At 38.4% G+C, this 144,179-nt stretch overlaps 1 protein-coding gene and 1 long non-coding RNA gene across 2 annotated transcripts; one reads left to right on the top strand and one right to left on the bottom strand.

Moving 5' to 3' along the window:
• The first annotated feature begins 65,934 nt into the window (after window positions 1-65,934).
• Window positions 65,935-142,640, top strand: GNB4 (G protein subunit beta 4). Its single transcript, XM_036926783.2, has 10 exons — window positions 65,935-66,310; window positions 98,216-98,314; window positions 112,263-112,301; window positions 112,987-113,093; window positions 115,346-115,409; window positions 116,804-116,966; window positions 117,984-118,050; window positions 118,161-118,362; window positions 136,545-136,761; window positions 140,043-142,640. Exons 2-10 carry the CDS (start codon window positions 98,258-98,260, stop codon window positions 140,147-140,149), a joined length of 1,023 nt encoding a protein of 340 aa, XP_036782678.1. The 5' UTR covers window positions 65,935-66,310; window positions 98,216-98,257; the 3' UTR covers window positions 140,150-142,640.
• Window positions 118,504-126,649, bottom strand: LOC130683350 (uncharacterized). Its single transcript, XR_008997008.1, has 2 exons — window positions 126,194-126,649; window positions 118,504-118,871 (listed from the first exon to the last, which is right to left on the bottom strand). It is a non-coding gene; the product is annotated as an uncharacterized LOC130683350 (long non-coding RNA).
• Window positions 142,641-144,179: the final 1,539 nt, after the last annotated feature.

Raw genomic sequence — 144,179 nt, 5'->3', positions numbered from 1 at the left:
GGGCTGGGGTGAAATGTGTGCATTTACCTTTGCTGTTGCAAAACGGACAGCCAAGGCCATGAAGGCCTTGAGTGAGACAGATCCATCAGGGCTCTGAGCTGGATGTCCACATGACTGAAGATGGCTGTGGGTGGGGCCTCTGGCAGTGGCTTAAACAAACTTGGAAGGAGCACAGGCCATTTGCCTTTGGCATCTGCAGGGAATGATAAAGCAGAGGACTTGGAAACACCCATTCTCTCCTCTCCTCCATTCCTGGTACATAATTGGTCAGGAGTCTGCTAGTCAACAGGGGCCTGCTCAGTAAGTTCCTCCTGGTGTGAAGGACGGGGGAGGAGACAGTTCCAAGAGAGAGTGTGGGAGAGACAGCCAGGCAACTGGGTTCAGAGTCATGAGAAGGGGGAGGGAGCCGAGAGAGCCACCAATGTGAGTGAGGAGAGGCTGAGCCATGAGAATAAATCCCTTTAGTTCCCAGCTTCTTGCCCTCGCTTTTATTTGTTCTGACCGAAATTATAAAGAACTTGGCTCAGGCGGGAAACCCTTCCTCCTGGAGCTACACTTTCCAACAGTCTGACTCCACAATTCTTATAAGGACCAACATAATTTTCCAAACTTTACATGAAAGCTGGGTCCATTTAACCCTCACTCATTTATTCAGCCCTGACCTTAAATGGACAAAAGACTTTGAGAATCCTGAAGCTCCATAGATGGTAACAGGGAAGGTGGGGAAAGGGAAATATAAGTGAATATTTTGGGCTTCCTTCCAGAACTGATAGGGTGTTGGAGGAGAAGTTTAGAAAAAGTAAGGAAGTAACAATGAAATAAAAAACACCAATACCTCCTTACCCTGTGAGCAATGGGGAAACAATGAGAAATGGCTTCCACTGGAGGTGACAGTGGTATTGGTAGAGAGCCACATTTTAAGCATAGTAAGGCATGAACTGTATTTAAGACAAATTGTGTTCAAAGACATATGGGAGCTTGTTGACCCTAGAACAGGGAGTTCTTAATGCCCAAAAAAGAAATCTACTTAAAGACCAGGTGTAGCTTCAGGAGGAAGGGTTCCCTGCCTGGGGCAAGTTCTCTATAATTTCAGTCAGACCAGCTAAAGGCAAGGGCAAGAAGGTAGGGTCTTACTTCACCACCTCCGCTTTGGCCAGTGAAATGTAATTATGAAAAGTCTCATTTCCAGGCAGAAGCTTTAAGACACAATGTTTCCTTTGCCATGTTCCCTTTCCTTTTGCCTCCATGATCAACAACACTCTCTGAAGTGAGGCAAATGTCCCCAGTTGATGTACAGTAGGCACACAGCAACAGAAGAAAGCAATCTTTGCTGCTTTAAGCCTTTGAGATTAGGGGGTTGTTTATTATAGCAAACCTAACCTATCCTGTCAACTACTGATCCTACCATCTATTTTTCTCCACTCACATTCACAATCTATAGTGGACTTGGTTGTTTTGCATAACTAGCATTCCTTTGAAAAACCAGCACTTCTCCATTTGGGGTCCACGTGATTCATTGCTTCAAGGGTGAGAGTATGACCCAAACTCAAGTAATTAAACTATCCCATCCCTGCGGCCCCAGTGATTAGTCAAGCAGTGTGTACCTTACCCAAGCTGGGCCAATTGTAGTCTATACTAGGGTTTGGCTAGAAAATTGGGAAAGTAGTGCTCTTTTGGGTGGGCTAGCTAGAGCAGATAGACTGTATTTTTGGAGAGGCTATCCATGAAAGCAGAGCCAAACAATGGAGGGAAACATTTTTGATGGCATTGTATGAGATCCTGGATTTAGCCATGCCTTAAATCGTTATTCTCTTTAAACTTCATTGTTATGTAAGTCAGTAAATTTCCTTTTTTCTTTAATCTGGTTTGAACTGGGATTTCTGTCACTTACAACGGAACAAGTGCCAACTGAAACAGCTGTGAAGCATTAAAAGAAACATCAGGAAACTATGGAATTTTTCCTTACACTTTCATGCTATAGAATAGCAACTGAATTCTCACTGAGATCAGCAGTCAGTCCTTTTTGTTTGGCTTTATATACTTCCTATTATATTCCTCACAGTGTTATTCCAAACATTTTCTATTCTCCCGAATTCCTCTCCCTAGCCTTTCACTTCTCTGAAATCAAACTTTCTTGAGCTTCCTTGGTTTTAACCCCACTTTCATGTTTTTTCATCTATCCACCTCCTTCCAAAATTAACCACATCACTTATTCCTCTGCCAGTGGTTTTTGTGTCCTTGTTTTCCTCTTAGATTTCTGACCACCACTATGTCTTCATTTCCTTCTACTGAAGCCTGGGAACAGTTATTCACAGCCTCTACCTTTTTTACTTCCACTGTATATTGCTGAATTCCTCTATTCCTTTGTGTTCGTTACCATGGGCAAATAGTGCTCAAATCTATATATTCCTGGCCTGCTTGGACTTTTGCATTCACATGTCCCACTTGGAAACGTACCTCAAATTCAGCATGTCCAAAAGTGAAATTATTCTGCTCTTCCAAAATCTAAACTCTGAGTTATTCTAGGCAATTTCATCTACTTCCCTCTATACCCTCAAATCCAATTAGTTACTGTGTCCTATCAATATCACCCTAAAATGTCTCTCCAAAATCCTTCCTTACTACAAACACAGCTACTAGTTCTGGCTTTTATTACCTCTTTGTAGCCTAGTGCAATAATTGCCTCAGTTTCCCCTGGATGATCACACTCTGGAAGGCCAAAGACAAGATGAAGTGAAAAGACAAACTGAAGTAAATTTTAGGTCGCTACATCTTATCCAGTCACACACGCAGCTCAGAACACTCGGCTGAATGCCTGCTAGAGATCTGTCACTCTCAGGGTGGGTCTTCACATTCCACATCCCCAACGGCACACGTGCAAACAGTGCCCCTTAAGCTCAGTGGTCCTCGTGCCCCCATTGAAAATGTCAAACATGCAATTGTGAGAGGTTTCCAGAACTCATGCAATAACACTGTTTTGTTAGAGAGTGTTCTTCTGGCCTTGTCCCAGACTCTATGACTTTCTCGTTCCACTACGATTGGGATAGGTTTTTGTATCAGTGCCTAACAATATGCAGCATTATATGACCCTAAAATATAGATGTATAAACCTGTAAGAATATATCCCTAAGCAATAATTTACCTGTCCTCCTGCCTTTCCCCTTTTAGCTCATTCCCTTCGGAAGATGTTTCCAGTTCCTTTCTTGAAACACAGCATGGATCACCTGGACTCTCTTTAAAAAGGTCACTTACTCACACTAACTACACAATCCAACCCCACTCCTTTGCCTGGTGTCTTAGTCCATTTGGGCTGCCATAACAAAATGCCATAAAATGGGCAGCTTATAAACAACAGAGATTTATTTCTCATAGCTCTGGAGGCTGGGAAGTGCAAGATCAAGGTGTCCACTGGTTTCTTCTGAGGCTTTTCTCCTTTATTTGTAGTTGGTCATCTTCTACCTCCGTCTTCAGACAGCCTTTCCTCTGTGTGCATGCATGTCTGTGCCCAAATTTCCTCTTCTCATGAAGATATCAATCATATTGGATGAGGGTCCACCTTAAATACCTCATTTTAACTTAATTCCCTCTTTAATGAATACTGATTAATATGCTGGGTTTTGAAATGTAGACTTGACTTAGACACACAGAGGTAGGGGATACAGTAAGGGCGCATATTATGAGCAAAGTCCACAGGCATGGAAACCTCAGGAAATGGTGAGTGGCCAGTTTAGCTGGCTGAAGAATCAAGTGTGGGAAATGAGGATGCATAGGTTGTATTATAGGCCGACCTGGGTCCCCCTAAATTTATATGTTGAAGTCCTAATCCCCAATACCTAAGAATGTACCTGTATTTGGAGATAAGTTCTAGAGAGATAATTAAGTTAAAATGGGATCTTTAAAATGGGTCCTAATCCTATTCCTAAATATCTTTTACAAAGTTTCTGCAAACACTGAATTAGCCAACGCCTAACCATTTATTGCTCCAGGGTTAGGATCTTGTGAGCCTCTGGTCACATTTCCATCAGCCCATCAATACACAGCATTCATTTCTGTTTAAAGACACCAATAACATTGAATTAATAGCCAATGGCACTATAACTCATGCCTGAACAAAGCTTATCTAATATCCATGTTTTCTACGGAAGGCATATCAGAGCCTTCTTGTACTTAAGAGCACTAGACGGCACCTCAACACTTTGATTGAGGGCCATTTTAAATATCAAAATCTCCAAGTAAAAGCACAAACATACAAAAACATGGCACTTATATAGACCATAAAAAAGTTACTTGTTTACAGCCTGAGCTGAAACAAGAAGGCAAAACATCCCCTTATTTGAACGCAGCTGGAAAACGCATGGCAGGTGACTCAAATCTTGCATTGCACTGTACATGTTCGAGAACAACTGCAAAGTGCTGCAAGTATTGATTTTGGAATTACAAAGAAATACTAGTGAGTAGATGATTTGGCAAACATGGACTCTGTAAATAATGAGGATCAGCTGTACAATTAACCCTATTTTATGGCTAAGGAAATCAAGATTTAAAGCAGATAAGATCTTTTGCAAGGTTGTAGCTTGTGAGACAGGCACAGCCAGGGTTCAAACTCTACTTGTAGAAGACAGAGATTTTTTTCACCTATACTGAGTCAGAATAGGATAAAGAGAGTTGAGGGAGTCAAGCAAGCACACTAATATGTAAGCTGCAAAAACTTGCCAAATTACATGAAGCATGCTTTGTGGAAATGGCACCAAGGTATTAGTGAATAATAGCAGTTTCACAATTTAAACAAGGGGCACTGTTGTGAGGAGTACAGTACTAATATATTTATCTGATGGCTCCACAGACCAAGTGACCAAAATCTACAGCCTTTGTTTCTGTAGAGTTTATGTTGTCATCTTCTCAATATGACTCTGTTAAGAAAAAAGACTACATTCACACCCATGCATTATGTAGTATACAAAAGCATAATCGGGGACATATTATAGTACGGCAATTCAAGGAGTCAGTTATCAAGTCTGTAAAAGGATCGTCATGCACCAAAAGCATAGTATAGTTGAAAGGGTATCTCACCACAACCCTCCTTACCCCAGAACAACTCAGGAGACACGGGCCCACGAAAGAGATTTTATTATCTGAAAGAGAAAATGGCTGCCCCCAGAGAGAGGGAGCAGCAGCTAGTGGGTGAGGAAGAGCATTTTTAAGGAGTATGGGTAGGGTGTGTTCTGCGTTGATGATTGGATCTTAAGGGGTGGGAGACCATCTGATCTTTGGTGATTGGATTTTAAGGGGTGGGGGTCTTAGCGCTCCAGAATGTGCCTTCAATAGCTCTCACAAAAAGCCATTTAAAAAAAATGCTTTTATTTGACAACAAAAACTATAGAGCTGCGACTGTGAATTGGATGTTATGTTATGTATTCAACATCAGGTTACTAGGAAATAGTTCCTGCTTTGGCCATATTCACAGTGCTATACCTGAAACAGGTAGAATTGTGTGTGCCTGTGTGTGCATTCCTTAGCAGTTCCTGTTTTCCTCCTAATGCCTCCCACACCTAATGCTTCTATAGGTTTGCACAGCTGCTAAGAGCCTCCAAGGAGAATTCAGACCATCTCCCCTAATGTTGAAATAATACATGTTGGCTGATCCAGGAGTGTCAGAAGCCAAATTCCAAAACAATTTTAAACCCCTCCCAGGAAGAATTCACCTGAGGCAAGAATGAGCCAAGACTGATAAGTGAGGGCAATAAGAGCTTCTGGGAGTTCCAGGGAAATGGTGGCTTGGGGCACTTGAGGAGGGCTCCTTCTTGAGCCTGTCAACACTGAGCCACCACCCAGACACGACAGGTTCCCGATTTTCTTCCTGTCTCATTGACATCCCCTTTATGGAACCCACCTCCCCTTTCCCACCCCTAAATTCGAGTGTTCTAGGGGATCAGTCTCCTCAAATCTCTTTTATTTTCTACCTCTTCTCACTCCCAAAGTGATCTTATCTGTAAGATAAATTCTAGCTGAAATAAGCAGGCGAAGAGAGGCAACAAAGGGCCAGGCAGTTTATTTGAATGCGATCCCGGCGAAGTTCACCAGCCTGTACAGACACAGGCTAGGGAAGTTGCACTCAGCAGGGCAGGCAGCAAGCTTTAAAGAAGGTAGGGGGAGGCAGAGCTTAGATTTACAGCGGCACTAGCCTAAGGCACATTTTTCAGGTTGGGAGGGGGCAGCAGCCGGAGACTTTGGCACGTCATCAGTGTGACGTGCTCACCCCTCCCCCCAGTGCCTTCAACCTTACATTATTCTGTCTCAGGGTTTTAAATTCAGTCCAGGTCCCCACAAGAAACAGGTCACACACTCAAATTAAGGTAACTCAAGAGGGTTCTCTAAAGGGACTATTTATAAAGGCATAGGGATGACAGTACTCTAAGGCTAGTACCGGGAAGAGCTGTTAGAACCCCTGGACCTGAAGGGGTGAACAGATGGAGTAGTCACTGCATCTGGAGAGAGACAGATTTGTGTAGACCCACCTGCAGGAGCAGGGAATTTTTATGGAGGGACTCAGGCAGCTGAAGAAGGGAGCTGGGGAATGAACTTCCCACCTTGCTCTCCTACCTTCTGATCTGCTGCCAGGGTGCCAGCTGGGAACCAGAAGGTTGGAGTCCATTGATTTAACCTGTATGGGTTAGTCCACATGGAGGCAGAGAGCAGGAGAGAGGATCTGGGAGGCCTGCCAAGATGTCCAGCACACTGTCAGTCACAGGTTGAGACTCCCAGAGTAGAGCTCTGATCCTGATCTTTTGAGTTGAATCATAATGGCCTACTTGGATATCTCCACCTGAAATATATTCTAATGGTGGATGTATACCATTATACCTTTGTCAACACCCACAGAATGTAAAACACTGAGTGAACTCTAATGTAAACTATGGACTTTGGGAGATAATGTGGGTTGATTAATTATAACAAGTTCACCACACTAGTCAGTGATGTTGATAGTAGGGAGACAATGCATGTGTAGGGGAAAGGGGTATATGGTAACTGTCAGTATTTTCTGTTTAGTTTTGCTATGAACCTAAAACCACTAAAAATAAAGTCTAATAAAAAAGAAGAAGAAGAATATGTATGGAGACCCTTGAGAAAAAAGACAATAAATCTAGAAAATCTGCCCCACTAAACTCTGAAAGTCACCAGAACCCTGAAAAAAATCTTGGTTTGGTATTCTTAAAAGGATACAATGTATAGAGGAGAGGTTGAGGTAGGAGAGAGAGGTGGGGAGGAACTGCTTCTGCAGCTCCAAACACAACAATCACAGGGAAGATCTCTGATTACTCTAGTTTGGGTTACAAGCTTACTTCATGACTGACTCAGGGGATAGGTTACTAAGAAAGGCTGAGCCAGATTCACTTGCCAGGGACTAAGCTAATCTTCAGCAGGTGGACACCAGTGAGACCATCTGCAAGGCTGAATCCTGATGCAACCATATATTGTTATACATATTGTTATACAGCTACTGCTGGAATCCCACAAGTACCTGTCTGCTGCCCACTACCCTGGCTCTTTGCCATGTTCCCTGGACCCCCTCATCATCCAGCTACAAAAAGAGTAGCTCCATAACCCCGCTTGGCTGATTTGGCTGGACTTCAATTTGATCAAGTGGGCCACACCCATAACAATTGTTAAATATTTTAATTGAGGCCAGCTTCATGGTGAGAAATCTATGCAATCAAAATGGCTCTGTGCTTGCAGGGGCCTTGCACTTAGTTTAGTGCTTGGCTGTCACCATCTTGAAATTCTTAGTAAATTTTGAACTTGGGTTTTGCATTTTCATTTTGCACTGGAACTCGAAAATTATGTAGCCTTTTCTGATTTTGCCTTTCATAACTTGTAGTTATATGGTTGAAGTTGGGGAAAAGTTGTAACAGAGGAAAAGTAAATGCTGGACACACTAATATTGCACATCACTAATCATGTACACTTGCAGTTTGAAGGATGAATGAAATCCTTGGGACAGTTCAGGGGAGGAGGCTCTTAAAAGTAATAAGCCCTAGTGTAAGTCTCTTAAAAATACTTCCAGAAATCAGAAGGGTGCCTACCTAAGGAGGACAGTTGACAGCAGGGATTGAATGAGAAGAGGCATGTGGTCCATATCTGGGGCAACAGTAATGTTTTAGATCTTGATAAGATTTTGCATGCATTTTTTTCAAAACTTGGCAAATGTACATTGAAGGCTTGTGCATTTCACTGTTCGTAAATGTTATATGGAAAGAAAACTTATGAACAAATATTAAACTCTAGTTAATTATATGCATACTGAAATATTTAGGGGGAAGTATACTCATGTCTGAAATTTTGATGTTTGAAGTACATTTAAAATTAGATGGGTTAATGTATGGATAAGGGGATGGCCAGGTGGATGGATGAATGGATGGACAGACAGACACACAGGTATATGATAAGGCCAGTGGAATAAAAGATAATAGAAAACTCGGTGATGAGTATATGGGTGCTCACTGGAAAATTCTTTCAACTTCCTATATCTGAACTTTTTAATAATAAAATGGTGAGGGAAAAAAATGCTTTCAGAAGAAAAGGGCAACTTCCATTTGTTTTTGGGATTTACTAGTGCCAAACGTTTTAATGGACTTAGCAGTTATTGTGAGAGAGAACACTTAAGGTAATGGCTGAATTGTATTTTATTTAGATTAAAAACTCAAAGATGCTCTCTCAGATCTCCAAGTCCTAAAAAAGTTTCTGAAGAATGTTTGTAAAATGGAAGATTGCTGTTGTTCATCTGAAACCCAGTTAGCTCTTGTATGAGCCCAAGCACTCTGAGTTCTCAGAATGATCTATAATGCATGGGGTGTGGGCTCTCAGCGGTGTTTTTCCTCTTTGCTTGACGTCAGTTGCCATTTGTAAGGGTTGCCAAGGTAATGACCAGACACATCTAAAGACAAGCCTACAAGAAAGGACAGCATACTTATTTTTTCCCTTTTAGCATAAAATATGTTTAAAATTCATAACACATTCAGTTTGATGAAATTGTACTTCACAGAGAACAGAACTTCACAGGACAGAAAAGAGCTCCCCCCTCCCCTTGTCTTTGCAGCTCTGCCTCTAATGACTAGATTTGTTCAAAAACTGCATATGGACTGTTATATATGCCACCGTTTTTTTCTGGGAAAAAAAAAATGTAAGGCAGATGCTGGCTGCATTTCATAAAATCCTTTTGATCAAGTCAATAGAAAGACTTCAAAGGCAGGCATAGGAAAAACTGGGATCTGTTCAAATAAGAAATAGTTCATGTTCCTTGGAAAGTGTAAGATTTTTAAAAATTAATTAAGAAATAATACGTGGGGTTATTCACCAACATGTTTATTTGGTATGTTTCTAATGAGACAGAACTGTTATATCTCACAAGTTCTAAATTTTAGATCAATAAAAGATTAAATGTTAACAGTTTTATACATTAGCAAATATGCTTTTATTTTGTGGCAGCAGTAAGTCAACCATCCTGGGCTGAGGACAAACCCCATCACAGTTAAGTTGCATTTCATTCTGTTTTGAAGTGAACTCAATCTAATATTAGAAAATTAAGTTCTGGCATGCGTTTCAATGATCTATTTCTGTTGGTGGCTCTTTTATTTCAAAATAAGCTCTTAATATTGTATACTCTTAAGTGTCTGTTTTAGCATTATTGAAGTTCATTTATTTACTTTTCAAATGAAATTAAAAACACTAAACGAAAGTTGCTCTCTAAGGAAATCCTTCGCAAGATACAGAAGTCTTATGTTTGAACAAACATTTAAAAATATTTTATGTGATATACAAGGACTTTCTGTTCTTGAGCATGCTTGCCCTCTTGGATGCCAACTCTAGAGGGTTAGAAATATTTCTGTCCTCAAACATCCTTAGATCCTCTTAAAAACCCATTGTGAATTTGAAGATCAAATATATTTATTTTTTGAGACAATTTCTATTTCCAGCCTGGATCACTTCTTGGGCAAAAGACTCCAATAAACTTAGTATTGAGTGTGTAAGATTATATTATATCTCTTTAATCCATCTTAAAAATGTAAGATTCAGGCTTCAAATTATTTTGGTATGGAGTTTGATGGAAAATTCTGTGTCCATCTACCCAGTCCACTCTTTCCTCACTTTGTGAGATGGGACTGTTCTGTTCTCCTAAGTCTCCAACACAGGCCCAAGACTCAGAGTCCAAACCCCTGGAGCTCATCTTCTCTCCTTTGGGTGTTTTGGAATTTCTACTTCGGAACTTCCCCAGCTCCATTACATCTTCCCTGAGAGTAATCAACATTTCATGAATGTGTGCAGATGAATTTTAGTTTGAGCTTAGAACGAATGAATGGATTAATATATGTTGAGTGGTGACAGCTTCACAGGGTGGAGAAATTGCTGGTGTGGGAAATGGCAGGGAAGAGACAATTACAATTCTAAATACCCACTTAGTTGTATTAGCCTTCTCAAATTCTCTGAACCTCTTTTGCTTGAATTTTAAGGGAAAGAGACATCTATTAATGAATCATTTTATGGGAGTTAGTCAGTTGCTGAGTATCAATTGCACCCCTGCTTTGGTGCCCAGCACTGCACTGCCTATTACAGTATGTGTGCCTTCCTGGGACTTCCCAAGTATCAAGCTCCAGAGCCCGTGAAAACCAGCATGGCTCTCTGGTGCAGGCACAGCCTCCCAGCCCCCCGATCTCCCCTGAAAGCTCCTATCCCTCAGAGATTCTCTGACTCTGGGTTCCTTTTTTGGGCTCTCCTTCTTGCAGAGACCTGCTCAGACCTCCTGTCTGGCTTCAACAACACCAGCTCTGTCCTTCTGTAGCCCACCTCACTCTCAGATGCTTGGTTTGCTTCATCCTGGCAGAACTCCTGCTAAGAGTGCCTCTCCCACTCACCTCAGCTTCAGGGACCAATCCTAGCTCAGCTGCCTTCTCTACTCCCAGCCTTTTCACCAAAGGAAAATGTTAGAAGCAGGCATGGGGGGAGTTATAGAGTTCACAGAGCATTAACATCTGGAAGCACTAGAGTTCAGAGCTGTGTGACCTTGGGCAAATTACTTAAGCATTCTGATTTGTCTTTTCTTCAGTAAAATGAAGATACTAATGCTCACTTCATTGGGTGATTGGAGGGATTAAATAAGATAATGTACAGAAAGAACATAACAAATAGCCGGCTTTTAAAAAGATGGTAGCCATTATTACTTTGAGATTATTTCTGAATTATTGTGTATAATATCTGTGTGGAAGTCTAAGCCTAGGTTTAAAAACAACTACAAAACAACCCAATGACAACAAACAAAACAAAAATTTGGCCCACAGAAATTTAAAGTGAAAATGAAGAAATGGCCCATAGCCACTCTATTTATTTAAGCTTTTAATTTTTATGCATATTAATTCAACTAATATGTATTAAATGCTTTCTATTTGCCAGGTGTTATGCTAGCCATAGATAGCTAAGTACATGTTCCTCTCCTCCAAGGATGCAATGTAGTTGAGAAGACAAACATGTAAATAACCATTTAACAATATGTGATAAATATTGAAGGAATTGTATTACTGTGAGAAGCCCTTGACTCTGCCTGGAAAGTTCTGGAAAGGTCAAACCCCTGTTCTCAGTTCCCTGTAGAAGGAGCAGGGCAAAGGGGAAAATTTCTACACTTACTTAGCCAGGGTTGAAAACTGGTGGCCTGCAGGTCATAGCAGGACCGTTGTATTTGTTTGGTCTGCAGTGGTTTTTAAAAAGATCAAGACTGTCTTATGTAAAAGTTAAGATTATGGATTTTCCTGCAAAATTACAGGACTGGCAATTCTGGACTATAAACAACTGCATCAGGATTAGCTGCTTTTAGTTAGTTTCATAACCAACCACTTGACCCATCTGTTTGGCCTACCTAGCCTCTGTAGGCATTTGAGATTTCAACCTTTCAACTGGACACACTCGGGCCCAAATCCCACTCTTACCACTGACTACTTGTATTGCCTTCAGCAGCTGATCCTCAGTTACCTGTCTGTTAAATGAGATCGATAATGCCAACTTTGGCTTTTTAGATTCCAGTAGTTTTGGGGAGGGATTCTACAAGAGCATGGATTGGAGCCGTGCTTTTCAAAATGTAGTCAACAAACCGCTTTGTTGTTATCACATACACCAGTGATACTCAAAATTTCTTGTGCATATGAATCACCTGGGTATTCTGCAGATTGTGCTCTTACTAAGTCCAAAAGCTGTGTCATCTAACACAATCCAATACAGTAGTCATTAGGTATGGGTGATTATTTAAATTTAAACTGATTAAAATTCAGTTCCTCCATCACACTAATCACATTTCAAGAGCTTAATAGCCATATGTGGCCTGTGGCTACCTTAGTGGACAGTTAGAACATTTCCATCATCAAGGAAAGTTCTATTAGTGCTGTAGACAACATTGTCTAATAAATCCACCTGAGATCACCCAATATCTGGGGGATGTAATTTTGTTTGAATCACTACATTTTACTGATTAGGGTTTCAAGTCTTTATAAGTAGATATTAATGTCTAAAGATAACAAGTTGCAAAATATTTTTGTCCTATTGAGATACAAATTATTTATGTCCAACTGAACAGAACCCTAAAGGTTTTGGTTTTATTGTTCTGTAGCACATTAGTCAGTTTTCTATTTGCTATCTTACTTTGCATTCTTAACAGCATTCTTTTCTTCCATTGATGAGACATGCATATGCCCACACACACACTCACACGTACACACACACACACAACCTTGTATTCTCCCCTTTGAACCAGCTGTTTCCTCATAAATGAGGTAAGTAATTCTTGGACATTATATATTTGTAGGAAGATTATGTTTCTTACTTTAAAAAATTTGTACTTTGACAGGGGCCAACTATCTAAATTTATACTTTGGGTAAACTAGTTAACCTGTAAAGCCTTGGTTGGCTCATTTATAAAATGAAGAATAATTTCTAAAACAGGAACTCTCTTCATAGGGTTGAAAATTAAAAGGAATAAGAAATTAAAACATTTAATTCAACTCTTGGCATGTAAATATTGCTAAATGTTAGGTATTATGATTATTACTTAAGAAGGCTTTATCAACTGTATTTCTAGAAGTCTAAGCATCTCAATTCCTTCTTTTACATAGCTCCATTCAAGTGCTGGAAGTTCCAAATATATTCTGGGCAGGATGCCTGTATCTCCCAACTTTGGCTTCACTCAGTCTGTACTCAGCATCTCTTCATCCTTTCTGCAGAAACGGGAGAAACTTTCTGGCCAGTTATCCCGGCTTCAGATTGTGAAAGTTTTCCAGGCTGAGAACAACTAAAAACTGTTGTTCCCCTCCAGGCCACCTCCTCCCTTTTCCCTCCCCTTTCTCCTCAACTCCTTTCTGCCAGCAGAAGTCATTGACTCCATACTTCCTGCCTTGTACTATAAACACTCCCTCCAGCTGCTGCCTACATTAACTTGAGGTTTAACTATTTAACAGCTGACGACCCGTTTTCCAGAAAAACTCACATACTTACATTCCTACAGATTCTCTGGATTGGAGGATTGCTCACAGAATTGCTCTCCCCTTTCCTTTAAGCCTCCTTACACATTCTACGACATCCGTTTGTATCGTTCATATATAAAATTAAGCTTTTTTGTTGTTAGTTCTGGGAATGATGCCAAAAGTAATTTTTTTATAGCTCAGTTTGTTGAGGATCTTCTATGTGTGTAACACTGTAATTTATCTATCATCTATACTCAACAAAGAAAAGAGAGAGGAAGATTTTGTTCTCTCTTTTCCAAAGTTTATACAGCCAGACTATGAAAACTCAATCTAGAGTATAACTTGACTGCGTCTTGGTATAGAAGCACAGTTCAGAGTTTTGCAATAAAGGTAAGAAAAGCTGTTGACTTTGAGAAAGAACAAAATAGAGATGCCCAGGAGAAAGATCAGTAGACCACTCAAACAGAGCTTTATAGAGTGGCCCTCCAAGGTGCAAAAGTAGCCCTCAGCTTTACAGGCCCAGAAACTCCATTTTTGGTTTAAACATTAGAATCTTGTGAGGGATGTTTGGTCAGATATCTGCAAATGGGAGGGTAATATATTTTGTCTTCAGTGACACTGGGATGGAGAGAGGTAAAGAAAACTTGAACTCACTCTGAAGCCAAATACTCATATCCTGTCTTTGACTAACATCACATGTAGCAATTAGTGTCATCACATAACTTATGTTCTAATTAAATTCTGAGTTGCAACTAAAAAAAAAAAATTATCCTCAACATATTGTCAAATGGTAATACCTCCTATTAGAATGTTAATAATATGAACAAATGCCTAGGTAAATTAGGTTAATTCCAGTTACATTAATCTCAGTTCTGCATTTCTCAGCTATACAACTTGGGGCAAGTTAGTTAACCCCCCATTCCTGGTTTCCTCATCTTTGAAATGGGGTTACTAATAGTAACTACCTGACAGGATTGTTGTGAGGATTAATGAAATGCATGAAGAACATTTAGAATAGTGTCTGTTACTTCATAAGCACTTAGTGTCAACAGCTATGTTAATTTTATTTTGCTTTTTTTATTATTATTAAGCCATTGGACCTGAAATCACTCAGTGTGCTAAGACTGTGACTTTTGAATATTCATATAGAAATTAACCTATGATAAATATGAATGGGTATTCAATGCCAGGCTCTCATACTAAAGAACAAGAAAACACAGCAATGGAGTCAGTCTCACTTGTGTAAACAGTGAAGTAAACCATGGAGAGATAAGGACGATTCCATCATTTTAAGATGTGACTATTCCAAAGTCTATTCTTGAGTAAGAACAAGATGTTCCTAATTACAATCCTTAAGTAGAATTCGTGCCTCATATCAAATTTACCGAGTAACATAATTCTTCCAAGTGGTAAAGATACCTCAAGACAAATGCTGGGCATAGAAGCTACAGGGCATAAATATGCAAAGAAATAAAAAGCTAACCATTTCAAACAATAAGGCTTCTCTCTCACTTACCAACTTCACATTTCCCTGTATGGCCCCAGAAGATGACTGGTTAGCCAGAGACGGGTAAGATTCCTCAAGGGAGGAACAACCTAAGATAGGCACAGTCGCAGGGGCGTCATCAGGTGAGAAATTGGGGATCAACAGAGGTGAGGCTTAGAACCTCACCCCCCCATTCTGAGAGAAATCTTCTGCATATGTGGATGTTTTATTGCCCTTGTCTAGCTTGGATTAACACATAGTCTACAGGCACACACTTGATCATCTACATTTGCTCTCTCACAACACTAAACTATGTTTTCTACCTTTATCTTGTATCTACCTACCACTTCAGCATTTTATTAAAAATAATAATAATAAAGAGAGAAATGTGGTATCCACATATAAATCAAGTATAAAAACCAAATGAGTATTCATATTTGAACTGACTGTTTATAGTTCATAATGCATGAGCAAAACCGAAGGTTTCTGTGATGGCTGCCCTTGTACTGTTCACCATGTAAGAACTTATTCACTATGTAAGAATTTGTTCTCCATGTAAGAACTTGTTTGTTATGCCTCAGAAGATTGGAGACTGATGAAAATTAGGCTTGGGGTGGATTAATGATTGTGCATTGAGCATTGACTCCCCTATACAGAATTTTATTGTTGTTAACAACCATTTGATCAATAAATATGAGAGATGCCCTCACAAAAAAAAAAAAAAATATATATATATATATATACACTTCCAATGGTAAAATAATAAGTAACCGGGATGTAATGAATATAGTCAAGATATTGTAACAGCTTGGTATGGTGATAGCTGGTACCTAGAATTGTCATGTATATAAATGTTGAATCACTATGTTGTACACCTGAAACTAATGTAATGTAATACTGTGTGTCAACTACCCTTCAATAAAAAAATAATTATCTACAAAAAAAAAAAAAAAAAAGAACAAGATGTATTCTAAACCAAATGCTAAACTCTGCCTATATTAGTCTGTTTGAGCTACCTCAACAGAATTCCAAAACTGGGTCACTTAACAGGAATTTAATTTTTTTTTCACAGCTCTGGAGGATGGAAGTCCAAGATCAGGGTGCTGGGAGGGTTGGTTTCTGGTGAGACCTTGCTCCTTTGCTTGCAGATGGCCTCCTCCTTGCCTTGCTCTCACCTGGCCTTTTCCCAGAGCATGCACATGCTTGGTGTCTCTTTTCTTCTAAGGACACCAGTCCTAATGGATTGTGGTCCCACCCTTCTAATCCCATTTGTCCTTAATTACTTTCTTAAAGGTCTTATCTCCCAATATAGTCACACTGGGGGTTAGGGCTGCAACATAGGAATTTGGGTAGGGAGACACAGCCTAGTCCATAACACTCTGCCTCACTCCCTTGCTTTGAAACCAGCTTCAGAGAAGGTCCAACCTAAGTCATGATGACTAAGGGTTACTTCCCACCACACTTTCCCATAGGCTCCTTCTATATCTTAAGCAAAATCAATCATACATTGTCTTGCTTGAGGTATGTTCCTCTTTGTCTGTACTCATCCTGTCCCTACTCATAGAAGGCCTTTCCCCATTTCTGTATGTCCACGTCATACCAACATCTCCAACCCAGCCTAGCTGCAGCTCCCCAATCCTCCCTGATGGAAATCCTCCCTTCTTAGCTGAACTCCCAAAGCACAGCATCTTCCTTTCAGAGCTTCTCATTTTATAACAGTCAGTACCCAGATTCTCTATGAGGAGTTGGATGCTGACAAGTTCTGATTCACCTGCTATAATTTTTCCCAGTATAGAGCTTTATATGTGTTTAATAAAATGTTGATCACATGCCACTGGCAACTAGATAGGTGTAGACAGAGTATGAGGGATCAGGAAGGTTAAACACCAAACTCAACTGCAGTTATCCATAGAGGAATGAGTTTTTAGAGGTCTTTTATTTTATATTTTCTGTATTTCTTGTTTTAATTCCTATGACATATATGCATTACCTTTTTAATAAGAAAAAGTATAGAAAATGTAAGTCCAGGAAGAGGAAATCCTGGGGCAAAATACCTCTAAAAACCAAAATCAGTCAAAGGGAGAAATAAAGTTTAAAACCCGCTTATTGCTTACAAACTACAGTCCGGGCCCTTCTCTCTTTCCTGCTCCAGCAGAAGCAAAACTGGCACCACCCTCACCTCTCAGGTACAGATAAACCCTCAGTTGCCCAGGTAATTACCCACTGATATGGAGATGAACTTCTCCCCACCCCTATGGATATGCAAATGTACTAAACAAAGGCGAGATATTCTGGAAATGTTACAATTTTTATCCACAGAAAATTTCAGACATTTTTAAAAGAAGTAGATGGGGAGACAAGACTGATATTAGGAAGGAAGCTATTTTACCTAAAATGCATTGTCCATGTGGCCAAGACAGTGGAGAAGGGATACTTTGGAGGCACCTGCTGGAGGTATGTACATATGCAGAAGTGCCCTTCTGAAAGAAGTAATTTACAGGGTTTGTGGAATTATTTGACTATTTAAAATATGTGCAAGTATAGCTGTTGAAAATGAACCTGAAAAAAATGCTGTGCGTGATAAATGCCTTATACTTACTTTCTGTGACATTAAAAAAAATTAAGTATATGTAATGCAGTCCATCCTGAAATACAACTTTTACCACATATTGAGCCTGCAACTTATCATTTCTTATTTTCTTCTTCTGGTCTTCACCACTACATGGAAAGCTATCCTAGAGTTCCAGAGGAAAAAAGAGAGATTGTTCGTGAAATTTAAAAGGGTAAAGTCTTTCAGTGATGATCAGGAGAAATAGATTTTAGTAGACTAAATGGTAACATGGTTGGGGAAAAAAACATGGTAAAATTTATTTCACAATGTACCTGTAAGCTCTTATGCAAACTTTTGGAATTATCTACATGAAGCTGAATGAACACATACATATATATACACACACATTCATACATACATTACTGCCCACACCACCTCCTAAGAAAAGCTATGGATATTTATTCTCATTATACTTAACAACACATGTGTAGAACCTAAAAGCATGATTGGTTACGTTTACTCAGCTTTGAACCCAAAGTAGAAACAAGTCCAGAGAAAACATGGAAGTGTGCTTTCCCAGAGTCCAGTCATGCCGTAGAACACAGTGAATGTTGTCCCCTGGGAGAGAGGCAAGCCATTTACATTCAGAGAACAGATTCTCAACACTGGCAAGCTATTTTTAGCTCAAGCTGTAGCTTAATTTGGAATCCAACCAATTGAGGTCTTGCCTTTTTCTTGGATTTATTTATTTTTTTAATGGCAGTAGATACCTGTACATATGGAAAAGGAGTTCTTCAAAAGTAACATTTTAAATGTTCTTAAATATACATGCTGAAACTGGTTGAAAAATATGTTCATGCTAGAGCTTTGAAGGTTTTTGTTTATCTGTAGACTGTTGTTTTTAAATTTGTTGTGTATAGCCCTTAAAAAAAGGAAAGATGCTCTTAATTGGTTTATTCAGCCACAGTTCTGGTGTTGTGCCAACCTGCACAGCTATCTGAGGAAATAGCAACACTGCCTCGGTGCTGGGTACCTGGCCTGGGAGTCCCAACCAAAAGAAAAATGTGGGTTCTTGGCTTCCAGGAGCTTGTGCGGCTCCTGCTCTAAAGAATCTCCCTTACAGGGTTGCCAGACACCTGTTCTACTAGCCATGATGACTGGGCTGCTGCCAGGAAGCCTGCTCCTGACTGTCCACCAGAGTAGTCTGAATTCTGAGTCTAATTAATTAAGATAAAATAAAATAAAAAATTAATTTCCTCAATCACACTAGCTATATGGTAAGTGCTCAGTAGCCACACGTGGCGAGGGGACTACCATAACGGACAATATACAGCCTTTGCATCATGAAGGAAAATTCTATTGGACAGCAACCAGTAACAACATAACATTAGACAGTTCTGTGAAAAGCACTAGGTTAGAGACAAGAGACCCAGAATTTGGTCCTATTCTGGCCTCAATTTTTTTTCTTTGGACACACACATATATAGTGCTTATTATGTACCAAGGACTATTTTAAATGCTTTATAAATATCATTAAATCCTCATAATAACCCTATGAGCTGGTAATTACCCCCATTTTCCAGACAAGAAGACTGAGGCACAGTGCCACCATTAAGTAACTTACTTAGCCAGTGAGTGGCAGAGCCAGATATGAACCCAGGCATCCTGTCTTCAGAGTCTATGGTCTTAACTACCGCTCTGAAAATCCACCTGGCTTGAGAAAATTACTTCCCCTCACTCATCAAATGAGGAAAGTGAACTAAGTGCCATCTAAAGCCCTTCCCACCGCCAATGTTCGAGGATTCATTCACTTACACAACTGCTGAGTGTCTGCTTTGGGTAGGGAGTATATTAGATGCTGGATATACATCTACAAACAAAGCAGACATGGTCCTTGCCCACACAGTGAGAGAAGCAGACGTTAATCAGACTCATAAATACTTAGACAACTGCAGTGGGGAGCACGGTGACAAAGACCTGGCTTTTGTTTCTGAGAGTGTTTAACAAGATTTGACCCTGTCCGAGAGGCCAGATGTGGCTCTTCTGAGCAGGTGGAACTGAGCAGTGCAGCATCCAGAGGAGGGGAGATGGGGAAGACTCCGCGGCGCTGGCCACTGCCACTCAGAGGCATTCAGCTCTGCCCACATGCCCCTGTGGTGGCGGGGTTGCTGTGGGTGGCAGGGGGTGCTTACCATGGGGCTCTGTGGGTGGGGGGGCAGGAATGGGGGTGGGGGGAGGTTGGAGGCTGTGGGTGAGTGGGATCACAGGGAAACCAAATTTGCCCTCCCTCAGGACATGCTTCCCCCTGGTTTACCCAGATTCCCGTCTCCCGGGCAACCAGTGCCTGTGCCTACATCAGAGTTAAAAATGGAATGCAGGCTAACATCTGTAATGGTACCAAAAATACTTTGGGTTTCAGCCTGTACACAACGTACACACAGGGGAGAGTTGAGCACATGCCTATGTCGGTTATGGCAAATGTGTGCAAAACCTCAGCTAGGGAACTGAGGCCGGAAACTTGGTGTTAGAGATTAGCTTCAGGGCTTCTTATCACTGCTCTGGAAAGAGGACTGATTCTCAACTCTCTAAGTGGGAAATTTTAAAAGAAAAATGAAAAAGAAAGAAAAGAGCACATAGGAAACAAACACATTCTGTAGAAGATTCTTTTCCTTCTCTCACTTTCCTGCTGTGGGTTTTCCCCAAAGCCCAGCCTCAGTTTCTTTCTCTTCAGCAAACTCTTTCCATTTCACTGCTTTAACCAGCACTCAGCAAATGGTGCACATGCAGACAGGGAGATAGTCCACTCTGGCCTCGAATCAGGGTACCAGAAAGAAAGTTCGCCTTATGAGAGTTAACTCCCCAACAACAGCAGCGACTCAGAAGAGTCACTGATCCTATAAAGGCACCTTAAGACCAGGGTTGCGAGACAGGTGACAGAAACAAAGGAGCTGGGATGGTGGAGTCCAGGGTGAGCTGGGGATTGTATGCTGGTTCTAACACTCCAGCTAGTTGTTGCCCAATCCTTTTCTCTGTTGTTTTTTATTTTAAAAGGAAGTCAGAAACCTGCATTTTCATGTGAAATGTGGGCAACTAAATTATGTTAAGCGATAAAACAACATGTCTGCTGGGACAGATGTGATCTTTTGCTTGTAAGACTTGATAGTCTCATCATATCTAAAAGAAGAGACTGCCCATCTGGGGCAGGAAGTAGCCTGGAGAAAAGCATAATGAAGGGACCGTCCGAGAGTGAACAGAGGCCAAGAGTCTGTAACACTGCAATACCAGGTGGGAAGTGCAAGAAGGTCCACTCCATGTAGCAGGTGTGTATTGAGCCACCTCTGTGGAGATATATGTATCTCTCAGACGACCATGGCTTGGTAACATCCAGCTGATTCAATGTACTCTGCCTTGGGGATCACCAGGCTCCTTCTACTTAGGATTGAGTTTTCCAAGATCTGTCCGCAGGTAGAGGATACAAATATGAATATCCAGTTTATTTGGTAGTTTTAGTTCACTTTCTAAACAAATGGGCATTCTGTTTTTACCACATACCTTGTTTGTTGAAGCCCAGAACCTCATCACCTAAGACATACTGGATAATTCAATTTCTTTATGATGATCATATATATATATATATATATATATATATATATATATATATATATATATATATATGTATATATCTCAGGTCCTAGATCTGGAATCTCATTCCCTCATGGAGCCTTGGCTTCTTGAGTGGGAAATGGTATTTAAAGGCCACAGTCTGTGCTGTCATTTCATCTAGGCCTTGTCAGTGGTCAAAGCGAGGAAATACATATTTCTGGAAATTGAAAAAAAATTCACAGGCTCATACTGATATTTTCAATTCAAATTTAACATTACAGGGGATATATATATATATATCTCTGTGGAAAATCTTGATTCCTAAGAACATTAACTTAGTTGTTTGTTTTATCTTGCAATCTAAAAAATAACTTCAAAATAATACTAATATTACTTCTAACAATAAAACTAATGCATGAAGTTTATGATTTCTTTGCAGCTCTATTTGTCCTTAAAATATATTCCACGGTCAAAACACTGTATTAACAACATGAAGTAATTCTTTTCTTTGTGTAGTTATAACACCAACTTGATATAGGTTAAAAATAATAAAACTTTCATTTCAACTTTTTAAAAAATTTGTACAACTTGATTTTTTAAATTTATCTTTTGTATGTATAAAATATGAACAAAATAACAAATCTAAGACTAGATAATAAAGTACACTATGGGAAAAATTATTTCAGTCTTCATTTTTATTAGCTCTTGTTTATCTTTGCAGTGTTTCTTTTTTGCAAATATAAGCATACAGGTGTCTATTTTTTACTCTATCCCCTTCTTATGTAATATTGAGAGGAGGGGCGATGGTGGGAGCCCCACACTGCCCTGGATGCTATCACTCCAGTGAGGGGTCAGCTGTGCCCATGTGTCCTCCATGATGGTGCATGTGCCATGGGTCTGTGTGGATGAAAGCACTGTTGTTTTATTATAAAGTGTCTTCAAAGAATGCAATTAAAAAATGGGCAGAGGATGTAAATAGACATTTTTCCAAAGTAGACATATAGATCTGGCCACCAAACACATGAAAATGTGCTCAACATCACTAATGATCAGGGAAATGAAAACCAAAACCACAATGAGGTATCACCTCACACTGACCAGATTGGCTGTTAACAAGAAGACAAAAAACAGCAAGTGTGAGGGAGGATGTGGAGAAAAGGGAACCTTCATGCACTGTTGGTGGGAATGTAAATTGGTACCGCCTCTATGGAAAATAACACGGAGGTTCCTCAAAAAATTGAAAGTAGAACTACTATATGATCCCACGATTTCACTTCTGGGTATTTATCTGAAGAAAACAAAACGCCAATTTGAAGAAATATGTGCCCCCTTTGTTCCTTGCAATATTATTTATGATAGTCAAGTTACGGAAGAAACCTAAGTGTTCATCAGCAGATGAATGGATGAATGGGTAAAGAAGATGTGAGAGAGATATATATATATTTTTTAATGGATATATAGTATATATAAAATGAATATAATATATATTAATATATAATGGATATAATCTATACATATGGATATATAATGGAGTATTATTCAGCTATAGAAAATAATGAAATCTTGCCATTTATGACAACATGGATGGAACTAGAGGTATTATGCCAAGTGAAACAGGTCAGATAAAGACAAATACTGTATGATCTCACCAAATGTGGAATCTAAAAAACAGACAAATAAATGACAGCAACAATAAAACAGAAACAGATTCTTAGATATAGGAAACAAACTGTTAGTTACCTGAGCAGAGAGGAGTTAGAGGGCAGGTAAAATCAGTCAAAGGGATTAATAGGTACAATCTTCCGGTTATAAAATAAGTGAGTCATGAGAATATAATGTAAAAAACAGGGAATAAAACCAATAATATTATAATAACTTTGTATGGTGACAGATGGTAATTATACTCCACATGGGGATCATTTCATGATGTATAAAACTATCAGATCACTATGATGTACACCTAAAAAAAAAGAAAAAACAAATGAATATGTCCATATTTGTCTTTTCCATTTGGATACTGTCAGCTAAAACTGATTATGTACACAGCCAGAGCATCAGCCTCAGACTCCTCGAGCACTCCCCTTAGATCAACTCTGCTGCCAGCCGTCCCAGATCTGCTCCAGTGCCTCAGTTCTCTGAATCACCCAGAAGCAACACTTTGGTTGACTCTCACTGCTCCACTGTGTTTAGTCTTCATACTCTATAAATCATTAAGACATTTGACATCAGTATATTTGAGCCTCGACTGCATGCCAAGCAGGTGACAAATGAGACATGACTGGTGGTTCCAAGCAGCTTACAGTGAGTGGGAAGATGTAGAATAAATAGAATATCCCAGTATGGGATAAAGTGCTATGACTGAAGTAGGCGGGAGATGGTTTGGCAGAACAAAGAAAGTACAGCAAACTCTAACGAAGGAGGACTTCATAGAGGAGGTGATGCCTGAGCTGAGTTTTGAGGAAAAGTGGCAGTAGGACTTAATGAAAAGAAGAGGATGAATATGGGAAAAAACACTCCAGGCAGAGAGAGCTCAGAGGTAAATAAGAGCAGGGTGGTGTGCCAAGAAGTATAGATTTTTCGATATGCTTGGCATGTTATAGTTTGGCAGAAGAAGAAAGATAATTAGAGAACTTATGGTGAAGAATTGTGTCCATTTACCATGTTCCAGATTTTTTTTTACTTGAACTCTCAGGGAAGCCCTCGAATGATTTAGAATTGCTTAGTCATGTAATCAGAATTGCATTTTTAAATCGCCTTGGAGGTTGGTCAGAGAAGAAGAGTGGAATGAAAAAGGAAAAATCTGGAGTCAACCCTACAGCAGTAATTGAGGGGAGAAATGATGAATGCCTTAACTAATGGCAGTGGCAGAAAAGATGGTAGGGAAACAGACTTGAGAGCCATAAAGGAGACAGAACAGATGCGTCTAATAGATGCAGGCTTGGCAAGAGGATGGTGACTCAGACTTTCAGTTTGTCCAACTAAGTGGTGGTGGCACCTTTCACTTAGAGTTAGGAGCACAAGGGGAGACACAACAGGCTGGAGGTGGGGAGCGATGATGAGGATCTCTAAGGGGAATAACACTGTGAAAAAAGTATTAATTTAACAAATGTCTTTTGAACATCTACTATGTGAAAGGTTTGTGTCCTTGCATTTGGATAATGAGTCAACCCCCCATGAAGGCTGAGGAGGCTGTGTCTGGGGCTGCTCGCTGGCACTAGTTCACACTGGGTACTGTAATATTATGCTCCCAAGAGTGTTAATTGTAAGGGTCTTAGAATAGAAACATAGAACAGAAAATAAAAACTGTTCTTACTTTACCACTAGTCAATGAATGGCAGGCCATGTATATCAGAGGCTTTCTTTGTTGGAGATAAAACCACTGAGATACTGATCAGCTGTTGAAGCCCAGGGTACTTCAACAGACTGTACAGTTAATAATGGGAATTTTTTCCCTACATTGTATCATAAAACTTTTCAAACATACCAAAAGGGTGATAAAATCATAGTAACCTCTCGTGTAGTGACCACCTAGAATCTATAATTAACATTTTGCTGTATTTATTTTATTAGATATCTACCTATTTATCCATCTTTCTATCCATCCACCAATCCATCTTATTTTTATGCACTTCAAAAAAGTTGCAGACATCAGTATACCTTATCTACAAATACTTAGTATGTCTACTATTAACTAGTGTTTGATTTTTGTTTGTGAGGTGGTTTTTTTTGTGGTAAAATTTACCTACAGTGAAATGCACAAATCTTAAATGTACCATTTGACAGGCTTAACAAATGCATACACCTGGAACATTGAGCTATAACCTCCAATTAAAGTGACTACATTTTACTTTCAGGGTTGCATATTTCATCTTATCAGAAGATTTTAATGAAGTTCAATTTTTTTTCAGAAGTTTGAATTTCAAAGACCCACCAGAAGGATAAACTACGGGCTACTACCACCTACTCAATTATTCCCTCCACTCATTATACAAATATATCAGCAATGGCAGACTAGAAAATACAATGATAAGAATGATGCTGTTCACAATGGCATCCAAAATATAAAAATACCTCAGAATAAGTTTACAAAAGAACTGTGTGACATAAAGGAAACTATAAAGCTACTGAAAGATAAAAAAAAAAAGATTTTAATAATATGAAAAAAATAACCATATTCCTGAGTGCAGAGATTAAATATAACAATGTCAGTTCTCCCCAAGTTAGTTTATAAGCTTAACACTACTGCAATTGAAATATTGAATTTCCTTCTGTAATATAACAAAATGACTACGGGATTTATGACAGAAAAGTTTAAAATAGAAGAATAAGAGGGGACCTAACCCTGTTTAATAAGTACATGTGTAATTATCATAGCAGAAAATGATGGGGTATGGAATGAAGAGCTAATAATGGAAGTGGTGAGAAGTGGTCAGATTTTGGACATTTTACTGGTAGAGAAAATAGACTTTGATGATGAATTAAATATTCAGCAGGAAAAAAAGAAAGAACTCAAGGGTGGAGCCAAGTGTTTTGCCTGGTCTGTGTGCTGAGATGTGGGAGACAGAGATAAAGTATTAGAAGGGAGAAGAGGGAATCAAGAGTTCAATTTAAAATATTCAATGTTAAGTTTTAGATGCCCATGACACATCCTACAGGAAATAAGACATAGGCAACTGGATATGGTTCATGTCCAGTGCATGTCCAGGCTAGAACTGTAAAGGAAGAAGAGAAGAGGTCTGAGGACTGACAGCACCGTAGACAAGGAGAGGTGTGGCCCAGATTCCCCTTTAAGGAAAGACTTGTGACCTAGCTGTAGGGAGGGTAGTCAGCAGGCACCCTCCAGATACCAGCTTCTTTAGGAGTTCCCTCAGCTGAGAAAACCACCTTGCCCAAAGTCCCGCCCTTTCCCAGGCAGCTTAAGTCCAGTGGCTGAGGGAGGCTGGGGTATGAAAGCTAGACCATTTTGTCCAACGGTAGGATAACTCTGAGCAGTAATACTTGTTCCATGCAACCCACTGGGTAGATCACAGCTTTGTTGGGCCTGCGATGCAATTTGAATTCTCTTTTTGCCCATTCCTGCTTTCTCCTCCTTCCTTTCATAGTTACTGATCCCTAAAGACACATCTTATATAGCACACTCTGCTTCCAGGGAACTGAACCTATAACAGAAAGATAAGGAGAAACAGGAACCAGCTAGGAGACAGGAGGGGCCTTTGAAGCAGGAAAATAACCAAGAAAAAGGGTGGCTTAGAAGCAAAGAGAAGTTGAAATGGTTACTCATGAAACCTATTGTTATCAGAGATCTCTGGGTGCCTGTCAATATCTGTTCTCATCTTCTTTCTCAGTTTTAGAACTCTCAGATTTCAGAAGGGCATGGGACTCTCCAAATGAAGACAAAATTTCACAATTTCTGTGAAAGCTAGGTGTGGCAATGTGACTAAGTGCTGGCCAATGATATGATGGGCTGTTTTATGGATGCTTCCTTTTAAAAAACAAAAACCCAAAAACAGCTGGGCAAAATCTTTGCCTTTCCTGTCCTTCCTTCCTGCTGCTTTGAATATGTCTGGGATGGCTAAAATTCCATCCTGAGCATGGAAGACAAAGGCCATACATTAAGGATGGTGGAGCAAAATGCTGCAGTCAATCTGGATCCAGATGCTGGTAGAACCTCAATACTAACTCTAGAGAGCTTCATCTAGACTTAGAAGAGCAAAAGGTAACTGTCATGATTTTGTGAGTCCCTGTCACTCTTGGGCCAGCCTTATCCTAAATTACTTATCTAGCCCAATCCTTCTCTATCCCTCCCCACTCCAGGATTGACCCCTCCCTCTTTCTGGCCCTGATGCCCATTGTTTATGCCTCTCCCACAGCACTTTCCACAATGGGTTGTCATGATTTAAGTGTCTTAGTAGATGCTTTGAGTTTGCTGAAATCTGTGAATGAATTTCAATCTGTTAATTTAGATCTTTATTTTCTTAAATATTACTGTAATTTTTAAATTTCTTATCCTTCCAGTTAGATTGCAAGTACTTTGAGCATACGGATCTTTTTCTATTCATCTTTGTAAAACTTCTATTTGCTCCTTTTTATAGTTTCCATTTCTTTGCTGAGAATTTCCATCTTTCTATGTGTTTCAAGAGTGTTCATCCTTAATTTTTGGAGCGTTTTTATAACAGTTGCTTCATATACTTTGTCATGTCTGGGATAGCTAATTCTAATGTGTGTGAATGTGTCATTTGGTGTTGGCATCTGTTGACTGCCTTTTCCCACCTGAGTTGAAATTTTACTGGTTCTTTCAAAGCCAAGTAATTGTGGCAAGATCTGGACACTTTGAATACTATAGGGCTCTGGGTCTAATTGAAATTCTGTGGAAAATGTTGATATTTTTGTTTCAGCAGGTAATTGATTTAGCTGAGTTCAGATTACAGGTTTCGACCACACTTCTGGGTTTAGGACTGTCTCCAGTTCTGATCTTCTCCAGTCTGTCTGCTACTGTCTACTTTTCAAAATCCTAAAATAGCTGCCCCATACATTCAATCTATACTTTATAGTTGCATTCAGTGGGTGAAACAGAGTGAATTGTGCTTATTTTATCTAACCCCAAACAGAAGCTTACCAAGTCATTTTTTAAATGAATGTCTTCTTTTTTGAAAGAGGAATAGAACAAATGACCATACAAAGAAAGGTTCTGAATTTCTAATAAAGTCCTTAAGATGTATCCCAGCCTGTTATAGGGTTTTAGGTGCTTTGTGCACAGCAGTTGGAAAATGTGAGAAAGCATAAACCTTGGAATTAAGCAGGCCTACATCTGAATCTACATATCATAGAGTGGAAAATAGATTAAGATGCTGCTCTCTGAGATGATTAAATCACACCATCTATATGACTCCCTAGCATACATGAGAGAGAAAATAAATGTTAATTCCACTTCTTCTTATAACTTAGTATCAGGAAGATTGCCTGAAGAAATAGTCTGCTTCTTTTGGTTCTATGTTACAACTTATGTAACCTGTATTTTGCTTTATGCTTTGGCTGACCAAGAGGCTCAGAGCTAAGTATATTAAGTGTAACAACTTATGATACCATAACTGTAAAAGTGAAATATAAATTTTCCAAAGAGTAGGAAAGCAGAAAAGGATTTGAGAGCCAGTGATATGTATGATTAAATATGTATCTAAAGGGACAATGTTTAAAATACAGGAGACTGAGTTTTTTGTTTTTTTTCCTGGATAATTATTTTTTATTGAAGGGTAGTTGACACACAGTATTACATTAGTTTCAGGTGTACAACACAGTGGTTCAACATTTATATACATGATAATTCTAGGTACCAGCTATCACCATACCAAGTTGTTACAATATTTTGACTATATTCCTTATGCTATACATTACATCCCGTTTACTTATTTATTTTACAATTGGAAGTGTGTTTATATATATATATATTTTGTGTGTGTGTGTGTGTGTGAGGGCATCTCTCATATTTATTGATCAAATGGTTGTTAACAACAATAAAATTCTGTATAGGGGGGTCAATGCTCAATGCACAATCATTAATCCACCCCAAGCCTAATTTTCGTCAGCAGGAGACTGAGTTTTATGTGTTGGGAGACAATGCAATTCTGGAGTTAGAAGGGAGAAAATTCACTCCATGTAGCACTGGTCAAAATGTTAGCAGAGAAGTATATCTTGCTTTATGATTCACAACTTTAGGAAAGAGCAGAGAACTTTAGTAGGGTAAGGTGTTTTCCAAAGCTAATTAAATATTACCAGAAATATTATCTGAAATTGGGAAATAGGCAAAAGAGCTACCAGGTGTTCTTGCTGTGAGCATTATATACAGGCACATGGGCACACTTTGGGGGTATTTCAGCTCCAGTGCCAGACCACAGTAAGAGAGTTAATATAATAAAGGGAGTGCAGTGAATTTTTGGTTTCCCAGGGTATACAAAAATTATGTTTATACTAAACTATAGTCTATTAAGTGTGTAATAGCATTACATCTAAAGAAATGATGTACTTACCTTAAAGGTATTTCTAAAAAAAAGGCTAACTATCATCTCAGTTTTAGTGATTCATAATCACTGGTCACAGGTCACCATAACACATACAATAATAATGAAAAAGTGTGAAATATTGCAAGAATTACCAAAATGTGATACAGAGACATGAAATGAGAAAATGCTGTCTGAAAAAATGGTGCCAATAGACTTCCTTGATGCAGGGTTACCACAAACTTTTAGTCTGTAAAAAGTGCAATATTTCCAAAGCACAGTAAAGTGAAGTGTGATCAAACAAGGTATACATACATATTTAATTCATTAAACTTGTGGCCAACAGTATTGTAAGTCATGCTTGAACAAAAACACATATGTAAGACACTCCACAGCCTTCCTGAGGTAGGAACACTAGACGCACTGCAGTGTGCTTAAGGGCTGTTTTAAACAGCAAGATCACCACCAATAAAAAAAGCACAAAAATGCAAAAACCCAAGGCATGAAAAAGACTGTGTAAAGGACGCGTGTTTACAATGTGAAGGCTGAAACAAGAAGGCCAAGTATCACTTTGTTTGCCCTCAAGGGGGAATGTGTGTGTGAGGCTTCTCAAACTTTTCACTGCTACGTGTATGTCCTCTGATGACTATGAAAGCATGGTATTGATTTTGGGATTACAAATAAATTTTAAAGAGTAGGTGAATTCACAGGTATGGAATTTGCAAATAATTTATTCGTCCAGTAGAGATTTAAATAATTTCTATCAAGTGGAGCAGAACCCCATCAGTTATGGTATGTGGCCCTGATAGAGGGATAACCAATTTTATACTTAAGACAGAAATCAATTAGATTGCTTATATAACTCTAGTTTCTCAATTGCTCTTTGAACCAGTTTTAATATCCTACTGGTTCCCTCATTAATCAATGAGTTAAATAAAATCTTGGACATGTGTTCATTTTTACTTCTCTGAGAGTCATTTTTTTTATAATCTCAAAGCTGTACTTCATTAATTTTCAGAGAAAATCAATTCTCAGTGTCTGAGAAAATATGCCTATAATCATTATATGAGGAGATTGAGCTAAAAATTTCTAAGGTCCTTTGTTTCAGGTCTAATTCTTCAATTTTGGGAGACTAAACATTTTCAAGAAGGAACAGGTGAGGGATAAATCAAAATTATTTAAACTATATGGATTGTAACAAAATCTGTTAAATATCTTTACTTTGATCAGTTAACATTTTCTAACCTTAATCTTCACTACAACACTATCAGGAAAGAGAAAACTCAAAATGGAAATAAGCTGTCTAAATAATCTACAAATAAACGATGGTATTAGTTTGGAGAATATTCTTATTAAAGGATGCATATGGAAGTAAAAAACACTAATCTACAGATAGTAGCAAAAGATTACTCAAACAATTATCTAATAAAAGGTAACACTTTTGCAGTCTTAATACTAGAGGTTACATTTAACGTCATGAGAAACAATTGCCAGTTTGTCACAGGTTTTCTGCCAATTGTGATTTCAATACTTGCTTCACCATATAAATCTACTATACAGTCTCCCACTGAATTAATGAAGGGAAGTGAAATTATGCTGATTGTTTCTTTCTTTTAGCTTTAATTGCCAGGCAACTTAATGTGAAATTTGAAGCTCTACTATAACAACGGCATAGTTTTTCAAGACTTGTGCTTTTGTAAGCCTTTTCTTCTTCCTAATTTTATTTGTAATTTATACTACTTATAAATTGACTAATATAAATTTATTTTTAAAAAAGCATACAACAATGAAAAATTTACTGTTATTGACTCAGAGACTCCAAGAATGAACTAGTTTACCAAAGTGGAGGGGTGTGGGAGGGCTGGTGGGGAGGGAGGGAGAAGGGGATTAAGAGGTATTATGTTTAGTACACATGGTGTGGGGCATCACAGGGAAAACAGTGTAGCACAGAGAAGGCAAACAGTGAATCTATGGCATCTTACTACACTGATGGACAGTGACTGCATCGGGGTATGGGTGGGGACTTGATAATATGGGTAAATGTAGTAACCACATTGTTTTTTCATGTGAAACCTTTATAAGAGCGTATATCAATCATACCTTAATAAAAAACTTTTTTTAAATTAAAAAAAATTTACTGCTATTTATTTATACTTTTCTCGATCCTGACTTTGTAACTCCTATTTCTATTTTACTCTTTTATTTTACATGTTTTTTGTTGTCAGCCATACAGTTCTGGAATCAGAGGGGAAAAATATTCTCCTTTGTGGAAGGAGACAGAGTACATATGGGAAAATAAATAAATAAGTAAAAGAAAGGAAGAAAGAAAAAAAAAGCATAAAATTGTCCCTTAGATAGAAAGGGAATGAGCCATTATTTGCCTGCAGGCAGAACTTTGTCTATGGCTTCTTATTTATGTGGCATCATGGTTTTATTATCATGAACCAGAGGTGGTCTTAACAGACAACTAGCTGATTATTGCTAGTGTGGGTAAAATTGCAGTATTTCCAGAATTTCTCGCCTGGCTTTAGTACATCTCCATATCAATAGGTGTTTCCAAGGGGTGGAGACAAATAGTTCATCCCCATATCAATAGGTAATTACAAGGGTGAGCAAGGGCATATCTGGACCAGAGAGGTTGGGTGGGGCACTATTTTCTGCAGCCGTGTCACAAGAGACACGGGAGAGCAGAAGCAGATGATAACTTTTAAGCAATAAATGGGTTTCTCCCACTTTATTTCTCCCTTTGACTGATTTCAGTTTTAAAGGTATTTTGCCTTGGTATTTTCCCCTGAAGTTACATCTGCCAGTAGCTGGCAGGACCTCTGAACCTGAAGTCTGTCTACTTGGGTGCAACCCTTAGGCAAGCTGCCTCTAGGGATGGTGGGAGGCCCCAGTGGCTGCAGTGGTAGAGGGTGTAGCTTCACTTGGGAACCCCCTATATGTGGGGCTTCCAGAATTGGGGAGGGGTATGAGACAGAGACCGTGGGTGTAGTCAGAGCAGGGTGAGGGCCTCCAGAAAAAAGCAAGGCAGGATATTTACAGTCAGAGCAATGTAACTACATGCAAGGAAACCCCTTACCAAAACTCCGTATTAAACACTAAGTCTAGAGTCAGTCAATATTCCCCAGATAAAGGAAAGTATCTCAGCATAGCCCATGTTTTTATTATGTTAATCACTTATAATCATGTGTAAGATTCACTTTAGCCTGCTAAAAGGGACTTACTGTCTCATCAAGGACAAACATCCTAAGACCACTTTTAACAAGTCCACACCCCTAAGCCCTTTATCAGTTCCCAAAAATCCTCAACTGCCTACAAATCCCCTAGACAACACACCACCCTGGGCTCTCTTGTCCCCTCTGGGCATGAGCCAGGAGCTCTGTCCTCTCTCTGTATCTGTCAATAAAATCCTCTCTCTGGCTCTCCTACCTTGAGTGTTTGCTAAGCTCATTCTTTGACTCTGCAAACAAGAACCCCGGCATCATTTTGGGGGGCTCGTCCGGGATAACTTGAGAGGTGAGTATCGGTATCTGAGCCTGCCTTTTCTCTCACTCTCCTTATAGAAGGAAGCTGTCTATAGCACTCAAAATCGGGTGCTTGTCAGCCATTTAAATGGAACTAGCCCAGCTGCTGCTCTCAAAAGTCTCTAGCGACAGGTTCTCCTGTGTCTGCCTCAGTGGATCCCCCATCTCCCTTGGGAGCTCGGAAAGTCAACTGAGCAAAGTCCAGGATTCCCTTTTCAGAGGCACCTCCTTGGATGCGAGAGACTGAGGAAGGCCATGGGCAACTGTGAGAGTCTAGGCTGAGGCTGCACTTCAGCAGCGTCTCCAAGGTCCACATGTCTGGAATCAGACCCTGACAGTCCGACCAGGTATCTATGAGGAGTGTCTCTCTCTCTCTCTCACTCTGACTTTCAGCCTGACTTTTCAGGCTGCCCCAGCCCCTGGGTGAGGCAAGGGTGCTCTTCCTTTATACGCTGTGTGTGTGCCTCTAACTTTGTCAATTTCTCAGAACCCGATGCTCACCACTGCAAGGTAGGAGATCCACACTTCACTTATTCCTAACTTAATGCTGCACTTTTAAAAAATCTCATAAAATGTCTGGGCACCCATTAGCCACTTAAAAGACGACTGGCATCTGCTACCAGTCATAAGTCTCTGGGTGAAAGGTTTCCCAGTGTCTGCTGCTCCTTGATCCCCCACCTCCAGACGGGAATGTCAGGGAGTGGCTGAGCTGATTTCCTACTTTCCTATCCTAATCTGCGGACTCGGAGGGCAGACTGGACTAGCAGACACTGGTCCTGGATCTTGGCTCTGGCTGATTGATCAAATGGCGCTGAGTGAACCTCCGGCTAGGCTGCTGCCAAAGTGAGTTGCAGATGACCCCTGACCTCTTGTCTCACAGATCAGATTTCTTACAGTGGGTGACTAGCAGGATAATCCCCAGGCAGTGGCAGAAACTGGTGTTTAAGAGTATAGACACCCCTCCATAATTATCCACAGCAGTCTCTGTCTGAATTTTATCTCTGGCCTTGGAAAAAGTTCCCCTGCTTCTCATTCAAAGCAGTCCTCTTAGGCCTGCACCACTTTCTCCTGTGTAATGCAAATGAAGTCTATAAAGTAATCAAGCTGAAATCTTGAGCCCAACATGTAAATGGCTCTCTTCTATTGACCTCCCTATCTTACAGGCAGTTATACTGGGGCTAGGCATTTCCTTTTCTGCAGCCCCAGGGAAGTGAAACAGGCTTATGACTCTGACCAAGGCTCTGGCAGCAAGAGGTCACAGTCCCTGCACTTACCCGACAGGCAGGAGGCTCTCAAGGAATGATCCTGAGTGTACTATGCTAAAGCCCGTGCAAAGAAAACTAGGATCTAGATTAAAACTCCTAAAAGGTGTAAAGAAAGAGCACACAGGTAAGGTCCCACTAAACCCGGAGCTCTGAGGCAACTCTTACTTAGTGGAAAGGCAAGAGGGAAATCAAGGCAAGGTGCAGGCCATGCTGGTAAGGAGTTGTTAAGTCCAGTAGACCCGGCAAAGGAGGTGATGACTAGTGTCACCCAGGCTCCAAGGCAAGGGAACGCCCTCACAGAGAAAAGGAGCAATTTGTCCAGATGGGAGCATCCTCTTCAAGTTTAAAGCCAGACACGCCTCTGGCATGCATTGTAAAGAACTGGGAGCAATTTGATCCCTGGACCCTGAAAAAGAAGTGCCTTATCTTCTGCACCCAAGTCTGGCCTTAATATAAACTCTGATTAGAGAGGTTTGGACCCTGAGAGAAGTATACAGTATACAGGTTATGCAGCTAAGTGTATTTTTCCACAAGGAAAGAAAATAATCAAAAGTCCCATGGGCTACTACAATATGGAACAAGTTCTCTAAATTTTTTTGGTAAAAATTTTTCTACCTCTTGGGTTCATCATTATCTTCAAAAATTGGGAGGTTTTTAAACTAAACTCCCTGAAACAGAAGAAATTAATCTTCTACATTACAGCCTGGCTTTATATGACTGGTGCTAGAATTGTACTAGCACTTATTTCATTCCCAGCCCCCTGGACACACACAGTCCCTATCAGTGCAGAGCCTTCATTGGCCTTTTTAGTCTGGGGCCATCTAAACCTTAACCGAGTTATGTAAACTGCTCGCCCTTAGAGTGTATTCTTGAAAATTGAGATACTTTTAATCAAATAAGCTAAAAAGAAAGAAGGCAATTGGATATTGTAAGGGTATCTCGCCACAACCCTCCTTACCCCAGAACAACTCAGGAGACACGGGCCCACGCAAGAGATTTTATTATCTGAAAGAGAAAATGGCTGCCCCCAGAGAGGGGGAGCAGCAGCTCATGGGTGCGGAAGCGCGTTTTTAAGGAGTAGGGGTAGGGTGTGTTCTGTGTTGGTGATTGGTTCTTAAGGGGTGGGGGTCTTAGAGCAGCAGAATTTGTCTTCAGATATTAGTAACTCAAATCTTTGTATCAGTTTATCTGTCTGTGTATATGTTCTTTTATGAAAAGTATTGCTTAACTGTAGTGATTACATCTCAATCTGTATGTTTGTGTGGCTAAAAGTGTAAATGGAAAATATTTTTCTACCTCTGGATGGTATTAATAAAAATTAATTTAAAAACAAGCACTTGTAGAAATTGGGCATTCTATAACTTCCAGAAAATTCTAATAGAAAATATTAAGCATTAGTGCTAATTTAAGTTAAACTGAAACAGACATGTCCTTATGGTTATCAGCTGCCTAAGCTTACCTAAAGTCATTTAAGTTGATGTTATCTGTTAAATCTTTCACGAAAAATGCTTAAAAAGAGGCTTGACTTTGTCTAATGTTCAGTAAAGGGTCTTGTAAGTAATCTAGCTTGGTTGTTAAAAATGAGTAAACTAAGTGTAGCAAATAAACATCTTAATAATAATAGTGTGTTATAGTGCATATAACTACAAACAGCCTGAGAATCTTTGTGGTAACCTAAAACCTTTAAGTTTTGCTAAGTTAAGTAGACACATTTTGTGCTTAGTGAGAGATTGTGCTGTAAACCACACGGTTCCAGAAATTATAAACTGTGTTCATAAATTTATCAATCTAAAGAATGCTAGTGTAATGGTTTACAATAGCCTACTTCTCAGTGTTCACAGAAAATTAAGGTTCCTAATGATTTTAAATTCCAATTAAAACTACTTAAAATAACAAGGAAAACATTTCTGCATGCTAAAGAATGTGTCTTTTGATAAAAGAAGGTAACTTTGTTCTAATGTAAAACTTTATTTAAACAGGGAGAACTCTGAATGTAAAAAAGAAGGTTGTAGAAAGTCTGTGGAAGAATTTAATATGGTCATGCTATGTGAAATTAAAGCAAATGAGTCTTGATATCAAGCACACAGCAAAACTAGAATTTTTTTCTGTTTGTTTAAAGGACAAAGGTTTATTGGTCTACCATTAATGTTAAAAGATTGCAAAGGGAGGAGGGGCGGAAGATGGCGGCGTGAGTAGAGCAGCGGAAATCTCCTCCCAAAACAACATATATCTATGAAAATATAACAAAGACAACCCTTCCTAGAATAAAGACCAGAGGACACAGGACAATATCCAGACCACATCCGCACCTGAGAGAACCCAGCGCCTCGCGAAGGGGGTAAGATACAAGCCCCGGCCCCGCGGGAGCCGAGCGCCCCTCCCCCCAGCTCCCGGCGGGAGAAGAGCAGGCAGAGCGGGAGGGAGACGGAGCCCAGGGCTGCCGAACACCCAGCCCCAGCCATCCGGGCCAGACAGCAGGGTGCTCGATACTGGGAAAACAGGGCAGCAAGAACAGTGAGCAGGCACTGGAGGCTGGGCGACAGAGGACATAAGAAAAGCGCGCGACCATTTTTTTTTTTGCTTTTTTGCTGTTTTGTTTTGGCGAGCGCTTTTTGGAAGTCTTAAAGGGATAGGGACCCCAATACTAGGGAAACAGGGCAGCAAGACCGGTGAGCAGATGCCTGAGGCTGGCGCCAAAGAATAAAGAAAAAAGAGCGGCCACCCTTTTTTTTTTTTTTTTTTAATTAAAAAATTTTTTTTTCTTTTTTTCTTTGCGGTCATTGTTTTGTTTTGGCGGGTGCTTTTTGGAAGTCTTAAAGGGACAGGGTTAATCCAGAGGTAGGGAATCCGGGATCTCTGGGCACCCTAACCTCTGGACTGCAGGGAGCAGGGAGGCCCCTTACGGAGATAAATAGCCTCCCAGCAGCTCCTGCTCCAACGCGACTCCACCATTTTGGAGTAGCTGCCCAAGCCAGGCCACGCCCACAGCAACAGCGGAGATTAACTCCATAGCAGCCGGGCAGAAAGCAGAAACCCTGTCTGCGTGCAGCTGCGCAGCACAAGCCACTAGAGGTCGCTGTTCTCCCAGGAGAGGAGGGCCACAAACCAACAAGAAAGGAAGTCCTTCCAGCCGTCACTCGTCCCAGTTCTGCAGACTATTCCTATCACCATGAAAAGGCAAAGCTACAGGCAGACAAAGATCACAGAGACAACACCAGAGAAGGAGACAGACCTAACCAGTCTTCCTGACAAAGAATTCAAAATAAGAATCATAAACATGCTGACAGAGATGCAGAAAAATACGCAAGAGAAATGGGATGAAGTCCGGAGGGAGATCACAGATGCCAGAAAGGAGATCGCAGAAATGAAACAAACTCTGGAAGGGTTTATAAGCAGAATGGATAGAATGCAAGAGGCCATTGATGGAATGGAAATCAGAGAACAGGAACGCATAGAGGCTGACATAGAGAGAGAAAAAAGGATCTCCAGGAATGAAACAATATTAAGAGAACTCTGTGACCAATCCAAAAGGAACAATATCCATATTATAGGGGTCCCAGAAGAAGAAGAGAGAGGAAAAGAGATGGAATGTATCTTAGAAGAAATAATTGCGGAAAACTTCCCCAAACTGGGGGAGGAAATAATCGAACAGACCACGGAAATACACAGAAACCCCAACAGAAAGGATCCAAGAAGGACAACACCAAGACACATAATAATTAAAATGGCAAAGATCAAGGAAAAGAAAGGGTGTTAAAGGCAGCTAGAGAGAAAAAGGTCACCTATAAAGGGAAACCCATTAGGCTAACATCAGATTTCTCAACAGAAACCCTACAGGCCAGAAGAGAATGGCATGATATATTTAATGCAATGAAACAGAAGGGCCTTGAACCAAGGATACTGTATCCAGCACGACTATCATTCAAATATGACGGTGGGATTAAACAATTCCCAGACAAACAAAAGCTGAGGGAATTTGCTTTCCACAAACCACCTCTACAGAACATCTTACAGGGACTGCTCTAGATGGGAGCACTCCTAGAAAGAGCACAGCACAAAACACCCAACATATGAAGAATCGAGGAGGAGGAACAAGAAGGGAGAGAAGAAAAGAATCTCCAGACAGTGTATATAACAGCTCAATAAGCGAGCTAAGTTAGGCAGTAAGATACTAAAGAGGCTAACCTTGAACCTTTGGTAACCACGAATTTAAAGCCTGCAATGGCAATAAGTACATATCTTTCAATAGTCACCCTAAATGTTAATGGGTTGAATGCACCAATCAAAAGACACAGAGGAACAGAATGGATAAAAAAGCAAGACCCATCTATATGCTGCTTACAAGACACTCACCTCAAACCCAAAGACATGTACAGATTAAAAGTCAAGGGATGGAAAAACATATTTCAAGCAAACAACAGTGAGAAGAAAGCAGGGGTTGCAGTACTAATATCAGACAAAATAGACTTCAAAACAAAGAAAGTAACAAGAGATAAAGAAGGACACTACATAATGATAAAGGGCTCAGTCAAACAAGAGGATATAACCATTCTAAATATATATGCACCCAACACAGGAGCACCAGCATATGTGAAACAAATACTAACAGAACTAAAGGGGGATATAGACTGCAATGCATTCATTCTAGGAGACTTCAACACACCACTCACCCCAAAGGATAGATCCACTGGGCAGAAAATAAGTAAGGACACGAAAGCACTGAACAACACAGTAGAGCAGATGGACCTAATAGACATGTATAGAACTCTACATCCAAAAGCAGCGGGATATACATTCTTCTCAAGTGCACATGGAACATTCTCCAGAATACACCACATACTAGGCCACAAAAAGAGCCTCAGAAAATTCCAAAAGATTGAAATCCTACCAACCAAATTTTCAGACCACAAAGGCATAAAACTAGAAATAAACTGTACAAAGAAAGCAAAGAGGCTCACAAACACATGGAGGCTTAACAACACACTCCTAAATAATCAATGGATCAATGACCAAATCAAAATGGAGATCCAGCAATATATGGAAACAAATGACAACAACAACACTAAGCCCCAACTTCTGTGGGACACAGCAAAAGCAGTCTTAAGAGGAAAGTAAATAGCAATCCAAGCAATTTTAAAAAGGAAGAGCAATCCCAAATGAATGGTCTAATGTCACAATTATTGAAATTGGAAAAAGAAGAACAGATGAGGCCTAAGGTCAGCAGAAGGAGGGACATAATAAAGATCAGAGAAGAAATAAATAAAATTGAGAAGAATAAAACAATAGCAAAAATCAATGAAACCAAGAGCTGGTTCTTCGAGAAAATAAACAAAATAGATAAGCCTCTAGCCAGACTTATTAAGAAGAAAAGAGAGTCAACACAAATCAACAGTATCAGAAACGAGAAAGGAAAAATCACGACGGACCCCACGGAAATGCAAAGAATTATTGGAGAATACTATGAAAACCTATATGCTAACAAGCTGGGAAACCTAGGAGAAATGGACAACTTCCTAGAAAAATACAACCTTCCAAGACTGACCCAAAAAGAAACAGAAAATCTAAACAGACCAATTACCAGCAACGAAATTGAAGAGGTAATCAAAAAACTACCAAAGAACAAAACCCCCGGGCCAGATGGATTTACCTCGGAATTTTATCAGACATACAGGGAAGACATAATACCCATTCTCCTTAGAGTTTTCCAAAAAATAGAGGAGGAGGGGATACTCCCAAACTCATTCTATGAAGCTAACATCACCCTAATACCAAAACCAGGCAAAGACCCCACCAAAAAAGAAAACTACAGACTAATATCCCTGATGAACGTAGATGCAAAAATACTCAACAAAATATTAGCAAACCGAATTCAAAAATACATCAAAAGGATCATACACCATGACCAAGTGGGATTCATCCCAGGGATGCAAGGATGGTACAACATTCGAAAGTCCATCAACATCATCCACCACATCAACAAAAAGAAAGACAAAAACCACATGATCATCTCCATAGATGCTGAAAAAGCATTTGACAAAGTTCAACATCCATTCATGTTAAAAACTCTCAGCAAAATGGGAATAGAGGGCAAGTACCTCAACATAATAAAGGCCATCTATGATAAACCCACAGCCAACATTATATTGAGCAGCGAGAAGCTGAAAGCATTTCCTCTGAGATCGGGAACTAGACAGGGATGCCCACTCTCTCCACTGTTATTTAACATAGTACTGCAGGTCCTAGCCACGGCAATCAGACAAAACAAAGAAATACAAGGAATCCAGATTGGTAAAGAAGAAGTTAAACTGTCACTATTTGCAGATGACATGACACTGTACATAAAAAACCCTAAAGACTCCACCCCAAAACTACTAGAACTGATATCGGAATACAGCGAAGTTGCAGGATACAAAATCAACACACAGAAATCTGTGGCTTTCCTATATACTAACAATGAATCAACAGAAAGAGAAATCAGGAAAACAACTCCATTCACAATTGCATCAAAAAAAAACAAAATACCTAGGAATAAACCTAACCAAAGAAGTGAAAGACTTATACTCTGAAAACTACAAGTCACTCTTAAGAGAAATTAAAGGGGACACTAACAGATGGGAACTCATCCCATGCTCGTGGCTAGGAAGAATTAATATCGTCAAAATGGCCATCCTGCCCAAAGCAATATACAGATTTGATGCAATCCCTATGAAACTACCAGCAACATTCTTCAATGAACTGGAACAAATAATTCAAAAATTCATATGGAAACACCAAAGACCCCGAATAGCCAAAGCAATCCTGAGAAAGAAGAATAAAGTAGGGGGGATCTCACTCCCCAACTTCCAGCTCTACTATAAAGCCATAGTAATCAAGACAATTTGGTACTGGCACAAGAGCAGAGCCACAGACCAATGGAACACACTAGAGAATCCAGACATTAACCCAGACATATATGGTCAATTAATATTTGATAAAGGAGCCATGGACATACAATGGCGAAATGACAGTCTCTTCAACAGGTGGTGCTGGCAAAACTGGACAGCTACATGTAGGAGAATGAAACTGGTCCATCGTCTAACCCCATATACAAAAGTAAACTCAAAATGGATCAAAGACCTGAATGTAAGCCATGAAACCATTAAACTCTTGGAAGAAAACATAGGCAAAAACCTCTTAGACATAAACATAAGTGACCTCTTCTTGAACATATCTCCCCGGGCAAGAAAAACAACAGCAAAAATGAATAAGTGGGATTATATTAAGCTGAAAAGCTTCTGTACAGCAAAAGACACCATCAATAGAACAAGAAGGATCCCTACAGTATGGGAGAATATATTTGAAAATGACACATCCGATAAAGGCTTGACGTCCAGAATATATAAGGAGCTCACACGCCTCAACAAACAGAAAACAAATAACCCAATTAAAAAATGGGCAGAGGAACTGAACAGACAGTTCTCCAAAAAAGAAATACAGATGGCCAACAGACACATGAAAAGATGCTCCACATCGCTAATTATCAGAGAAATGCAAATTAAAACTACCATAAGGTATCACCTCACACCAGTAAGGATGGCTGCCATCCAAAAGACAAACAACAACAAATGTTGGCGAGGCTGTGGAGAAAGGGGAACCCTCCTACACTGCTGGTGGGAATGTAAGTTAGTTCAACCATTGTGGAAAGCAGTATGGAGGTACATCAAAATGCTCAAAACATTTGACCCAGGAATTCCACTCCTAGGAATTTACCCTAAGAACGCAGAATCAAGTTTGAGAAAGACAGATGCACCCCTATGTTTATTGCAGCACTATTTACAATAGCCAAGAATTGGAAGCAACCTAAATGTCCATCAATAGATGAATGGATAAAGAAGATGTGGTACATATACACAATGGAATACTACTCAGCCATAAGAAAAGGGAAAATCCAATCATTTGCAGCAACATGGATGGAGCTGGAGGGTATTATGCTCAGTGAAACAAGCCAAGCGGAGAAAGAGAAATACCAAATGATTTCACTTATCTGTGGAATATAAGAACAAAGGAAAAACTGAAGGAACAAAACAGCAGCAGAATCACAGAACTCAAGAATGGACTAACAGGTACCAAAGGGAAAGGGACTGGGGAGGATGGGTGGGTAGGGAGGGATAATGGGGGGAGAAGTAGGGGGGTATTAAGATTAACATGCATGGGGGGTAGGAGAAAAGGGAGGGCTGTACAACACAGAGAAGGCAAGTAGTGATTCTACAACATTTTGCTATGCTGATGGACAGTGACTGTAAAGGGGTTTATAGGGGAGACCTGGTATAGGGGAGAGCCTAGTAAACATAATATTCGTCATGTAAGTGTAGATTAGTGATAGCAAAAAAAAAAAAAAAGGGCAGTTCCTGTGTGGTAACCTCCAACGAGTTCTACACAAGGGTATAAAGGGCATATAAAAGTGTAGGCAAAGGGTCTGTTTGTGTTTATACAGAGGATCAAAGCCTAATTGGGCTACCCCGAAAATGAACTAAGATACGATATGAAAAAGAACTTCCAACATCTGCACTCTCTGGAAGACTCACCAGAAGATGATCATCAAAAAACCCCAACAAAGATCCACGCACTGCTACAGCTGTAGATGCACTCATCCCACCAGTTCCTGGACTTGCCATGGGAATGAGGAAGGAGATATCTAAGCTGGCCTGTGCATACAGTAAAACAACAAATTTGACTGGATCTATACTGTTGGAACTCAACCAAGAATTTGGAGAAGTGCAAATTGTAGCGCTCCAAAGTCTTACAACTACAGACTATTTACTGTTAAAAGAACATATGGCATGTGAACAGTCCCCAGGAATGGGTTGTTTTAATTTGTCTGATTTCTCTCAGACTGTTCAAGTTCAGTTGGACAATATCCACCATATCATAGACAAGTTTTCACAAATGCCTAAGGTGCCTAACTGGTTTTCTTGGTTTCACTGGAGATGGCTGGTAATTACAGATATGCTTTGGTTATGTAACTATACTCCTATTATGTTAATGTGTGTGTGCAATTTAAGTAGTAGTTTAAAACCTATACATGCTGAAGTACTCTACAAGAAGATATGTCAAAGAAATAATCAATCTTCCCATGTTTTCTTCCGCCTGCTACTTCTATAGCTTTTCTTCTTCCTTCCTAATTACAACCCTTAAATAGAATTCGTGCCTCATATCAAATTTACCGAGTATCATAATTCTTCCAAGTGGTAAAGATACCTCAAGACCAATGCTGGGCATAGAAGCCACAGGGCATAAATATGCAAAGAAGTAAAAAGCTAACCTTTTCAAACAATAAGGCTTCCCTCTCACTTACCAACTTCACATTTCCCTGTATGGCCCCGGAAGATGACTGGTTAGCCAGAGACGGGTAAGATTCCTCAAGGGAGGAACAACCTAAGACAGGCACAGTCGCAGGGGGGCCATCCATCAGGTGAGAAATTGGGGATCAATAGAGGTGAGGCTTAGAACCTCACCCCCCCCTTTTCTGAGAGAAATCTTCTGCATACGTGGATGTTTTATTGCCCTTGTCTAGCTTGGATTAACACATAGTCTACAGGCACACACCTGATCATCTACATTTGCTCCCTTACAACACTAAACTATGTTTTCTACCTTTATGTTGTATCTACCTACCACTTCAGCATTTTATTAAAAATAATAAAGAGAGAAATGTGGTATCCACATATAAATCAAGTATAAAAATCAAATGTGTATTCATATTTGAACTGACTGTTTATAGTTCATAATGCATGAGCAAAACTAAAAGTTTCTGTGATGACTGCCCTTGTACTGTTCACCATGTAACTTAGTCACTATGTAAGAATTTGTTCTCCATGTAAGAACTTGTTCGTTATGCTTCAGAAGATTGGAGACTGACGAAAATTAGGCTTGGGGTGGATTAATGATTGTGCATTGAGCATTGACTCCCCTATACAGAATTTTATTGTTGTTAACAGCCATTTGATCAATAAATATGAGAGATGCCCTCACAAAAAAAAAAAAAAAAAAAAAAAAGAACAGACTTCCAATGGTAAAATAAATAAGTAACCGGGATGTAATGTATAGCATAAGGAATATAGTCAAGATATTGTAACAGCTTGGTAGGGTGATAGCTGGAACCTAGAATTATGTATATAAATGTTCTACCACTGTGTTGTACACTTGAAACTAATGTAATGTAATACTGTGCGTCAACTACCCTTCAATAAAAAATAATTATTAAAAAAATAATAATAATAAATAAATAAATATTCTAAAAAAAAAAATTGCAAAGGGTTTTCGAATTGTTTTATCAAAGCAGTTTCTCATGCTTAAAATCTCAATGAGTTGTCTAAGTACTGTGTAATCTTCTGTATTTGCCTTTAAACTTACTGTCATTCTGATTAAATAGATAATGTTTCATAGAGACCTATGATTCTATTTAGGCAAGTGCCTTAAAAACTTCTGACGGCTTCCTAAAGTGAAACTCAAGAAAGGTGCTTTTATCTCTAGTTAACTCTGATATTTTCCAGAAGGCCCCTGGAACATGTCAGAGGAATTTTTTCTCTTCGGGGAAAATGTTTGGCTAATTTGGCTTATTTATCTGATATATAATTACCTGGAAAACCACTGTCAAAGGGAATGATGCTAAACTTTGTTACTGAATGTTTTATGTTACAGAAATATTCAGATTTCCTTATGTCAGCTGTCTTATAGTAAGCTTTCATCAGATCTTTAAGCATTGTCATTTGTAGGTCTTTTGTCATTTATAGTCCCTGTTTGATTACTCCTAAACTAGTAAAGAACTAGATTCCAACAGAGCAAGTATTAGTTACATAAGATTAAGTAAACTAAGGAAAATAATTTTATGACTTTTTATTTCAAATGTTTCTAATAAAGTGTTTTAAACCTTTTCTCTTAAGCTGACAAATTTAGTAAATGACAATATCTTTATAAGCAAATTTGAAACATTTATCTTTCTACCTGATCCCTCCAGAATTTAAAAAACCCTCTGTGAATATTTTTATATTTTATGGCAGTATGTTTATTTGCATAAGCTCAGTAAGAATCTGCTTTCCTTGTAACAGGACCAATTAAAAACACTGGTTATATTACCAAGGCTATGACTGGAATGTCATACCTAAGAGACATGTGTGTAAACTCATATGAACAAGACAGCTTTAAGGAACTAAGGTTGACTTTATAGAGTCAACAAAGCCCCTTGGAAGAACTGGCCTGGTACCTTGCTTACAGGGTTGCCAGCAGCCTTACCAGGTAAGTAAGGAAAGTCACTTCCTGGCAGGTGCAGGAACCTCAAAATGTCCTGAATTAGAGGAATTCACCTAAATCTACAGGTACTGCAGACAAAAACCTGATGGCAAGTCTGGCTTGGCTTTCTGGCCTCGAGGTCTTTAAAAGTCCAATCTGAAATTCCTTAAAGGAAGTTCCAGCAAAGCACATTTAAAAGAGCCTATGTAATCAATTGCTCTTCTTGCTGCACTTATGCAAACAATCAAGCCAAGTGTTACCTCTAATAAAAATGAGGGTGACTTTAGAGAAAAGTGTTGTTTCAATAATGTAGCGTTATCTATACTAAATCCTAATACTAGTCATTGGGGCATAAACTAGATCCAGAATTCTAGTTTCCTCAAAACATCTGGCTATAATTCTCCAGATGTTTGTTTTCTCTGATCATTTCAATTAGAATTTTACTATTCTTAATCCTCATATTTAACCATGCATTCTTTAATCTCCTTGTCAAGTTCTTCCAGAATGGGAAATCTAACTCCAGATGCTGCTACTTAACTGATAACATGACTTGTTCTATCTTGCCTAGAAGTCATAAAACTGCAAACAGTAATAGAAATGGAACCCAAGATGGAAGTACCAATCTTCCAAGACCTCTCGACCGACCAGTGATGGAGACCTAGCTGCACCCCCTCTCAGCATGAAGCAGCCAGAGCGGTCATCACCCCCTTCCCCTGGCAGCAGCTAGGGTCTCCATCTGTAGAGGGGGGAATAAGACAGGGACCATGGGTGTAGTCAGAGTAGGGTGAGCGCCTCCAGAAAAAAGGAAGTCAGAGCAATGTAACTACATGCAAGGAAACCCCCTACCAAAACTCCATGTTCAGCAATAAGTCTAGAGTCATTCTTTGGTGAGATCAGTTAATGTTCCCCAGATAAGGAAAGTATCTCAGCATAGCCCATGTTTTTATTATGTTAATCACTTATAATCATGTGTAAGATTCACTTTAGCCTGCTAAAAGGGACTTACTGTCTCATGAAGGACAAACATCCTAAGACCACCTTTAACAAGTCCACACCCCTAAGCCCTTTATCAGTTCCCCAAAATCCTCAACTGCCTATAAATCCCCTAGACAACACACCACCCCGGGCTCTCTTGTCCCCTCCTGGCATGAGACAGGAGCTCTGTCCTCTCTCTGTATCTGTCAATAAAAGCCTCTCCCTGGCTCTCCTACCTTGGGTGTTTGCTGAGTTCATTCTTTAACTCTGCAAACAAGAACTCCGGCATCAGGTGGAGACACCAGAAGAAGCAGAATTAGCTCTCGCATCAGAAAGAAGACTCCTTACAGGCCCTGAATAGCCATGTAGGAGGTGGAATTGTAGGGTCTCTTTTCTTCAAAATAGTGGAAAGTGTTATTGAAGAGAGAGAGAGAGAGACTTTGGCAAGAGACCTACTTACACTTCAGCATCACTTAGAGGAGTTGGGCAGTGACCTATGGGATGCCCTTAGAAAGACAGTTATTGAGAAGATGAGTTGTGCTTCTGGAAGATACATTGGCAATAAGGGAGGAGACATCAGAAGAATCTGTGTTGCAGTAGGCTGTGGGGGTGAGGGGGAAAGAGCAATGCCTTCAGCCCCGGAGACGGTAGAAGAGATGTCAGGAGAGGATGAGGGGGTTGGGGCTGAGGGTCGATCCATTGCTGAGGCCATAGCCCAAGGCAACAGCTGCTCCTGTATTAAAGGCCTGCCCTGCTCTAATTAAGAAAATAAAAATACAACAACCATGGATTCCAGAGTGGGGGGAGTCTCCCCCTCCCCAGGTTGTGGAGCACTATATGCTCTGCCCTTATACCCAGGATTTGCTGGTGGACATGAGCAACTGGTTTCTTCAGAAGCCTTCTGAACCTCAGCCTTCACTGCTTTTGCATCTCTGGGACATGGGGGTGGAGAACATTGTTATGTCAGGTTCTGAAATGAGTAGACTGGCTTCCCTGATGACTCTTCCCTCTGGCAGTGGTTGCGAAGTGCCCGTCACACCTCAGGGATTAGGGTGCTTCTGGATTGGCTGTCAGCAGCCATCAGGGAAGTTTGGCCTAATCAGGGTGATTTACCATACTTACCCACTAACTGGGAAATGTATGCAGAGCTCCAACAGGTGTTGTGTGAATTGGGCATGAGAAATATCATCTATAATAGGGAACCCAGGGCCCCAATGATGAGTTGTTCCCCATAGGAATGAGTAATCTGGTGCTCCATAAGCTCCCCCATCTCTCTCCGGGTCTCTAGTGACTATTTTTGCCCCCCACATAGGGCAACCCACAAGTGAGGATTACTCATACTTTGGCAGATCTGGGGGAGGTTGAAACAATAACAGCACAGAAGGAAGTATGGGCTATGACTGAAAGGAGAGGTGCAAAGAGCCCTGTGAAGGTCTTGAGGACCCAGATATGGGTTGATATGATAAAGGCTGGTGTAGTGAAAGACAAGCTTGATGGACAGCCCAATAGGATCTTGTTAGAACTGTGGCACCAGTTAAAGCCAGAGCAGCAGTTCCAGTCACTGAGGTCCAGGACATGGAAGCTGGAGGCAAAGCCCCATGTCTGGTGTCCCTACAAGACTTCCTGGGAAACAGTATTCAGGTTCTACCTGGGCCCTCACCCCCACAGGAGGATGATTGGGTGACACGGTTCAACTGAGGGGGGAGTCAAGGTACCCACCTTGGGGGACCTGGTAGGGACTGGAGGCCACATGTAGAATTAGCAATTCATTGGTCCCCTATGAATATACAACGTGCCCTGGCACTGGTGGACACAAGAGCTGAATTTTTTCTGATTTATGGCAACCCTGAGTGTTTTCCCAGGACCCTTGCTGTGATAGATGGCTATGGGGATAAGGCAATTAGAGTGAAGAAAACTCAAATCCCACTGGGGTTAGGGCCTGCAGTTACAGACCACTGCAGGTGAGTACAGACAGGGTACTTGTGGTAAAGGCAGTTATGAGGGGACATGCTAAGCACCCACCTGTAGCTCTGCCTGTACCTCAGTGAGTGACAAATACTAAGCAGTACAAATTGCCTGGGGGGGCACAAGGAAATTGGAGAAACTCTACAGGAGTTGGAGAAGGTAGGCATCATAAATCCCACTCTTAGTCCTTTTAATTACCCAAGGTGGCCAGTGAAAAAACCAGACAGCTCCTGGCATGTGACCGTGGATTACAGGGAATTGAATAAAGTCACACCCCCTTTGCATGCTGCTGTCCCCTCAATGGCAGCCCTTAAGGACACATTCAGTCATGAACTAGGGATGTATCATTATGTTGTAGACCTTGCCAATGCTTTCTTCTCTATTGACATAGCACAGGAAAGTAAGAAACAGTTTGCCTTCACATGGGAAGCCCTGCAATGAACATTCACAGTCCTTCCACAGGGACTTCCACAGTCCCACTATTTGTCACAGACTTGTAGCCCAGAATTCGGCCACATGGAAGAAACCATAAACGGTGCAGCTGTATCACTGCATTGATGATAGCATGTTTATGTCCGATTGTCTGGAGGATTTAGAAGGGGCATTTCCTAGAACGCTGTAACATCTACAGGAGAAAGGATGGGCTGTGAACAGCACCAAGGTTCAGGGACCTGGTTTGTCTGTATGATTCTTGGGGGTTGTCTGGTCGGGTAAAACTAAAGTTATTCCTGAAGCAGTCATAGACAAGGTCCAGGCTTTCCCTACTCCTACCACTGTGGCAGTCTTACAACAGTTTTTGGGTCTTTGGGGCTACTGGAGAGTGTTTATCCCACACTTGACACAAATTCTGAAGCCTTTATACCAGTTGGTACAGAAGGGCATTGGGTGGGACTTGGATGACACATGTGCAGCTGCTTTTACTGCTGCTAAGCGAGCAGTCAAAGCTTTACAGGTCTTGAGCCTAAAAGATTCATCAAGGCCCTGGAAGCTAGATGTTCATGTAACTGAAGATGGTTATGGATGGGGTCTTTGGCAGTGGCTTGAACGGACACGCCAACCTATTAGATTCTGGTCACAACTATGGAAAGAAGCAGAGGTCCAGTACGCCTTGACAGAGAAGCAACTGGATGCTGCATACCACACCTTGCTGGTTATAGAGCCCACTGCCGGAACAGCTCTGACCAAGGTATAAACCACCTATCCCATTGCAGGGTGTGTGCGAGATTGGACCCGAAGGATATGGAGTGGTGTGGCACAGACACCTACACTGGCCAAATGGGGCGCATATTTACAGCAGTGTAGCACCCTGTCTACTAGCCCCTTAAGAGGAGAACTCCAACACTTATTGGGCCCAGTGATGTATATGAGTGGAAAGCAGGAAGAACTTCCTTTTTAACCACTGGTAGCTGAGAGTACTTATCAGGAGGGAAAAGCCCCTATACCTGAAGATACTTGGTACACAGACAGCTCCAGTCATGGGCAGCCTCCAAAATGGATGGCTTTCCATCTTAAGACTGAGACAATGTGGATGGAGGATGGAGAGGGGAAGAGCAGCCAATTGGCTGAGTTGTGGTCAGTATGGCTTGTGATCACCCAGGAGCCCTCCCCTATAGTTGTCTGCACCGACAGCTGGGCCATCTATCAGGGCTTGACCCTATGGCTACCGACACAGTACCTTGCCAATTGGATGGTTGGTCACTGGCCCCTTTGGGGGCAAGAGTCGTGGCAAGACCTGTGGGCCTCTGGTCAGACTAAGACTGTTACTGTATATCATGTGACTGGCCATTTGCCTTTGGCATCTCCAGGGAATGATGAAGCCAACACACTGGCCCAGTTGCATTGGCTAGAAGGAAAACTTGCCTCTGAATTAGCCCAATTGTTACATCAGCGTTTGTTGCACACGGAGGTAAAGACAATGTGGGCTGTCGCCCATAGGTGCAGCTTGCTGTTGATATTTGAAGAAGTCAGCTGAGCCTAGAAGGTGTGCCTTGTGTGCTCTAAGAGGTACTTACACTGAGTCTCACAACAACATGGGACAATAATAAAGGGGCCGATACCTCTTGTCAGGTGGCAGATAGACTATATTGGGTCTCTTCCCATATCAGAAGGATATCAATATGCTGTTACTTGTGTGGACACAGCTACTGGACTATTGGTTCTTTTTCCTGCATGTTGTGCAGATTAGCAAACCACCAAATGGGGCCTAGAGTCTCTCTGTAGCCTATGGCCAGCTGCAGGTGATTGAGAGCAATCAAGGCACCTGCTTTACTGGACACTGATTACAAGAATGGGTGCAGCAATTAGGAATAAAGTGGAAGTTTCATGTACCATATAACCCTACCAGGGCAGGCATGATAGAGAGGTACAATGGTTTGTTAATATCTGGCCTGAAGTTGGACACCAATAGTCTACAGGGCTGGTCAGTTAACCATGGACAGTGCTACGGCATTTGAATGAGAAGCCCTGAAAAGGAGCCTTGGGCCCTGTGGACATGCTAACACACATTGCTGCCTCTCCTATACAACTGTATGTGTAAAAAGAAGGAGGAGTTATTGAAGCCAGGATATTTCCAGAATCTCTCTCTTGGCTCTAGTACATCTCCATATCAATAGGTGTTTCTAAGGGGTGGAGAGAAGTAGGCCAGCAGAGCAACATCCTGCCACCAGCCCTAACTGCATTAAACCCTGGAGACACTGTTGAGTGGATGTGGCCTTGGACATTTTGACACATGGACCAGTGATGGCTGGCCCTTCTGGCACCTTGGGGAAAAGGCCTGGAAGCTGGCCTCGTGTGTATTCCTGGAGTAACAGCAGAGTTACAGCAATATATTGACCCATCCGTAACTCCCACAGGGAGGTGGGTGAAGGTCTGGTATACGAGACCAGAATGAGAGAGATCCCATTCCTGCTACAGTCCTATCACAGGACCACTCTCTTGCATGCATCCTACCTGATGGACAAGATTTGTCTATGCTGGTGTCATTAAAAAATGTATCTTTTTGCCCTTAAGGTTATTTTCTTCTACAGTCCGTTAGGCCTGGATGCTCCCCCTGGCTGCAGCTGCTGGTTCCGAACTCCCTACCTGTTCAGTTATTGACTGCCTATTGAATGGGCAAGCTATGGACTCAATCTGCATATGACTTTGAACCTAGCTGAATCCTCTGGCTTGAGGATTATCATGATTTTATTGCTGTTGCTATTGTATGTTATTAGTCTGGTTACAATGCTCCAGTTTTCTTGCACAGGTGCCATTGCAGAAGATGGGGAACATGTAGATTGTCAGGCAAGATTTCTGGAGGGGTGGGCTCTGGGTAAAATTGCAGTATTTCCACAATCTCTCTCTTGGCCTTAGTACATCTCCATATCAAAAGGTGTTTCTAAGGGGTGGAGAGAAGTAGTCCATCTCCATTATCAGTGGGTAATTACAAGGTCAAGGGAGGGCTTATTTGGACGGAGAGGTTGGATGGGGGTCCCTTCTCTGGCAGCTGGGTCGTGAGAGACATGGGAGAGCAGAAGTGGATGACTGCTGGTAAACAATAAATGGGTTCCTCCCACTTTATTTCTTCCTTTGACTAATTTTGGTTTCAAAGGTATTTTGCCCTGGGATATTCCTCCAGAGTTATGATACCAAAGCACAATTATTCCTGTCATGGGCTCTTGACATTAAAAATGGCAGACCCATGGTTGGTAATCTCCCAAGTGAATTTCAATGTCTACATTAAATGAACATAAAAATGTTAAGATGTGCATCTGGTTATGGGAGCCAAGCACAGGGACAGACAGGAAATTTTTCAATTGGTCACCGGGAAATGTATGTTGAGAGGAGGGAATTCTAACCATCTAAAGACAAGTGGACACCAGAGATTGTACAGAATCATTTGCTAGAGGCTTAAATTGAAGAGTACCTTGGTATTTTGTAAGTCAACATTTGCAGTGTCCCACTTAACCATTGATTCTTGCCATCTCTGTGCTGTGGCACTTATACCATGAACAATTTGGCAAAAGAAGTAGTCAGGTTTTGTCTTTTTTGTTTTGGTTTAATCTCATCATCAAGCAGAAGTCATTTAATAGGGTTTTTTTTTTTTAATCCTCAATGTTTGTAGTTTAAATTATGTTGAACCCTCACCATATTTAAAGTAATAGAGATGTTTGTATCAGTCAGGATGGTCTTTTCTATACTCTTTCTCTTCACTCCTAGGATCAGCTAACTGAGCAGAGCAATTACTGGGCCCCCGGGAATTCTTGTCCTCTTGAACTGAACCTGCAACTCAGTGTTTACATTTACACAGTGATAGGGCAGAAAATATTATACAATTTAACAGGATGAGATTTCTTTTCAAATATCTATAACTCAAGGTCAGCAATGGGAAGTTAGGACAAAAGTTATTTCCCCATTTTCAAAATAGAGAAACCAAAGGGATTGAACTTGCCTGCAGAACTGAGGCCACTGCTGCTCAGCCCTAATCTCATACTGTAAGAATAAAGAAATTAAATCTATCACGGAATTCATGCTTAAAAGTTGTTCTTTTTGAAGAGGAAAAAAAAGAGGAAACTGGGTAAAGAGCACAATGGTCCTCTGTATTATCTTAGCAACTTCCTGCAAGTCTATAATTATTCCAAAATAAAAAGTTTAAAAAAAAAGTTCCCTCTGTATAGGAAATGGACTTTTAACCTTGGAAACAATTATTGTTATATTCTTGGATTTAGCAGAATAAGGGTGACCTTTATGTGTCTGTAGTCAGATTTTTGTCATTTTCAAAGAGTATATTCTGTCTCCTTAAAGGATCCCTTCTTCCAAATCAGTGGCAGTAAGCAGAAAAAAGTGTAGAATGTTCCATCAAAAACATTCTTCCTTTTCTAACTTAAGCCTTTAAATCAGATGCAGTAATCAAGGAGTACCAACTATATATTTTATTGTTATTTAAATTTTTCCTAATGTTAGAAATAATGCATAATATAAAAAATTTGGCAAATATGAAAATCTTAAATAAATAAATTAAAAATTCCCACAATTTAAAACTGAGTGGTAACCACTGTTGATATTTTGGTATATTCCTTTTCATTTTCTTTCAATGTGTAAATATTTTTTAATAAAATTTAGATCACACTCCAATTTTATTAGGTGAGCTTACCTTTATATATTGAGCTTTTCCTCAATGAAAAAGAAGATTTTATTGGCTGCATATTAATCCATTATGTGACTACATCATAACCTATTTAATCATTCCATTGTTGTGTTGAATATATAAGATATTTTTGATTTTTCGCTAATACAAATAATAGCACATACAAAATTTTCATTCATTAATCTTTGTGTGCATCTTTGATTATGTATTCTAGATAAATTTTTAGAAGTGATACCACTGGTCAAAGAGCTTTATTATTCTTAACACACACAGCCAAATTGTCCTGAAGAAAGGGTATATTACCAAATAACCACTTGAATTTGAAGTTCTGTTAGCAATGGTCTCTCCATTTGACTTCCTCAAAGTCTGTTTCACCTGTCTAACCCACAGCTCTGTTATATGAGACTAATACCAACTCACCCCAAAAAGTCAGTTATAGGTAACTAGAAAAACACTTCTAATTATAGGCTGCCATTCTTGACCTCAATATAGTGAAAAAAAGATGCCATCCTTTTCAGAACATTCTTTTAATCATATCAACATTAGTATGTTTTTGCATTTTTCAAACCCATATTAGTCCAAATCGTTATGGGACATTAAAGAACACCAAGTGACTAAAATTGAGGTGGAAAGAGAGAGGAAAAAGTGATTTCTTAATGTTAAAGATCTTAGAATCTTCGAATTCTAGTAGAAAGGACTTTATTCACTAGTGCTTCTCAAACTTTAATGTACTTATAAATACACGAGTTTCTTTTTTCTTTTCAAATTGAGGTGTCATTGACATACAACATTATAATAGCTTCGGGTGTACAACATAATGACTTGTTATTTGTATATATTGTGAGATGATCACCACAATAAGTCTAGTTAATATCCATCACCATACATAGTTACAAAATTTTTTTCTTGTGATGAAAACTTTAAGCTCTATTCTCTTAGCAACTTTTAAATATGCAATACAGTATTATTAACTATAGTTGCCATGCTATACACATCCCCAAGACATATTTATTTTATAATTGGAAGTTAGTACCTTTCGACTCCCTTCACCCATTTCATTTTCCAACCCCCTGCCTCTGGTGACCATCAGTTTGTTCTCTGTATCTATAAGCTTGGGTTTGTTGGTTTCTTGAAGATTCTGTGTATAAGTGTGATCATACAGTATTTGTCTCTATCTGGCTTATTTCAATTAGCTTAATGCTCTGAGCATCCATCCATGTTGCCGTAAGTGGCAAGATTTCATTCTTTTTTATGGCAGCATGATATTTCATTGGTGTATGTGTGTGTGTGTGAGTGTGTGTGTGTTTTCTTTATTCATTCATCTGTTGATGGACACAGGTTGCTTCCATATTTTGTCTATTGTAACTAATGCTGCAATAAACAGGGGTGCATATATCTCTTCGAATTAGCATTTTTGTTTTCTTCCGATAAATACCCAAAAGTGGAATTGCTGTGTTGTATGGTATTTCTATTTTTAACTTCTTGAGGAGCCTCCATACTGTTTTCTATAGTGGCTACACCAACTTAAATTCCCACCAACAGTGCATGTGGGTTCTTCTTTCTTCACATCCTTGCCAACACTTGTTATTTTTGCTTTTTTGATAATAGCTATCCTAACAGGTGTGAAGTGATATCTCATTGTAGCTTTGATTTGCATTTCTCTGATGATTAGTGATGTTGAGCACATTTTTTACGTGCTTGCTGGCCATCTGAATGTCTTCTTTGGAAAAATGTCTATTCAGATCCTCTGTCCATTTTTCAATTAGCTTGTTTGGTTTCTTTCTACTACTGAGTTGTATGAGTTCTTTATACATTTTGGATATCAACCCCATATCAGAAATATGATTTGCAGATATTTTCCTCTTACTCAATAGTTTGCCTTTTTGTTTTGTTGATGGTTTCCTGGAGACCTTTTAAAAATGTAGATCTTCTCCTGTAGGATGAGGAACAGGGGTCGTGATTTTACATTTGTAACAAGCTCCACGGACTGCTCTTTGAGCAGCAAGGCTACTCAACTATCCAGAAAGACAACAGTTTTGGGTACCAATTACTTAATAGGCTCATACTAAATATTTGACAAATATCAACAGTTGTCATTTTCAGTATTACTGATGTGCACATTAGTTCTTTTCCTTTCCTGCAGAAGCAATGGCGTATTTATTTCAGGAAATTGTCCTTGAAAAACATGATACATTTCTCCTGTTTTGGGAGACAAAATAGCTAATCTCCCAAAATATGCTGACTGGCAGTTTCTTTTCAATGTTTTATTACTGAAAGACAGTGTTAGAGGAAGGATGGATTCAGAGAGAATTAAATTTGACTTATTTTTTATTTCTAGGGGCTTTTTGCTTTGAATGACTACAGATATTGATCCCTGACTCAGTGAATGTATAGACCACTGATACAACTATTTCAAGAAATTGAAAAATATATATATTCTTTTGGTCTTTTCTTCTCAGATAAACACCTTTAACTCATTATTTTCTTCAAACCTTCTTTGACACTGAGTACAAGTTTCCCATCTCTTTTCATTCTTTAGCCTCTGTTTACTCCCTTCCATCTTTATCACTCTTTGTATTTACAAATGGGGTAGAGTAAGGTAGGAATGTTTCTTTTCACATACAATGATTTTGTGATAAGTAAAAGCATGACAGAGAGGGAAGTGAATCAATGAATTATCTATAGATGGAAAAAAAAAAGCTCAGAAAGGTAGTTTACATGTCCAAAATCATGTGGCTTATATGTGACAGAAACACTATATGAACTTAAGATTTTTCCACATAGCTCATTTTCTCTCAAGCATGCCATGCTAACTCTCAAATCTGGGAGCCAAAACAAGTGCACAGATTTTTATCATTTAAGCCAATGTGGGCAGTAGTGACATAGTACACAAGAGTAATATAATATAAACCAAGCGCTGCAAAGATGAGAAACAAGGAGAGAGATGTTCAGTTGGGAGGATCAAACATGACTTTGTGGGTCTTTGTATATGAGGTATTCTAATTTGTTAGAATAGCACAAGAAAAATGAGAAATAACAGGACTTCTTCTGAGAAGTAGGAAGTCAAGTTTCAATGGAAAGTACATAGAGGTAAGACTGGAAAGGACAGGTTAAGGCCAGATAATGGAAAGCTACAAATGCCAGGTGAAGCAAGAGTGTATAATTCAGTAAAATAATAGAAGCCATTGTAGATTCTTATTTATGAAGTTCCCTAAGCAGAGCTGAACTTAAGAAAATTAATTTGACAGTAATATATTGGATGGTGTGGGTAAAATTGCAGTTTTTCCAGAAACTCTCTCCTGGCCTTAGTGCATCTCCATATCAATAAGTGTTTCCAAGGGCCGGAGAGAAGTATCATCTCCATATCAATAGGTAATTACAAGGGTGACTGAGGGCTTATCTGGACAGGAGTGGCTGGGTGGAGTCCTCTTCTGCAGCCAAGTCGAGAGAGACTTGGGACCATTACTTTTAAGCAATAAACAGGTTTCTCCCACTTTATTTCTCCCTTTGACTGATTTCAGTTTCAAAGATATTTTGCCCCGGGACTTTCCCCCTGGAGTTACAAGTGGATTGGGGCAGAAAAGTCAGAATGCTCTGTTTGATGCCATGAGAGATGCAGGAAGGTTTAGACTTGGCTTATATGTCTAAGACTCTTATTACACAATCACACAACTCCAATAAAATGCAAAATTTAATAAATGTCATTGAAATGTACAAAATGTCATGGTACTTGTAGGCTGAGGAAGAAAAGATCTGGAAAGTTCTATGTTTTTAGTTGCTCTAGGATATATTTATTAGTCAATCATTGTCAGTGCAGAAAACAACAACGAGGTCTGATTTAATGGAAAATAATTAAATTTGGAATATCTAAACTTCCTTGAAATTTACATTTCAGCTCATATGTAGACCCAAACAACTAGCACACCATGCCCAAACCCAACAATTCCTTCCAGATACTAATACTTGAAGTCAATTTTAAAAATTATATATTATTTAAGTATGCAAAAAGGCAAAGATAAGAGTTCGGTGTTTGAAAGAAAAAAGAACAAATCTACAGTAAATTTTATTTTTAGAGCTGCTCCATTATCAGAAACAGTCACTCAGTAGATGGTAAAGTTTTTTTTCCTCCTTAAATTCATTCCTGAGTTAATACAAATCTGACTCATCATTTCCAAAGAAGAGGAACCTTCTTGCAGAGACTTTGCAGCTGTCTCAGAGCCGATCTCTACAGAAAATAAACTTACTTTGAGCAATGCTAATAATGTAAATGCTAGTTAATTGAATTCTGGATTTGATTGTAACTAAATCAGGGTTGTTTTTTTAAAAAATCGTAACATATTGGAAGAGAATTTTCTTTGAAAAAACAAGATTTTTAAATGGAGGCAAACTACTTGTTACTTGAGAAGATGCAAATTCCAAAATACAGACTCATTTGCAATGACAAAGTCCATGACATTCTCAGAAAGATGGAGCTGTACAAATATCCATAATGAGCAATAATGCCCTCTTGCAGAAAAAGTAGGATTAACGTCATTCTGATTCAAAGCTTTCAAGCTAGGAAATCCATCCACTAGAAGGGTTAAGAGCTCAGGTTCATTTCAGTGAAAGCCAAACAGGAAGAGCAATAACTAGCTTATCCTGATAAAGGAGGGCCAAAGAAGAATAGCAAAGAAGTTGATGTTCCCAGATTGAAAGAATTGTTAGTCTTTGGAATTTGGATAAGTGTTGGGGTAAGTTGGATAGGGTGGAGTGGTTAAATTCTCCACCTACCTGATTTATATTTATATGATACAACTGAGGAGTTAGAAGAACTTCTGAGCCATTTGTTAACTGGAGGTTTTGCCCTGATTTATTTAGAAGGAAATGCAACATTCAAAATGAAACCTCAGTGAAAGCAGTTAGTTGTGCTGCTCCTCTGGAGGCTAGGCTGCTAAGAGCAGGGACAGGAACACACCCAAGCAGCTGGTCAAAGTTCTGCCTCCACATGGCTGCTCCACCATTTATCAGATGTTTGATTCAAAATACAGGAGAGTTTCAGGGGCTAGGGTGCTGTTGAAGGAGGGCATAGTTCAAAGCTATATTTGCATAACTTTGCATAACCTTTTTCTTAGGTTGTATAGCTACTGGGGAAGCTGGGAGGGCTGTTGAAGTTGGGGTGAGGAAAAGGTAAGAATAGGAACCTGAACCCCTAATTTCCACCACCTGGCACTGCCTCCGGACCTTGAGAAAGATTCTACTCTCTGAGCATGAATTTCCTTCTTTGCACAATGGAAATTATAATATTCCCTTATAAATCTGTTGTAGATAGTAAGTGAAGTAAAGGATGAGAGGTGCTGCCTCCTAATTCTCAATATATGTTTATAAACCTAAAAGATGTCAAAAGGGAAATACTAAATTAGGATACCTGTTTCAAAGAAGATTGTTTCTTTTAGAAAAAGTCAAGTTGCCTTGTTAGATATTTTAGATATTTAAATTCAGATATTTAGTCCTAATGTTGTTTTTTTTCCCTAAAGGTACTTTAAAGAACAGAAAAGCAGTTCTTGTTTAAACCATCACTACCCTGCTAATATTCTGGCTCAGATTCAAAGGGCTGGGCTTTGACACAGAGTATATGAAAACAAGTGACAATATATGGGTCCATTAGTGCACTCAGCACATGCTGGGAGATCAGCAGCTGGCTTCTTCCATCCTTAGCCCCTGAGGAGGGTGAATTGCTCCAGAAGTCCTTATTAGCAGCTGTCATTTGGATGACAAAGCGTTAGAGCTGCCCCTCTTCTCTCCCCACGTTAAGAACTAAATGACAACAAAAGGGAATGTAAGCTGTGAAAGCAGCCCAGTGCTCATCTGTTACCTTGAAGTGAAGGAAAAGTGTAAAAACTGTGGCAGGCCTTAGAACTTGTACCCTATTTTCACTTCAGCTTGACCACTTCACCTTCAAGGAGAAGACTCAGTAGCTCCTAGAAGCATTAGTTTTGAGTGAAGCATTTTGTTAGTCTGATTCTGTTCATTCCTAAATAGCTATGAAGATATCTTTTTGTCTGAGAACTCATTAAATAATTACAAATGAATGAATGAATGAATGAATGAATTAGTGGAGCTCCCAGTGATTTCTCCTTAGAGTTCTGTAGTCATTTATTCACTGAACAAACATGGAGCAGTCCCTCCTATGTGCAGGTGCTGCTACAAGACTATGGATATAGTGATAAGACTTGAGTTCCCCAGGAACAAGATTTTGATATCAAACACTAATGCAATTATAAACCTCTAGATCATACAAAATAATACATTATATTGTAGACACTGTAATTATGGGCATAATTATACAAGAGGGAAGCTATGTGAATGTAACTTGAATACATCATACACTTGACCTGAACTGAATTTGCTATCATTAACAATTTCACTTGACTTTCTTAGAACTAATATGGGCTTTGGAAACATGATTTGAATGTCCCAGTTCACTTTCAGATGGCTAAGGAAGTCTGAACTCATTAAATCCTTTTTCTCATAAATAGTTCTTAGAGCAACAGAGGTGTTCATAATCATTCCCTCAATCCCAGGGTTTGTTTTAAAGAACCAGTTCATTAATTCTTATTGTTACTGATACTGAGAATGGTGTTTCTACCTACCACCAAATAAAAATGTTTATAGTAATAGTTATTTACATATTTCCTTTTCGTCTTTTTTTTTTTAACCTCTACATAGATTCTGAAGTCCACGCTAAGTGGCTTGGTATCAGACCAAAGCAATTGTTTCCATGAGGAAATTATTAATGTTATTCAATTATTCTTTCTCAGCTTTCATTGCTGAAGGGAAGTGACATATTGTTGACAGCTATCAGAGCTCTTCATACTTTCTTGAAAAGTCATTTCAAAAATTACCATATCATTAAAGTCACTTTACAAAAATGTTTCATAAAGCTCTCAGAGAACTGCTAAGAGAGGCATAAGATACTATAACTACTATATATTCACTGTTTGCCTTCTAGTGTTCAGACACTGGTTAAGAGGGAATAGGTTTGGAGAAGGAAATGTTCTCTGACGGACACTGTTCATGAAAAGAGGCTAGCCCCCTACCTAATGCCCCTCTTCTCTGCAAGGGAGGGGAGCCCACCAGAATCACTTGGAAATCTGTTGGTCTCTATAAGCAAAGGAGACTCATTCCCCAGATAGATACCTGCCCCTGTCCTGGATTTTCTGACCGGTGCAGGAAGGTAGGAGGTGTTCTAAGAGCCAAGAGCCTGGGAAGAGTGTCTGGGATATATTGCATGGTACCAAGCACAGTCCCCTCAAGTTTTTGGTTCTTGAGAGACACAGAAGGAAGGGCAGAGGACCCAGTTTTGGGAATAGTACTGATGAAGATTTGAAGGCACAGAACATATTCTTGTAAGAGCAAATGAACTAGGTAGAATGAAAAATAGAAGCAAAGTTGTAGAAGATGGTAGGTGTGAGCCAGATTACGTAAGGCCTTGCAAGCCAGGGCAAAGTAGGTATATTCAGTTCAGTAAATAATTGGAAACCATTGTAGGTTCTCTGAGCCAAAAAGGGATCTAATCAGTGCTGTGTTTTAGGAAAATTAATTTCACAGAAATGTATGGACTGGATCAGGACAGGGAAAGGCAGGGAATAACATGCATGTGTGATGGTGAAGAAGATACCAAAATAGGCCACCATTTTGAGATACCCCTACAGCGTCTGTTTGAATGGATAAAGCCAAAAAACCAATAAACAAAAAACAAATACTGACAATATCAAGTGCTGGTACAGGCTCAGAGCAATTGGAACTCCCATACATTGCAGGTGAGAGAGAAAAATGGAGCAGCCTCTGTGGAAAATGATAGGTCAGTTTCTCAAAAGGTTAAATGTATTCTAACCATATAACCCAACAATCCCACTCAGGGCTATCTACCCAAGAGAAATGAAAACCTATGTTAACATAACAACCTGTATGTGAGCGTTTACAGAAACTCTATTTGTAATTGTTTCAAATTGGAAAACAGCCTAAATATCCTTGAGTGGATGAATGGATAAATGAACTGCTGTACTTCTATACCATGGAATACTGCTCAGCAACAAGAAGAAACAACACACTGTTCCTTGCTGAGAGAAAGAAGCCCGTCTCAAAAGGTTTTATATGGTATCTATAAAATTCTTAAACAAAACTACAAGGATGGAGGACAAATCGGTGACTGCTAGATTATTAGGGGAGGGAGGTGAGGTAATAACAACAATGGGGTAGCCTGAGGAAGTTTTTGGGGGTAATGGAATGTTCTTGTATCTTCATTGTAGTTACCACGATGACTATTACATGAATCTGTACTTGTATTTAAGATTATAGACTCTTATACCAAAAGAAATAGGTCAATTTTATAGTATGATAATTTTTACAATCCATTTTTCTGTTTATAAGGTTGAAAACATTTTCAAACGCTTATTTGTACAATAGAATTTTAAAGATTGAAACTAAAAAAGAAAGCAAAGCCAAAAAACAAAGAAGCAAAATATTTCCCATTGTTTGAAATATCTATCAGGCAGAGCACATTAGCATAAACCAAGTCAATGCTAAATGTGAAGAAGGAATGGAAAAACAGATTCTTAGACTCATAGATTAATCCAGGGTTAGCAAATATGTTTGTTTATAGCAAATCATATTTCCAAAAATGGTTGCAACAATTATGTGTCAGCCTACATGCTCTTCTGGAACCTTGCTACTCCTCCATTAAGAGATCTATGTCCCCATCACTTGAATTCGTGACTGCGTAGGCCAAGAGAGTATGGCGGAAACCACGGTTATGTTTTCCTGAGGTTCAGTCATAAAAATGCAATGTATTTTCTCCTTGCTCCCTTAGAACACTTGCTCTTGGAACCCAGACACTGTAGTATGAGGAATTCCGAGTAGTCCATGGAAAGGCATATGTGAAGAGGAACGGAGGTCTCTGTCCACAGCCCTGGTTCTCTTCCAACCAATAGCCAGCACCCACTACAGCCATACGAGGAAGCCGTCTTGAAAGTGGAGTCAAAGTGACTGACACAGCCCAGAGCAGAGAAGAGGTATCAGCGAGGCCTGCCTACGTTAGCTATTCATTTGCAAAATAAATGGTTGCTGTTGTTCTAACCCATTACTTTTTGGAGTGGCTTGTACATAGCAAAACACAGCTAATATAATACAATGTTTTTTACTCACCAATACCAACAGGTCAGAGTGCCTTCCTGGTGTGTCACATTCAGAATTCTTGGGATGGGATGAGACAGGATTGATTGGTGAAGTGATGAATTGGACATAGAATTAAGTGATGACACCAGTGCTATTTGCAAATCCTGCTGGAATCCAGCACTCGCATTTTATAAATTGAATAATACAAAATGCAAATGGGTTGTGGTCTGCTCAAGATCACACAGATATTTAGTACCAGAGCCAAAGCTCTAAATCAGGTCTGCTGATGTGCAGTTTAGTATTCTTTTCACTTTGCCTGTTCCTTCCCAATAACAGATTCCAGAGGCCTGAACCATGTACCCAGAACAGCAAATATATACCCAGGGGTGCTCTCACTTCCCCCTCCCATGCCTGTGACAGACATCATTAATTAAGTACTTTGCTCTCCTAAGGCCACTGATGTGCATGTGGATGACAGACACAAGTAGCCATCAGAGAACCTGAGTAGAAAGATGCAAAAGCTAGAACTAATTTGTATCAGGAGTGGCAGAAGGATTACAGCAAAGGTGACTCAATACAGGAGCTGAAAAAAGATATCAAAATGCACTGTGCGTGAGCAAAAAGAAAGGCTTTAGACATGACTATTCGTCATCAGGGATGTCTGAAATGACATGTAAACTTGCTTCTTACAGTCTACTAAGGAATCTCTCTTCACATCCTTGAGGAACTCTGCCATGGATCCAACTAGATAATTTCCATTTAGTATTTTTAAACTTATCTTGTTGAGGGAAGAGTGCCTGTTACTTTTGGCTCTATAAAGTACACTGCATGCATATAATTTGGCGTGATCCTAAATATAATAGAACCAAATGCATATGACACGGATGACAGGGCAATATTGGAATATTGTACACTTTAACGGTTCTATTCTTCATAATGTGCTTGGTATTGTCTGAGAGAAAGTAGGCTCAGAAAAAAACAGATGATTTCTAGGGTTTATTTAAACGCAGAGATTACAAACCTAGGGCACTCTAGATTTTAGGGTAGCTCACTGAGAACAGGGTTCAGAATCGTCCAATATAAGACCGAGAGCAGAGCTGCTCTGAACTTGAGCATAGGAGAGCAAAACACCCTCCAGAAGCAACTGCAGCTCCACTTCTAGAGACACAAGGATCACTCTTCAACATTTTCTGATTCTGTGTAGGGCATGGGGGGTGGGGTTAGGTATAAAGACTATTTGAGTAGAACAAGTAGCAGAGTGCCCTCATGCATTCATTTGTTCACTGAGTACCTAGGGCATGCAAAGTATTCTGTCAATACGACAAGGAATACAAGGATGAAACAGACAGAGTTTTGTCTTAGAGGGACTAGCAGATATTCCAATCTCTTGTAACAGAGTAGGATTTGAGAACATGAGCTTAATGAGTTAGTAATCTAAGTATCAGCCAGAGGTACTCAAACACAAGAACATTGGGTTTAGTCATTAGCAGCAGGATACATAACTGAAATTGTCTATACAGATCCGTCCCTCCCTCACTGGGTCTCTCTTTTTCTTTTTCCTGCATGGATTACATTATCATTTGCAAAATTACTAATTGCTGGATCACTTAGATGCATTACTATGCTTTAGGAAATTATTCCTGACAATGAAATTCTTTCATCAGCTCCACTTTTCAGATTTGCAGTATAGGCTTTTCCTTTGATAAGTAAGTGCTCTTTTCAGAAAAGTATGCAGCACATGTGGCAAAACAGAAATATCATGTTCTTGGAAGTGGACTACTTTAGGTAATAATTAAACTTTCTCTTTTTGTTCTTGGGCTTTATTCTCGTTATTTCTCTGTTTACATCAAATTTTCAGGAAGGTTGAAATGTAATTCATTATGTGTAATTATTCTCACATCTTCAAACAAAAGTCAGTAAAACTCTTATTATATCTTTTCAGGTTTTTGAGCTTAGAAACTGTTAATTTTTATTTCCCCGTGTCTTTTGGAAGAGAATATCTCAGAAATTTCCACTGGGTTTTCCTAAACAGCTGCAACTTGTTTTTCATCTAATAATCTTAGCTACCACTCGAAGTCCTATAATATCGGCCATGAGCCAGTGCACAAGAACAAGGCAGAAAATAATCTAAAGAAAGTGGGCTTTGGAGTCAATCCAATCTGGGTTCCATGTAGGCTCTGCCACTCCCTGTGTGACTCTAAGTAAATTACATAATCTCACTGAGCCTCAGTTTCCTGATCTGTAAAATGGGAATACAACACACATTGTAAGGTCATTATGAGAATTAAGTATGAGATAAGAAAGCAGAGAGCCTGGTACATAATAGGCATTCTTTAAGTAACAATTTCCTTTTGCTTCTTCCTAAAAATGATCATGATTAAGCACAGGTTTTAATCATTAAAACATAGAAACAGTTACAGATACAGACCCTATAGGTCCCAATCAACTTTTCTGACACTTTGTTGTGTAGAAGATTTGGCATTTGTCCTCTTTCTTTTTAAGGGAAAGAAGCACTCCACATTAGGGAAAAAGATATTTTGGATGGAACAACCCTACAGTTTCATCATTTTAGCACCAGGATTGTTTCCTTTTCTGTCATGGTTGGGTTTTTATACAAAAAGGCCACATTCTCTCCACAGTTGCAGTGGGGGTGTGCATTATCTCTGTTATTGTACGAAGAGATTTATTCCAGGTGATAGTAGGAAGCTGCTAAAGAAGAAGAAAGGGAAGGCTGCGGAGGTGTTAAGAGTTCTCTTAGGGTATTGTCAAACCTTCCTCCAGCACAGAAATTCCACAAAGAACTCCTCTGCAGCTTTCCTTACCCAGAGCTGTTTCTTTAAATTGCTTGACGTCAGAGAAGGAATGCTATAGCAACCGTCTGTCAAACTGGAATTAACTTAGAAGAAAGATGGGGGTGGGGAGAGGAAAAGTGCTCCAGGGCGGCGGTACTGACTTCAGAGGAAGAAAATTGGGTAGATGCATTCATTTTGTGACATTTTAAACATAAAACATCCATAGAAATGTGATGTGAAGAAAAAAAAATCGGTCGAGATGCATGTGATGTTTAACTCATGCAGTGACTTGACAGGGTTATCTGGAAGGCCTGGTCTCATTAGTGACAATAGTAACAGTAACTAACTTCCAAGTACTGATTATTTATTGAGAGACAGGCACTGTGCAAATGGTATCTCATTTAATATCTTTAGCACCTTTATGAGGCAGTATCCCTCACTGTGCCTGTTTCGCCGATGCCGAACCTGACGCGCTCAGACGGTACAGTCACACAACTGGCGGAGGTAGAGCCGGGACTGCAGTGCAATTTTGACGGACTCTGGGCCTCCGTTTACTTTCTTGCGATTAGAATTCCGGAATGTTACACCTAGACGGGTCCTTGGAATCTTCTAAGTCAACCCCCCTGTCATGCCCACGAGCTAACTGAGGCCTGTGCAGTGCCAGGAAGGAAACTGGCCGCACTACTTGGGCGCTACTCAGACGTGTGCTCCAGCGTTCAGGCGCCACACCGACAAGAAAACGAAACTGCCCGGGAATTAATGTTTTTCTTCTCCTTCTAGCAGGAAACGAGAGAGAAAATAGGAAGCAGAAGCTCCGCGCGGCGCCGCCTGCCTTCGTCCCCAGCCCCCGCCCGGGCCGCGCGCAATCCAGGGTCTGCGCGCGCCGCACGGCGCGTCCCCGTCGGGCCCGCGCGCCTCGTGCCTTGCGCCTCGAGCCTCGCGCCACGTCCCCGCCCCAGGCCGGCGCGGCCCTGGGTGTGGCCGGCGGTCTGGCTGTGCTGGTCTCGGCGGGGAGTTGCACTCCGCACACGGGCTCCGCGCGCGAGCGGCAGCTTCGCGCCCCGCGGACCCAGGCTGCGCCCGGTCGGCACGGGCCAGAGCTCCCTCCAGGTAGGCGGCGATCGCGGAGCTGCGGCTCGTCGGTGCGCCGGGCGGGAGGATCCCCGGCTTCCCGCAGGGGGCGTGAGGCGCCCCGGAGCCGCCCCGGGGGAACACGGCCCGCGTGGGCGGCGCGGGGCCAGCTGGGGCTCCCCGGACTTGGGGAAGGGGCGCTGCGGTCGGCGGACCTTGCGGAGGACGTACGGGGTGGGCGCGCCTTGGTCGCGCTTGCTCCCGCGCGGGGAGCAGCCTCTCCGCAGCCCCCTCGGGCACTTCCGGGGTCGCGCGGGCCGCTCGCTCTGGGAAGCGACGGGGCGGTGCGCGATCCCTGGGCTTCGGACCCCCAAGTTGCCCTCCTCTCCCGAGGCCTCGTCTGGGGCTCAGAGCGCGAGCTCCTGTGGGCCCCGAAAATAGCGGTTATCCGAAACTGCCCAGAAGGGTTATTGGGTGGAGAACTCTGGGAAAGCTCATAAAAGTTTTCCACTGAGTGCTTAAAATGAGTCCGGTGGTTTCGTGCTAAATTTGTTGTGGAGGTGGTATGATGTGTCCTGCATTATGTGGGTGGGGGTGGGGAGGAGATTGATGGAGTTTGAATACTTGTAAATTCTGTACATGATAAAATGTTTTCCTTTTCTCTGCACATTCTTTTTCTGCTTCAAAACACAAATGATTGTCTAGTACTTTGATATTTATTGCTATTTGGTAAGGGAAGATCGACTTTCCAAAAGTTTAAAACCAGACTTTGATTTGTTAATAGAAGCAATGATTTGTTACTTTGAATCTTTCTCTTCCCTTTTTTCCCCACTCCTTCCCTTTCTCTTTTAGTGAAGGATGTGGGTGCATCTTTATCTCTGCGCCACCGGCAAAATAGCTCGTGTGCATTGGCACCCTATTGGGAAGTTCTCTTAAGACGGTCGGAATTTAATTGTTGATCAGAACACTTTATTATCAGTCCTTAGCGTTGCAAATTGAAACGTGACCTTTAAAACATCTTCTAGAATAGAGGTAGAGCACACACTGCTTATTTAAGATGAAAGGGAAGTCTTTTCTACTCGGCCCGGAAAACAATGGTCTGTATATGTAAAATCGTATGCTTTGAGTCTTTCTGTGCTATTGCACGTTTTTAAGACTCTTTTAAGTGTGGGGTTTTGGGGTTATTGCTGGTTCCACCTTCTGAAAGCTTATAGTGTATTTAAGATTTTCCATGTTGCATTTTGGTTTGTAGGTGAATTTGAAACTCAAATAGAAACTTTTAGAATATCGTTTTTTGAATGCCCTTAACTCTTGTGTATACACACTTATAACATTTTTAAATTGATTACTATGGCTAGTGATACGTATAGATTCATATCTTTGTGAGCCCTATGTGTTATTTAGGAGGTTATTTTGAGTCATTGGTCTTTGTTAACCTGTAAGTTGCTTCATTATTATTTTTTCTAGCTTTATTGAGCCATAATTGACATACAGCATTGTATAAATTTAAGGTGTACAACGTGATGATTTGATATACTTGTATGTTGCAAAATGATTATCATAGTAAGGTTGGTAAATACATCCATCAATCACTTAATTACATTTGTGTGGGTGTGAGTGTGTGGTAAAGACATTTAGTATGTACTCTCTTAGCAGCTTTCAAGTATACAATATTGTTAACCATAACACCATGCTATACACTAGATCCCCAGAACTTACTCATTTTATAGCTAGAAGTTTTACCGTCTGATCAGGATCGCCCCGGAATTGTTTCTTTTAAGTCATTGGTGCTTTAGTATGTCCACATATTTTTACACTTTAAAAATAGACACTAGACATTTTGAAAATTGAGAATTGGAACCAAGGGTTGGACATTTTTCTGCTGTTACCAAATACTGCTTGGTGTGATTTCTCAGATTTCTTTCAGGCGTGTTATTGAAGTACACTGACCGTGTCATTAGTTTCTTTACTTTGCTAATTTAAACTGCATTTATTATAGGAACTATTTATTAAACATCTGTTCTGAGCAGGGGTGATGCTGTACATTATTTTACTTATATCTCACATCAACTTGGCAAAGGAGCCGTTATCCAGTTCTACAGGTAAGGAAATTGTGCCTCTAAGATATTAAGTAATTGCCAGTGGTCACATAACTGTTAAGTAACTCAGCTGGAATTTAAGACCAGACTGCCCTGCCTCTGAAGTCCGTGTGCTTTTCTCGGAGCCAGGAGCCAGGTTGGCTTAGTGCCAGGGTATGAGGAATGACCCTAATTACTCATTAGCATATTTGTAAATTTTCCAAGGCATGCCAGAGATGTGGGCTTGTTTTTCCAGCCTGATTGTTACAATCTGTAGGTGTTAAACAGATCCTCACATCAGCCATGCTCCTCTCACCTCTCTATTCCTGGCAAAATGTCTAACTCAAAAGTTCAAAACCTCCCTCTTACTAGGGCAGAATTTCTTCTGTTGACATTGATAAGTGGTGATAGGTTAATTATCCTTTCAAAATAATAACACCAGTTTAATGTGGGTTCTCCAGAGCCTTAGCTATAACTTATTTGGAAGTTCACAAACAGGATGATAATCTATTTTGGAATATGGGAGCCCTTTGATATCCCTCAAATTAAACCAGAGGATGTTTTGATAGTTCTTCCCCTGCAATTTTCCTGTCTCTGGTACACCTTCAATTTTGATTTCTCCAGAATCATTTATATTATTATATGTTTGTTATATCTCCCATCTTAAAATAATTTCTTAATCCAGTATTCTGCCCCATTTCTCTGCTCCACATTGAGAAAGCATACTTTTTTGATAGAACAAAAATAAATTCAGGAGCGATCACTACAAACTAGTTACCTACATGGGTTGGGTAGGAACTGAATAAAAGGGATGGTGGAGGGGATGGCACTGCTCAGATTGTAACTTTTCATATAGTTTTGAGTTTTAGAAACTTGTTAATAGTTTATGTGTTCAAAAATAAGATAAACAATGTTGGGAGAAAAAAAACCCAAAATCGAATACAAACAGCAAAAAATGAACCAACTGTATTTCAATGAACAACATAAACTCTCAGAAGGAAAAAAAAAATGAATCCAAGTAATTTTTTAACACAGGACTTTGACTATCCACCTTTAATCTGAAGATAAGAAGAACTGTACTCCCCCACCCAAAAAAATCTTGAACTCTATGTGGTAGGCTATTTTTTATGGTGGTAGAGGTATAGCAATTCTGGATCTATGTTGTGTGTATTTTAGGACTGAGCAAATAAGTTCACTGATATTTTGGGAGCTAGGGTTTCATTTTTTTAAAAATTAAGGTATTTTTGATATACACTCCTACGAAGGTTTCACATGAAAAGACAATGTGGTTACTACATTTACCCATATTATCAAGTCCCCACCCACACCCCAGTGCAGTCACTGTCCGTCAGTGTAGTAAGATGCCACAGATTCACTATGTGGCTTCTCTGTGCTACACTGTCTTCCCCATGACCCTCCACACCATGTGTACTAAACATAATACTCCTCAGTCCCTTTCTCCCTCCCCTCCCCCTCCCCTTCCCCACCCCTCCCCTTTGGTAACCACTAGTCCCTTCTTGGAGTCTGAGTCTCCTGCTATTTTGTTCCTTCAGTTTTGCTTCGTTGTTATACTCCACAAATGAGGGAAATCATTTGGCATTTGTCTTTCTCCACCTGGCTTATTTCACTGAGCATAATATCCTCCAGCTCCATCCATGTTGTTGCAAATGGTAGCATTTGTTTCTTTCTTATGGTTGAATAGTATTCCATTGTGTATATGTACCACATCTTCTTTATCCATTCATCTACTGATGGACACTTAGGTTGCTTCTGTATCTTGGCTATTATAAATAGTGCTGTGATAAGCATAGGGGTGCATATGTCTTTTTGAATCTGAAAAATTGTATTGCTTCGGTAAATTCCTAGAGTGGGATTCCCAGGTCAAATGACATTTCTTTTGTTAGTTTTTTGAGGAATCTCCATATTGCTTTCCACAATGGTTGAACTAACTTACATTCCCACCAGCAGTGTAGGAGGGTTCCCCTTTCTCCGCATCCTCACCAGCATTTGTTATTTTTAGTCTTTTTGATGCTGGCCATCCTTACTGGTGTGAGGTGATATCTCATTGTGGTTTTAATTTGCATTTCCCTGATGATTAGCGATGTGGAGCGTCTTTTCATGTGTCTGTTGGCTATCTGAATTTCTTCTTTGGAGAATTGTCTCTTCATATCCTTTGCCCATTTGTTAATTGGGTTATTTGCTTTTTGGGTGTTGAGGCATGTGAATTCTTTATATATTTTGGATGTTAACCCCTTGTCGAATATGTCATTTACAAATTTATTGGTAGCTAAGGTTTCATGATGGGAGAAGAGAAATAAAAATAGAAAATGAAAGAAGGCAATGAAGAACTCTATGGTGTTGGATTGTAAATAGAATTGTCAATATGAACTTGTTAATAAAACATTTTTACATTCATGCCTACATACATATATGTCCTTCCTCTGTCTATGAAAGGGTCTAGAAGCAATGACACCCTAGTAGCTGTTGGTACAACTAGTGCCCAGATCTAAACCATGTTTCAGAGCTGGTGTAGGGAAAGTACAAGGTGAGCCTAGAACACTAAGTAAAGAAGTGTTTTAAAAAATGATGGGAGCACATCAAAAGGACATAGGAAAGAAAAAAGAAAAAATGAGAGATAAAAACAAAAAACAAACCCAAATAAACAAAGAAAAAAAAAAAAGAAACAAAATGACATAGGAACTAGCTTGGATGGCCAAAGCTGGGAAAATCTGATTATCAAAATGAATAATGATAGTAATGGATTACAACCCTTTGAATAGAACAGGAACCCACAAGTCCATAATAAATAAATAAGGAAAAGGGGAAAGCTCTTCTAAATAGACTAATAAAAATGTGGAAGAAACAATAAAGTTAGAAAAGTCACCAGTTTACAACCATCAAGGTAATATTGATTCAGGCAAGTGTTACTAATGGAGAAAGTTTGATGGGAAAAAGGATATTTATGCAGTTTCCAGTGACCTCTCTAGAGATTGATGACCAAGGGGAAAACTGGCTTCACAGTGCAGAAATCTGGCAAACACCACCTTAACCAAGTGATCAAATTTAGCATCACCAATACTGGGATAAACGTGTTCTCCTTGATGTTCTTGAACTAGGGACATCGTTCCTTTTCTATGGTATTTGTAAGATACATAACCAAAATCTGAACAGGAAGAAACAGTTGAGGAACCTTAATTGAGGATTGTTCTAGAAATTAACTGGCAGGTACTTTCCCAATATATTACTGTGATGAAAGACAGAAAGGTAAAGGACCTGTTCCAGATTAAGGGAAGTTCAAGAGAACTGACACATATGTGCAGTGCATAATCCTGGATTGGTTCTTGGACTGGAAAATCCAGTTGTTCTAATAATAATATTGGGACATTGGCAAAATTTGAATATGTTCTGAATATTAAATAATAATGTATCAATGTTAAGTTTCCTGAAGTTGATGATTACAACAGGGTTATATAAGAGAATGCCCTAGTTCTTAAGAGATACACCATGAATTATTTAGGAGTAAAAGGTCAAATACCTTTAATTCACTCTCAAATGGATAAGCAATAATTATCACATAGATCTGTAGAGAGATTGATAAGGCAAATGGGGCAAATGTTAACAATTGGTGAGTCTAGGTGAAGGGTGTAAGAGTATTCACTGTACTACTTTTTTAAACTTTACATTTTTTTAAATGAAAAGTTAAGAATAAAATTCAAAAATAATAAGGCTACTTTGTATCAAAAAAAAAATTCGAAGGATTCCATGTAGGCTGTCTACTCCTCAAAAACTCCACATTTCCCACCTTCCTCTAACCCATTCCAGAGAGACTTCATCCTTCCTATGCCATGAAATCATTCTTCTAGTGGTCATCAGGGACGGCAGTCTTGCCATATTAGATCTCTCAGCCACATTTGACACAGGTGGTAAACAATTACTCCTTTATCAAGTCTTTTTTTCCCTTGCTTTCCAGGACACTGTTTCTGATTTTCATCCTCCCTCACTGGCTGCCTCTTATTCTTTCCCATCTCAGTAAATGGTACCACCAGCCACGCAGTTGCTCAGACTAAACAATCCTTAGGGATACCCATGATTTCTGTGTCACTCATTCTACATCTGTTCCTCCATTAACAACTTTTATGGGCTCTAACTTAAAACTGATTTCAAATTTGGCTATTTCTTATAACTATCTTTGTGTCAAACCACCTGCCATCTTTCCTGGCTGGGACTGCTCAGAAGCTCCTAACTGGTCTTTCAGCTTCCAGTCTCTGTCCCCAGCAGCCAGCATGAACTTTAAAAGATGTAAATCAAATCAGACTATATCTGTCAGTTATCAGAATCTATTACTGTTAGATAAAATCTGAAGTTTTGTCTATGGTCAAGAGGCCTACTTGATCACATGGCTGGGTTCTTGCCCACTCCCTAATCTCTTCTACTTTTCTCAGTCCCCTCTAGCCTAGCCATCCTCTTTCCTGTTGATTTAGCACACCAGGTTAGTTTCTGCCTCAGGATCTTTACATTTACTGTTTATTCTGCCTGGAATGTTCTTCCCCCATTTACAGTATAGCTCATTCACCCACTTCATTCAGGTCTTTACCTAATTCATTTAAAAATGTCTTTCCTTGTCACCCTCTAACTTCTTGCAATTTTTTTTTCCTGCCTAGTACTTATCTGCACTTGAAATTTTTTAATATGCTTCATTAACTGTCTTCTAGACAGATATAGAATAAAGCTCCATGACAAGGGGAACTTTTGTTTGTTTGTTTACCCCTGAATCCCCAGAGCCTGGCATGTGGTTGCAACTCAGGTATTTGTTGAAGGAATGAATAAATGCATGAATTTGCCAACTCTTTTGCTGTTTTATCTGGTGCTATTTCAAATGGAGAAAACGGTCCCAGAATCCTATATAACATTAGTGCTGTTTAAAGTTTTTTTGGTGACACCCCTGAAGCTTCTGTGGCAGCTAACCAGTCACCACCTTTGGGTTTCAGTTTCATCTTTTTTTTTGTCTGCCCTCTGGTGGCGGCTGGTAAGCAGCCGATGAGTAGAGCGGGTCAGAAGGAAGAAACAAAAATGGAAGCACCTGGACCTCAAATGGATCATTAACTTTGAAATTATAAGTTTGAGAATTTTAACTTTAGGCTAAGCATCGAAATTGACCATAATTATATTGGAAGGAATGAAAAGACAAAGGGCCGTTGTTGGGTTTAAAGGGATACCTGGTTTAGGATGAAAAAATAAAATTATTTAGCTCCACAATGTTTTGATTATTTAGAATGATTCCCACTTAAATACACTTCTTTGTTTTCAATATTTTTCCGTATTTAGTTCAAAGGCATCTTTTTGTCAACTTTACTAATAATTTCAGTTAACCTTTGTTGAATATGCATACATGAGTTAGTATGTGCCAGTGGAGAGGCCAGTATTCATACCCTAACGTTGGGTACTAGAGGCAGCCCTCTTAATTGTTACGCTTCACTAGAACCTTCCTGCTAATGTCCTGTGGCTGGTACAGGTACCAAAGAATTTCCTTTGGTGCAGTAATTATGAACAAAAAGTGCTTAAGTGCCCAGCATGTGTTCCTCAATCATTTTCCCTGTTTGCACTATGGAAAGCCTTTTCTTCCAGAATTGCTGAGAACTGTATCTTATTAGATCTGTTTTGAAGTAGAAATTACATTAAATTATTTCAACACTCATGTACTGCTGACTTGCTAAAACAATATAAATTTAAGGTTTCTCTTAATATCTATATTTAAAATTTAAGGCGGGATACAGCTTAAAATTTTTTCTCTCAAATTTGGCTTTAGCAGGGATAGTTCCTGTGCTATCTAGTATATACCTTTCTGGGTAAGGGCAGACTTCCACTAAAACGTTTATTGTACTAGCAGTTGGAACCCAAAAGGGAGCGTTCAGGGGGTATCATTAGTATGGTATCTTTACAAGTACTTAGAACTCTAATGGTCTCTTCTTAATAACTGCATAATATTTCACTGTATAGATGTGCTGTATCTGCTCTCCTCTTGATTTATATTTATAATTTTTTGTTATATAAACAAGAGTAATGACTGTCCTTAAGTATTCATTCTCACTTATTCAAAAGTAGCATTTTTTTAAAGAAGCTTTACTGTTTCTTTTACATTGTCTAATTTTGTAGTAACTTTTTAGCTATAGAAAAATTGGTAGAATCTGTACTACCAAGAAGAGAACACCTACTTTGGGTGGGACAAAGATGAGAACAATGGTCCTTGTTTGGTATCTTTTAGTAATGGCTTAACTCAGTTTGTTTCCCACTCAGTTTTTGAGTTCCCCACTGTCTTGCCAGTAGGTTTCAGCCCTGGGCAAGTTCGCTATGGATTCCATGTGGCCAAAGAAATTGACAGCAAAACGTTCTTTGAGGTAAAAGGGTTTATTACCCGGCTTGTTCTCCTGGCGGTAGGTTGAGCACTAGCGTCTCTGCCCTAGCGCAGAGCACTGGGCCGAGCTCTCTGTATAGTGCAATAATAGCTTATTACCTAAAGGAAGCGGTAGCCCAGCAACAGGCCAGTTACATCATCAGGTGGTTTAAGTTCAGTGAGGATCCTGGCCATAGGAACCCCAACTTTCCCATACCCACCTAAACACCTTTACTCAGGAATTGTTTAAAATACAAAAATTGGACCTTAACTATTCAGTAATATGAAATTAAAAATCCAGTAATGCAGTTTGAGTTGAATGAGGCTTTGTTGCCTAACTGGCAGGTGACACAGAATATACGTTGTATTTAGGATAGTTAACAAGGCTAATAGTGATGGATTTTTTATAAGGAAATAATTTTAAACATTTTTTACTCTCTAGAGTTCTTTAAATTATGTATTTAAAAGGAAAAATGGTAGATAACTAATTCCTTACAGAAATTGAAATTCATCAACAAGGGATCTTCATTATGTGCATTACTTATTAAATGGGCCTCCAGGGAAGCTGTTGGGGGTGAATAAACTTTTTATAAAATATTGTCTCCATGCCATATGGTGTAAAAAGCAAATGCAATTGGTATTAAAATCTTTTAAATTTAGATACTAGTTTTCATGGCTGTAAGTTAACTTTTTTTTTTTTGAGACGGCATCTCTCATATTTATTGCTCAAATGGTCGTTAACAACAATAAAATTCTGTATAGGGGACTCAATGCACAATCATTAATCAACCCCAAGCCTAATTCTCAACAGTCTCCAATCTTCTGAAGCATAACAGACAAGTTCTTACATGGTGAACAAGTTCTTACATGGTGAACAAGTTCGGCTGTAAGTTAACTTTTATGGTAATTAAAATTTATCAACAAGGGATTTCATGATCATTAATTATTAATTTGCCACTAGGGAAGCTTCTGGGGCAAAAACAAATTAACACACACACAGAGACTCCTCTTGTTTCTTAAGATACATAAGAGAAATGTTGGTATGTAAATTTCACCCATGGTTATGGCTAACTAGTCTTAGTGAGGGAATGAATATCTTTGTAAAATTTTTAGAGATGTTAGATTATTAAGAAGGCATAGTGAAGCATCAGCAATAATGTGTTTCCTTAAGGCTGCTGAAGAGTAATGTTGTGTATGGTATGTTACAAGAAGAAAATATCAGTAGGAAAATCAGAGCAGTAGAATCAAACTGAATGTGACTAAATGTAACTAGAAATGAATGCATGTTCAGGCCCTCCTGGTAGAGATAAGCCCACTTTGACTGATGGATTTTTGAGACAATTAGTGATGGAGGTAGGGAGATGGGGGTGGAGTGAAATCCCAGAAAGCTAGTTGGGGTTATTAGCTTTAATCTAAACCCAAGCAGCAGTTAATGACTTTCTGGTAAGTGAATTGTGATCTGAGTAGCATTGGTGGGTATCTGCTCATCTCAGACCAGTATTACACTGCTTTTCAATTAATAAAACATCCAAAGTTTTATCTTGTGTGTAGGCATTCTGGTTTTATGTTAGAATGAAACCTGCACTCGATTACTGAGTGTTATACTCTATTTCTACTTATTATTAGTAACAAGATTTCTTTTTAAGCGATGAACACATGGAATTGTAACTGTCTTCCATTAGTATGTTAATTGCACAAGTTACATTTTGTCCTATGAAGCCAAGTCAGCAAATAAGCAGGATCATGCCTGTTAGGCACTCATAAACATTTGTTGGATGAAATTCTGTTATCTCCAGTTGTCATATTTTCATTCTTTAATGATGGGGGATTAATTAAAAAATTTTTTGCATACAATCAAGAGTAATACACAATTAAGTCTGGTAAGTTTATAGAGTTGTTTTCTGGTAAAATAAAAGCAAATTATGTGACTTTAAAGTGATATAAGACTGTCACTTAGTGATAGAGATGAACCACACATGGACCTATAAAAAGATCCAAGAGTTGATAATACTTGAGTAGAGTAATACAAGAAAAGACAGGCTAACAAAGTTATTATTTGTAATTTTATAATCATAACTTATTTTCTTAATGTTTGGTTCACAAAGTCTTAAAAATATTAAATAAAATAGAAGCATCTCAATTTAGAGATGATAGTTTAAGGACTAAGTAAAAGGAAATACCCTGCTATTTTACATAGCTTACAGAGAATTTATAGAACTTGTTGCTTTAAGAGGCAGTACAGCTAAAAATATAACCTTACTAAAGATGGTTTCAGTGGATTCATGACAATTGGTTTCAAAATATATTGCATAAAGTTTAAGGGAAATCCTTACTATGTTTGGTTCAGCTGTAATCTCATGGAACATTTGTTTTTGGCAGCTTAACACTTTAAATATGTACTCTATTATAGCCCTTACATCCTAATTAGTTATTATTTATCTTTCTTGTGAAAAGTGAACTTTCCTGATTGGGGTGGTTTGGTTCCTGTACCTAGGTCATGGTAGGTGTAAAATACACATTTGTTGAGTGGAAGAATGAATCACATGGTGATTTGGATTGACAGTAGGTAGGGATAGTGGTCATTTCTTAGATACTTTAGAACTACAGATAAAAATAAGGAGTAATGCGAGAAGAAAAATCTTTTTGAAGGCTTTTCCAAAATGCTGACTGGAAAAAAACTAAACCTATTCATTTAAAACTTCGATTGTATTTCTCTCTATATATGTATTTAGGAATTTACAAAGATGTACTCAAAGAATAGGAACATACCCATTGTGTTTAAAACATGCACCCTGTATCAGATTTCATGTAGTACCTGATATTACTATAATTAAGTTTTGTTTGCCTCAAATACTTCTTCCCCTTCTTTTCTCTATCCTTGATTTAAAGGATAATTTTTTAATTTTTTTTTTTTTTTAAATAATTATTTTTTATTGAAGGGTAGTTGACACACAGTATTACATTACATGAGTTTCAAGTGTACAACACAGTGGTAGAACATTTATATACATAATTCTAGGTTCCAGCTATCACCCTACCAGGCTGTTACAATATCTTGACTATATTCCTTATGCTATACATTACATCCCAGTTACTTATTTATTTTACCATTGGAAGTCTGTCCTTTTTTTTTTGTTGTTGTTGTTTTTTTTTGTTTTGTTTTGTTTTTTTGTTTTTTTGTTTTTTTGTTTTTTTTTTTTTGTGAGGGCATCTCTCATATTTATTGATCAAATGGTTGTTAACGACAATAAAATTCTGTATAGGGGAGTCAATGCTCAATGCACAATCATTAATCCACCCCAAGCCTAATTTTCATCAGTCTCCAATCTTCTGAGGCATAACAAACAAGTTTTTACATGTAGAACAAATTCTTACATAATGAATAAGTTACATAGTGAACAGTACAAGGGCAGTCATCACAGAAACTTTCGGTTTTGCTCATGCATTATGAACTCTAAACAGTCAGTTCAAATATGAATATTCATTTGGTTTTTATACTTGATTTATATGTGGATACCACATTTCTCTCTTTATTATTATTATTTTTAATAAAATGCTGAAGTGGTAGGTAGATACAAGATAAAGGTAGAAAACATAGTTTAGTGTTGTAAGAGAGCACATGTAGATGATCAGGTGTGTGTCTGTAGACTATGTGTTAATCCAAGCTAGACAAGGGCAATAAAACATCCACGTATGCAGAAGATTTCTCTCAGAACGGGGGGGTGAGGTTCTAAGCCTCACCTCTGTTGATCCCCAATTTCTCACCTGATGGCCCCCCTGCGACTGTGCCTGTCTTAGGTTGTTCCTCCCTTGAGGAATCTTACCCGTCTCTGGCTAACCAGTCATCTTCCGGGGCCATACAGGGAAATGTGAAGTTGGTAAGTGAGAGAGAAGCCTTATTGTTTGAAAAAGTTAGCTTTTTACTTCTTTGCATATTTATGCCCTGTGGCTTCTATGCCCAGCATTTGTCTTGAGGTGTCTTTACCACTTGGAAGAATTATGATACTCGGTAAATTTGATATGAGGCACGAGTTCTATTTAAGGGTTGTAATTAGGAAGGAAGAAGAAAAGCTATAGAAGTAGCAGGCGGAAGAAAACATGGGAAGATTGATTATTTCTTTGACATATCTTCTTGTAGAGTACTTCAGCATGTATAGGTTTTAAACTACTACTTAAATTGCACACACACATTAACATAATAGGAGTATAGTTACATAACCAAAGCATATCTGTAATTACCAGCCATCTGCAGTGAAACCAAGAAAACCAGTTAGGCACCTTAGGCATTTGTGAAAACTTATCTATGATATGGTGGATATTGTCCAACTGAACTTGAACAGTCTGAGAGAAATCAGACAAATTAAAACAACCCATTCCTGGGGACTGTTCACATGCCATATGTTCTTTTAACAGTAAATAGTCTGTAGTTGTAAGACTTTGGAGCGCTACAATTTGCACTTCTCCAAATTCTTGGTTGAGTTCCAACAGTATAGATCCAGTCAAATTTGTTGTTTTACTGTATGCACAGGCCAGCTTAGATATCTCCTTCCTCATTCCCATGGCAAGTCCAGGAACTGGTGGGATGAGTGCATCTACAGCTGTAGCAGTGCGTGGATCTTTGTTGGGGTTTTTTGATGATCATCTTCTGGTGAGTCTTCCAGAGAGTGCAGATGTTGGAAGTTCTTTTTCATATCGTATCTTAGTTCATTTTCGGGGTAGCCCAATTAGGCTTTGATCCTCTGTATAAACACAAACAGACCCTTTGCCTACACTTTTATATGCCCTTTATACCCTTGTGTAGAACTCGTTGGAGGTTACCACACAGGAACTGCCCTTTTTTTTTTTTTTGCTATCACTAATCTACACTTACATGACGAATATTATGTTTACTAGGCTCTCCCCTATACCAGGTCTCCCCTATAAACCCCTTTACAGTCACTGTCCATCAGCATAGCAAAATGTTGTAGAATCACTACTTGCCTTCTCTGTGTTGTACAGCCCTCCCTTTTCTCCTACCCCCCCCATGCATGTTAATCTTAATACCCCCCTACTCCTCCCCCCCTTATCCCTCCCTACCCACCCATCCTCCCCAGTCCCTTTCCCTTTGGTACCTGTTAGTCCATTCTTGAGTTCTGTGATTCTGCTGCTGTTTTGTTCCTTCAGTTTTTCCTTTGTTCTTATATTCCACAGATAAGTGAAATCATTTGGTATTTCTCTTTCTCCACTTGGCTTGTTTCACTGAGCATAATACCCTCCAGCTCCATCCATGTTGCTGCAAATGATTGGATTTGCCCTTTTCTTATGGCTGAGTAGTATTCCATTGTGTATATGTACCACATCTTCTTTATCCATTCATCTATTGATGGACATTTAGGTTGCTTCCAATTCTTGGCTATTGTAAATAGTGCTGCAATAAACATAGGGGTGCATCTGTCTTTCTCAAACTTGATTGCTGCGTTCTTAGGGTAAATTCCTAGGAGTGGAATTCCTGGGTCAAATGGTAAGTCTGTTTTGAGCATTTTGATGTACCTCCATACTGCTTTCCACAATGGTTGAACTAACTTACATTCCCACCAGCAGTGTAGGAGGGTTCCCCTTTCTCCACAGCCTCGCCAACATTTGTTGTTGTTTGTCTTTTGGATGGCAGCCATCCTTACTGGTGTGAGGTGATACCTCATGGTAGTTTTAATTTGCATTTCTCTGATAATTAGCGATGTGGAGCATCTTTTCATGTGTCTGTTGGCCATCTGTATTTCTTTTTTGGAGAACTGTCTGTTCAGTTCCTCTGCCCATTTTTTAATTGGGTTATTTGTTTTTTGTTTGTTGAGGCGTGAGAGCTCCTTATATATTCTGGACGTCAAGCCTTTATCGGATGTGTCATTTTCAAATATATTCTCCCATACTGTAGGGATCCTTCTTGTTCTATTGATGGTGTCTTTTACTCTACAGAAGCTTTTCAGCTTAATATAGTCCCACTTACTCATTTTTGCTGTTGTTTTCCTTGCCCGGGGAGATATGTTCAAGAAGAGGTCACTCATGTTTATGTCTAAGAGGTTTTTGCCTATGTTTTCTTCCAAGAGTTTAATGGTTTCATGGCTTACATTCAGGTCTTTGATCCATTTTGAGTTTACTTTTGTATATGGGGTTAGACAATGGTCCAGTTTCATTCTCCTACATGTAGCTGTCCAGTTTTGCCAGCACCACCTGCTGAAGAGACTGTCATTTCGCCATTGTATGTCCATGGCTCCTTTATCAAATATTAATTGACCATATATGTCTGGGTTAATGTCTGGATTCTCTAGTGTGTTCCATTGGTCTGTGGCTCTGCTCTTGTGCCAGTACCAAATTGTCTTGATTACTATGGCTTTATAGTAGAGCTGGAAGTTGGGGAGTGAGATCCCCCCTACTTTATTCTTCTTTCTCAGGATTGCTTTGGCTATTCGGGGTCTTTGGTGTTTCCATATGAATTTTTGAATTATTTGTTCCAGTTCATTGAAGAATGTTGCTGGTAGTTTCATAGGGATTGCATCAAATCTGTATATTGCTTTGGGCAGGATGGCCATTTTGACGATATTAATTCTTCCTAGCCACGAGCATGGGATGAGTTTCCATCTGTTAGTGTCCCCTTTAATTTCTCTTAAGAGTGACTTGTAGTTTTCAGAGTATAAGTCTTTCACTTCTTTGGTTAGGTTTATTCAGAGGTATTTTATTTTTTTTGATGCAATTGTGAATGGAGTTGTTTTCCTGATTTCTCTTTCTGCTGGTTCATTGTTAGTATATAGGAAAGCCACAGATCTCTGTGTGTTGATTTTGTATCCTGCAACTTTGCTGTATTCCGATATCAGTTCTAGTAGTTTTGGGGTGGAGTCTTTAGGGTTTTTTATGTACAGTATCATGTCATCTGCAAATAGTGACAGTTTAACTTCTTCTTTACCAATCTGGATTCCTTGTATTTCTTTATTTTGTCTGATTGCCGTGGCTAGGACCTCCAGTACTATGTTAAATAACAGTGGAGAGAGTGGGCATCCCTGTCTAGTTCCCGATCTCAGAGGAAATGCTTTCAGCTTCTCGCTGTTCAATATAATGTTGGCTGTGGGTTTATCATAGATGGCCTTTATTATGTTGAGGTACTTGCCCTCTATTCCCATTTTGCTGAGAGTTTTTAACATGAATGGATGTTGAACTTTGTCAAATGCTTTTTCAGCATCTATGGAGATGATCATGTGGTTTTTGTCTTTCTTTTTGTTGATGTGGTGGATGATGTTGATGGACTTTCGAATGTTGTACCATCCTTGCATCCCTGGGATGAATCCCACTTGGTCATGGTGTATGATCCTTTTGATGTATTTTTGAATTCGGTTTGCTAATATTTTGTTGAGTATTTTTGCATCTACGTTCATCAGGGATATTAGTCTGTAGTTTTCTTTTTTGGTGGGGTCTTTGCCTGGTTTTGGTATTAGGGTGATGTTAGCTTCATAGAATGAGTTTGGGAGTATCCCCTCCTCCTCTATTTTTTGGAAAACTCTAAGGAGAATGGGTATTATGTCTTCCCTGTATGTCTGATAAAATTCTGAGGTAAATCCATCTGGCCCGGGGGTTTTGTTCTTTGGTAGTTTTTTGATTACCTCTTCAATTTCGTTGCTGGTAATTGGTCTGTTTAGATTTTCTGTTTCTTCCTGGGTCAATCTTGGAAGGTTATATTTTTCTAGGAAGTTGTCCATTTCTCCTAGGTTTCCCAGCTTGTTAGCATATAGGTTTTCATAGTATTCTCCAATAATTCTTTGCATTTCCGTGGGGTCCGTCGTGATTTTTCCTTTCTCGTTTCTGATACTGTTGATTTGTGTTGACTCTCTTTTCTTCTTAATAAGTCTGGCTAGAGGCTTATCTATTTTGTTTATTTTCTCGAAGAACCAGCTCTTGGTTTCATTGGTTTTTGCTATTGTTTTATTCTTCTCAATTTTATTTATTTCTTCTCTGATCTTTATTATGTCCCTCCTTCTGCTGACCTTAGGCCTCATCTGTTCTTCTTTTTCCAATTTTGATAATTGTGACATTAGACCATTCATTTGGGATTGCCTTTCCTCTTTTAAATACGCTTGGATTGCTATATACTTTCCTCTTAAGACTGCTTTTGCTGTGTCCCACAGAAGTTGGGGCTTAGTGTTGTTGTTGTCATTTGTTTCCATATATTGCTGGATCTCCATTTTGATTTGGTCATTGATCCATTGATTATTTAGGAGCGTGTTGTTAAGCCTCCATGTGTTTGTGAGCCTCTTTGCTTTCTTTGTACAGTTTATTTCTAGTTTTATGCCTTTGTGGTCTGAAAAGTTGGTTGGTAGGATTTCAATCTTTTGGAATTTTCTGAGGCTCTTTTTGTGGCCTAGTATGTGGTCTATTCTGGAGAATGTTCCATGTGCACTTGAGAAGAATGTATATCCCGCTGCTTTTGGATGTAGAGTTCTATAGATGTCTATTAGGTCCATCTGCTCTACTGTGTTGTTCAGTGCTTCCGTGTCCTTACTTATTTTCTGCCCAGTGGATCTATCCTTTGGGGTGAGTGGTGTGTTGAAGTCTCCTAGAATGAATGCATTGCAGTCTATATCCCCCTTTATTTCTGTTAGTATTTGTTTCACATATGCTGGTGCTCCTGTGTTGGGTGCAGATATATTTAGAATGGTTATATCCTCTTGTTTGACTGAGCCCTTTATCATTATGTAGTGTCCTTCTTTATCTCTTGTTACTTTCTTTGTTTTGAAGTCTATTTTGTCTGATATTAGTACTGCAACCCCTGCTTTCTTCTCACTGTTGTTTGCTTGAAATATGTTTTTCCATCCCTTGACTTTTAGTCTGTACATGTCTTTGGGTTTGAGGTGAGTTTCTTGTAAGCAGCATATAGATGGGTCTTGCTTTTTTATCCATTCTGTTACTCTGTGTCTTTTGATTGGTGCATTCAACCCATTAACATTTAGGGTGACTATTGAAAGATATGTACTTATTGCCATTGCAGGCTTTAAATTCGTGGTTCCAATGGTTCAAGGTTAGCCTCTTTAGTATCTTACTGCCTAACTTAGCTCGCTTATTGAGCTGTTATATACACTGTCTGGAGATTCTTTTCTTCTCTCCCTTCTTGTTCCTCCTCCTCGATTCTTCATATGTTGGGTGTTTTGTGCTGTGCTCCTTCTAGGAGTGCTCCCATCTAGAGCAGTCCCTGTAAGATGTTCTGTAGAGGTGGTTTGTGGAAAGCAAATTCCCTCAGCTTTTGTTTGTCTGGGAATTGTTTAATCCCACCGTCATATTTGAATGATAGTCGTGCTGGATACAGTATCCTTGGTTCAAGGCCCTTCTGTTTCATTGTATTAAATATATCATGCCATTCTCTTCTGGCCTGTAGGGTTTCTGTTGAGAAATCTGACGTTAGCCTGATGGGTTTCCCTTTATAGGTGACCTTTTTCTCTCTAGCTGCCTTTAACACTCTTTCCTTGTCCTTGATCTTTGCCATTTTAATTATTATGTGTCTTGGTGTTGCCCTTCTTGGATCCTTTCTGTTGGGGGTTCTGTGTATTTCCATGGTCTGTTTGATTACTTCCTCCCCCAGTGTGGGGAAGTTTTCAGCAATTATTTCTTCTAAGATACTTTCCATCTCTTTTCCTCTCTCTTCTTCTTCTGGGACCCCTATAATACGGATATTGTTCCTTTTAGATTGGTCACACAGTTCTCTTAATATTGTTTCATTCCTGGAGATCCTTTTGTCTCTCTCTGTGTCAGCTTCTATGCGTTCCTATTCTCTGATTTCCATTCCATCAATGGCCTCTTGCATTCTATCCATTCTGCTTATAAACCCTTCCAGAGTTTGTTTCATTTCTGCGATCTCCTTTCTGGCATCTGTGATCTCTTTCCGGACTTCATCCCATTTTTCTTGCGTATTTCTCTGCATGTCTGTCAGCATGTTTATGATTCTTATTTTGAATTCTTTGTCAGGAAGACTGGTTAGGTCTGTCTCCTTCTCTGGTGTTGTCTCTGTGATCTTTGTCTGCCTGTAGCTTTGCCTTTTCATGGTGATAGGAATAGTCTGCAGAACTGGGACGAGTGACGGCTGGAAGGACTTCCTTTCTTGTTGGTTTGTGGCCCTCCTCTCCTGGGAGAACAGCGGCCTCTAGTGGCTTGTGCTGCGCAGCTGCGCGCAGACAGGGTTTCTGCTTCCTGCCCGGCTGCTATGGAGTTAATCTCCGCTGTTGCTGTGGGCGTGGCCTGGCTCGGGCAGCTGCTCCATAGTGGTGGAGTCGCGTTGGAGCAGGAGCTGCTGGGAGGCTATTTATCTCCGTAAGGGGCCTCCCTGCTCCCTGCAGCCCAGGGGTTAGGGTGCCCAGAGATCCCAGATTCCCTACCTCTGGATTGAGTGACCCGCCCTGCCCCTTTAAGACTTCCAAAAAGCACCCGCCAAAACAAAACAACGACCACAAAAAAAAAGAAGAAAAAAAAATGTTTTTTAATTAAAAAAAAAAAATTTTTTTTAATTAAAAAAAAAAGGTGGTCGTTCGTTTTTCTTTATTCTCCGGTGCCAGCCTCAGGCCTCTGCTCACCGGTCTTTCTGCCCTGTTTCTCTAGTATTGGGGTCCCTGTCCCTTTAAGACTTCCAAAAAGCGCTCACCAAAACAAAGCAGCAAAAAAGCAAAAAAAAAAAAAGGTCGCGCGCTTTTCTTATGTCCTCTGTCGCCCAGCCTCCAGTGCCTGCTCACTGTTCTTGCTGCCCTGTTTTCCCAGTATCGAGGGCCCTGCACTCTGGCCCGGATGGCTGGGGCTGGGTGTTCGGCAGCCCTGGGCTCCGTCTCCCTCCCGCTCTGCCTGCTCTTCTCCCGCCGGGAGCTGGGGGGAGGGGCGCTCGGCTCCCGCGGGGCCGGGGCTTGTATCTTACCCCCTTCGCGAGGCGCTGGGTTCTCTCAGGTGCGGATGTGGTCTGGATATTGTCCTGTGTCCTCTGGTCTTTATTCTAGGAAGGGTTGTCTTTGTTATATTTTCATAGATATATGTTGTTTTGGGAGGAGATTTCCGCTGCTCTACTCACGCCGCCATCTTCCGCCCCTAATTTTTTAATTTTTAATTTAAGAATTAAACATTTAAAAGAACTTATGATTAAACATTCAGCTTTTGTTAGTGACATATAGTCTAAAATATTTCAGATTTTATAAAACTTATACAAATGTAAAAATGTGTAGAAATGAACAAAATCCATAGTTTGTATCCTATTCATTTATTTTTATTCATAACATTTTCTTGGTCCTGGAATTTACATCTCAGTTTACATTTCTGCAACAATGACATATTTTTTTTACTGAGAAACCCCTTTTACCCAGTGTTCACCCCAAATGGATCTGTTTGTGATACCCGGATAAAGAGTTTGTTTTCTTGTTGGCTGATTTATGACTATGTGTGGACTGATTATGTTTTCTTAAAGCACATGACCACAGTTCTTTTTTTTTTTTAAAGAAAAATGTATAAAAGTCAATTGATATTTAAGAATCCAAGTTCCTTTTTAGTTAATTCCAAAGATACATTAAACACTATTTTCTTAGTAGGTATTTTCTCTTATACTTTGCAACTATAACAAAGATTAATGCATTTAAGCCCTAAATTAAAAAAAGTTTTTCCAAATATTTCTTCTTTCAAGTGGCGTCATGGTCTGTTTGGCTTTCCAGACCCATTTCCCACATAGGACACACACTCAGATCTGATGCCTTCAGCCCAGAGACAGCATTTGACTCATCAGGTTAAGGCCTCTGTCCTGTGAGCCTGCCCTCCACCCACTACTGGACACCAGTCACAAGCCCCAGGGTGTTACCTGTGCTTCTGCCTAATTGGCTATAGATTGGAGGACCCAGCCATCTCTTCTTAGGTTTGATCAGTTTGCTGGAGTGGCTCACAGAATTCAGGAAAACATTTACCTTTTACCAGTTTGATAAAGGATACAAGTTAACAGCCAGATGAAGAGAACCATAGGGCAAAGTCCCAGACAAAGGAGCTTCTATCCCTGTGGAGCTGGGGGTCTGGCTCGGGGGCACGTTGAAAGTGTCCTGGTTCCCCAAGCATGGAAGTGTTCTATGGGACAGGGAAGCAGGATGCAAATGCTCTTCTCACTAGTTTTTGTGAGGGCTTCATTGCATAGTCTTGATTAGTCTGATTCAACCTCTACTCCTCTCCCCTCTCCCCTCTCCCCTCCCAGGGCTTGGGGGCTTGGGGGCTGAGAGTTCCCATCCGCTTATCACATGCTTGGTCCCCCTGGCAACCTGTCCCTGCTCTTGGGGGTAAGTCCAGAAGTTTCTCCATTAATGTAGCAAGACACCCATTTCAGCTTTATGGCTCTGAAGCATTTTTCAGGAACTGTGAAGACCAAATAGATCTGAGAAATAAATTTGGTCGTCTGACTAAATATATATATATAGTTTTATAACTCATCATATCACTCGCTTGCCTGAGAGCTTCAGCCCCCTGGCGAATGTACTATGGATTCAGTGAGACTGAGAAATGACAATGGGACGTTCTTGGGCTAAAAGGGTTTATACCTAGTTTTATTCTGCCAGCAGTAGATCAAGCACTAGAATCACATCTGCATCCAACAGCCTGCAGGTCTGTAATCCTCCTTGTCATTGCCTCTGCTCAGAACACTGGATGGAACTGTTTATGTAGTGACTCAGTCAATAATAGCTCATTGCCAATGGGTGTGGGAGCAGTAGCCTAGCAGCAGGCCAGTTACATCATCAAGTAGTTTAGGGTCAGGTGAGGATCCTGGCCATAGGAGCTTCCATTTTTCCCAAAATCACACATGGGTACTTCAAAATAGAAGAAAGCTTGGTTCCTAAACTGTCCTTTCCAACTCTGGTGTTTATTGCATTTTTATATTTCTTAAGGAGTGAAGTAAGATCAAATACAAGTAGATTATTTTAAAAGGTGGTATGGCTGCCAAAAAGAAAAATCAGAATTTTGCCAGATGTGTTGTTTCCCTTGAGGGAAGGGAAGATAACACTTGAGATACATCAAGTAATTGTGCATGATTTCTTTATAAAAACATTTTTAAGTTGTTGAAAAATAGAAAATTAATATGGGAACTTCTTTCTCTATTCCCATTCTGAAGCCATCCTTAAGAAAAAAAAATAAAAATAATTTTTTTTTCACAATTCAGATATGGGAAATAGTTTGCCTCTATTATAAAAGCAATAAGAATGGGAAAGATTTTTGAAATATTTGGATGTTTTGTGTGACCAGGAAGATAATATCAATGCCATTTAGGTTTTTCAGAAACATCTTAATGCATGAATACACATTCTTGAACTTTCCTCAGTCAGATGGTTTTAGGCTTGTTTCCTTGTATCGAGTTTAAACTTGTGGTTCTCAAACTCTACAAGGCATCGGAATCAGCTGGAGTGCTTATTAAACAGATTGCTGGGCTCACCCTCAGTTTTATTCTTTAGGCCTGGGAATGGGCCTAAAAATTTGCTTTTCTAACAAGTTCTTAAGTAATGCTGTATGCTGCTTGGCCTCACCCTTTGAAAACCACTGATGAGGCTATTTGGTTAAATTCATAGTTATCAACCATGTTTCTTCTCTTATATACCCAAAGGGTACAACAATAAACAGTGCCTTAATCTAGGAGTCCAGGCTTTGGAGTGGGGATAAGCAAGGTGCTGTTGGGGTGGGTCAGGTATTGAAAGCTTTAGAAGGTGGGTTAGTTTGAGAAAGCCCTTCAAATGATTGATGTTTTTTTGTCCTTTCCTCTTACCCACTTTGAATCTCCTTCGCCTACCTCCTCAGAGTCCTGACTTTATGGAGGTGTGCACACAGGATAGAGAGAGTTTGTGTCCTTTCCCAGTAAGTGGAAGAACACAACCTCTCATCAGGGAGGAATCTTCAGTGCATTTCAAGGAGTTAAGGAGAGAAAGAAGTTTACATTGTAGCATAACTGGTATGTTGAGGCCATGAAAAGAGCTCTTTCTGGTAACTTTTTTTTTGTTTGCTTAAAGTATTATTGTATTATATCATATTGGCCTTGAGAATTATAGCTTCATATATTTCCTTTGCTGGGCCAGATTAGCTCTCACTTATAAAGTTCCAAGGATATTCTGTAAATGTGTATTATTTAATCACCCAAACAATCCCATGGGGGTAGATATTAGTGTCTCCATTGTTCATATGAGGGAATTGAGACTCAGAGAAGTTAAACAATTTCTGGGAACACACAGTATTAGTCATATTTCAGCTCTTTTAGGTTGTGTGGACTTGGGTAGATCCATTACCTCCATGACATATAATGTCTTCATATTAACAGATATTAGCACCTACCTTCTGAGGTTGATTTGAGGTTGTTATAAATGAGTTGCTGTGAAGAGTTTTGAACAGTGCATGGCACTAAGTGCTCAGTAAATGTCACGGTTGGTTAGCTAATGCCATAGTATCTTTTAAGTTAAGGGGTCGTCTTACCTTTGTACGATGTAATCTTCCTCTTATATATTACAGATTAACAATCTTCTTATCTACAATTTGGAGATCCAGAATACTTTGAAAACTAGTTTTTTTCATAAATCATTTAGTGGCAAATTTGTGTGAGTTGAACTCATTCAGTATACAAACTGGCCTGAACTAACACGAAACTGTTGCTAGTTTATTTTTCCCTGCCTGCTTGTGAATATGCTTACATTTTGCCGCAGAAATACTCCTTGATTATGTGGGGTGCTGCCCCAGGGTCCAGTTGGGGTATTAGGCAATGTATGATAATATAGATAAAGTGAAGGTTCCTATGGCCAGGATTCTCACCTGGCCCTTGTTGGCTAGCTCACTACACACGTGTGGGCAATATTGCTATTGACTCTATCTCCGCCCAGTGTGCTGGGTGACATGGCAGCATGGCTACAAGGCTGCAGGAGATCAGAGACTGTAGTAGCCAGTAGAGCCGAGGACAGAGACTGAGATGGCTGTTGGGATAGAGAGGCCCAGCGGCAGAGACCAGCTTGCTGCATGCAGACTTGCTCTGAGTGGATGGGATTCTAGGGATTGACTTGCCACTGTGGGAGTAAAGTTGGGCATAAACCCTTTCACCCTAAGAACATTCCATTGTCATTTTTCACTCTCATTCAATCTATAGTGAGCTTGCCTGGGACTGACAGCCATTGGCAAGACAGATAAACACACCTTGTTAAAAATCTGAAAACGTCTAAATTCTGAAATGCATCCGGCCCTGGGCTTAGGGTAATGGATTATGGACCTGTGTGAGTATACACTTACATGCCTGTTCTCCTCCTTAGACTGTAAACTCCTGGAGAGCTGGGCTTATGTCTTATTCATGTGCTCTTGAGCACATGATAGGCTCATGATATTATGTGCCTACAAGGCACATAATAACCTCAAGCCCCAGTACTTGGCACATAATAGGTATTCAGTAAATGTTTGGTCAAAGAATGAACTATGTGAGAACACATCAGTTAGGTGAGTGGAAACAGATTTGTGAGCAGCACCTTATTAATTCCCTGGAACACAGTTCACCAGAGGCTGAATTGTTGTTTTACTTTAGGGCATTTAAAAACAGTCAGTATGTTGAGAAATTTGATAGCAAAATAAAAAAATAAAACTTAGTATCTATGCTACAGCAGCATCTTTAACTTGTTTTTCTCTTATCCATTCCCCTCACGCTGCTCTAGGTTTTTTGCTAATTTCTTGAGAAAGTAAGCCACATAGAAATATCTGTATATGGGATGCTTTAGGTGGGTAGGCTAGTATGTTTTTAAATTCTTTGATAAGAATGACCATAAAAGCTTTATGTGCCAAACGTATTCTTTATGGATTTAGTGTTGTTTTATATGTTTGTTTATAATTTTACAAAGTATAGGAATTGTAACTCATGATTGCAAAGAAAAAAGTAGAACAGTAGAGAATATAATGATAAAAACTGAAATTTCCTGGTGAATGGTATTTAGTAAGAATTGTATTTAAAATTTTTAAAGTAAAATTTAAAATATTCTTTCATGCCTTATGAGTTTTCATGATCAGTATGAAAATTACTAGGAGCTAAGAAATACTTGTAGTTCCTTTTTTCATATAGATTAAAATAGCTATTCACTAACACAGCAGTATGATTGTACAGGCCACATAATGCCTTGCTTCAATACAAATTCTGTGGACATTTTAAGAAGTGGAGGGAGAAGACTGTTTGAATTATGCAGCTGTACTTTTTTTCCATTTTATTTAGTAAGTTGGCTTGGATACAATGGCTCCTTGGTATCCTGATATTTGTAACTGGTACAGCTGAATTTTTAAAAGATAACTGATATGGTACTTTCTGCTTAACTTACAATCCTTGTACTATATGATAGAGTTATTTAAAAATGTGTTAAGTCAATCAAATATTCATGTTCAAAAAGAACTTAGTCAAGAAGTTAGAGTAATTGAAAGAGCACTGTGTTTATATCAACTAATGTCTGTTACATTCTTAGTTTAAAATTACATTCGGCAGCAGTTTCAATATTACTTCAGAGTATCAGTAGGTGAACAGCTCCGGTTTGATCTTGAGTAAAACTCACCATTGGTGAAATTCCCTGACTTTACTGTATCCTTCTGATGACCTTTTTTTTTCTTTTTAAAGTAGATGGCTCATATGTATCTTATATATGTCTTTTATCTTTTATCTTTCCATCTCTTTGGAAGAAAGTTTCTTAGCTAGCTGGCCGAATAAAGATCCTGGGAAACTTGGTGTTTAAGGAAGGAATGGGTTGGGGGAAGAACTCACAAAAATAGAAGGAATAGTCAGTGAAGTACAAGGAAGATCATCTAGGAAGTGTGGGGTCATAAAAGCCACAGGAGTGAAGTTGGAGTAAGGGGAGAGAATTCGCCATCAGTTAGAGTGAGAAGAGAGGTCCGAAGAGCTGCCCTTGGAAGAGTAGGTGTAGCAGAGTGGTTGAGAGCTGGGGTTCCAGTCACACATGCTTCAACTAATTTGCAACTCTGCCTCTAATGTGAGGCAAGTTGTCTAAGCCTCGGTTTTGTTTTGTTTTTACTCTAATTCATTTCATTCCATTTATTTTATGGTTCCCAGTGGAGTTCAGGTCTGTTAAGCTGAAGCGTGTTTAAAATTTTAAGATTCTTTTTTTCCTTTTGTGTTTTTTGAACAAAAATTGATTTGGTTTGGTTAAAGGTTAGGGACCAACCAGAAGAGGTTAGGAGGCCTTTACCACCAGAGGTGGGGCAAGATTTTTAGAGAGAAGAGGAAGCAAAGCAAAGCAAAGCAATTACTCAGCTAGAGCTTACCTGGTTGCCTTATTTGGAAAGCCTAGTTGGCTATGATTTTGGTTGTCCTTAACCTTGAGGCATTTACAGGTAAGGTTTTGGTCTGCTTGCATAGGCTGCTCAGGTATAAGCACCACCTCAGCCTAATGACTTCTTGTTTAGTTGATTTAATAGGTGCAGGAGTTGGATTTGTTATGAATACATTCATTTTGGATCCATGTATAACTCACTTTTATATATTTATATTCTCAGGAATCCAACATTGTCAGATGATTAACTGAAAGTCTGTGTAATCACAGTATTCTCTCTCCTTAAGTTTTAACCTTTAAAACTAGTAAATTTTCTTAAAAGAGTAAAAAGGTAGTTCCTGTTTTAGGCAGCATATATGAAAAGAGGAGAAGGCAGCTTTGACATTTCTTTCCAGACATCCAAAGAAAGTTTATGGTTGTCTGTTTAGGGGAGGAAAAATAATTTTCCCCCTGCTCTTTTGAGTACTTGGGACCGCCTGTAATAAAAGATGAGTAAGAAAAAAACCAGGTTTATTCACATGTATACATGAGAGATACCCAGGGAAAAATGAGTAACTCCCTGAGCTAGCCCAAGCCACCAGTTGAAATACCATCTTATGCTAAAGAAGAAAGAAAGATAAGGTGGTGGAGGGCGGGAGGAGGAAGACCATCACAGGAGGTTGCTGGGAAAAGCAAGGGTAAACAAGGGTAAGGTTTGTTATAGATTTTAGGTGCATTCTCCATTGGTAAAGATTTTCTTGGGATTTAGATATATCCTTCCCTTCCTGGTACAGAGAGGAAGACATTTTACAAATGGAGATTTATTTTATAACTGTAAATTTCCATTTCAAAGGGGTAATTTGTACTCTTGTTTTAAGATTTTCTCCTGTGTCTGTTGTTTCTCAAAATAATCCTTATGCCAGAGAGTCATATTTGGAGTGCCATATTCTGCTACCTTTCATTTGGCACAAACATTGCAAGAATTCTGAATTTGCAACTAAACCTTTCTCAGCCAGCCCCTTGTCTTGTAACTGCCCCCGCCTTTCCATCAGGCCTGCTTGTAAAACTTAGCTGAGGTCAGCTGGACATGAACAAGGCTTGAGAATACAGAATTCTGGGTGAGGAAATGGGGTCGTGTAGGGGCACCTCTCTTTGAAAGTGTGTAATGAAGAGTAGAAAAAGGGCAGTAAGTGATAGACAAATTCCTTAATTTCACATTTCACGTTTTTATTTTATTTAATTTAAGGAAGAGACTTGAGCATGTTTAACCCCCTGACAGAAATAATCCAATTGAAAGTTAAAGGTTCCCCCCAGGTTGTTGTTTGTTGGATGAAAGAGAGGAATTACAACTTTATGATAGACAGTTAAGCTGATAACACCGGAATACATTGATCAATCTTTGCTCAACTTATGGAGGCATAAAAAAAGCCTCAAGGTCCCCCAGACGTACTTTAAATACGAAGTCCACAGTGTCACCTGGAAATTCTTGCTGAGTGTGTTGAACATGAATATCATCCAGGCTATAGATCTAACGTCCTTCCAGTTTATTGGCCGTGTAGAGGATAGATAAACAAGTTAAACAATACTGTACAGAAGAAAACAGAATGTGGAACAGTCTAAAGGACAGGTGGCTTAGTCTCTCCAATAAGTCACTATCATAGGGAAAAAGGAGAGCAGGAGGTGGATACTTTTAGACAAAGAGACTTGATACAACCAAATGTATATTATGTAGTTGTTAATTGGATCCTGATTTGAACAGTCAGGTGTAAAAAGACTTTGGTGGAATAATTGGGGAAATTTGAAAACGCATTGGGTATTTGCTACTGAATACTGTTAATTTTGGTAGGTTTGTTAATGGTATTATGGTTTTGTAGGAAAATATCTTGGTATTTTTGAAGATGTATATGCAGTATTTAGCAGTAAAATGTCTTGATGTCTAATTGGTTTTGAAATACTTAAGCAAAAGCAAAAAAATGAAGCAAATACAGCAACAATATTAACAATTTATAAACCTACGGTAGGTTTAATGGGTATCCATTATTACTAATTTCTGTTTTTCTCTGAAGTATTTCTTAATAAAAGACTAAAACAATGGAGAGGAAAAAGTGAGAGGCTGAGTATACTAGAAGAAAAGGGATACTCAGACGTGTAAGGTTATTGAAAAGGTGGGGATAGATAGGATTTAAATCACAGGTGAAGAAATTGGCCCAAATGATGGAAAAGTCAGCTTGATTATTACAATAGAAGGGAAGGAGGAGAATATGATGAGTCAGTTATGTTTGTAAATCTATTAGTGGGAAATCGAAAGAGTTCCTGTGTATTGGCTTCTCCTTTCTCTGTGACATACAAGACAACGTCATTTGCTTCAGGAGGGGTTGTGGAAAGGTTGAAAGCTTGAAGAGATTTCAGACGAATGAAAATAGTTGATTGTAGGAGTGGAAATGATGAGTAAAAAGCTGAATAGCGTTGGCCAGGTAGTTTTGAGGGCCCTGTTGAGATTGGTGATAGGAATTTGCAGTTAAACTAATATGACCTGCTGTTTGACTTCATGGTTGCTTGAGTGCTGTCTGAAAGAAGTAGGTAGATGGTGATTTTGTCTGTGTAAGGGTGACGAAATAGGACAGTTGGGGAAACAAGGGAGCTGGCACAATTGTTGATGAAGTGCTGGACCTGGAATCTAATCTGTAGAAGAAGGGAAGTGCAGTGTGCAGCCAGAAGATCTGATGTAAAGCACAGTGATTGTCGTCAACCACACTGTTATAAACATCAAAGTTACTAAGAGACTAGATCTAAATGTCCTCCTCAGAAAAAAGATGGTAATTGTGTCATGTGATAGAGGCGTTCACTAATTTTTCAGTGTTAATCATACTGTAATATATAAACGTCTCAAATCAACACATTTACAACTTAAACTTTCGTAATAGTGTACAAAGTATTATATGTCAGTTGTATCTCAATTTTAAAAAGGCAGGAATTGCCACAAATTTACTATATCCCACATTGGACTATTTAGCTCTCTTATGAACCTTCTCATTGAGAATGCAAAGGGTCTGGGATTTTTACCTTTACTGTTTCACGAATGCCGACAGAAAACATGAGACTCCTTGGTCAGATCAGAGGACTTTATTATCCCAGCACAGCGAATAGCACGGCCTGATGTTGGTTTGTGTGGGTTCCCCAGGCTCCTCAGTCCCTGTGGGGGTGACGCAGGTGGGCCTGGATGGAAGTCACACACACACATTATTAGGTCTGTGTCACAGCTGAGGCACTGAGCGTGGGGCCTTAACCACCTTCATAGTGAGTGGAAGCAAGCCTGCCCTTTGTCCTGCAGGGAGATGTTGTCTCATCCCTCAAGGCTGATTGCTCCATATACAGCCTGACAAACGACCCAGGTAAAAGTGACCAGGCCTTGTATTCTTGGCATACCCAATGCAGGTGTGCAGGGACCCTTGGGGCCCATGGCCTCTCCCACAGAGTACTGGCAGGGGAACTGCTTTTTCTTTGTTTGCCATTTCTTTTCATGGCACCTCCATCCTTTTGGGCATCCAGGCCTGAAGATCCCTTGGTACTGATGATAGTCTATCCTGAGTAACCCTTGCTGCTAGCTGCAGGTAAGCCCGGCCTTAGAGGGTCATTCACAGGTGGGTGACTTTGGGGGTGGAAAGGGAGTTAGGGGGTGGGTGAGAGCTGGTTTTGAATGTCCTAAAAGTTCTCAGACCCATTAGAGCCCCCAGTACTCCTTTTAGTACATTAACAACTCAACAAGAGAGACTTATACCTGTCCTGCTTACCCAGGATTTTCTGGGACCCAGAAAACGAAGAGGCATAAAAACCAATCAGTTTTTAGGGTTTTTGGGCCAGGGACATCTCAGGTAAGGGTCAGCACTGACAACTAAAGAACCTGTATGCTGCTTATCTTCAGGGAGGCAGAATGATATTCCAGTTTGGCTATAATCTCACCAGTCTGGTACTTTCTGAGAAACACAATAAATTGTTAAACAGTAGAAATTTATGAAGAAATGGTTAAGACTTAAGGAGAAAAATTACCAACATTTTTGCTGAAAATTTAGATAAATAGAGAAATATATTGCAACAGTAAGTTGGAAATGGAATATTGCAATGTCAGTTTTTTAAACTACATTATGCCATTTGCTGTCATTCCAGTCAATCCCAATAAGTGTATTTTTTAATTTGACAAAATAGAGTTAACCCTGAAAGAATAAACAAATATTTGTACTACAGTTTAAGTCAGTGAAGGATGAACTCCAGAAACTCTTACAGGAATCATATTTTCTTATGGGAATTTGGAGTTGGGGTATGGGAATTTGGAATTTGGACTTGTGGGAATTAGTTATTTTGGGCTCTGATCTTGACCAAGGAGATATAAACTGGATCATGTGCTTGGAGAAGTAGAGAAAGTTATTCTGTAGAAATAGGAAAAGTAAAAATATTAAGAGGAAAACAGGACAGGGAGAGAAAGAATACCACCAGTTTTCAGCCTCTGTTCTCTTCCTGAGGTGGCAATATTCCTGCCCTTTTATTCTGTGATTCATCCTAAATCCTTAGAACAAATTTTCCTTTATTTTTTAAGCTTAAGGTTAGTTTTATTTACTGGAGAAGAAAGTGTCCTTGGTCCTAGGGACCAAGGATATGCCTAAGATATAGCAAAGAAAACAAACCAATGCCCTGCTTTAAGGATCTTACATTCTACCAGGAGGAAAAACAACAAATAGGCAAATACATGCTGGATGGTGTTGAGTCTTTTATCAACCTTATAAGAGACAGGGAAAGGGGCTTAGGTGGGTGTCATGTGCTGTCAGGGAAGGTCTCTCTGAGGAAGTAACATTTGAGCAGAAGTAAGGGAGCACACTTGGGGTAAGGTCATTTCAGGCAGAGGGAAGGAGCAAGGGTAAAAACACTGAGGCTGGAGCCTACTTAATGTGTTTGGTGGACATGGAGGAAGCTTCTGAGTAGCTGGAGCAGAGTGAGAAAGAGAGTGATAGATGAGGAGGTCAGAGGGGTGTGCGGAAGAGATTGTGTCGGGCTCTGTAGGTCAAGATAAAGAGTTAGGCTTTCCACAAGTAATGACTCTATAGCATCTGACTATACTGACAGACAGTGACTGCAATAGGGGGAGTGAGGACTTGATAATATGGGTGAATGCTGAAAACACAATGTTTACGTGAAATGTCCATAAGATTGTGTATCGGTGATACTTTAATTAAAAAAAAAAGTTAGGCTTTCCCCTGAATGGAGTGGAAATCCATGGTAGGATTTAAAGCAGAAGAGGGACTTACATTTTAAAAAGTCCTATATTTAGAGAGCTTGGAGAGTGGTCAATGGCAGTAGAAAGACCAGGTGGTTTGGATCAAAGTAGTCAAAGTGGAGGTAATCAGAGTTGGTGAAATCGTGAAAAAAAATTTTTTTGATGAAATATCTGACATGCTTTTCTGATGGATTAGATGGAGTGTATGAAACAGAAGATGACTCCCAGGTTTTTGGCTTTAACAATTGGAAGGATGGAATTTCCATTAACAAGGTGGAGGAGACCTGGAAGTGGTGGTTCAGTTTTTAAGTACTGTTGACCCTTGAACAAGGCAGGAGTTATGGGCACTGACAACCCCAGGCTGTCAAATCCACATGTAACTTTTGACTCCCCCAAAACCTAACTACTGATAGCCTACTGTTGACCCAAAGCCTTACTGATAACATAAACAGTTGAGTAACATATTTTGTATGCTCTATGTATCATATAGTGTATTCTTAAAATAAAGTAAGCTTAAGAAAAGAAAATGTTTTTTCAAATTGTCACAGATCTCCAAAAACTTTTCTAGTGTATGTGAAAAAATATCTGTGTAAGTGGATCCATGCAGTTCAAACCTGTGTTGTTCATAGTTCAACTGTATTAAGTTTGGGGGCCTGTTAGACATCTAAGTGGTGGTGTCTCTGGACTATTGTCAAGTATTTCTCACTTCACCCTACTCTCGTACCAATTTAGTCTTGAATACTGCAACTCAAGATTTATCTTCTATCCTCCAATCACATTCCTCCATAAAACCCGTTCGTAAATGATATAGATCTGTATTACTAAACAACTTTAAGTTCCAGTAACAGTCGACTATCTCATTTGAGTTATATCAGTATTTTTAAAGTAGATTAATATGTAACTAGAGAACTGAATTTCTCCCTCTTTTTTTAACAGTTGCTTTCCCTAGTTAATTTCTTTGGTAAACAAAATTAAAGGATGAGTGAACTGGAACAGTTGAGGCAGGAAGCTGAACAACTGCGGAATCAGATCCAGGTAAGACAAAATATTTCATTTTTGAAATTTTAACACTTTTATTTAATACCAGCAATTAGCAAAATTTGTTCATTAGTTTATAAGTCTACATATGTCAAATAATTTATAAGACTAGAAATGGCCAGTTTGGTTTTATCATGCCTCTAAAGAACTCACCAGAAGTCATTCCTAATAAATAACCTATGCCAATTAATGGCCTGTATGTCTCTGAGAAGTTAATACTATATATGCAATCTCTGCTGAAAGAGAAACATAATTCTCTTCTTATTCACACACCTGGGACTGTAGTTTGATTTTTGGTGTGATAAGGCAGATACCACATTACCATATACTAGAAAATACTTATCTGTGTAATATTACATTACAGAAAAACATTAAAAATTATTAGTGGCATAATTAAGATATATCTATCATCTTTTATTGTTGGAAATAAATTTTAAGACAGTAAAGTGCATAAGAAGCAAAATGCAAACTCTTTCTTCGACAAAATTAAGAGACATTTAGAACTTCAAACTTTAACAGGATGGGGGAGAGTTGTCAAATGTAGTGATGCACCAGGGTGTGGGAAGGCTGAGAGGTTTGTGCAGCTGTAAATACCAAGCAAAGTAGGTGGCACTCCCTCAGGAACAGTAATCCAGTAATCCTTTCTTTGGAAAAATGGAAACCTGTTTCCCTAGACTGAGGAATATCAAGCAAGGCGAAGATAAGAAAGAATGAATGGAAGGATATAGGCAAGCTATCTTTTAGGAAGCCTCGTGATGAGCTGGGTGGAGGAAAGAGACCAAGATGTGTATATAGCCTGGTGCTGCCTACTTTTTTGGCAGGGAATTGTAAGGACTAAAACAACTTAAAATATAAAAGAAGAACTAAAGCACAAAGTGGAGAGAATCACAAATGACTTGGACCACTGCTGTGGCACTCCGCAGTATGAATCTTAACAGCTATTTCTAACTCTGGGGGAAAAATAAGTACCCAGCCAGGGACAATTTACCTTTGAAGCCTGAAATTAGTCAAAGGGAGAAATAAAATGGGAGAAACCCATTTATTGGTTACAAGCAGGTCGTCCACTTTTGCTTGTCCCTGTCTCTTGTGACCTGGTTGCAAAAATGGGTGCCACCAAACCTCTCTGGGCCAGATGTACCCTCACTCCCCCAACCCTTGTAATCACCTATTGATACGGAGATGGACTACTTCTCTCCACCCCTTGGAAACACCTACTGATATGGAGATGCACTAGGGCCAAGAAAGAGAGCCTGGAAATACTGCAATTTTACCAACACTATTTCAGAAGAAATCCTCTAATTTTTTTTTATTAAGGTATCATTGATATATAATCTTGTGAAGGTTTCACATGAGCAACATTGTGGCTACAGCATTCACCCATATTATCAAGTCTCCTCTCCCAGACACCCCATTGCAGTCATTGTCCATCAGCATAGTAAGATGCTATAGGAACTCCTCTAATTTAAAGGTGAAGAATATGAAAAAAGGAATAAGCATAGGACCTTTGCAAAAACATTATAAGAAAAGAGAGGAAAAGAGCAGGAAAAACAAAGGATGGGTGAAGAACACTCACTAGAAGAATGTTGATTCTGAGCAGATTGAAATCAAAACCAGTCTTACTGCCAGGACTTCAAAGTTCATGATTTAGATGTGAATAAAAACGGAGTGGATACTTTAGGTATCTGAACAAAGCTATCAACAGAAAGAAGGGATTTATTTTTTCTGGGATGATCAGAGAAGGCTTCAAGGGTTAATCTTTGAATTAGATGTTCCTGCTACCACCAGAACAGATTCTCCAACATCTCTACTTTGTGCTACTTGCTGCATGTGCTGAGCAAGACCAATTGATTGGCCAAGCACATTGTCACATGGCCACAGTGTCATCTCATTAAAAAGTCTGTTCTCTGTACCTGTGAGCTTGGTTTTTGTTGTTATTGTTGTTTTAGCTTCCATATATAAGTGAGATCATATGGTATTTGTCTTTCTCTGTTAGACTTCACTTAGCATAATGCCCTCAAGGTCCATCCATGTCACAAGTGGCAAGATTTCATTTTGTTCTATGGCTGAGTAATATTCCATTTAATGTGTGCAGATATAATGTATACACACACATATCCATCTTTATCCATCTTTTAGTGGACACTTAGGTTGTTTCTGTATCTCGGCTGTTGTACATAATGCTGCAGTGATGATGGGGGTGCATATATCTTTTTGAGTTAGTGTTTTCATTTTCTTCAGATAGATACCCAGAGGTGGAATTACTGATCATATGAATGTTGAGCTATATGAGTTCTTTATGCATTTGAGATATCAACCCTTTGTTGGTTATATCATTTGCAAATATATTCTCCCATTCAGTAGGTTACCTTTTCATTTTGTTGATGGTGTCTTTTAATGTGCAGAAGTTATTTTAATTTTATGTAGTCCCACCTGTTTGTGGTTTGTTTCCCTTGTCTGGGGAGAAATATCCAAAAAAAATTACTAATGCCATTGTTCTAGAGTTCACTGCCTATGTTTAGGAGTTTTATGATTTCAGGGATTATATTCAAGTCTTTAATCTAATTTGAGTTTATTTTTGTGTGTGGTTTAAGATCATATCCCATTGCTTTGTTTTGCATGTAGCTGTCCAGTTTTCTCAATACTATTTATTGAAGACACTGTCTTTTCCCTATTGTATATTCTTGCCTTCTTTGTCATATATTAACTGACCACATAAGCATGGGTTTATTTCTGGGCTTTCTTTTCTGTTCCATATTCTTGCCTCTTTTGTTATTTATTAATTAACCATATAAGCATAGGTTCATTTGTGTACTCTCAATTCTGTTCCATTGATCTCTGCGTCTGTTTTTGTGCCAGTACCATACTGTTTTGATTACTGTACTTTGTAGTATAGTTTGAAATCAGGGAGCATGATACTCCCAGCTATGTTCTTTCTCAAGTTTGCTTTGTCTATTCAGGGTCTTTTATGGTTCCATACAAATTTTAGGATTATCTGCACTAGTTCTGTGAAGAATGCCGTTGGGATTTTGATAGGGATTGTAATAAATGTAGACTGCTTTGGGTAGAATGGCCATTTCACCAATATTAGTTCTTCTTATCAATGTTCATAGAATATCTTTCCATTTATTTGTGTCATCCTCAATTTCTTTCATCAGTATCTTACAGTATTCAGTTTATAGGCCTTTCACCTCTTTAAACTTATTATGCTGATCTCATTTAATACTTAGAGCAACCCTGTGAGGTAGATGGTATTATTTCATTTTTTAGTTGAAGAAACTGAGCCTCAGTGGGGTTGAATAACTTGCCAAGGTAACATAACTACTAAGTGGTAGATCCAGGATTCAGACCAGGTGTCTTTTGATTCCAGAGCCTTTGCCCTACCACCACTGTGGCACTGCTTCCAGCTGTTTGCTGACATCCTGTTCTATAGCCAGTGTTGTATCCATAAGCCTGGTCGCCATACCCTGAACATGCTTGCTCTTTCCCACTTTGTTGCTTTGTTTCAAACTGTTTCCTTTGTCTGGAATTATACTACCTCTGCTCCAGTTTTGTTCCTGGGACTCCTATTCATCGAGTCCTAGTCCTCTAAAAAGCCTCACCAGTCTTCCATTTGGATTTACTGTCTTTCATTTATTGGATGGCAGCGCAGCATGGATTCCACCTTTTAATTATTTTGTGGCCTTGGGTAACTTTTTAAACCTTTTTGATGCTTAATATATTTGCTGTAAAGTGATAATACCAATACCCATGCTACAGGTTTGTGGAGGGGATGGAACAAAATGACTTACCCAACACCAAAAAGCGACAGTTCTTACCCATTCAGCACTTTGGACTTGTGTTACAGGCTAACCACAGTCTGCCTGGTATACAGTTGCCTCTACTACTTTTACTTGGATGGGAAATTCTGAGTCTTAATCACATCTCACCAGCATCCCTAGCACAGTGTTACGGACACAGGGGCTCACTGATTCTTCTCCCATGATTTCAAGTAACCACATGTATGTTAAATACCTTGTACTTCTCACTTCAGTTGTGTCATGCTATATGTATTTTTTAATATAAAGTATTTAATTTAATAGAATACATTTATATGTAACATTTGCATACTTATTTAGCTCTGGATGATTGCCTTTAGGGGGGTCATAGTGTCATCTTCCTCTTATGGGGAAACTCCACTACAAGTACAATGTTTGCCTTTGGTTTCTGGTAGTTTTCACATTATAAAAATATAATAATAATAGCAAAAGTTATTACATGTTTACTTTGTGCTAGTTACTGTTAAAAGTGTTTTACTTTATTTTTTTAAGGTATTATTGATATACACTCTTATGAAGGTTTCATATGAAAAACAATGTGGTTACTACTTTCAACCATATTATCAAGTCCTCCCCATACCCCACTGCAGTCACTGTCCAATCAGTGTAGTAAGATGCCACAGAATCTCTTTTCGCCTTCGCTCTGCTACACTGTCTTCCCCATGATCCCCACACCATGTGTACTAAAAACATAATACCCCTCAGTCCTCTTCTCTCTCCCTCCCCACCCGCCCTCCCACACCCCTCCCCTTTGGTAACCACTAGTCCCTTCTTGGAGTCTGTGATCTTGCTGCTGTTTTGTTCCTTCAGTTTTGCTTCGTTGTTATACTCCACAGATGAGGGAAATCATTTGGCACTTGTCTTTCTCTGCCTGGCTTATTTCACTGAGCATGATATCCTCCAGATCCATCCATGTTGTTGCAAATGGTAGGATTTGTTTCTTTCTTATAGCTAAATAGTATTTCATTGTGTATATGTACCACATCTTCTTTATCCATTCATCTACTGATGGACACTTGGGTTGCTTCCATAGTAGTGCTGATAAACATAGGGGAGCATATGTCTTTTTGAATCTGAGAACTTGTATTCTTTGGGTAAATACCAAGGAGTGGGATTCCTGGGTCAAATGGTATTTCTATTTTTAGTTTTTAAAGGAACCTCCATATTGCTTTCCACAATGGTTGAACTAGCTTACATTCCCACCAGCAGTGTACGAGGGTTCCTCTTTCCCCACATCCTTGCCAGCATTTGTTATTCTTAGTCTTTTTGATGCTGGCCATCCTAACTGGAGTGAGGTGATATCTCATTGTGGTTTTAATTGCATTTCCTGATGATTACTGATGTGGAGCATCTTTTCATGTGTCATGCTATATTTAAAGATCTTCCTTTCCTTCTTTCCTTCTTTCCCCCTCATTTCCAGAAATGTAATCTAACTATATATTTACCTAACTATAGAATAAACACATGGCAAAATAAAAATATATGCTATTTGGCACAATATGTTTGTTTTGCATTAAAATAATTCAGAAGTAGAAAAAACAGATTTTACTTTGTAATTGCTGTTTGATTTGGAGTGAGAAATATATCTCTTTTCTCTTATTTTGCATGAAGATGTTAATATCAGATCTTCTATTTCTTATGGTGGACAATATGCAATTTGACCTTTAATTGGGAATGCTTCTTTTATATTCAGTTTTATAATGGATAGTAGTGTTTATAAGAGTAAGTTGTTTTCAGTGTGAATAACATGTTTGCATAATGCAAATTTGCAAGTAACTGCTGCTAAGATATTTGCAGAATTCTTACATTCTAATATGATGTTTTGATTTTTATCATTTGAAGTATTCAATAATTTTCACTTACAGTTTTTTAATTATATTGTTAATATTAAAGTGAGTCCTTTGGAAGTGGGCATTTTGTTCGATTTGTCCACTGCTGTGTCCATGGTGCCTGGAGTAATACCTGATACATAATGTTCAACATATTTTTTATTGAATAACTGAATTAAGAAATGTGACCTAAAAAATGATAGTGCATTTTTATAAAGTTTAGGTTAACCCTTTTTTTAGAACTCAGTCTTCAATGCTACCAGTTCTGGAACATGGCTCAGGCCATCACTGTCATTTCTGGAAATTCTTTTCATTGTAGGAAAGTGAGCTGAAGTATTCTCTGTCAAATGAGGTTTCTAAACCCACAATTTGACTAATAATGAGAATCAATTCATGTGTTTATGTAATTACTTACGTAGAACTCTTTTAAGTGTATATCAATAGGTTGAAAGTGCAGCCAAAAGGATGGTGTATTCCATCTAGTTTTTGCAGCAGAGGTGCAGGCATTTTTCCCTCAGCTACCTAGAACAGACTGTCCATTTGGGATGTTTACTCAACAAATATTGCATGCCCCTCTTTGCACAAGAGTATGCTCAGCACAGTGGGGAAAAACAAAGCTGAAGAGGATACTACTATGACCTTTGAGGAGAAAAAAAATTGTTTCAACTCAAGTTTGAAGAGTTAATTGTGATTCTGATTTTTCCCATGTATATGAATCCTATAAATTTATTATTAACAGATAGGCTTGCTTAAAACATTTTGTTGCTTATTAAATATGTTCTTTGCTTTCCTTTCCTTTTCTTGTTTTGTTATATTGATTTTTATTTCACAGTCTTTGATTATATCCTTTAGTTTGTGTAAAAATTTAAGGTCTCTTTGAAAGGCTACCTTGTAATGCATAGGCATAAACACCTGCTTACATGTAGGGAATTTGCTATTAATATAAAAATATAGATGTGACTCCATATAAACTGTTGCCTTACATAAAAAATTGTTTTCCTGAGATACTATGTCTTTTTCTCATATTGGAGCTAAAATATTTTATTTCTAATAGCATCTGTATACAGTGTACTTGCAAAGCATTTTAAATTTCTGAAATGACCTGTGTTGTACTATAAATATTCTTCTTATCACCTCAACTTCTAGGTGCCTGAACAAACTGAAGGGAATTCAAAAACATTAATTTTTGCTGAAGCTTACTAGTATGTGGGCTTATTAAATCAACCTGGTTCATTTTTATGCAGGAGATGCAATTAAAAATCTTTTAATCATAAACCAAAAATATATTTGCACAATGGAATAGAACAGAGAGTCCGTAATTAAACATGTATCTATGGCTGATTGAATTTCAAGAAGGATAATAAGACCATTCAATAGGGAAAGAATAGTTTTTCAGCAGTGCTGGGGCAACTGGATACCCACCTGTAAAAGAATGTGGATTTTTTCCTACCTCATACCATATGTAAAAACTAACTCAAAGTGGTACTTAATTCTAACAGCTAAAAGTATAAAATTATTAATCTTTGTGCCCTTGGATTAGGCAACAGTTTAATGTGACACTTAAGTGAAAGAAACAGAAGGTAAAAATAGAAAAATGGGACTTCATAAAAATTTAAAACTAGTATGTTAGAGGACACTTGTCAAGAAAAGGAAAAGGCAACCTGCAGAATGGAGAAACTATTTGCAAGTCATACATCTGATATACTCCCAGTATCCAGAATATATGAATATATAAAAAACAACAAAACAAATCACCCAGTTTCAAAATGGGCAAGGGATTTGAATAGACATTTCTCCAAAGAAAGTATACAAGTGGCCAATAAACACGTAAGATGCTGCACATGAAAAGATATTCAGCAACACTCATCATTAGAGAAATGCAAATGAAACCCGTAAGATGCCATTTAACATCTGTGAAATTGGCTGTAATAATTTTAAAAAGACTAGAGCATTACTTTCAAGAGAGGCTTGAAGATGGCAGCATGAGAAGTGAGACAGAAACTTCTTCCCAAAACCAAATATAATACAAAAATACAGCAAACATAACAAGTCCTGAAAGCAACAGGAAAAAACACTGCAATAGACTGCCTACAACTGGGGAAAAGTGAAGACTTCACAGAAAAGGGTAAAGTGCCAAAGCCATGATCCGGTGGGATCCAAGCCCTCCCACCATCCCAGCTCAATGATGGGAGGGAGGAAGAGAAACTGAGCAGGGAGAGAGTGGAGGCCTAGGACTACTGTACATCAGCCCACGAGGTTTCTGGGAGCACAAACCTACATTACATGGTGCTCTGGAGATTAGTGGGGTTCGAAAGCTAAGACAGGTGAAATACTTGGAGAGACTGAGATTCCAGTCACTTGTGGAAAACAGGGATCCATACCCTGTGGCTCTGGGACAATAGAAAGGTGGGCAGTCTGAGAGACATCCTAACAGCAAGAGGGCTGCTAAAGGGATAAGGATTACACAGAGATTGCTGCTCAGGAGAAAGGACAGGTGGACAAAACTGTCCAGGTGTACTCTGCATAGCAGGATGGGAACTTAAGGAGCTTCAGGCACTCCATCCATCTGCCTGGGTGGCAGCACAGCTACAAGGCTCCCACATGGTGATACGCAGCCTGCTGCGCCTTCCTGACTAGCACCAGCTGGCAAACTGGCAGCCCCCACCATTGCACCAGGACAGTCAGAGCATGGCCCTGCCTAGGGCAAAGCATATAGGCTTCTCCCTGCACTCTAGGCCCATTGGCCCTGCAGTAGAGACAGGCACTGCAGCCGGAAAGCATAAAAGAGATCTTTCCTCCTGACAGGCACCAGTGCCGCTCAGCTGCATCCCCTGCCATTGGTCCAGGGGCTGAGCCACTCCAGGGAGTAATTTCTGGGCACTAGAGGGTGCCACCTACACAAAGTTATTATTCCATATTATTCATTACAAATATGAAACTTCAAAAGAACGTGGTGCAAACCAAAATCCCAGAAACACCAGAAATAGGGCCAAATGAAACTGGAATCATCAATATTCCTGATAAATATGGAAAAATAAAATCATTAACATGCTCACAGAGCTACAGAAAAATATTTAAGACCTCAGGGAGGATTTCAAGAAAGAAATCGAAACTTTGAAAAATACAGTATCCAAAATGAAACATACAATGCAGGGATTTAAAAGCAGATTGGATGAGCTAGAGGAGATGGTAAATGAAATAGAAATTAGAGAACAGGAATACAAAGAAGCTGAGGCACAGAGTTATTAAATGGATAAAAAAACAAGACCCATCTGTATGCTGAAAACAGGAGACTCACTTCAAATCCAGAGACATACACAGACTAAATGTGAAGGGATGGAAAAAGATATTTCATGCAAATAATAGGGATAAAAAAGCAGGAATTGCAGTACTTGTATCAGACAAAATAGACTTCACAAAAAAGAAAGTAATGAGACAAAGAATGACATTACATAATGATAAAGTGGCCAGGCCAACCAGAAGATATAACCATTATAAATATCTATGCACCCAACATAGGAGCACCTACACACATGAAACAAATACTAACAAAGGGGGAAATAGAATGCATTGCATTCATTTTAGGGATGCACTACTCACTCTAAAGGACAAATAAGTAAGGAGACAGAAGCACTGAATAACAACATTAGAACTGATGGATGTAACAGACATCTACAGAACACTCCACCCAAAAGCAGCAGGATATAAATTCTTCTCAAGTGCACATGGAAAATTTTCAAGAATAGATCATACACTAGGCACAAAAAGACCTGCAGTAAATTCAGAAGGATTTAAATTGTACCGATCAGCTTCTCAGACCACAAAAGTGTGAAACTAAAAATAAATTATGCTAAGAAAACAAAAAGCCCACAAACACATGGAGGCTTAATAACAATGCTCCTAAATAATCAGTGGATCAATAATGAAATAAAAACAGAGATCAAGCAATATATGGAGATGAATGAAAACAATACTTAACGCTTCAAAATCTGTGATATGCAATAAAGGCCATGCTAAGAGGGAATATATTGCAATACAGGCTTACTTCAAGAAAGAAAAGAACAGTTCCAAATGAACAATCTAAATTCATAATTAACAAAACTAGAAAAAGAAGAACAAATGAGGCCTAAAGTCAGAAGAAGGCGGGACATGATAAAGATGAGAGCATAAATAAATAAATCGAGAAGAATAAAACAATAGAAAGAATCAATGAAACCAAGAGCAGTTCTTTGAGAAAATAAACAGAATAGATAAACCCCTAGCCAGATTTACAGGGAAAAAGAGCATACACATATAAACAATCAGAAATGAGAAAGGAAAAATCACTACAGTCACCACAGATACACAAAAAATTATTAGAGAATACAATGAAAAATTATATGCTAACAAATTGGATAACCTAGAAGAAATGGACAACTTCCTAGAAAAATATAACCTTCCAAAACTGAACCAGGAAGAAACAGAAAATCTGAACAGACCAATATCCAGCAACAAAATTGCATTGGTAATCAAAAAACTACCTAAGAACAAAACTCCTGGACCAGATGGCTTCACCACTGAACTGTATCAAATATTTAGGGAAGACCTAATACCTATCCTCCTTAAAGTTTTCCAAAAAGTAGAAGAGGAGGAAATACTTCCCAAACTCATTCTATGAGGCCACCATCACTAATACCAAAACCAGGCAAAGACACCACACACAAAAAAAGAAAATTACAGACCAATATCCTGATGATCATAGATGCAAAAATACTCAACAAAATACTAGCAAACCGAATTCAAGAATGCATCAAAAAGATCATCCATCATGATCAAGTAGGATTTATTCCAGGGATGCAAGGATGGTACAGTATTTGAAAATCCATCGACATTATACACCATATCAACAAAAAGGACACAAATCACATGATCATCTCCACAGATGCTGAAAAAGCATTCGACAAAATTGAACATCCATTCATGATAAAAACTCTCAAGAAAATGGGTATAGAGGGCAAGTACCTCAACATAATAAAGGTCATATATGACAAACCCACAGCCAACATCATACATAACAGTGAAAGGCTGAAAGCTTTTCCTCTAAGATCGGGAACAAGACAAGGATGCCCACTCTCACTGCTTTTATTCAACATAGTTCTGAAGACCCTAGCCATGGCAATCAGACAACACAAATAAATAAAAGGCATCCAGGTTGGTAAAGAAGAAGTGGAGCTGTCACTGTTTTCAGATGACATATGGTGCATATAAAACCCTAAAGAATCCACACAAAAACTACTAGAACTATTGTCTGAATTCAGCAAAGTTGCAGGATATAAAATTAATGCACAAAATCTGTTGTATTCCTATATTCTAATGATGAACTAGCAGAAAGAGAAATTAGAACAATTCCACTTACAATTGCAACAAAAAGAATAAAATAGCTAGTAATAAACCTAGCCAAGGAGGTGAAAGACCTATACCCTGAAAACAAGAAGACACTCATGAGAGACACCAGTAAATGGAAATACATCCCATGCTCATGGATAAGAAGAATTAATATTACATTGTCATAATGGCTGTCCTGCCTAAAGCAATCTACAGATTCATTCAGTGCTATCCCTATCAATATACCAACAGCATTCTTCAAAGAACTAGAACAAATAGTTCTAAAATTCATATGGAACCACAAAAGACCCTGGATGGCCAAAGCAATCCTGAGAAGGAAGAATAAAGCGGGGGGGATAATGCTTCCCGACTTCAGGCTGTACTACAAAGCCACAGTAATCAAGGTAAGTTGATAGTGGCACAAGAACAGACCCACATATTATGTTTAGTACACATGGTGTGGGGGATCACGGGGAGAACAGTGTATCACAGAGAAGGGACATAGTGGATTTCTGGCAACTTGCTGCACTGATGGACAGTGACTGCATTGGGGTATGGGTGCGGACTTGATAATATGGGTAAATGTAGTAACCACATTGTTTTTTCATGTGAAACCTTCATAAGAGTGTATATCAATCATACCTTAATAAAAAATTCAAAAGAAAAGAACAGACCCATAGATCAGTGGAACAGAATAGAGAGCCCAGATATAAACCCACACCTATATGGTCAATTAATATATGATAAGGTAGCTCTGGATATACAGTGGGGAACAGACAGCCTCTTCAACAACTGGTGCTGTCAGAACTGGACAGCTACATGTAAGAGAATGAAATTAAATAATTGTCTAACTCAGTATACAAAAGTAAATTTGAAATGGGTCAAAGACTTGAATGTAAGTCATGAAACCATAAAACTCTTACAAGAAAACATAGGCAAAACTTTCCTGAATGCATATCCTTGGGCAAGGGAAACAAAAGCAAAAATGAACAAATAGTTCTACATCAAACTAAAAACTTCCTGTACAGGAAAGGACACCATCAGTAAAACAAAAAGGCATCCTACAATATGGGAGAATATATTCATAAACAACATGTCCGATAAGAGGTTAACATCCAAAATATATAAAGAACTAACATGCCTCAACACCCAAAAGACAAATAACCTGATTCAAAATGAGCAGAGTATCTGAACAGACTCTGTCCAGAGAAGAAATTCAGATGGCCAACAGGCACATGAATGCTCCACATTGCTAATTATCAGGGAAATGCAAATTAAAACCACAATGAGATACCACCTCACACCAGTTAGGATGGCCAGCATCACTAAGAACAACAAATGCTGGTGAGGATGTGGAGAAAGGGGAACCCTCCTACACTGCTGGTGGGAATGTAAATTAGTGCAACCACTGTGGAAAGCAATATGGAGGTTCCTCAAAATACGAAAATTAGAAATACTATTTGACTCAGTAATTCCACTCCTAGGAGTTTACCAGAAGAAAACAAAATCCAAGATTCAAAAAGAAATGTACTCCTATGTTTATCGCAGCACTGTTTACAATAGCCAAGATACAGAAGCAACCTATGTGTCCGTCAGTAGATGAATCAATAAAGAAGATGTGATACATATACACAATGGAATATTATTCATAAGAAGAAAACAAATCCTACCATTTGCAACAACATGTATGGATCTAGAGGGTGTTATGCCCAGTGAAATAAGCTAGGTGGAGAAAGATAAGTACCAAATGATTTCTCTCATTTGTGGAGTATAACGACGAAGCAAAACTGAAGGAACAAAACAGCATCAGACTCAACAGACTCCAAGAAGGGATTAGTGGTTACCAAAGAGAGGGGGTTAGGGAGGGCGGGTGGAGAGGGAGGGAAAAGGGGATTGAGGGGCTTTATGATTGGCACTCATGGTGTGGGGTGGGGAATCACGAGGAAGACAGTGTAGCACAGAGAAGACAAGCAGTGACTGTGGCATCTTGCTACGGTGATGGACAATGACTGTGGTGGGGTGTTAGGGGGAATTTGTTAATATGGGTGAATGTCGTGACCACAGTGTTTCTCATGTGCAACCATCATAAGATTGTATATTAATGATACCTTAATTTTAAAAATAAATATAAATAAATAAAAATAAGAAGACCAGAATAGTGTTGGTGAGGATGTAAAGGAATTGAAATCCATATATTTCTGGTGGGAATGTAAAATGGTGAAACTGCTATGAAAAACAATTTGACAGTTTAAAAGTTAAACATACAATTACTGTATTACCCATGAGTCCAACTCCTAAGTATATACCCAGGAGAAGTAAAAACATACGTCTGCACAAAAACTTGTACATAAATGTTCACAGCATCACTATTCATGAAAGCCAAAAAGTGGAAGCAATGTAAATGTTCAGTAATTAATGGGTAAACAGTGTAATGTGTACATACAATGGAATATTACTCAGCCATAAAAATAAATGATGTACTGATGCATCTTCAACATGGATGAACCTTGAAAATGTTCCACAAAGTGAGAGAAACCAGATGCAAAAGGTCACATGTTGCATGATTCCATGTATATGAGATGTCCAGAATAGGGAAGTCCATAGGGATAGAAAGTAAATCAACGATTACCAGGGGAAAGAGGGGAAAGAGGCAATTGGGACATACAGGTATTTTTTTAGAGTAATGGAAATGTTCTGTAATTAGTGGTGATGGCTGCACATTGTTAATATAGTAACCACTGAACTATACACCTTAAAATGATTAAAATAGTTAATTTTATGTTACATGAATTTTATCTCAATAAAATTAAAAAAATAAAGATTGTGGTAGAGTTAAAAGTGTTTTCAAATCTGCATTTTCAATGAAAACTATCTCCTTAAATCATCTCTAGAGATTTCCATGTCTAAATAAATTATAATCATCTTTCTTTACTTCAGGATGCTAGGAAAGCGTGTAATGATGCGACACTTATTCAGGTAAAGTTCTTGTTTCCTCAGTTCATTTTAGTAATTCACTTGAATCAGCTGGATGCTGATGCATATGGTATTCATATTGTTTTTACTAGTAACTAATTAAAAAATCTCTTTAAAACACTGTACTTTGTTAGATGCTGTACAAACGCTGTTTCAAGCATAGTTGTTAAAATAGAAGTCTGTGGAAAAAGTATAAAGACATGTAGACTCATATAGTATGTTTCTCTTTAGGTAGTTCTGATTCTTTTTGATATGCCCTTATTAAGCTTTTTTTTCTTATATAAACTCTTAAGGAGTTTCATTACTTTAATTAATGTTAATACTTTTTATTAAGGAAATATATGCTGTACAAATATAAAACTGGCTTTTTTATAGACAGTTAAAACTAAATGTTTTATCTTTTGGTCATCTTTTGTTAGATTTTTATTTGTGGCTGGTTGTTTACTAAGGTTGGGAGGTATGTCTGCTCTTTTTAGTTAATAGTCTAGAGAAGATACATGGGAAGGTGTGCAAATAGGATCATTTTAAAGTAATTACACTTTTGAACAATATATTGATCCTTTAACAACTCTGGAATTATTTGATTAAATTACCTCTAATCACAATGTCTGCTTTTTTCCTATTATTTCTCCTATATTTTATGAGCTATGTCTCAGGCAAAGAATAACATTCTTGTTGCTTTCTAAAGATCACATCAAATATGGATTCCGTGGGTCGAATACAAATGCGAACAAGACGTACACTGAGAGGTCACCTAGCTAAAATCTATGCTATGCACTGGGGATATGATTCAAGGTTTGTACCTGCCATTTTCAAAGTATCAGCAGAATTATTTGTGTTGAGAATCATCATTTGCACCTTCCTTGTTTAAAAACAAACTGTTTATGAAGTGTTTGCAGAAAGTGCATCAATATGACCACTTTCACTAAAAATATTCACTAACACTTTAAAAGGTTAGAAATCCTTAATATGGAAAATAAATTTACTTTTTGAAAATATCCTTTTTCAAATAATCCAGGGAAAATGTAGGATTCCTTTTCTTAGCAGTGGGGCATTATACTTTGATTTTAATATGCCATATCAAAACATGATTTTAATATGTTTTATTGTTTATCAATCTTGAAATTTCAGTTAATAACCAAATATTTATTGAATCCTGCTATTTATAAGTTACTGGATATCGCTATAATTATTACCTAAATTCACAAAGGGTGGAATTACAGTAAATAAAGACATTTTTCATTGAATACATCTTCTATTCCCCTAATGCCAACATACAAGGGTGCATGTGTATGTATATGTGTACATGCATACACACACACGGCTGCCATGTGGCTTTCGGTTAAATGGTTGATATTCACGATTTACTTCTGTTCATAGGGTTTCAATGCTGTCTGTGTTTTTTCCAAAGTATCTGGCCATAGCAGGCTGGCCTGCTGCCATGCTGGTTGATGTGTTCCTTTGATTTGGGTAGTCTTATTGGGAAAAGTCCCAACTAAGAAATTCTTTTTTAGTATAAGTTACACATTTATTCTCTTCAGCCAGGAGAAACTAAAAATATTGCTGCCTGTTGCTAATGCTTGGCACATCTCAATGTAAACAGAAAACTTGAGTCCAGTAGTATAGAACATGTGCCTCTTAAGGGGATAGATACAGTTGTATAATTGATAACTGACATAAAGCTAGGCCAAATGTTTTATTTTTAAAGAAGTATAAGATAAAGATAATCTGCCCATGGATACAGCAAACTTTTAACTCAAAATACAGTCACTTGAAACAATGTTAATGGTTCTTATTTCCTTAAAATTTTCTGAAGACTATTAATCTTCATAAAAAAACAGAATAATCTCCAAACAGCGTGTTATGTTGTCTTCTTACCCACTCTGTCAACTCAGTACTTAGCATTCCTCTCAGCTCCACTGCTGATGGTGTCAGTTGATTTTTAAAGAATTTACCTCAGGTTCCATTCCTGCCCTACTGTTAGATTTTCCTTTTCTTAAAAACTTTCGGTAATTGTGTGTAAGAACCTGATGATGTCATTTACCTGTAGGGAAGGGAACTGTGGCTGGGGGATAGGGACAGGGAGGTGACTTTTTTCACTCTATATCCTTTTGTATCTTCCGAATTTTAAACCAGAGTAAAAAATTGCCAAAACCAAAAAAAAACAGTTGCAGTGACTAATAATTGTTTAGTCCAGAGTTCGTATTTGGCCCAGCAAACAAAGCTTTCAGCAGTCTAAGCCTGCTCTATTTTTCTAAACTGTTTTTCCCATTTCTCACAAACTTTATACTACTGGAAAATTCACAATTCCTGAAACACCCATTGTTTTTTTCCAGCTCTTTTCATTGCAAGTACTCACCATCCTCATGGAATACAGGCTCTTCTCTATAGTTAGTTCTTGAAATTCCATTTTCCAAGATGCATTAGCTTTTTTTTGCAAGACTACTTGATTGATTCCACTAGTAGTTATTTATCCATCTTTTACTTTCCTATGGCATTTATTTTATACCACTCCTCTGATAATTTGTACCTATTTGATTTATTATAAATATGCCTAAGTATCCTATCTTCATCAGATGGTAGAGGCCTCAGGGCAAGAGGTGTATATCCTGCATTGTACCCAAAACACTGCCCTGCATTTATAGGTTCTTGATTGATATTTTTAGATGGAATGAAATATGGTTAGCCTTACATGTACCCTATTGTCATTAAATTTCTGTGAGAGTATAATATAAATACTAAACCAGTCAGCTAATATCTACCAGAATTGTGAATAAGAACTAGAATGCTGTCACCATGAGGAAGTTGAATCATAACCAGCTACATTTTTAGTAAAACATCTAAATTTTGCTGCATTCTTTGTTATGTTGAAAACTTTTGGCATGTAGAATAAGTTTTTTCAAGTTGGGAGGATATTTTCAGGTATCAAGTTTTTAGTTAGAAAAATTATTTTTTCTTTTCTAAACTGTTTTACATTAATGCAGTGTATAACTAATTTAAACTACTTTTTTTCCTCTGTGAAATTGTTTTTGTGTTTGTTTCTCTAGGCTACTTGTCAGTGCTTCCCAAGATGGAAAATTAATTATTTGGGATAGCTATACAACAAATAAGGTAGAATTTCTTAATCATTCTCTTAAATGATTAAACCTTTTATTTGGTTTGATGTCTATGGATTATTTCCTTTATTACTTCAAACTTTAATCTTATTTTAAGATAAATTTATTGCATTTGTTTTAATCTAGATCCTCGTTTGCTTGTAATATTTAGCCCTTTTTAATTCTCAAGGACAACTACTGGAATATTCATTTTGTTTTTCTTGAGTCTCATATCTAATATTTGAATGTTGGAGAAGAGCATGCAGCAGTTTTACTTATAAATGATTTTTGAAAGATTTCCATTTCCTAATGAAGCAACAACCCTGAGATTTTTATTCCTAGTTGTGGCTATGTTGGAATGCTAGTGTGAAGTTCTTCTTTGGACGCTACGCATTGGTTTGTGTTTCTGGACTGCTCCTAAGGTACAGGAGGTTGGAGGCAAATTCCAACTTGTTTGGGCCTCTAGGTGGTGAAAACCACTGGGTCCTCCAGTCATGTCCCTGGAAGGAATCCTTGACAAATCAAACATCTTTATATTCTATGTATTACTTATATCACTATTTTTATTAAAGAGCTAAAAGGACTATTTTGTGAAGTAAACCATAACTTCAGCCTGGTTGAGATTTTAAAGCTAGATGGGACAGATTTGTAATACAACTTTTTTTCTATATTAATTGGTACTGAGCGTGTGTCTTTCAACTATATTTTCCTAAAACAAAAAGAAATTACATTTTAAAAATGCTATTTTAGGTTAAGTGAGAGCACAGTTGTAATCACATGATGCGTTGAGACTCAGTATGGATCACTGAGCCTTGCTATTCTCATACACCTTAAATTTTGCCACCTGACCTGCAAATAATTGGTATTACATAACAAGGCACCAGCCAATGGTGTGAGATCAGTACAGACTATTACCATTGTTTAAATTCAAGCCCAGAGTGTGTACCCTATTATTAAAGGACATAGTGCCATCTCTTTGTGGAAGGGCCACGTTAATTGACTCTCATACTTATATTGTTCTGTTATGTTAAAGGAAATTCCTTTTGAGCACTACTGCAAAAACAGTTTTCCAAATTCTTTAACATTTGCCACTTAATATTTCAAATGGCTACTTTAGCAATGAAACAGCCTATGTCCTTTCTTCTCTGAAAATAATAATTTCCAAAAGCACTGAAATCCTAATGATTTGATCATAATACAGAAAAAAGAATAGGCGTTTTAGTGTGCAATAGTATTCTGTTTTTCATTGTTCACTTTCTCAAACCATTACATTATTTTATTTGGGTTATTTTTAGATGCATTTTATTTTTGTTAATATTTGTTTCATTGTAAATAGGTTTGAAAAATTAATGATTGTTTTTTGTAATCTTTACTTTGAAAGAGTTTTTGTGTATTGTATTTGTTCTCCAGATGCATGCTATTCCTTTGAGGTCCTCCTGGGTGATGACCTGTGCTTATGCTCCGTCTGGTAATTATGTTGCTTGTGGAGGACTGGACAATATCTGCTCTATATATAACTTAAAAACCAGAGAGGGAAACGTGAGAGTGAGCAGAGAGTTACCGGGTCACACGGGTGAGCCTCACTAAATATCGTCTTTTTCTCCAAGCCTGACTCCTCCTGAACAATAAGTGGATCAAGGAGAACAGATGACAAATTGTGTTCAACTGGCTAAAGGATGTATATGAATTAAGCGAGAGTAGAAATTACTATGAATCAGCAAAACACTAACTATACAAACAATGACCATAATTCCGTTTTTCAAAAATAGCAGTATTGCTTTTGTAAAAGTGATAATCTTACTGTGAGAGAAATTCAAATAGTGAAAAATACAGAAAGAAAGCAAATATAACTTTCTGTATCCTTTGCAAACATAACATCTGTGGGATTTTGGCATCTATACTTGTGAAATTGAATATATGTACTAAGATACCTTACGAAGTATTTTGTACTATGTGACAGTGCATTGCTTTTCTTGCTAATGAGCACATCATAGTTCAGTAGTATAGTATTTGGTTATCAGTGTTAATTAGGAATATAATCTATTGCCACACTTCAGGTCTCTGCCTCTGAACTCTTGGCAGTACCATTTGACCATGCCTTTTTACAAAATCTCTATAATGGCATTTTTCAGCCATTTCCATATTTTGGAACACTGAATTCTGAGCATTCAAATGTACCTTTTTTGTGACGCTTTTATTGAGGTTGTTTTTTGGATTTCTGACAATGCTTTTTAAGTATTTCTCCAAAGTACTTAATCCAGTCTACCACACACTGTAGATATTTGTGTGAGGGAGTATCTCTCCCTCTCAGGTCATTGTAGTAGATGGAAGGGATTGTATCTTACTCAGGTTTATAACTTTCAGAGAGCCCATCATGATGTCATTGATAATAGTAAATACCTAAGAGTTGTTGATTAAAATTTAGTTGCAGACAGCATAGAGTTGGAAATAATTAAAAGGAGAACTATAGTTTATACTAACAAACACATGTCCAGATATCATATATTTAAAAATATATATTACCATTTCATATGGTAATTGAGTTATTCTATCAATGATAACCTGAAATTTGTTACTCTCTGTGCTGTAGGCTACTTGTCCTGCTGTCGTTTCTTAGATGACAGCCAAATTGTTACAAGTTCGGGAGATACAACTTGGTAAGTTTATTCCAGAAGAACACTGAATAAACTGGGTTGAGGGTGGTAGCAGGAACTAATGTAAGAAGAGATAATAGTTGTTAATTATTCTTATTTATTTTTAATTATAGTGCATTATGGGACATTGAGACTGCTCAGCAGACCACCACATTCACCGGGCATTCTGGAGATGTGATGAGTCTTTCTCTGAGTCCTGACATGAGGACTTTTGTTTCTGGTGCTTGTGATGCCTCTTCCAAATTATGGGATATTCGAGATGGAATGTGTAGACAGTCTTTCACTGGACATGTGTCAGATATTAATGCTGTCAGTGTAAGTGATCAACATTTCTGAGGAAAACTGCATTGTGCATTTCAAGTGTTGAACTCTGTAGCATGATTTTAACAACAAATTACCTTTAAGGATTCTTATAAATAATACGCCCTTATAACATTGAACGCCAAATAATAAGGATTTGATTTTTAAAACTGGAGAGGTTTTAATCCATAGGCCTAGGTCTTTATTTGCAGGTGAACAGTAAGTTTTATTTCCAAATTTAGAGGAAGAGGTCATCTTGAGCAAACAAGCAAATCATGGATACCCACAACAATGTGTTCAGAGACGAACAAAATTTCCTATCTCTGGGATCAAAGGGAACAAGCCAAAGAGAGAACAATCAGGAAGACTAAGGCAGCTATTCAGTGTAGATGGTACAGCATTTGAAGTTAGCCAAACCTGGGATCAAATCTTTGTTCTGCTGGGAATCAGTTGTGTGAGACCAGACAGGCTACTCTTTGAGCCTCAGATAGATGCCTTGGTTTTTCAAATAGGGATGATAATGCCTAGGTCAAAGAATGGTGTGGAGATGAAAACCAGCTATATGTTGGATGATCAGTTAATGTTATGTATAAATTGTTTATAAGCTACTTCATATTTTTAAAGATACCCAAACAGGTAACCACAAGTAGATTAAGCCAAATAATAAGTATATACAAGGATGACTAGTCATATTGTTTATAAATTAGGGTAAAGCTAAAATGGCATTTTGAATGACAATCAAATGGTCAGAATTGAGAGGAGGGGTATTCAGAGGAGGTGTGATACTCCTTGACTTTAGTATATTATCCTATGTAGATTAGATCCAAGTGTGTAGAAATGACTGGAATTTCCAAAAGTACAGTAATTGCTAATAATTGTGTGTTTAAGACACATTCTATTTTGGGGGAAAAATAGGTTTTTATTTATCATCCACATATTGAAAATCATTTTTATATGATTTTGTGAAGAGTATCGGAAAAAGTATAGGCTTTGTTTCTCCTATCCCAGTAAGCCAGTGTGGTTATAAGACTACAATTTTAGAGCAGGCAAACCCAGCCCTCTCTCTCTCTCTCTCTCTCTCTCTCTCTCTCTCTCTCTCTCTCTCTCTCTCTCTCGTAACACTGTCCTCATCGGGTTGGTGATATTCTCTTCTAGTCCTAATTTCCTAAGATTTTATCTGAAATGAGTATTGATGTTTATCAAATGCTTTCTCTTCATCTATTGAGAAGATAATGTGGTTTTTCTTTTTCAGTCTTAATGATGACATTTACATTGATTGGTTTTTCAAATATTAATCCAACTCTTCATTTCTGGGATAAAACTCAGATGGTCATATTGCATAGTCCTTTTTTTATATTAGTGGGTTTGACTTGTGAAAATTTTGTTAAGTTTTGCATCCATGTTCATAAAATTCTATTTTTGTTTCTTGAAATGTTTTTTTCTGGTTTTGTATCACATTAATGCTTGCCTTACAGATTTGGGAAATGTTCCCTCCTCTTCAGTTTTCTGGAACAGTTTGTGTAGAAATAGTAGTATTTCTTCCTTAAATATTTGGTTGGAAAAGTTCTCTGGCCAAGGATTTTTCTTTATGAGAAGAGATTTAACCATAAATGTAATGTGTTATTAGATAAGGGTCTATTTAGGTTATCTACTTCTTGAGTGAACTTTGGTAGGGTATGTCTTTCAAGTAATTTTTCTGTATCTATGTTTTCAAATGTTTAAGATTATTCATAATATTCCCTTCTTCTTTTGATATATGTAGAATCTATAGGATAATCTCATTCATGATATTGGTAATTTGTCTCTCAGCCTTTTTTCCTGATCAAGTCTGGGGTTGTGGGTTGAATTGTATGCCTCTAAAAGTTGTATCTTGAAGTCCTAATGCCCAATACCTCAGAATGTGACTTTATTTGAAAATAGGGTCGTTGCAGATATGATTAGTTGGATCAAGGTGAATTAGGGACTCTTAATCCGGGTTATTTGCTTTTTGGGTGTTGAGGCGTGTAAGTTCTTTATATATTTTGGATGTTAACCCCTTGTCGGATATGTCATTTACAAATATATTCTCCCATGCTGTAGGATGCTTTTTTATTCTGTTGATGGTGTCCTTTGCTGTACAGAAACTTTTTAGTTTGATGTAGTCCCATGAGTTCATTTTTGCTTTTGTTACCCTTGCTCGAGAAGATGTATTCAGGAAGAAGTTGCTAATGCTTATATTCAGATGTTTGTCTATGTTGTCTTCTAAGAGTTTTATGGTTTCATGACTTACATTCAAGTCTTTGATCCATTTCGAGTTTACTTTTGTGTATGGGGTTAAACAATAATCCACTTTCATTCTCTTGCATGTAGCTGTCCAGTTTTGCCAACACCAGCTGTTGAAGAGGCTGTCATTTCCCCATTGTATATCCATTGCTCCTTTATTGTATAGTAATTGACCATATATTGTTGGGTTTATATCAGGGCTCTCTAGTCTGTTCCATTGGTCTATGGGTCTGTTCTTGTGCCAGTACCAAATTGTCTTATTACTGTGGCTTTGTAGTAGGGACCCCTAATCCAGTATTACTGGTATCCTTAGAAAAGGGGAAACATAAAGACAAAGAAGCACAGAGGGTAAATGATGTGAAGAGACACAGGCAAAAGACTGCCATCTGCAAGCCAAGGAGACAGGCCTAACAGATCCTTCCCTCCCGGCCCTCAGGCACCTTAATTTCAGACTTCCAACTTCCAGAACTAAGACATTATTTTTCTGTTGTTTGAGCTGCTCAATTTGTCATACTTTGTTATGGCAGCCCTGCCAAACTAATACATTAGGCTAGAGGTTTATCAATTTTATTTATCTTCTCAAAGAACCTTCTTTTGGTTTCAAAGTTTTTCTCTGTTGTTTTTGTTTTCTGTTTCAGTGACCTTTCACTTTGAACTTCATTATTTCTTTTCTGCTGCTTACTTGGGTTTCATTTGCTTTCCTTTTTTCTAGTTTCTTAAGGTAGAAGTTGACACCACTGATTAGAAACTTTTCTAATATTGGAGCTTAAAGTTACACATTTCTTCCTAAGCATTGCTTTTAGCTATATTCCACACATTTTGATGATGTTTTCATTTTCATTTAGTTCAAAATTCTTTAAATTTTCCTTTGATCTCTTTGACTCATGAGTTATTTAGAATTATGTTATATAGTTTCGAAATATTTGGAGATTGACTAGATACCTTTACTTTTGTTACTTTTTAATTCCTTAATGGTCAGAGAATATACTTTGTATGATTCCTATAATTTGAATCCTTTTAAGTTTCTCAAGACTTGTTTTATGGCCCAGAATATGATTTATCTTGGTTTGTGTTCCATATGTACTTGTAGCGAATATGAACTCTGCTGTTATTGGGTGGAAAGCTCTATGGATGTCAGTTAGGTAAAGTTTGTCAGTAGTATTATTCAAGTCTTCATTATCCTTGCTTATATTTGATGTTCTTTCTACTTGTTACTGAGAGAGAGATGCTGAAATCTAATTGTGTATTTGTCTATTTTTCCTTGCAGTTTATTAGCTTTTGCTTCATGTATTTCAGAACATAAACTTTCAGGATTACTTTGTCCTCTTGATGAATTGATTTATTTATCGTTATTTATTATCATATCTCATCTCTCTTATTTGCTCTGAAATTATTGTCTCATATTAATAGGAATACCCTAGCTTCGATAGTGTTAACATGGACATATCTTTTTCCTTTCTTTTACTTGTAAGCTATTTGTATCTTTATTTTCAAAGTGATTTTCTTATAGGCAGCAGTTGGGTCTTGCTTTTTATTACTTTGGTGATTTCTGCCATATATTGCTTAGGCCATTTACATTTTATGTGATTATTATATTAATGTGATTAGGTTTAAATCTATCATCTTTCTCTGCCTTTTATTTTTCCCATCTATTCTTTGTTCTCTTTGACTCTTTTTCTCCTTTAACTTTTTTTTATTGAAGTATCATTGATGTACATACAATCTTATGTTGGTTTCAAATCTACAACACAGTGGTTCAACACTTACCTTATTATTAAATCCTCACCACCCTTTAGTGCAGTTATTATCTATCAGTGTAGAAGGATGTTACAGAATCATTTATTATATTCTCCATGCTGTTTAACTGTTTAAAAATGATTATGAATCCCTTTTATTTTCTTGCTGGGATTATTAATGATAACTTTTTTTTAGTGATTACTATAGGGTTTGTAGTATACATCTTTAGTTTTTTGCAGTCTACTTTAAAGTGATAATGCACCACTTTTCATATAGATGAGAACTTTTCAACTGTATATTCTTATTTCTCCCCTCCCAGCCTTTGTGTTATTGTTTTCATAATTTTATTTTTAAATGTTTTAAACCTCAGAACACATTGATACTATTTTTGCTTTCAACAGTTCATTATCTTTTGGAGACGCATATAAAAAAGTCTTTGTATTTACTTTCATAGTTGCCATTTTCTGTGCTCCTTATTCTTTTGTGTATAGATTCACATTCCCATCTATTTTCCTTGTTTGAAGGGCTTCCTTTAACATTTGCTTATAAATAGTACTGTTCTGCTAAAGTCCTTAAGCTTTTGTCTGTCTAAAATTTTTTTTGTTTTGCCTTCATTTTTTAAAGATTTTTTCACTTTTTTTTTATTATATACTTTAAAGATGTTACTCTACTGTCTTTCAGTTCATGTTGGTCCTGATGTGAAATGTGCTATCATCCTTGTATTTGGTTTCTCTACACAGTGGGTCTTGTTTTTCTCTGGCTGCTTTTAATATTTTTGTCTTTATCACTGTTTTTAAGCAACTTGATTATTATATGTCTTTGAATAGTTTTCTTCATATTTTTTGTTTGGATTTGTGGGTTTATAGTTTTCATCAAATTTGGAAAATTTTCAGTCATCGTTCACATTTTTTTTGTCCCCTCTTTTGTCCTCGGGACTACAGATGCACATGTACTAAGGTACTTGAAGTGCTCCCGCAGTTCACTAATGCTCTGTTCATTCTTTCAGTCTTTCTTTCTCACTGTATTTGGATAGTTTCTGCTATGTCTTCAAGCCTACTATTTGATTCTTCTGCAGAGTCTAATCTGCCAATTATCTGTGACATTTTCTGGGTTTGTTTCAACTGATTGATTTTTCTCTTAATTATGGGTCATATATATGCATGTCTGATTTTCATTTGATGCCAAACATTATGAATTTTACCTTCCCGGGTGCTAGATATTTTGTATGTAAATATTATTTAGCTTTGTTTTGGATTACTTATTTGGAAACAATTTGATCCTTTCAGGTCTTGGATTTAAGTTTTGTTAGGCGGGACCAAAGCAGCACTTTGTGTATGCCTAAGTTTGCCCCACTGGTGAGGCTAAACACTTACGATCTCTCTTCCCAATGAATTAGGAGGTTTTCCTCCTTGATGGTGGGAATAGGCACTATTCTTATCCCTGTGTCTGCATCAAAGTTTGTTTCCTGTGATCTTTTTGTGCATTCTTTCCTTGCTTGAATTGTCTCCACATATACGTGTGCCGATCAGTTCTCCGCTGAATCCTTAAGGGGCTCCTCCTCATGTCTCCTAAGTCCTCTCTAGTGCTCTGGCCTGTGGACTCCAGCTGCCTTAGACTGCTTGGATTCCCAGCTCTGACTCCTCAACTCGGGGACATCAATGGGCTCTCCTTCCCTGCACTATGACCTGCAGACTGTCTCCAGGCAGCAAGATGGGACAATTGTAGGGCTTTCCTCATTTGTTTCTTATCTCTCAGGAGCCACTGTCCTTTGTTGAATGATATCCAGTGTCTTTAGAATCATGTTACATGTTTTATTCATTTTATTTTTAGTCTTTTCAGCAATTGGGGGTAAATGTGGTGATTGTTACTACATTTTGGCTGAAAACAAGTGTACTCAATGAATAATTTTTTAAAATAAAATTATCTTAGCTGAAGAAACTGATTTGAAGGTTCAAGGGGCTTATCAAATACTTAAAAAGTAATTAAAAAACGCCAACAGAGACATAGCCTGTTGAATTTAGAGTATCAAAAGGACAAAAAACTTGAGATGTATTCAGATGAAAAAGTAGGTTCTAGATACAACAGCTAAGCTTCACTTCTTCTCACATTTTTCCATAATAGACAATGTAGGAGTCTTCTAAACAGTATCTGCTGAGTGTTAGGGAAGAAATATTATGACCCAAGGATTTTACATATCAGAGGTCATATTTTATAATGTGGGAGATAAATTACAATAAATATAGTATATGATAAGAGATTAAAACTAGGTATGATCACTTAGGCAGTACCTGTACATGGTTATTGTACAGGTTTTGAGACAGAAGATATTGGAAGATACAGAATAAATCGAACTATATGCTGTTTACAAGAAACCCCTATAAAAAAATGGCCCAATAAGGCTAAAGTAAAAATGAAAGAGTGGTCAAAGCCATAAACAAAAGGAAATGTGTGATAATATATTTCTATTAGACAAAGTAAAATTGAAATGAGAACTATGAGAAAAGTTTTACATTAAGAAGAGGTACAACCTATAGTGAAACAAGAACACTGAAGTGCATAAAGCCAAAATCATTAGAAACGCAAGGAGAAATGAGACCAAAACAGCATTGCATAGGAGACTTTAATGTGCAAGTTGGAGATACTGATATCTTAAGTAGGCAAGAAATAAGCTATTGAGGATTCATATAACTTAATTCTATAATGTTGGCTGAATAGACATACTGCACCCTCCAATGTCCTTAAACATTTATAAAAACTGATCACATAATAGGCCACTAAAGAAATAAATAACACTGAGATAAATAGCTAGGGATGTCAGAAAAAGAACAATATGCACTTGAGGAGAATGAGAGGAAGCACATGGTAAATAGAAAAGCAGAAACAGAGAGTAAAGCTAAAGAAAGCCTTAACTAGAACCAGCAAGGCCCTCTGTGATCTGGCCCTCTGCCCTTTACTGGGAGTTCTTCCATGATCCTTTAGTTGCAATTCTCACTTCCAAGAAGTCAGAAAAACGTTTTCTCCCTTAAGTTTACCACACATTTACTTGGTGACAGAACCTGTAAGTGACAAGAGGCTATTTATAGTCTTTATCCCATTTAGTATGGCTGTTTCACAAAGAAATACTACTGTATGTGATCACAGGGTGCCACCCTAGGCCCCAGGGGAGTTTTGCTTAATACACAGCATATTGCCTTTCTAAAATCTGAGCAATTCTAAATGCTGAAAACAACGTTCTAGGGGTTCATATATGCCTGGAAGGACTGTGGACCTGTGATGTCCCCTCTGCTCACACAGCTGTGGCCACACCAGCTTCCCTGCCGTGCTGGCACTTTGCTTCCTCTCACCTGCGCTCCTTCCCAGCAGCAGCTCATTGCTTCACCTCCTTCAGGTCTTAAGAAAATATTTGCTTCTCAGTAAAACCTTCCTTGGACACCCTGAGATTTCACTCCCACCCCTTCCTTTCCCAGGTTAATCTTTTCTCCTTTGCATTAATTATCTAACATTCTTAAATCCACTTTCTGTGTCAGCTTCACAAGAATAATAGCTCCATGGAGACAGAGATTTTTGTGTTTTGTTTACTACTGTGTATCACTAGCAGCTAGAACAGTGCATGAGACACAGTAAGGTACTAAATAAATATTTATTGAGCAAATATTTAGAAAATTTTATAATAGAAAACCATGAGAAACTAGAAAAATATAAATATGCTAATATCTGGTTCCCTAAATCTCAGGTAAACTTAAGAAAATAAAGGATAAAGATTACAGATATATAAAATTAAAAATAGTAAAGGTTATATTACAGATAAAAGTTTTAAAAATCATAAGAAAATACACTGTCTACTTACAGTAATTCTGAGTCACAATTTTCCGAAGTTGATTCAATAAATGAAAACCTTAATAGCTTGATAAGAATTTTTTAAAAAATTTAACCAAAAAGTTTTCCAAAAAGCTTCCAGGTCCATGTAGTTTCATTGGTAAGTGTTTCAGACTTTGAAGGAAGAGAAAATTTCACTGCAGTGAAACTGTTCCTGAAAACAGAAAAGGTCTAAAAGTTTCCCAGTTTTTTGTATCAAACTAGCATAACCCTTGTACCACAACACTAGGGTACTTTTAAAACCTGATAAAAGTAGCTTAGGAAAAATTAGCAAATCAAGTCTAAGAATGTGTCAAAGTAAAAACACATCATTATCAAGTAAAAATTAGTTCAGGAGAACAAGAATAATATTAGGAAATCTACTAATAAAACTTAACAATTGGTTTGTCAATATTTCAGATACTGGAAAAATATGTGATAAAAAGCAAACACCAGTTAAAAAAAAAAGACGATATGATAAATCGGTACTTAGAAAGCTCTGTCATTAAAAATGAACAGCCCACATCACACACACCCACACACACACACATAGACCATTTAAAAAAAAAAAATATATATATATATATATTTCCCCCAGTTCTGAGGGCCATTTTAAACTCCAGGCAGTTAGAACTACTTCATTGTATTTGTTTAAGTGAGCATGTAATGTGATACCATCCAAACCGGGAAACTTGAATGTGAAAGGGCATGGTCAGTCATTTGCCAGGGGGAGAGGCATAAACAGACACCGTCCTAGGCAAAACACAATGTACGGCCCTTCTGTCTCTTGAACATAGAATATTTGCATGCCATGCCCCACACTCTGAGCCAGAAGGGCTGATCTTCTGAACTGGATGTTTTGCACTAAATGTCCTGTTCTGTCCTGTGTACGCTTCTCTATTCTGGTCTGTGGTAGAGAACAGGTTTAGTCCATAAGTGCTGGCAAAATACCAGCAAATGATGGTGCCGGACTTCCTGCAGAGGAGTAATGGGCAGTGTCATGTTGGCTGTTAGAATGGAAGGAAGTGGTTAAAATCATGAGCCTGTAAGTAGGCAGTAAGGGTTTGCTGAAGCCTTTTGCCTCTGAACTACACTGTAGCTTGGGATGACTAATGGTTGGATGCTTAATAGAAGAAATTACAGCTAGAGGTTCCTTGTGTATATTTGGAAAGAAGGAAAAGCAATTCCTCCTATGTGATGTGGAAAAACCACCTCCACTGGGATCAGGCTTTAACCGTCCTAAAAGCATTAAGTAAAAGTACTGCACTTCTGAGAACCTGTTAACTGATTATTACTGCCCTCCTCAACCATTACCCTGAGTATGGGATTTCTTAACAGTGAAACACCCTTGAGGCATTCTCATTATATTAAATAACAAGGCAGTAATACTATCACCACTATTAAATGTTCTGAAACTTCCAGCTGGTATACTTGGAACCAAAACTGAAGTAATAGGTGAATTAAAAAGTAGAAAAAATGTTATTTCTAGGTAGTATGTTTAGATACCCAAAGAAAGACTTAAGTAATTGTATTTTCTGGATTACAAAAACTATTTTATTTATTTATTCCTTTATTTATTATTAAGGTATTATTGATATACATTCTTATGTACCACATGAGAAAACAATGTGGTTACTACATTCACCCCTATTATCGTGCCCCCCCATGCCCCATTGCAGTCACTGCTCATCAGTGTAGTTAGATGCCACAGAGTCACTATTTGCCTTCTCTATGCTACACTGTCTTGCCCCTGGTTCCCCCACACCATGTGTGCCAATCATAATACCCCTTCATCCCCTTCTCCCTCCCTCCCCACCCACCCTCCCCCATCCCTACCCTTTGGTAACCACTAGTTCCTTCTTGGAGTCTGTGAGTCTGTTGCTGTTTTGTTCCTGTTTTGTTCTTTCAGTTTTGCTTCGTTGTTATACTCCACAAATGAGTGAAGTCATTTGGTACTTGTCTTTCTCTACCCAGGTTATTTCACTGAGCATAATATCCTCCAGCTCCATCCATGTGATTGCAAATTGCAGAATTTGTTTCTTTCTTATGGCTGAATAGTATTCCATTGTGTATATGTAGCACATCTTCTTTATCCGTTCATCTACTGATGGACACTTGCTTCCATATCTTAGCTATTGTAAATAGTGCTGCAATAAACATAGGGGTGCATATGTCTTTTTGAATCTGAGAAATGATATTCTTTGTGTAAATTCCTAAGAGTGGAATTCACAGGTGAATGGTATTTCTATTTTTAGTTTTTTGAGGAACCTCCATATTGCTTTCCACAATGGTTGAATTAGCTTACATTCCCACCAGCAGTGTAGGAGGGTTCCCCTTTCTCCACATCCTCACCAGCATTTGTTGTTCTTAGTCTTTTCGATACTGGCCATCCTTACTGGTGTGAGGTGATATCTTATTGTGGTTTTTATTTACATTTCCCTGATAATTAGTGATGTGGAGCATCTTTTCATGTGCCTGTTGGCCATCTGAACTTCTGGAGAACAATTGGAGAATTGTCTCTTCGTATCCTCCATGCATTTTTTAATCGGGTTATTTGCTTTTTGGGTGTTGAGACATGTGAGTTCTTTATATATTTTGGATGTTAACCCCTTGTTGGATATGTCATTTACAAATATACTCTCCCATATTGTAGGATGCCTTTTTGTTCTGTTGATGGTGTCCTTTGCTGTACAGAAGCTTTTAAGTTTGAGGTAGTCCCATGTGTTCATTTTTGCTTTTGTTTCCCTTGCTTGAAGAGGTACGTTCAATAAAAAGTTGCTCATGATTATATTCAGGAGATTTTTGCCTTTGTTATCTTCTTAAGAGTTTTGTGGTTTTATGACTTAATTAAATTCAGGTCTTTGATCCATTTTGAGTTTACTTTTGTGTATGGGGTTAAACAATAATCCACTTCATTCTCTTGCATGTAGCTGTCCAGTTTTGCCAACACCAGTTGTTGAAGAGGCTGTCATTTCCCCATTGTATGACCATGGCTCCTTTATCATATATGAATTGACCATATATACTTGAGTTTATATCTGGGCTCTCTAGTCTGTTCCATTGGACTATGCGTCTGTTCTTGTGCCAGTACGAAATCGTCTTGATTACTGTGGCTTTGTAGTAGAACTTGAAGTCGGGGGGCATAATCCCCCAGCTTTATTCTTCCTTCTCAGGATTGCTTTGGCTATTCGGGATCTTTTGTGGTTCCATATGAATTTTAGAATTATTTTCTTTAGTTCATTGAAGAATGCTCTTGGTATTTTTATAGGGATTGCATTGAATTTGTAGATTGCTTTAGGCAGGATGGCCATTTTGACAATATAAATTCTTCCTATTCATGAACATGGGGTGTGTTTCCATTTATTGGTATCTTCTTTAATGTCTCTCATGAGTGTCTTGTAGTTTTCAGTGTATAGGTCTTTCATTTCTTTCGTTAGGTTTATTCCTAGGTATTCTTTTTGATGCAATTGTGAATGGAATTGTTTTCCTGATTTCACTTTCTGCTAGTTCATCATTAGTGTATAGGAATGCAAAAGATTTCTGTGTTAATTAATTTTGTAACCCACAATGTTGTTGATTTCAGATAGTAGATCTCATAGTTTTGGAGTGGATTCTTTAGGGTTTTTTTCATGTCATTGCAAACAGTGACAGTTTAACTTCTTCTTGACCAATCTGGATGCCTTTTATTTCTTTGTGTTGTCTCATTGCTGTAGCAAGGACCTCTAGAACTATGTTGAATAAAAGTGGAGAGAGTGGGCATCCTTGTCTTGTTCCCGATCTTAAAGGAAAGGCTTTCAGCTGAACTGTTTAAGTATGATGTTGGCTAAGGGTTTGTCATATATGGCCTTTATTATGTTGAGGTACTTGCCCTCTATACCCAGTTTGTTGAGAGTTTTTATCATGAATGGATATTGAATTTTGTCTAATGCTTTTTTGGTGTCTATGGAGATGATCATGTGGTTTTTGTCCTTTTTGTTGATGTGGTGGATGATGTCGATGGATTTTCTAATACTGTACCATCCTTGCATCCCTGGAATAAATCCTATTTGATCATGATGGATGATATTTTTGATGTATTTTTGAATTCGGTTTGCTAATATTTTGTTGAGGCTTTTTGCAACTGTATTCATCAGGGATATTGGTCAGTAATTTTCTTGTGTGGTGTTTTTGCCTGGTTTTGGTATTAGAGTGTTGCTGGCCTCATGGAATCAGTTTGGAAGTATTCCTTCCTCTTCTACTTTTTGGAAAACTATAAGGAGGATGGGTATTACATCTTCACTAAATGATAAAATTCAGCAGTGAAGCCACCTGGTCCAGGAGTTTTGTTCTTATTAGTGTTTTGATTACTGGTTCAATTTCATTGCTAGTAATTCATCTGTTCAGATTTTCTGTTTCTTCCTGGGTCAGCCTTGAAAGGTTGTATTTTTCTATAAAGTTGTCCATTTCTTCTAGGTTATCCAGTTTGTTAGCATATAATTTTCATAGTATTCTCTAATAATTCTTTGTTATTTCTGTGGTGTCCATAGTGCATTTTCCTTTCTCATTTCTGATTCTGTTTATGTGTGTAGACTCTCTTTTTTTCTTGTTAAGTCTGGCTAAGGGTTTATCTATTCTGTTTATTTTCTCAAAGGACCAGCTCCTGCTTTCATTGATTCTTTCTATTGTTTTATTCTTCTCAATTTTATTTATTTATGCTCTAATCTTTATTACATCCCACCTTCTACTGACTTTGGGCCGCGTTTGTTCTTCTTTTTCTAGTTTTGTTAATTGTGAGTTTAGACTGTTCATATGGGATTGTTCTTTCCTGAGATGGGCCTGTATTGCAATGTACTTCCCTCTCAGTGTGACATTTGCTGCATCCCACACATTTTGCGGTGTTGAATTATTGTTTTCATTTGTCTCCATATATTGCTAGATTTCTGTTGTTATTTGGTCATTGATCCATTGGTTATTTAGGAGCATGTCATTAAGCCATGTGTTTGTAGGCTTGCTTTCTTTGCATAATTTATTTCTAGTTTCATACTCTTGTGGTCTGAGAAGCTGATTGGTACAGTTTCAAATCTTTTTGAATTTACTGAGGCTTTTTTTATGGCCTTGTATATGATCTATTCCTGAAAATGTCCCATGTGCACTTGAGAAGAATGTGTATCCTGTTGCTTTTGGGTGGAGAGTTCTGTATATGTCTGTTAGGTCCAGCTGTTTTAATGTGTTGTTCAATGCTTCTGTCTCCTTATTTATTTTCTGTCTGGTTCATCTGTTCCTTGGAGTGAGTGGAGTGTTGAAGTCTCTTAGAATGAATGCATTGCATTCTATTTCCCTTTTTAATTCTGTTAGTATTTGTTTCACATATGGAGGTGCTCCTGTGTTGGATGCACAGATATTTATAATGGGGTATATCCTCTTGTTGAATTGACCTCTTTATCATTATGTAATGTCTGTCTTTGTCTCTTGTGACTTTGTTTTGAAGTCTATTTTGTCTGATACAAGTACTGCAACACCTGCTTTTTTCTCTCTATTTGTTGCATGAAATATCTTTTTCTATCTCTTCACTTTTAGGCTGTGTATATTTTTGGGTTTGAAGTGAGTGTCTTGTAGGCAGCATATAGTTGTGTCTTAGTATGCATTCAGTGACTCTATTTCTTTTGATTGGTGGATTCAGACCATTTACATTTAGGTATGTACTTATTGTATGTACTTATAGGTATGTACTTATTGCCATTGCAGTCTTTAGACTTGTGGTTACCAAAGGTTGAAGGGTAGACTTCCTTACTATCTAGGAATCTAACTTAATTCACTTAGTATGCTATTACAAACACAATCTAAAGGTTTTTTTTTTGTACCTCCTCCTTTATATATTAGGTATCATATTCTGTACTCTTTGTCTATCCCTTCTTATTACCGCTGGTGACAGCTATTGAACCTTAGGAACACTTCCATCTATAGCAGTCTCTCCAAAATACACTGTAGAGCTGGTTTGTGGGAGGTAAATTCTCTCTGCTTTTGCTTATCTGTAAATTGTTTAATCCCTCCTTCAAATTTAAATGATAATCTTGCTGGATAAAGTAATCTTGGTTCCAGGCCCTTCTGCTTCATGGCATTAAATACATCATGCCACTCCCTTCTGGCCTGTAAGGTTTCTGCTGAGAAGTCTGATGTTAGCCTGATGGATTTTCCTTTGTATGTGATCTCATTTCTCTCTCTGGTTGCTTTTAATAGTCTGTTCTTATCCTTGATCTTTGCCATTTTAATTACTATATGTCTTGGTGTTGCCTTCCTTGAGTCCCTTGTGTTGGGAGATCTGTGCACCTCCATGGCCTGAGAGACTATCCCCTTCCCCAGACTGTGGGAGTTTTCAGCAATTACTTCCAAAAAGACACTTTCTATCCCTTTTTCTCTCTTCTTCTTCTTCTGGTACCCCTATATCATGAATATTGTTCCATTTGGATTGGTCACACAGTTCTCTCAGTATTCTTTCATTCCTAGAGATGCATTTTTCTCTCTGTGCCTCAGCTTTGTATTCCTCTTCCCTAGTTTCTATTTCATTTATCATCTCCTCCAGTGTATCTAATCTGCTTTTAATACCCTCCATTGTGCTCTTCAATGATTGGATCTCTGTCCTCAATTCGTTCCTGAGTTCTTGAATATTTTTCTCTACCTCCATGAGCATGTTTATGATTTTTATTTTGAAATCTCTTTCAGGAAGATTCATAAGATCGATTTCATTTGAATCTCTCTCAGGTGTATTCATAATTGTGCTTTGAACCAGGTTCCTTTGACATTTCATATTTGTCTGTGGTGCCCTCTAGTGCCCAGAAGCTCTACTCATCTGGAGCTTCTCAGCCCCTGGAGTGGTATCGGGGGTTGCAGGGAAGTGGTGTTGGTGCTTGTGGGGAGGAAAGGGCTGTTTCCTGCTTCCCGGCTTCTATGCCTATCTCCACTGCCAGAACCAGTGGGCCGGACACACAGGTGTAAGCCTCTATGCTTTGTGTTGTAGCTCTTGTAGGTGGGGCTTCCCTCTGGCTGGCCTGATGCCAGAGCAGGTGTTGCCAGTTTGCGAGCCAGGTGCAGGCTAGCTGGGAGGAAGACACAGCAGGCTGCATATCATGGTGGGGGGCCTTGGAGCTGTGTAGCCAGCTAGGGGAAGGGAGTGCCTGAAGACCGTTTAAAAGTTCCCAACCTGCTGCGCAGAGTGCACCCGGACAATTTTGTCTACCTGTCCTTTCTCCTGAGCAGTAAGCTCTGTACAATCCTTGCCCCTTTAGCAGCCCTCTTGCTATAGGAAGTCCCTCAGACTGCCCGCCCAGATCAGCCGTATATGAATTCCTGCTTTCCATAAGCAGCTGTAATCTCCATTTCTCCAGGAATTCCGCCTGTCTTAGCTTTCCAACCCCACTAATCACCAGAGCACCATGCAATGTAGGTTTGTACTCCCGGAGCAGATCTCCAGGGCTAGGTGTTCAGCAGTCCCAGGCCTCCACTCCCTCCCTGCTCAGTTTCTCTTCCTCCTGCTGTCGAGCTGGGGTGGGGGAATGGCTTGGGTCCTGCCCGGTCACAGCTTTGGTACGTTACCCTCTTCCGTGAGGTCTGCTCTTTTCTCCAGGTGTATGCAGTCTGCTGTAGTCGTCTTTCCTGTTGCTCTTTCAGGATTAGTTGTATTAATTATATTTTCATATTATATGTGGTTTTAGGAGGAAGTCTCTGTCTTACCTCTCATGCCGCCATATTTAATCCAATCACAAAAACTATTTTAAAATCAGTAACTTTCCTATACCAATAGTAACCAGGTAGAAAATGGAAAGGAGCAAAATCCAGTTGAGAAGAGCAACAAAAATTATAAAATAAACAATACATTTAGCAAGAAATGTGCAAAGTCTTCATTTAGACAATCATAAAACATTCTGATAAACATAAAAAATTTTTTTCCAAGTTCCTAAATGGGAAGACTGCATATTGTAAACAAACCATTTATCCTTCAAACTCATTTTTAGGTTTAATACAAATTTTAAATCAAGTGTACTTTTTTTTGAGGTGAACCAGAGGAATACAGAGAAAAGAGACTTGATCAAATGCGTAATTCAGGTGGGAAAAAAAGGACAGAGGAATTTGAAGTAGAATAAGAGTGTTCTCCCACATAATAAAACTTACTATAGGTTATAATGATAAGTTTTTTAAAAGTATGGTACAGATGCAAGAAAGGACAGACAGAAAATTCAAAACTAATATTTTTGTGTGAATTATAGGTGTAGCAACAAAATCAGTAGAAAGATGATTATTTCATTAACAGCTGGGACAGTTGCATTACTATTAAAAAAAAGTAAGTTAAGTTAGACCCTTGACACTGAATGCTGTATATCAAATTTCAGATGGATAAAAGTTAATATGTGAAAAATAAAATTATTTTTTAAAAACTAGAAAATATAATTAAACATCAGTTAATCTGGGGAAGGGCTTTATTCATAAAAATGAAAGAAATCTCAAAGGGAAAGAAACTTGACTACATAAAAATTTGCTTTATATTTTTAAAAATAAATTTTTGAAGACAAATGATAAACTATAAAGTAATATCTGCAACAAATAGAAAATTTATACTCGTTTTATTCCTACAAATCAGCAAGTCCTAACAGCATAGTAAAAAGTAATCAGAGGTCATGAACAATCAGGTCACAGAAGAAATACAGACAGCCAATAGATAGAGGAAAACAAGTGATTTTTCTCTCTAAAAAATCATGTTGAGTAGTGCCAGTGTCTGAGAAGATTCACAGACTAATAATGCATAATTTTCTTTCCTACTAGCTTAACTTTATGACCTATCCCAAGTGAAATGATTTATGGTCTCTTTTTATAAAATCTTGCCTATTTGTTACTCATAATTGGATTTTGGAATACTTCTTTAAAATTACACATATGTAAGTTCTGTAAACAGTAATATTTTATTTAAGTTTTAATAAGCCATATGGAGGACAAAGCCAATATTTTTTGATGCTTGCTATGTGCTGAACAATGGTCTGTGTACTTTGTGTTATTTGAGTCAATCATGATTGACACTTTAAAATTGAAACTAAGGCCCAAAGTGTTTAAGAATCTTTAGTGCCCTAGGGAAACAAAGTAAAAAGTGAACAGATGGGACTATATCAAACTAAAAAGCTTCTATACAGCAAAGGACACCATCAGCAGAACAAAGAGGCGTCCTACAGCATGGGATAATATATTCATAAACAATTTATCCAATAAGGGGTTAACATAAAAAATATAAAGAATTCACATGTCTCACCACCCAAAAAACAACCCAATTAAAAATGGGCGGAGGGCCTGAACAGACACTCCTCTGAATAAGAAATACAGATGGCCAACGAGCACATGAAAAGATGCTCCACATCGCTAATTATCAGGGAAATGCAAATTAAAACCACAGTGAGGTATCACCTCACACCAGTTAGGATGGCCAACATCCAAAAGACAAGAAACACAAATGCTGATGAGGATGCAGAGAAAGGGGAACCCTCCTACACTGATGGTGGGAATGTACATTGGTGTGACTGTTGTGGAAAGTAATATGGAGGTTCCTAAAAAAACTGAAAATAGAAATACCATTTGACCCAGGAATCCCACTCCTGGGAATTTACCTGAAGAAAACAAGATCCCTGATTTGAAAGGACCTATCACTGCAGTATTTACAATAGCCAAGATATGGAAGCAACCTAAGTGTCCATCAGTAGATGAATTGATAAAGAAGATGTGTTACATATACACAATGGAATATTATTCAGTCATAAGAAGAAAACAAATCCTACCATTTGCAACAACGTGGATGGATCTAGAGGTTGATTATGCCCAGTGAAATAAGCCATGCGGAGAAAGACAAGTACCAAATGACTTCACTCATTTGTGGAGTATAAAAAACAAGGAACGAAACAGCAACAGACTCATAGACTCCGAGAACTGATTAGTGATTACCAAAGGGGAGTGAATCGGGAGGGAGAAGGGGATTAAGGGGCACTATGATTAGCAATCAGAATATAGGTAGCACACGGGGAAGGCAGTACAGCACTGAGAGGTAGTAGCTCTGTAGCATCTTATTATGCTGATGGACAGTGACTGCAATGGAGGTGGTGAGGACTTGATAATATGGGTGAATGCAGAAACCACATGTTCATGTGAAACCTTTATAAGATTGTATATCAATACTTTAATTAAAAAAAAGAATCTTTAGTGTTGTCGATCACTCACCTGGTAAGAAGCCAAGTGGAACTTGAATTCACGTCCACCTTACCCCAGTCTATTATGCTGCCTCACATGGTTTTTGTTTACTTTGTGGAGTAAATGTTTGTTGCTTTTCTTTCTAGTTTTTCCCTAATGGATATGCCTTTGCCACTGGCTCTGATGACGCCACTTGCCGGCTCTTTGACCTTCGTGCAGACCAAGAATTGTTACTGTATTCTCATGACAATATCATCTGTGGAATCACTTCCGTAGCCTTCTCAAAAAGTGGGCGCCTCCTGTTAGCTGGTTATGATGACTTTAATTGTAATGTATGGGACACGCTAAAAGGAGATCGTGCAGGTTAGTAAATAAGTAAGTCCACGTTAGGTTTTGATTTTGTCAGGAAACATGAAGAGGTTCCCATCAGTCCTTTTAAAGGTCTCCTGGACTCCCTGGGACTGTGGGAAAAGGTAGTGTGGCAGTTCTTACTCATGGTCGTTCCCCTTTGATGGCAGTTATATTCTAAAACACATTTACATTTGTTTTTTGAAGAGTATCATCTTTTATATTTTCTTGTTTGGTAAGTTATGTTATAAAGCTGAATAGTTAATGTAATACAGTATGTTCTTGTTCAAATTAGAATTTTTTAATAACCTGATAGGAAACACTGGAACTGCTGTGGATCATTCTTCTGGAGCACATCTTGTCTGAGACAGGACACAGATTCACTGCCTTCCCTTTGCCCCATACTCTGCTCTCCCTGGCAGCTTCTAAAATATTAGCAGATACATGAAGTCATGCTGGGGACTGTCATTAACAAATTACACAGTGTTTTAAATTTGTATTTTTAGAACCAGAATTATACTTAAGGAATTGAATAGTTCCACATGGATTGTTACCAAAACATAGGGGTCCTCTGACCCCAACCCATATTTTCTGCTTCCAAAGGTGCTACTTTCCAGTATTTACTTCTGTATCTTTAGATAACATTGCCCATACTGCTGTTACTCAATTTTTTTTTCTTAACTTTTAGGCATTATCTGTTGAGGGGCTGGCTTTAACATCCCTGTTCCCACCACAGCCACATCCTTCCCATCTTCCAACTTTTCCCATGCAGTGAATTTGTTTACATCAGTTTTTACATAATTATGACTTTAACCAGGTATGACTGCTGAGCAAAGAGGTGTATACTATGATTTGCTGCATACCTTTTTTATATTCCCTAGGGTTGTTTCTTGCTTACATTCTTAATTTTTATGTACTTCTCACTAGTTTATCTTTCAAACTTTGTGCCAGTTTTATGTCTTGGTCTGGATTCGTACTCATCTGTTACGCCAGTTATTCGGTGGACCTTTTCAGTCTGGAAGTGTACATCCTGTAGTACTGGGAAGTTCAGGAGCTGATTTGATTGCATTTCTTCTCCACTGTCATTCTCTTTCTAGAACTCCCACGATTCTGATGTTGGACTTCTTGGACTTTCCTTTGACTTGATTATTATATTCTCTCCTATTCTCCATCTTTATTTTGCTCTATGTCTGAGAGAAATAAATCCTCAGTTTTTTTCTTCAGTGACCTTTCTGTTAAGCTTTGGTGTTTCATTTTTGCTACCATCTTTTCAGCTTGAGAGTTTTTTTAAGGCACCCTTTCTTTTTTTCATGAGTAAAGTCTTGTTTCTCTGAGGTTATTAATAAAAGCCTTTCTTGTTTTCTTCTTCAAGCATAATCTTTTGTGCTTTACAAGTTACTTTTTTTCCTCTTATGTTTTAGTTCCTTGTCCTTATTTTTCAGAATATTTCCTTAAAACTCTGGTGATTTTTAGCTTCTTATTCATACTCGAGAGGGAGGCACTAAAACTGGAAGCCCTCTGTGTGTGGTTTAGGCGTATTGACTGTTGGCCTCCCTGGTGAGTGGTCTGGCCAGGCTTTCACTGGGGAGTCTCATATTTCTTAAGGCCCTTTTTCCCCTGAGCTAGCCATGTTCTCTGAACTGGATTTTTCCCCTTTTCTTCCTGGAGTATATAAGCTGGCTGCCAGTTTGGGGGCCAATTTCAGGAGGAAAACTGGCAGTGCAAAACAATTAGCAAGTAAACTTCCTTATTCTCCATTTTTGGCAGTCTGACCAATCTCAGATGGGCCTGTTTTATTCTGGTTAAGAGACCCTCTTTTACTGTCTCTAGCACACGAGTCTCCAGTCCTCTGCCCTGGTGCAGGACGGTTAATCACCTGACTGCAGAGTGGAGGCAGCAGCCTGGGAACTGATTCCTGGACACTTCCTAGTGCAGTCTTATGTTTACCCCATCTGTGCCCCTACCTGATTCCAGAGATACCTGGTTCCACTAGTATCTGACCCTTTTAGAGGTTTTGCAGTATAACGTTTTCTGGGCTCACCAGACCATTTGCTTTGAACTCAGTATTTTGGGGTCCACTAACACAGTGACTGCCATCCAGCTTAAAAACCTGTTCCCACATCCTCACTGTTCTTGTGGATCTATGCCCTCACCCTTTCAAACTCCTATACAGTTGTTGAGGTTTCTGAGGGACCAGAGGCGGTACCAACATTCCCAGGAACCCTGTTCTACAACCTCTCTTAAGAGACCACAGAGAAGTTCAGTTTAACATTTTACAAGTGGATTTTTAGAGAAACTGTTGTCCAAAGCCAATTATTTTTTAAAAGCATTAGGTGCCAGTATCCACACAAAATAAAAAATGTGCTTGATTTTCATACTTTAAACATATGCTTGATTTCAAGTTGGCTTAGCTGGATAATTTCACCTTAGTACTGACTTGTGACTCATGAGTTGCTAATTCATTCTCCTTTCCAATGTGATTTATTTAGCCAAATGTTCATTTTTTGTTATTTCAACCCCTAATGGTAAATTTGCCCATTGCCAAATATTGCCCTATGAGGTACTACAGAGAATATTAAGTAGACAAGATGAACTTCTATTCCTGAGATTAGATGGAAATTATAAGCTTATTATATAAGAAGAAAATGCATACTCAAAGACAGTATATTAAAGAAAAAATTCTTGTTAAGAATTTGATGTATTACAGTTTCTCTTGTAAATATATCATTTTCCTCCCATTTGGAAATATTTCATTTTATCCTGTGTGGTGATCAGAATGTCAAATGAGTTTAATGATCTACTTTTAGTTTTTGTATGAGTGTGATGATTTCAGAAGATTATAACCAAAACATTCCAGTGTTTGGTGGCAACAGAAGAAAGTAAATTGCATTGGCATTTTGGACGTAGTGATGTAAGGCAACTTTAGTCTTACATTCCTGTTGTTCTTATGGTAAAAGGTGACTTCACTGAACATTTTTGTTGTTGAAAATAGCATAGCTCGGTGGCAAAATCTGGAGTGTCATCAACTTATTAGAGATGTAGAATAAAAGTCTACATCGGTTATCCTAGACATAAGAATGTATAGTTTTTCAAAAGTGAAAATCATCATTTGATGCACATCAGAAATTCACATAATACAAAGAACTGTATTTATGTACATGTCCAGCTTAGTCCTGGCACTGAGTCTCCCCACTTAGGGGAATCTGTTAGCTTTTAAGTACCCTTCTAGATCTTTCATGCCTATAGTTGTTTAAAATTTGCCCATTTCTAACTTTTTACTGGACTTTGTTTTTTAGGTGTTCTTGCTGGTCATGACAACCGTGTCAGCTGTTTAGGTGTAACTGATGATGGAATGGCTGTGGCAACAGGCTCTTGGGACAGTTTTCTTAGAATCTGGAATTAACACTGCATACACATTTTCTGTTCTCCATTGATATCTGGAGAAATCAGTGTTACAGCCTAGAGCTGTGAAAAAAGTTCTACCTTATATTTGCAGGTGAGGATTTTTCTATTGAGATTATTATATACAAAAAAGATGCTTTCAGTAAACTACAAAACAAAAAAAAGGTGAACAACACAAGGCAAAGGTGCTTGCTGAGATTAAAGGACCAGTGGATTCAACTGAGGAGCTGAGCTAATTTAACATTGCTAAATTTTTGCTTCTACTCAGTCTAATTATTCTTTGTGTAGAACAGACTGGATGCATTATAACAACCTATCATGTTTGTGTTTGTATTTTTTAAGAACTACATTTTTAACTTCATATATAATAGGCAATGTCACATTTTTAAATTTTGTAATAGAGGAGTTAGGTACAGTAATAGATGGAAGTGATACTGTATGTGTATGCACTAATGTTTGAAGAAAATCTCCTTGAATCCTGACCGTCCTTTTTAATCTAAAAGAGATCCTGGTTGCTTAATGTCTAAGAATGCTGGCAGGCCTGGGTGTCTCTGAGAAGAGCCTTTTTGAGTATCATTAGTTTCTGGTGCATCCTTTGCTATGCATTCAAGTAAGAGGTCATTTTCAGTCTTTTGAGGAGGAGATAGCTTAAGACTATTATTTCTGCTCTTCAGATTTCACTCTGAAATTTTAGACATCCATAAGAAACTTGTACGTTAACAATAGGTAGACAGCAGTAATCACATATAAATGATTCTTTGCATTTAAAAAAAGAGCTGGTTATGGTCCAGTCACACTTTGGGAAGCCTAAATAGTTGGACTTCCTACTGATTTCATAGTCTAGAACTGAATCAGTAGGGTGCACTCATTATTTCAGAAGGTTGACGAACATTTGAATTGTCCTTGTATCTGAAGGATCCTAATGTTCTCCATCAACATGCATCTATATAGGAAATAGGTGATGGTATGTTTCTGAAAAAAGTGTAAAATCTAACCAATCACTAGACCTGATTAATTATAACTATAACAGGTAGCTTTATGAATTTATGTTCACATAAAAACTGAATTGATGTAAGCTGTGCCTTTAAAATTTTTTAAACATTCAAGCTTTTTGCTCTATTTCTTCTTTTAGCTCAAAATATTGGTTTCTAAGTGGTTTTGCTTCAAAGAATGCCTAATCCAAGTGACACCACTTTAAAGCCAAAAGAAAAATTCCAAGAGCAATTCTTGAAGGAGTCAGATAAAATACTAAGCAATTCCTCTGCTTGCCAATGATATAATAATGTGTCTATTATTAGAATGGGCCCCTCTGAATTTAAACAAAGATAATTTTCCCCATGGATTTTCTCCCACAAATAAATCTAAATGATTGACAATAGAAGGTTAGTCTTGCTTTATAGAGAAGTCATGGGTTATTCTGACATACAAAAGTGCATTGTGTTTTGTAATTTAGTGAACTGTGTCAGTTACTGTCGAGCTAGGTCTCTGTTAACTTTTGGCCACCTGTAATGCTAACCTAATATTCCTAAAGTTCACTTGTAAATTTTCATTTTTATATTGTGAATGTGCTGGTAAGTGTTATCAACTATAACATAGTACCAGTTTTTTAAGATCAGTTGATACTAAAAAGAGAATAAAATGGATAAAGGAGGATTGAGATATAGGACCAAAAAAAACCCAGACTATTGTAGATGGCAGTTACGAATGTATATTTGTACACACATGGTAAGACTTTTATGAATTTTTTGCTATTAATGTTTGTAAATGTAAGTAGTCACTTCATAAAGAGCAGCTCTTTGAGCTAAGGCAAGAATATTTAAAGGAACGTATTCATTTCTAAAAAGGGAAGGGAGTGGTTTGCTGTGTAGTTCAGTTAATTCACTGCAAAATCCTATTCAAGAAAGTATTTCTGCCATGTGCAAAAATAGCCTTAAAAGGGGGAGTCTCTCTTCTCCTCAACTTTAAGTTATTCTAGTAACAGGATACTTTAGTCTGCTACACAGACTACACAATTCCATGGTCTTAAACATGTTGGAATAAGTGATTTAATGTATTAAAGTTTTAATATAGCTTAAAAGCAATTCCCATAATAAAATATGTACTAAGCAACTGAAAAGTAAACCACTGTTGTGGGTAATTATACATATATAAATGGTGACCTCCTTACAATATTGATATACATAAACCTTTGCTTTCTAGTGATATGGGTTCCAATTGCTAACTACATTTGCAGTTCAGCTGATGTATTGTTCTCAGCTGATTGTCTATTTAAATCTGCTGTACATAAGACTTCCTGAAATCATTAAGTATACGATTTGTAGAAGCACCATATAACTTGAGTCTTAGTTTTTTAAGGCTTAAAAATCTGGCCAAGTGTAGTTTTAAGAAATTTGCATGATCAAGAATATCATAGTTATCTGGTGCCTAAATTTTTTTACTTTATAAGTATTAAAACTAGAATAGTAGTTGACATATGGCAGGCATATTTTAAAGGCACATACTCTTTTCTAAAACCAAGTAATAGTGATTTCCATGTGGCCTGGTGAGTCATCCCCAAACCTTACTACCAGCAAGGACATCTCCTCTACTTTTAATGGCCAGGCCTTATTTTTGGCAGCTATAATTATTAGAGGCTTAGAATAAATATCCAAAGTCCCTCCCTAGCTCAAATTTTTACAGTTATGATTCCATGGTTATACATGCCATACTGTGTTCCGTTTTTATAAAAGCAAAGATTTGGGCTTAGTACTTCAACTGCAATATGGAGCCTACGAGGCAGTTTTCCATCATTTCGGCTTAGTCAACTGAACTAATACTGCAGGATGATAGTGAACTGGTCTCCTAAAGGTGCTTCTGAACTATGTTAAGCAATTTTACAATTAATCTATTAAAAAAGAAATGCATCTTGACTTCTCCAAGTCACAAATTAAATAATCATTGCTAAAAAATACTGTGCCAATATTATAACTCACCTTCTCTAACACCTTTGGTATATTAGATTTTAAAACAAGACTGTTTTAAAAGTGAAAACAATGAAATTTATGTTTTTATTACTGTTAAATGTCTCACATTTTAAATTAGAACTGAATGCTTATGGCTTATTTGTTGATGTGTTTAAACTTACGGAAACCAATTAAACAATCTCCCAAATGGGCCTATAATTTTAATAATGAGTATGTTCTTTCTAGAATCTTTGGAGGGTGGGGTCAGGTCAGGATTAAAATTAAAAAATAAATTAAGTACTATGTTCACCTTCTAATTTCCCTTTTGCCATTGCAGAAAGCAAAATTTTAAGCTATTTCTTACTTCTGTTAGAATTTTTAAAATACAAGTCAGACCATCTTGGGAGAAAGGATAGCACAATGGCTAAAACTTATTTTGAATTAGGTTCAGCAGAATGTGAAGTCCACTTCATATTTACTAGTTTTTCTCCCATTGTTCATTTTGAGTTGCCTGAAATTCAGTGCTATGCTTAAAAATACTGGTTACAATAGGTACTCATTAAAATGTTTATAATTGAATGTTTGAGTTAGCATTGTTTTAAAAAGTAATTTATTAATCAGATGGTACACCTTGTATTTAGAAAATGTTTGCATGTTGATAAAATTTCCTAGAGGTCTTTTTTCTTAAATCCAATTACTGATCCTATAAAAGTTAGAATGCAGCATTATGGAACAACTGCTTGTTTTTCAACTGGTGTTAAATGTGCCTGACAAAATCTTGTATCATAAACAGTATTTATTTTTTAATTACTAGTACTTCAGTGATATACTGGGTAAATATTTCAAGACTTGTCTTTTACACAATGGTGCTCTATCCTATTGTTTTCTCTTTTCAAAGAAGCATCTGAACACTTCTATTTGCATATTCTTATCCAAAGGAATCCACATGTAAGTGGGTTAAGTTGATTAAAATGTTTTTTCATATAGAATGGTTTCTACCCACTTGTGGCCAGCTGACTGTCAGTAGTATGACTATGGGAAAAATGAATTTACTGGATTAAAGCTGTTACAAAAGCTTTAAACCAAACT

The sequence above is a fragment of the Manis pentadactyla genome, chromosome 1 (assembly GCF_030020395.1).
Source record: "Manis pentadactyla isolate mManPen7 chromosome 1, mManPen7.hap1, whole genome shotgun sequence".
Taxonomy (NCBI): domain Eukaryota; kingdom Metazoa; phylum Chordata; class Mammalia; order Pholidota; family Manidae; genus Manis; species Manis pentadactyla.
This window is presented reverse-complemented; position numbering and strand designations above follow the sequence as displayed.

Coding starts and splice junctions, on each gene's coding strand:
- GNB4 (XM_036926783.2), top strand. CDS start 98,258: ATGAGTGAACTGGAACAGTTGAGGCAGGAAGCTGAACAACTGCGGAAT. Junction 98,315..112,262: donor AACTGCGGAATCAGATCCAG/GTAAGACAAAAT, acceptor TCTTTACTTCAG/GATGCTAGGAAAGCGTGTAA. Junction 136,762..140,042: donor GCTAAAAGGAGATCGTGCAG/GTTAGTAAATAA, acceptor TTTGTTTTTTAG/GTGTTCTTGCTGGTCATGAC.